The sequence below is a fragment of the Streptopelia decaocto genome (genome assembly GCF_964273445.1).
Source record: "Streptopelia decaocto genome assembly, chromosome: 12".
NCBI lineage: Eukaryota > Metazoa > Chordata > Aves > Columbiformes > Columbidae > Streptopelia > Streptopelia decaocto.
Genome location: NC_138667.1, coordinates 2,657,518 through 2,800,436, shown reverse-complemented (window position 1 = coordinate 2,800,436; position 142,919 = coordinate 2,657,518). Strand labels below are relative to the sequence as shown.

At 46.5% G+C, this 142,919-nt stretch overlaps 6 protein-coding genes across 8 annotated transcripts; 1 reads left to right on the top strand and 5 right to left on the bottom strand.

The window, feature by feature from the left end:
• Positions 1-4,013: 4,013 nt before the first annotated feature.
• Positions 4,014-5,673, top strand: NKX2-5 (NK2 homeobox 5; the record flags this gene model as incomplete). The annotated part of the gene is made up of 2 exons (XM_082063776.1): positions 4,014-4,305; positions 5,063-5,673. 2 exons carry the CDS (start codon positions 4,014-4,016, stop codon positions 5,671-5,673), a joined length of 903 nt encoding a protein of 300 aa, XP_081919902.1.
• Positions 5,674-27,199: 21,526 nt separating this feature from the next.
• BNIP1 (BCL2 interacting protein 1) lies at positions 27,200-32,539 on the bottom strand. The gene is made up of 6 exons (XM_082063777.1): positions 32,419-32,539; positions 32,238-32,330; positions 32,000-32,091; positions 31,114-31,215; positions 30,274-30,392; positions 27,200-28,213 (listed from the first exon to the last, which is right to left on the bottom strand). Exons 1-6 carry the CDS (start codon positions 32,497-32,499, stop codon positions 28,017-28,019), a joined length of 684 nt encoding a protein of 227 aa, XP_081919903.1. The 5' UTR covers positions 32,500-32,539; the 3' UTR covers positions 27,200-28,016.
• A 1,799-nt stretch (positions 32,540-34,338) lies between these two features.
• Positions 34,339-59,524, bottom strand: CREBRF (CREB3 regulatory factor). 3 transcript variants are annotated; one of them, XM_082063772.1, is made up of 10 exons: positions 59,425-59,524; positions 50,728-50,905; positions 49,668-49,793; positions 47,742-48,825; positions 47,134-47,235; positions 43,360-43,554; positions 41,351-41,540; positions 40,833-40,906; positions 40,308-40,430; positions 34,339-40,073 (listed from the first exon to the last, which is right to left on the bottom strand). In XM_082063772.1, the coding sequence occupies exons 2-10, from the start codon at positions 50,734-50,736 to the stop codon at positions 39,958-39,960; spliced, it is 2,019 nt and encodes a 672-aa protein (XP_081919898.1). In that variant the 5' UTR covers positions 50,737-50,905; positions 59,425-59,524; the 3' UTR covers positions 34,339-39,957. The 3 variants fall into 3 exon arrangements, with proteins under 3 accessions (XP_081919898.1, XP_081919899.1, XP_081919900.1); XM_082063773.1 differs by lacking the exon at positions 47,134-47,235; XM_082063774.1 differs by lacking the exons at positions 34,339-40,073; positions 40,833-40,906 and having other exon boundaries at positions 40,344-40,430.
• Positions 59,525-60,787: 1,263 nt separating this feature from the next.
• ATP6V0E1 (ATPase H+ transporting V0 subunit e1) lies at positions 60,788-71,183 on the bottom strand. Its single transcript, XM_082063780.1, has 4 exons — positions 70,997-71,183; positions 69,030-69,077; positions 63,842-63,970; positions 60,788-61,277 (listed from the first exon to the last, which is right to left on the bottom strand). Exons 1-3 carry the CDS (start codon positions 71,098-71,100, stop codon positions 63,877-63,879), a joined length of 246 nt encoding a protein of 81 aa, XP_081919906.1. The 5' UTR covers positions 71,101-71,183; the 3' UTR covers positions 60,788-61,277; positions 63,842-63,876.
• Positions 71,184-72,482: 1,299 nt separating this feature from the next.
• Positions 72,483-77,097, bottom strand: RPL26L1 (ribosomal protein L26 like 1). The gene is made up of 4 exons (XM_082063779.1): positions 76,982-77,097; positions 75,341-75,513; positions 74,505-74,645; positions 72,483-72,654 (listed from the first exon to the last, which is right to left on the bottom strand). Exons 2-4 carry the CDS (start codon positions 75,506-75,508, stop codon positions 72,526-72,528), a joined length of 438 nt encoding a protein of 145 aa, XP_081919905.1. The 5' UTR covers positions 75,509-75,513; positions 76,982-77,097; the 3' UTR covers positions 72,483-72,525.
• A 2,156-nt stretch (positions 77,098-79,253) lies between these two features.
• ERGIC1 (endoplasmic reticulum-golgi intermediate compartment 1) lies at positions 79,254-135,188 on the bottom strand. The gene is made up of 10 exons (XM_082063694.1): positions 135,061-135,188; positions 116,218-116,279; positions 109,317-109,389; positions 99,325-99,419; positions 98,591-98,715; positions 96,088-96,192; positions 92,294-92,354; positions 90,966-91,066; positions 88,255-88,377; positions 79,254-82,819 (listed from the first exon to the last, which is right to left on the bottom strand). The coding sequence occupies exons 1-10, from the start codon at positions 135,078-135,080 to the stop codon at positions 82,712-82,714; spliced, it is 873 nt and encodes a 290-aa protein (XP_081919820.1). The 5' UTR covers positions 135,081-135,188; the 3' UTR covers positions 79,254-82,711.
• Positions 135,189-142,919: the final 7,731 nt, after the last annotated feature.

Genomic DNA, 142,919 nt, shown 5'->3' with positions numbered 1-142,919 from the left:
CGGCCCCCGCCGCCGGGCAGTGCGCTCCCCCGCAGCCCCCAGGCCCCTCCGAGACCCCGCCACAGCGGATACGCACACGAGGCCAGCAATCATTGCAGACGGATTTATTAAACCGGGGATCGCCGGTTTTCAACATCCCTTTCCCATCTCTTGGAAGAAATAACTGGCCAAAAGAACTTGGGGAGTCCTGGGGACCCCACAGAAATCCCAAGGTCCCAGCGGCTCCCGCCGCCCACGATGGGAACCGGGAGATTGGCACAAGTTCTCGCAAGGAAACCCTAATAGGCTATTTCTGGACTACTGGCTCTTAACAAATCTATAGCACCTGAAGTGTTAGCACTCAATTAGTGACAAGGTTTCAAACCCCGGCGTTTACTGGTGAGGTATAAACAGAGTCCTCGGGAGATAGCCGGGAATTAGAACGGGAGGGGGCCCTGGACATCTTAACCGACTGGGATTAGGAGGAAAACTTTTTTAAAAGGCCCCATCTCTCTCTCTCTAAACAGTCCGAGGTGTCGAAAGCTCGGGGGGAGAGAGGATGTGCTCTGCGGAGCTAATTGTGGGGTTGGGCTTTTTTGTTTGTTTTCAGCAAGAAAATTTTAAAAGAAAAAAAAAAAGTACGAATTGCTTTTAGCAACCCCAGAGAGAAGGAACGATCGAATGTGGAAAACAACTCTCGCCTGCGAGGGGCTTTTCGGGGCCAGAACGGGCAGCGTGAGCGAACGGGCACCCGCCGCCTTCCCCTCCAGCCGGGAAAACAGCGGCGGCTTTGCTCACCTCGCCTCTCACGACCCCCCGGTTCCCGGGTGGATGGGGGGGCTGCAGAAGGCGTTTCGGGACCCTCCTCTGAGGTCCTGTCTCCTTTTCTTTTTTTCAGCGTCTATTTAAATTTCGATTCTGATTTCGCACCCGCTGGCCTACAATCAAAAACGGCAAGAGAGCTCGGGGTGCCGGGGATGCCTCCCCTCTCACCGCCCAAGGCCAAACCCCATTTTCCTGCTCGGAGTGAGGATTTATACTGGCGACCCCTCCAGCCCTGCCCTGCGGGCTCAGCCCGGACGGGTCACCCCGGTCTGGGCAGGACGGGGACAGGAGCGGCGGCGCCTGAGGGCTGCACCCAGGGGCCGGAGCTGGGTGAAGCGGTCGCCTTTGTCCCCTCTGCTCGGTCAAGATGCCGTTTGCAGTCGGATCCTGGCTACAGCGGGCTGCTAGAGAGCAAAGCGGGATGGGAAAAGAGGGGGGGAGAATTGGTCCTGAGCCCCGACCCGGAAGGTCCGTGAGCTGCTGTATGTCAGTAACTTATTCATCAATCAGCCAGACACAGAGCAGACCTGGCCGCTCTTTGCGGAGTGTTTGCTTTTTCACCAATTATTGCGGCCCTGCAGCTCTTTTTGTTGATACAGTAGTTCTAAAAAGTGCTAATGTTCATTTATCAGGGGGCCGAGCCCGGGACTCCCACTAGTTGTGATTCTTCCAAAAATATAAACACGAAGAGAAGGGCTAAGGCTAAAGCCCCCATTTGTTTCTAAACTGCAGTATTAAAAGTGATGCATTGTTGAAGATAAAGCGGAGATAACGCTGTCTGTCTCCAATGAATGTCTCCCCGACGCATTAATGACATTCCAAATGATAGCTCCGGCTTATCGTTCAATTAATCACTTCCACCCTTTGCAGCCGGGCCCACATCGATCGGGAGCCGCCGTGTGATTGGGGGGCTGGAGGAAACCCGTCAATCCTCGGTTCACAGCCGTGTGTCTGCCGGCAGCTCCCCTCCCGGTGGGTGCAGAGCCCGCCGGCGGGGCTGCCCCGTCGGGGATGCGCTCCGGGCCCGGGGCGGCCGAGATTGGGCACCCACCGGGTCGGGGCCGCTTTCTCCTCCGTGTTAACCGAGCAGAAGGGAACCTTTGGGGTAGGCACTGCCTTGTGAGCTCCGGGCTTGAGCTGGGAAGGCCGTTTTGGGCCCGGGATGGAGGCAGTGAGCACTGGACCCCGTTTCTTCCGTCCCAAGGAAGGTGGATGCCATCAAGGCAGGATAATCTGCGGGGGTGGGTCTGGATTTTGGGGGAGATGGGGATCAGTTCGTTATGTGAGTATTTATCTAACCTATCCCGATTAGCTTCTAATAAAAAGGAGGTGACGAGGTTAGAAAGATCACCGGGTGGTGCAGAGGGCGAGGGGTCCCGCAGACACCCGGCAAAGTCCCGGTTCAAGGTCCCTCTCCCGAGCCGAGCTCCGCGGTTGCCTCCAGCTTCCCGGGCACCTCATCCCTTTTCCTGCCGCCGAGGAAAATGCGCTCCGAGCAGCCTCGGGCACTGCTTTCCCAGGGAAGTCCGCAGGAAACGCAGCCGCCAAGAAGGAAATGGTTGCCCTCCTCCTCTCATTAAACAGGAATATTTCAGGCGTCCCCGTCCACACTAATCGCTCCAATTTTCACCTCAAGATCCGGATCTGGTTCGCGAACAAACCGCTCCCAGGACACCCGCAAACGGCTGCGAGGGGCTGTGAGCGCCCTGGCGGCTCCTGCACCAGCAGCGGTCCCCGGAGACCGCAACGAAACGCACAGCACCGTCCGCCAAGTATCCTTAGCTAAATTCCCCGGAATGGAGCCCGAGGGTATCGAGACACAAAAACTCGGGAGCGGGAGTGTGAGAGGGGACAGCAGCACGCACGTTCAGGAGGGAGCAGCCCAGAGTGCAGCTGCGGGCAGGTGCCCGCGTTTTTACGGGCCTTGGAGGATTTCCTCCGTCTGCAGGAGGAGGAAGGATTTGCAAAACTAACCCTGCGACCCCCCCAGCCAAGGACCCCCCAACTCACCGCATCCCCGCGGGGCTTCTCCGCTCGGCCCCCGGCCCCGGCTTTACCTCCCGCCACCCTCGGCCACGCCGGGGCTCAGAGTGGACGAGCCCATCTGCACCGAAGAAGTCGCTAGAGGATATTTTTTATTACTATTATTTCCTTCCCCCCCGAAGCCAGAAAGCTCTGTAACGCCCCTCCTCGACCTGCGACTTTGCCGTTAAGGTTTATTTCATCGACCCCAAACGCGTTAAATTACCGAGCTCTCACTTCTACCCGGGAATCCCGGGGCCTGCGGGGACCTGGTCAGTGGCGGGGCTGGTGCCCGCTCCCGGCCGCAAGCGAGGGGCAGGTTTCCCGTCCCCAGGACCCTGTATATTTTGCAACGCCTTTAACCCACCCTTCTCGCAGAAAATGCTGCTTGTGTGTTTGCTTGTTTGAAAGCTTTACAAACAGTGGTGGGGAATAATCCAACCAGCATTCCCCCATCCAAAGCCAGGCAGGGCTGTTTAGGCTCTCTCTCTCCTATCAGCTGGATTTTGCGGGCGTTATGCTACTTCAGAATATCTGTATAAACCTTAAACGCGGATTTCCCCTGGAATGCGCTTCACACAACAGCGAACTCACGTTTTCTAATTCCTGCGATCGAATATTGCAGAATTGTAAAAACGAAAGCTCCTTTCCCTCGTTAAAAAAAAAAAAAAAAAAAAAAAAGAAAGAAAGAAAGAAAGAAAAAAAAAATAAAATCAGCACATATTTGTTTGATGGTTTCCTCCTGGCCTGTTTGTTTAATCTGACTGTATGATAGACGGCATCAGATAGTGGCTTTGTACACATTAGGCCATTCTGGATCTTTTTTTTTAATGGATCAACAAACTCAGCGGGGAAAAGCTGGATAAATGCAGTGCCGCCCCTTTAAATGAGTGGGGATGTTTTTGAGATGTATTACTATATTAGGTGACATGGAACTTTGCATCTCTCATACCATCACTGCAATGTTGGCCAATAGAAAGCTAAAGTTACCCAAAAACTGCCTAGTCCCTCCTTCCCTTCCCTTATGGTCTGGTCCTACCTGCCTCCAGTGCACAAGTCAAGGCTACTCGCGGGAATGCTATGTGCCCCCTCCGTGAGCCCACGCTCCACCACTGCTCCAGCTTGGCTGCTCCCCACCTCCTTTTCCATGACCCTGGGCTCCGGCCGCTGCCCTGCTCCCCTCCGCAATGTTTCCTAGTCCTGTGACAACGACACCCTTCTCGGTCAAGGATATTTTGAACCTGGAACAGCATCAGGGCGGCCTGGCCTCCATGGAGCTCTCCTCCCTGGCCTCCCCCTCCTGCATGCTGGCCACCTTCAAGCAGGAGACGTTCAACGCCGACCCCCCGGCCCTGCCCGACCTGCGGGAGGAGCTGCCCGAGCCGCACTCGGCCAAACCCGCCGCCTTCCCCGGCTCCTACTACGTTAAAAGCTACGTGGAAATGGACTCGGCCAAGGACACCAAGGCGGACAAGAAAGGTAAAGTCAGCGACTAACGGCGGTGCTGGTCGGGGTTCGCCGGTAGCCTCCGAGCTAAGAAAAAGGGAGGGCAGGGGGAAGGTGACACGCAGCCCGGGGCGGCTTTGGGTGCCCGGGGGCAGCGGGGACGGCGCAGGAAGCACCGCGCCCGGCCTCAAGGTTCGCTGAGCATCTTTAGCCCATCGTGGCCCCGCGGTGCATGGGAGGGACAGACCCACCGCGGGCCGAGTCCCACCGACCCCCACCCGGGAGACCCCCGAGCATCCCCCGAGCGGGGCCGGGGCTACAGCCGCGCTGGCTGCCCAACGGGACGGGCAAAGCTGCAGGATGATACGCGAGACCTCGAGCTTGTCCAGAGAGAAATTAGGAGACATTTTATTTTCAAGTCTCTCGGTTGGAACGTACGCCCGTGGGGTCCGGGTAGGAGTCAGTAGAAAGGCTACGTGCGACAAATCCGTGCAGTGGCACAGGCTGTCGCGACTCAGATCAGTGCACAGAGCATTCTTGTTTTCAAATAAAACAAGGAAACAAAAAGACCGACGGAAAATTGCTAAAGAGGTAGAAGAGTGGGGCAGGGCCTGTCCCATGCAGGAGAGGGTCGCCGCGGCGGCCTGCGGGACCAGGGTGCAGAGAGACCGGGGAAGCGCGGGGGAAGCGCCGCTCACTCACAGGGCACACGGTTTATTGAATATTGCTTTATTTTTTGGCACTTTTTTTCCTTTCCTTCCCCTTTTTCCTTTGCCTATTTATTTTGCAGCAGAACTGTGTTCCCTGCACAAGAGCCTGGAACAGGAGAAAAGAGATCTGGAAGATCCCGAGCGCCCCAGACAGAGGAAGAGAAGGAAACCTCGCGTCCTCTTTTCTCAAGCCCAAGTCTACGAACTTGAGAGAAGGTTCAAGCAGCAGAAATACCTCTCGGCTCCTGAGAGAGACCATCTAGCGAACGTCCTAAAGCTCACCTCCACCCAGGTGAAAATTTGGTTCCAGAATCGAAGGTATAAATGCAAAAGGCAGAGACAGGATCAGACGCTCGAAATGGTGGGCATCCCTCCCCCCCGGCGGATAGCGGTGCCGGTGCTGGTTCGCGATGGAAAGCCCTGTCTGGGGGAGTCCTCTCCATACAGTTCGCCGTACAATGTCAGCATTAACCCCTATAGCTACAACGCCTACCCCGCGTACACTAACTACAACAGCCCCGCCTGCAACGCCAACTACAACTGCAACTACCCGTCCATGCAGACCATGCAGCCTTCTGCGGCCGGCAACAACTTCATGAACTTCAGCGTCGGGGACTTGAATTCAGTGCAGACGCCCATCCCGCAGGGGAACGCGGGGATCTCCACGTTGCACGGAATCCGAGCCTGGTAGAGCCCCCCCCGCACCCAGCCTGCCCCGCTCCGTGGGCCACGGCCGCCGACGGGACCGCACCGCCGGGGATGGAAGGGCTTCGGCCGCTCCTGCGAGCCGGTCTCGGGACATTGCCAGCTGCGGGGGATGCGGACAGTTCTGTGTAGCACCCCGGTGGAGTTCATTACTACGGCGGCCATTTCCAGCGGGGAGGTTTTCAGCGTTTCGTGCGGTGGCCGCGCTCCGTGCGGGGCCAGACGGGCAGGGGGGCTCGGTGCTGCCTGCACCGCCCGACTGGTGCGCCTGGCCCCGGCCCTTCTCGCTCTCCCTTCCACCGGGGTCTTCGCCCCAATAATTCCCTCCTTACTTCCTACAAAGCAGACGGTCAATTTGCTTGACTTGTTCCAAACAACAGCGAGCCAAGCCCTACAAATTCCCCCCCCTCCCCTTTTGATTTTTACTCTATACTAATTATTATTGAGATCCACGTTTAATTTTTGCACTTCCCGTACGGTCCCCGCTGTCCGGCCAGTTCAGCATCTCGCCAGCCCCCAGGTCTCTCCTTGCAGAGCTGCTAACGCCGGTCTCGGTTGCGCCCGCAGGTGCCCGGGGCCGGACCGGGAGCGGGGCCGGCGGCTCTCGCCAGCGCACGGACGAGGACAAACTCCCCCACCCCAACCCGGCCGAGGATTACAGACACTCCGACCTGCCAGATCCCCATAGGGTTATGCACTAAAACGTGAGTTAGGATTGAAATGCACTGTCCGCCCCTCGCCCCCGCCGCCCGTTCGTACGTGTTTCCCTTTGCTGTACAAGCTGATGGAGATCAGCGAGTTGTCATTAAAGAGAGTGGCTTAACTTTGCGCGTCCCTGACCTTCCTTGTGCGGCCCGGGTCCCCCAACAGCCCCGGCGGGCGGTGGGGAGCGGAGCCGCCCACCCCGGGGCTCTCCCCGGCCTCATGTGCCGCCTCCTCTGCTCCGGGAGCCTTTCCCTGCCGGTCCCCCCCTCACCTCTCCCCGCTTTGTGTAACTTCAGAAATTCCCGTTTTGACGCGTGCCAAAGCTACTTGTGTTTTAACGCCTTTCAAAAATAATTTAAAAGCCACTTTTTGAGCCCACAGCCCGGGCGAGACCGCTGTGCACCGGCCGCGTCCCATCCTCCCCGTCCTGGGGTCGAGAGCGACCTCGTTCCCCTCCGGCGGTGCCCGCGTCTGTCCTAATGCCCGGGGGCGGGGAGCAAGCGGCTGCTTTATTCCCTGCACAAAGAAGCAATGCAAGGAGGGTACAAACACCCCAACTCATAAACCAAGGGGCTCGGGCTCTGGCAGAAGAGAACTGCCCCCAGCGCGGCCGCGGGAGGTTTCCGCAGCCCCTCTGCACCCTGTCCCCATGGGGGAAGAGGAACAAAGGATCCCCCGCGTGTCCCCAAACTGCGCAGGGGCAGCGAGAGGGGGTCCCCACCGCCCGGCTCCTGCCTCTCTTCTGCCTCATTCGCAGCCTCTCGGCCGCTTTTACAGTAGTCGCTATCAAATGTCAATTATTGGGAGTGAGAAACAACAAACATTGTAATTCAGCGCAGTCAAAACATCCTCTGAGTGTCTGAGATTGTCCGGCCCGGTGACAAGGCGATTAGGGGAACCTGCAACCTCTCCTGCGTTGGCCGTATCGGCCCCATCAGTAAACAGGGATGGAGACAGGGTGGCTGTGGCCCTGGGACATGGGATGAAAGGCTGCCGGTGAATGGAAGCTGCCTGCAGTCTCTATTCCTCCTTCCCAAGGGGACCAACCACACAGCCCCCGCCCCCCCCGAGGTAGGATTGCACAGATAAGGAGCTCCAACCTCCTTCCTATCTCTGCAAATGGAAGAGGAGCCCTGGGTGCTGCTCAGAAAGCCCCTAATTCAGTGTGGAGAGCAGACAGTGGCCTGGGACTCAGGGCTGGGCAAAGAGTGGCCTTCTGCCACCCCCACCGGGAGAGTCTGCCTTGGGGACACCCCTGAGAGGCAGAGGGACCTTGGGTCTGTTACAACAAAGGGGACCAGAGCCTGCCAGCCTGAAGCAGGGACACAGGACTGCCTGCCCATAAGTGCACAGGAGCTGGGACCAGCCCCACCACTGTGCAGCCCAGAAAGAAGCAGAGGCTACTTCTCTTCTTCATTGAAACCTCTTAAATCCTAGGATCCTCTCCCCTTACAGGCTTTGGATTGGAAAGACTCGCAGACTCCAACAGGTGGTAGAGGGGCATCAAGTTAGCCAGAAAATACTTTGGTCTAAGAGGGCCAAGGATGTAAGATTTAACTAAAACATGAACAACTACTTTTGAAAGCTCCCCCTGAGTAGGGCCCTTTATTAAGTGGTCTACCAAGCTGGACTGCACTGAGATTCCAACAAAAGCCATGGGAGAAAGTACCTTGACACATCAACACAGCACTCCACTCACTTCCACATATGTTGAACATCCTTTCCATTCCTCAGATCCCTTAATTTCTTCAAATCTGTTTATTTTCCTCCCATAATACCTCAGAGCTGCAGCTATCAAGGAATCTGGCTGTCTGGTGGGATTGGGCCTGCTGTTGTTCTGTAGAGGCTGTTCCGGGCACTGGCTTTGGGTCCAATTTCCAGGACCGCACTGTGCCTAATTCTCAAAAGGGATGGATGTACTACAGCCCCTGCCCACACTGCTGCTTGCACACTCCCCTCCTCCCTGCATTTCCCCGCTCCTGTGGGAATTGCATCACGAGCAGATGCATGGCAGGATAAGACAGGGGCTTGGAACAACAGCTGGAGCCTTGGAGCCGGTTCAGAAAGCGATTTAGGCAGAGGACACAACCGCAGCTGGCTGAGGCCAAGCACAGCGTGGCCGCCCAGCTCTGGCAGCAGCACCAGCAGCCCAGCGAGGCACAGGGTAAAGACCTTTCATTAGATGGATTATGGGGAAGTGCAAGAGAGATAGACAGTAGTAATTAACCCCCAGCACACCAATTTTGGCCAAGGGGGGCTCTCTGTTTTCACATGCACAGACACCCCATTGGTAGCAGTCCTGCTGTTCCAGGTCTGCCTCACCTGCAGCTCCGCAGCTGGAACAGCCTCTGCGGCCAATGCAGCCAACAGGGTCAGGGGATGGTAAAAGGTCTCCCCGGGACTCCCGAAGGCCCCGAGGCTGCCGGCACACACCTTATTACAGTGATGGGCTTTCCCGAGTCTTGTCCTCTCACAGGCTTTGAAAAACTGAATGCATCCAACTTAACGTTTCTCTGCCTGAGCCTGAAGTGTTTTGTATCTACAGAGCAATGTGAAAAGCTTGTGCTTAGAAAACATGATTGTAGAGGAAACCGCAGGATACTGGCATTTCCCCATGGAACCCAAAATCAGAGATCCTGTCCGTGTTTGGGGCAGGCTAAGGGGCGTAGGAGAGAGGTTTTAGTAAGATTTGTGTTTTGATTTGATCTCACTGTCCTTTCTTCAGGTTGGGTTTTGTTTTGGGTCTGTTGGGACTTTTTGTGGTTTTGTTTTGTTGTTTATTTTTTTAATCACACAGCCTGACACTGGCATTCATTTCCCCATTTTTGACCATTTTTTAGAAGGATCCAGCACCCCAGCTCTACCTGAAGGTAACAACAGGGCAAGTGCAGCTCAGCACTTGTCTTCTTGAGACAAACTGCATCTGGTAGGTTTATACAAACTATTTGGAATTCACATTTGTACAGGAACAAGTTGTCAGCTGCAAGGGACTGATACCAAATCCCTCACCTTCAGTGGTTTTCTAGGAACTGAAGTAATTGTTTTTCCCAAGTAACTCCCCTGCAGTTCCTGAAGTGCATCTGTGGCCAGAATTTTATTCCTTAACTTCAAGGAGTTTTCACATATAAAACTATCAGAAACCAAGGAGATATGGTCCTGGCAGGAACTGGCCAAATGTTTCAATGTTCCTGAGAAGCCCAGCAGGAAAACAACAGATCAACAGCCCCCTCTCCCTAGTCCCTGCTCCTAATTCATCTCACTGACAACAGTTTAGATCACTATCAGCAGTAAGTGATTTCGTGTTAATGGGGATTATTAAGAAGAATCAACACCTTTAAGGTGCCACTGTGCAGTTGTCTCCAAAGCAAAAAAAAAAACGGATAGGCTTTCAGGCTGGAGTCTGATTTTTAATTCTTGGGTGCTTAGTTAATGACTACAACAAGAACTCGATGCTACATTCTGATGCAGAAATACAGGGAAGTGGAGATTTCTCTTAACAGAAGATCAAGCACCGGCGGTACATCTCTGAGGGTTAAACGTTTAGCAACATGACATGGAATAAGTGACTCGAAATTCACTACCTGTCTCCTGCGGTCATTTTAAACCCTCCAGAGCATCAGTCACTACGAAAACCCCATTTAGCGACAAGATCATCCTCGGAACAGCCCTTTCCGAACCTCTCCCAGTTCGCTTCGACACTGAAGAGGATTCCAGTGGGTTTATTTCCAGCAGATTTTCCTCAAAACAGCTTGCTTTATTATTTTAGTACAGACTCCAATCCAGCCTCAACAGACACCTCACCCTTTCTGCTTCCTGCACCTCATGGGTGATGCACTGATCCACACAGATTTTATTCCTTCTAGGTACCAACAAGGGATCGTTAAGGATCTCAAAGCCTCCTCACTTCCCACTGCAGCCCTCAAACACAGAGCGAAAGCACCACCTGAACCAGATTATTTCTGCTGCCTCCAGCCACAGTGAAGGTTGTGCTGCTGTGCCTTAGCTAATCGACCAGTTTTAAAGCATCTCTACCATTTCCATCATGGTACTGCATGGACTTGCCCCAGACTGTTGCTTGAAACAGCTACTGGTCCCTTTTCCCAGCTCTGTTAGAGAGGCGCTTCGTGTTTGCAACGGGGTCAGCACGGACAGACCCTCAGTCCCACTCAAGTGTGAGCAGGGGCTGTGCAAGTGCAGGGCTTCACCAACACCATTCGCACAAATCACTCAATATTTGCTTAGTTTGATGTGCTGGAAAATAAGCTACCTAAAGAAAAAGCTTGCAAAAGGGGAGAATATCTTGGCGGCCAAAATGATCTTATTTCTTTGGGTAAATTAATTGGTCTTGGGGAGACATCCTGGAGCTAAATTACTATTTGTGGAAATGGGTAAACTGAAGGAGGAATAAGCATGAATGACCCTGCTGAACAGTGGGCAAGGTCAAGAGTTAACAGGCTCAAATAAGAAAAGAAAGGCAAGTTTGTCAAGTATTTCAAATTCTGTGAACTGCCCTAACTACTACTTAGTAAGAAATATAATTAACATAATTTAGAAAGGCATTTTAGAGTTTTAGTCCTAGAACCAACAAATCTGGTGGTTGAACAAATTATGAACTCCCATAGTTAAAAACACGTACTCTCAGAAGCATTTTTCTAGGAGTTCTGTGTATTTGGAATAGGATTTGGTGCAGCCTGTTGCCACAAGAATACACCGGAGTTAATTTTAGCACAGCAGACATTTCTTAAATAGATTGAATTGTCCTCCAGCATAAGCTTTGAATAAGTGACAGTACCAGCTCCTAGAAATTGCCCCCAAATCCCATCTTCCCGGCCAGGATACTTTTTGTTCTCATTATCTGTGAGAAATAAAAGCTGCTTTCAGAGCGGGTGCCGCAGCCAGTGGAGATGCAGCCTGCAGACACACACAGAGCTGTCAGCGGGAGGAGCTGTCAACGAACATGGCACAAAGAAAACCCAAAACTATTTAAGTCAAAGAAGTATATATTTTTAAGTACCAAAAAATCAGAATGAAGTTCTACTGCCTAGTTTTTGCAAGTCACTTCTAATAATATCAAGGAGATGATTTATGCTATTTCAGGGAAGGACGAGATAAATCTTGGCTGAGTTGAGGTTCCGTGCGTTGCTTTATGCACCGTGCAGGGTCAGCTGAGCTTCCCTCCCCGCTGGGCACCCACAGAGACGGGTGCGGATCCACCCTGCACTTCCACACACTTCACTTTACGGACATGGTTAATCCCACTGAAGATTCTCATTCCAACATGGGCAGCGGACGAGGGCTCAGAGGGGAAGCAGATGGACATGCTGACACCCGGCCGCATTTCTGGCATCCTCCCATGCCGAGGCTTTGGTATCCTTATGCTATTTATTTCTGCTTATGAGGGTTAGAGAAGCTTTTCTATTTGTTCTGGGTTATGTGGTATATCTGAGTTTTTCTTTCTAATTACATGCCCAGAAAGCAATCCATACCTTGTACATCCACAGGTATTGCAAGAGTCCCCATCCTATAGGCACTAAACATCCAGATGCCATGCATACAGCCCTGCTCAGAATGCAGGTTTCTCACTGCCGCGTTTCCACACAGCCCTTTTCAAGCAAGGCCAAAAAAACTGCTTTACTTAACCTCAGTTCTGAAGACAGGAAAGTGGAATTGCTGCTATAAAAAGAGGCGTTCTGCCATATCTCTGATCCAACACTCGCAGGCATCCAGTGTGCCCGGCTGGGACCTCGGCCTGATTTCTCCTTTTAAATGAAAAAGGAAAACATCAGTGAGAGCTGCTGGTCATTGGCACCTCTGGGAGCCAGGCCTGAGGTGACTACATTTGGCTGGTTAGACACCAATTTAGAGCCCACAGTATTTCACCTTGAAAATTTAAACTTACGTGATTTCTTAAACAATGAGGTATTAGAATGGGAAAGCGAATTTCCCTGTTCAGTCCTTGGTGCTAACGCTACCTGTAGCATTTCATTTTTATACAAGCAAATATTATTTCCCACGTAACAAAATGAAACTAAAAACTTGATGTTTTTTTTGGGGGTGGGGGGAAAGAGTAAGGGCAGCTGAACCAGCCTTAGTGCAGCACAGTGGAACGACAGGAACAGTTGTAGGTTAATTTCCAAATGTCCTCTTTGCTTTTCTTTCTTTTCTAACCACATTTCCAGTCCTGTTGGTTTCAATATTCGGGTTGTGAAAACACCGTGCTCTGCCCCTTTGATCAGCTCGTGAAAAGCCCTTTCATGTCTCGCTGTCTTCATTAACTCAGGTTTTAATTGCTGGCCTTGCGTGGGCCAGACAGGTGGCCCGAGGTCACACCAGGAGATGACAGATGGCTTTGGGCAGGGTGTCCAGACTACACCCAGTAAAACCAACCTGTGCAGCGGCAGCACCGCATCCTGCACTGGGGATCAACGGGGCACGCTCAGCCACAGCCCCCAAATACATGGTTTATGTCCTATCGAAACTAACGACTAACTACGCTTCTTCATTGGTGAAACGGCACATCCAGAGACAGGGATTTAACTCAAGTTACTTAGATCAGGGAGCGTTAGAGGGGAAACCCCAAAGTTTCACATCAAAGCTCCTGCACCAATGGCTGAGCCCTGGTGAAGTTTTCTGAATGAAAGAATCAATTTCAGATTCCAATCTTATTTTAAATCCCATAAAAATAACCAGGGAAATGGTTTTCCTGGTACACACCCAGAGTTTCCCTTATTTTTCCCTAACAGATAACAGCTCAGTGCTTTGGACTCCTATTATACATTTTTACCCTGTCTGTCTGTATCTACTTACACTTAGCAAGTACATATACCCATAATTAACGTGACATCAGAACTTTCTTCTCCAGTACTTTTGACTTGCTGGACTTCTTGGTCACAGCAAGAGTTGCACAAGGTTTGCTGCAAGGAGAGCTGTACTGGACAGTAGGTACCATGCTGCTATTTTATATACTCAAACAGAGAAAGGCTAGGAGAATGTAAGGAGGAAGACACTTTGGACTGTATCATCGAAGATATCAGGCAAGACTATCTTACTCATCCTTTTTGGCCTTAAAGAACTTGAGCAAGGAAGCTCCCAAAGCAAAGGTTGGTAAAAATATGTTTCTTAGTGGCATATAATACAGACTCAATCTTAAATCCAAGGCTCTTTTTTTCCAGCTTTACAGCACAGATAACCCACGATCTCAGTTCTGGTGACACAGGGTGTTCTTCTGGTGAACATCAATACCACTATGCTCAACTTGTCTGACGTAGAAAGGTATTTTGGGGATAGACCCATTCAGATCTCAGCGTATGGCCAAAACGGAACAGAGAGGGTATTTTGCCAAAGTCAGACACTTATTTGCTCCCAACAGTAAAATGCACCTTTGCTACAAATTCAAAAGTAATGTGTTTAAAGATTCTTCTCCAGGAAAGCTAAGTTGACCCTCCAAGATTTACCTTGGAAGGCAGACAGACTAACTGCAGAACAGAAGGAAATGTCTCCTATTTTCTCCTCCTCCCCGTACCTCCCACACGGCCATTGCTTTTGTTTTCCAGGCAGGTTCCTTCCCTCCACACACCTGCTCCCAGCCGCAGCTGCAATCAAGACATTGGGACCCATTAGCTCTACTTGCTCCTTTCATCCAGAAGTCAATGTGACATGTTTGGAGACCGTAAGTGACAGGAGTCAAGTTCAGATCAAGGCACAGGTGTCTAAGACAGTAGAGGCCATTCGAGCGATTAGTTCCCACTTACACCACCTTGTTCATTCTTTTTTAGGAGAAATAACATCACGCAAGCTTTGCAGATTTTGGTGTGTGCCATTGAAGAGCATCATCCTCTTCAAAATGCATCAGACAGACGCTCTCAAATCAAAGATCTCCTTTGCGAGCATTCCGGTTGTATCAACCAGGAGAGCAGCATCCCACCCGCCTTCTGAGGGAAAATGGAAACATTTTTCTGCACTGATTTTGCATTTCTTCTAGATAGTGCAGGCCACAGGACTTCATTCTATATGTTTTTATTTTGCTTAAAAGCAGAACTGATGATTTGGGAATTGAGTTCCTAACATTTTGTGGAAAACTTTTTTGGGAAAAAAAATGAAAATCACCCTCTGAAAATACAGCCTTACTGTAATTAGCTATAATGAAGAGTGTTTTTATGTGTATTAGTGCTGCTGCTTGCACTGCTTACTGCTTTGCTTTATTCAGTAAACTCAGAGTTGGCAAGACCTTGGAATTGGGAAGACCCTATTTTAATCCTAACCCTGCCATTCATTTGATGCAGAATCTTGTGATGGTCGTTTAACCTCATGCATTGTGCTATGGAGACAGAGTTCAGGTGCAGAACAGGGTCCTCCATTGCCTGCTGGACACAGGTGGGCTGCAAAGACACAGACAAATCCCTGCTTTGGAGAAATGGACAGCGGGCGAGTGCAGGGAAGCCGCTGCATGGAGAGGAACTGACTTTTCAAAAGAGAAAACAGGTTCTGACGACCTGAGCTAAAGATAGGATGAGCGCAACCAGCAGCTTTTTAAAGCAGCGCATCCCGCCTTATCAGAAGCCCCCGTGGAGGTAACGGTGCTGTCACCCAACACAGCGTTTTACAGAGCTCGTCCCCCCGACACCAGTGTCACCCTCAGGGACCCAGCTGGTCCCCAAAAAACTGTGACCTTTCCCCAGCGCTCTGCCCGGGTACCTTTATCAGTTTGACTTTTGACCTTGAGAGGGATGGGGCTCTACGCAGCCACCATCACTGTTTCCATCCAGCCCAAACCCTCTTCACTCCCCATGATGGGGATGCTTTAAAAAAAGGGCATCGTGGTGATAGATTTGTCAAGACCAAGGGTCAAGTTTATGTTGATCTACAGGTGTCAGAAGCGTATTGATCCAATGATGAAGGTCCCCAAGAGGTCACCATAAATCCTCGAGGGGGATGAAAATACCACATAACTCGCTTGCAGATGTTGCAGAAGTAACCAGATAAGGTAAAGCAACCGCCCAGCAAGTGTTAACAGACACCCTTAGAGCAACAGGTGATGCCACAATGTTATTTTGCCGTAAGCCGGGGTGGCCAAACGTATAAAAAGGTGAAAACATCAAGCAATTCAGGCCCTTGACAGGGCAAAATAAGGACATTTGTTTCAAGTTAAATTGTGGTGCTTTTGGCTCGCACCAGATGAGACACAGCCTTTAGTACAAATACTTTGCCCTTTTTGATCAGCACTTTCCATGCACTTCCCCGACAGTTGTGAACTACACTACACCCAACTCAAAAAACACCTTGTGAACCTCACTATTGTAGAATAGTTCAGCTGGAAGGGACCTACAACCATCATCTAGTCCAGTTGCTTAATTTTGGAGACAGAAAACAAATTACATTAGATACAGCCACAGCAGCTACAGAAAGAGCATCTCCTTGGCCTGGTTTCCAGCTCCTCAGCTGATGCTGAATTTCTCCAAAGCATTTAACAGTGACCAGTGCACACTGGGACCCCTTAACAACAACCAGTGCACACCGGGACCCCTTAACAACAACCAGTGCACACCGGGACCCCTTAACAACAACCAGTGCACACCGGGACCCCTTAACAACAACCAGTGCACACCGGGACCCTCGTGCAGGGACAACAGGGACATTCCCGGCAGCTCCGGGTTTCTGTAACTCGAGCGTTTAAGCCGGGCGGTTATTGCAGAGCGTGATGCTCAATCCCTTTATCGCGGCTCCTCTCCCCGCGGCAGCCGGAGCGAGGTCTAATTTTAAAAAGCAGCGATATGGTGCTGGTGCGGTCACACACGTTACCGTTAGCTGCCGGGTATTTAAATATAAACATGCAGAAGCTGCTCCACAGTTCAGCTGTTTTATGGCTGACTATAGAGTTGAGTTCAACAAAATGCAGAATGTTAACTTAGTAATGCGTCGAAGCTCAAAACTTAAAATACACGCCTTGCTAGTTTTATTTTTAGAATCATTCCAGCATTAATGATGCAAGATATTTATCTGACCTGGCTGAAGTAAATTTAATAAAAACAAGTTAACAATCAAACCCCATTTTTTACCTGACTTCGTTCAGTTAGAAGAATAACCCTTAATGGAATAAACCAAGGCAACACCTTTTCCTTTGTGGTATATTCCAATGAAAATTAGAAATATAATAGATCTCATAGGAATTCATAAATCTCATTGAGATTAAACTCAAAGAAAATGTTGAGTATCAAACTGAAAAATAATACAAGAGTCAGTTCCCAATTTCTCTATAAAATCATGAAACTATATTGCAATAAGACGCTTTCTCATGAGAGCAAAACGCTTATTATGAGAATAATGTGTCATTAATCTGAGTACAGTACATCTTGGCTGTAACATGCAGCTGTCGCCAAAGCACAAAGATTCATCATTTTGGCAAAGTTTGTAGCATCTGTGTTGCAGAGTTTTGGTGCCAACGGTCATTTCTAAGCACAATAAAACATAACACATAATTCTCAACCTGGCCTTTCACCTTTGAGAGCCCCCGGTTCGCTTCATCACTTGAGGTGGGCAGCTCACACGCCTAACGTAGCGACGTGGCATCCAAAACATTTACGGGCATATAGCATAATGTTTGTATCATGGCTGGTTTGTGCCATGTGTGACTGTGACCCAGCACCGGAGAACATTTAAAACCCGCCCTTGCGGTCTTTGCAGACTCCAAGATGTTCAACACGCGTGTTGTCTCAGTTCTGCTGAGCCCAATCGTACAGGGGAGTGTGAAACAGCGCGGGGCTCGGCAGAACTTTATTTCACAGTGCTACCTAGTGGCTTCTGGAATAAATGATCAGCCAAAACGCGTTTGCCATACAGAAGAACCTCGGTGAAAAATAAATAGCAATGTGTATAGAATCTAAACGTCTGCCTGAGAAGGGCAGGAACTATGTATTTACACTGCAGGGGATGAAAGAAGAAGGAAAAAAAAAACCCCACATATAAAATCGCTTGTGAACTAATCCCAAGCATTTCTGGCTGGATGTTCATACACACAGGCACATCAACGGCCCAACTGAACCTCCCACACTCTATCGGATGCCAGGACGGGCAGCGCCTTTGTTTGCCAACCAGGCTTTTTCCTCCCTCGCCACTGCTGGGGATCAGCACAGAAACACGGAGCTCACGGCATTCATGGCCCTCCAGAGACTGTCCCTCCCCTCTTCACCCTCTCTCACAGCAGCAGAGGTTGGTGCCAGACGCTGGGTCAGATTTTCCCAGGTTTCCTGCCAGCATGGGGACACAGAAAGAGCCACAAACCTCCTCCTCTCTGGAGCCGCTTCCTCACTCCTCTCAAACTTTCCTCTGCTCTGCAACCGCTGTCACTGTCTTCTACACAGCCCAGTATCCCCTCCTCCCTGCCTCACATTGATCTATATATCAAGACGTACATTTTCCAGCATCACTGTTGCCCAGCGTTTCCCCACACAGAAGGCGACACTTCCAGGATGGCAGGGGACAAGGTTTAGGTGCGACAGCAGCACAAATAAAACTCCTGTTATAAACCCTCAGGGTAGAGTAGGAGCCAAGCCTGGCAGTGGAAGATGTTAAACCCAAGTACGAGACACGGCCACTGGTCCTGACAGTTTTCCCATATTTAGAAAGGGGAGAACGGTACTTGCTTCCCTGGGCAATGCTTATGATCACCAGATGAAAGGAGTCGTGTAAGTACTAAGTAGTATTATTAGTCACAGGCGTAATATATACATATGAGAATAATATAGTCAAGCAATACTTAACAGTTATTTCCAATAGCAACATTTGTATAATGCCATTGACACTCAACTGCTGATAAGTTGGACACACTTAAGGAATTTTAATAAGCCTTTGAAAAGGTTTAACTGATTTGAATTAAGCCCTGAGATAATTTAGACGCAGGGCTATCATTCTTCAGTTAAAAATAATCGATCTTGAATTTAAACATCACATCTTACGCCCTGGTGTACAAAGAAAATGTCATTTGTCACCAGCAGCGTCTGGGGCTGATGAACACGTTTCTGGAGAAGCTGCAGCAACTCCGAGCTGCGTCTGGACCGAGCGAGGGACCCGCGGCCCCGCTCAACGTGTTCTCCTCTGGGCCACTGACGAGGCTCCCACCGGAATAACGTTCAGATATGTTAATTAACACATGTGGTTATTACTATGATGACACCAAACCCAATGCCCCAGACATTGTGAGGCAGTGCAGAAAGAACTAACATCTTCTGGCTTGGATCCACAAAAGCAGCTCTGTTGCCGCTTCCCCCCGTCAGAGGCAGAAGGAAAGCCTTCATCTGGACTTTAGTACTGAACATAAGTGTTTTTTCTTTTGGAGAGGAGTATTCTATATTTACTGCTTGTTGTTGCAGGCGTTTCACTTTCCTGACTTGCAATTTTCCTCCCAAAGCTCTCTATCCTTTCTGGAACCCTCTGATAGACACATAATGCAACATCTTTTTGACAAGATGATAAGACCAGAGCTCTTGTTGAAATCTGCTCATCTAAACATCCACCCACATCTTCATAGAAATTAATTAACTTGCAGTAATGAGAACGTAAATTCTCACTTGCTGTCTTTCAGCATGAATATTACCCTATTGCCTACAAAGTTATTTACCATTAAGTCCCTGGAGGATCAGGAACTAATTTTGGGTCGGAGTCTGCAATTACCGAAGGTACCGATGCAAAGACAAAAGTATTTTAAACAAATCACAGAATCACAGTTGAAAGTCTGAAGATAAAGAGAATTGTATGCGTGTTTTTCTCCCTCCTCCTTTTCTTGGCTGGTTGGTTTGCATAAACAGACAGATTACTGGCACAAACCAGGCACTGAAAGCTGGGAGCTGCTGGCATTCAGCTACTCGCATTTTTGCTTTAGCTATTTTCAAATATCATCTCTGACATTTAAACAAATGGGAATAACATTATGATCCTTAGCAGCGTTTGCGGTTTTATATCCAAATTAAAAGAAGGCGAAGCATCATGCTTTTAAGAGCACAGCTCAGAAAGGAATTATTCATTTTTAAATCCAAAATATACAGCACTGATATACATATATTATATACTGTTTATGTATATACTTTATATATAACAATATACACAACAGGGGAAGGCTTGCTTCTCTTGGAAACATCAAGTATTTACTATTATCAGACACAGGACAGGAGGCCAACTGGATCAATAGACTTGCTCAATATAGTAAAGTCTTATCTTCATTTCGGACTAGCTGCCCATAATGTCAGCACCTAGATGCCACTGACAGAGTTATCTCCCATCAGCAGCAGAAATAACTGGTAGTGGAGTGACACCTACAAAAAGCCAATAACTCGAACAGAAAAAAATTGTCCCACTGTCCATTTTGAAGATAAAAGGAAACCAGCCCACCGCTCTTCGGTCTTTGTGCATTTGTTTGGGCTGCAAAAATAACACTTTGGGCTTTGGTTTCAAATCTCCATTCCTGTTGGGACGACGCAAACTGCAGAACTTGTGGGCACAACAAGACCAGACCCCTGGAAGGGTCAGGTCCGAAAGCGTCCCTGGATGTGATACTCAGCCATCGTGCTGTTGAAAAGAAGAAAGCAAAAAGCTTTCATGTTGTTCTATATATATGTGGTTCTATCTATAGGGCCTGGTGTGTGCTGATCCCCGAGGAGACGTTCTCCCTGCCTGCCCTTTGGGCGCTTATCGCGGGACCAGAGGGACACACGCAGCATTATCACCAGGCCAGGCTCAGAGCAGCCGAGTGGCATTTTCCTTTCATGCAGCCACCGACACCAACCGCAGGACAGGACGGTCCCCAGCGCCGCGGCGCAGCCCGTGACCCCGCCTGGCAGCCTCTAAAAGCAGGAGATAAGTGGGATACGCAAGTCAGCTCTGATGTTGCAGCAGGAGACAAAGGTCAGGAGCGATAACATCTGATCAGCCTCACGTTGCGAGGTTAAAAATAAAAGGAAGCCCAAGTGGAAGCAAGAGGCCATGGTGGTCCCAGGTATGGCAGGGTGTCACAGCACCCCAGGGAGACACCTGCACCAGATTTGCCTCTCACAACTCCTACCAAATTATTTTTAATGACTTTGCACAGCTGCGTCACCCTTACAATTCATCCAGCATTTTAGCACCCAAGACATCACTCAGAAGCACGGCAGTGATTACCACAACTCTTGCCCTACAGGAGCAATCACCAGTGCTCCAAGGTTATGATTTAGGCACTCAACACTTACACAATAGGCTTAAAATCACAACAGTAATAGCAAACCCCAAACCCGAAGCAAATAAAAGCTGCTTTTTATGAAGCATTCTTATGAGGAGCTGTTAAGGGAACTGGGGCTGTTCAGCCTGGAGAACAGGAGCTGAGGGGAGAACTTATCACTGACTGCAGCTGCCTGAAAGGAGGTTGGAACATGGAGGGGGTTGGTCTCTTCCCCCAAATTGCAAGTGATAGGACAAGAGGAAACGGCCTCAAGTTGCACCAGGGGAGGTTCAGATTGGATATCAGGAAAAGATTCTTCCCAGAAAGGGCTGTGGGGCATTGGAACAGGCTGCCCAGGGCAGTGCTGGAGTCACCATCCCTGGAGGGGTTTAAAAGGCATTTAGACGAGGTTCTTAGGGACATGGGTTAGTGCTGCAGTGAGGTTATGGTTGGACTCAATGATCCTGAGGGTCTCTTCCAACCAAAATGATTCTGTGATTCCATAGGGTTCATATTTAATGCATGTGTTTACTTCTGTGAAGACCATATACCTGCTTAATACTTTTCCTGATCACATGGTGGCAGAAGCTCAGTGCTGCCCTTAACCGCACGCATCTATAGACACACATGGACACAACTAGGTGGCATTTTCCAGTGAACTTGCAGAAGCATAAATAATTATAGACAGTAAAGGACTTGAAAATGGACCTTCTCTGTGGTTACCTGCTGCTTGTCAGAGTTTTGCCTCAGCCCAGGCAGAACAAGGATCTGTCTGCTGAAATCATTCAAATGCAGTATCAGAATTAACATGTTAATGGAGGAGTCTATCAAGAGATGCAGCATCACTGAAGTTATAATTGAGGTGTAAGAATATGCATCCTCTCAAAATCCTCAGTAAATTACTTAAGAAGAAACAGAAAGAAGGAAAAAAACTAGGTCCTTGTGGATGTGCCCTTATTAACCAGTCTATCTGTGGATTTAGTGATATTCAGAACACAATTTATGAATGAAGCCTGATCTTTGTTATTCAGACCTTCACTATCCACTTTAATTAAACTACTGCTCATTTTACAGATCTATTTTGACATAATCAGACATCTGACATGATCAAACTGTTCCATATTTTGATAAAACATCAGCATGGAAAGGGAGCTGCTTTAGTGTTTGCTTTCTGCTCCTGGCTCCTATTTTAGTCTTTGTATTTTAAGAGAAAGAAGCGAAAGGTTTTGCAGGAGGTTTCTGAAGCCAGATGTCCAAGGGAAGCAGCAGATTGTGGGTCGTGCTCCCCTGTGACCGCGGTTCTACAAGCCCCTGCGAGCCCTCGAGGCTCCTCCAGCGCGGCCACGGCCGGAGGCGACTCTGACGGCAACTCCAGAGCCTCCAGTCAACGCCTACAGATCCAGTCCATCTTTTGTAAAGAAGCAGAGAAGATACCGCCACACGCTCCGTTCCTGTATTCATAATTCCCTCCTTAGTCCCCACACGGAAAGAGATGAGCTGTTCCTACCAAAGTGTCACATCAAACCAAGACTTTGAAGCTCAGGTTTGGATTCCTGAAATAAGAAGCACGTGGCAAAAGGGAACAAAAATTTCAAGAATCGACGGATTGCCCAGGAGAAAACAATCACAGCTACCGCTGTAGCTGGTTATATTGCTTACACAACATGAATGTAAGTGATGCGATTTCAGATTTGTTCTGCCAAGCTTTGGGCGATGCAGCACACAGCAGAGAACGCTGAGAAGTCTGACTTCTCCACCTGTGAACAGTTTTGGTTCAATTCACCCTCTTATTTCCTTATCTATAAGTGACAAGCCCTGCAGCCATCAAATCTTGGAAAGATTACACCATCATCAATCGATACCATCATTGCTTAACAAGCAGACCTTAAGATGTGCATGACTGAGAAATATTCAATAACCTCATCAACTGTTACATTGGAAGAGAGAACCAAATGTTGTACTACAATTTAAAATATGCGTACAAGCTCTTTCCACCTCTTACATTAGTTGAGAAATAATTTCAACTTTAAAAAGTACAAATAAGGTCTGAATGGGGGGGGATCAAGAGAGCTGAGGTTGCTCAGCCCAGAGGACAGAAGCTTCTTATCAAGGCAAAAAGGATCTTACCACCTATATAGAACAAATGCCTGGCGGGAGGGTGCACAGCAGAGGGAGCCAGGCTCTTTCCAGTGGTGGCCAGTGGCAGGACCAGAGGCCACGGACACAAACCAAAAGAGAAGAGGTTCCCTCTGAACATCAGGACAAGTTTTTCCTGTGAGGGCGACCAAGCGCTGAGGCAGGTTTCCTACTGGGGCTGCGGAGTTTCCATCCTCTGAAACGTTCAAAAGCCACCTGGGCACAGTTCTGGGTGGCACAGGGATTTGGACCAGGCGATCTCCATCAGATCCGACCAACCTCCTGGCTTGCAACTCCAAGAAACAGGCAACCGAACAACACCAGAGAAAACTTCCAGCCCCATTAAGAAGCGCCAGGTTTTGCAGCAAGGTTCCTGTTCTCCCCAGCTGCCCTCAGAGAAAGAACTGCAGCAGCCTTTCAGCAATTAGGAAAAGCTCATCAGCGGATAGTTGGTGTTGGTACCGCAGAGCATCACGAGCAGCCCACGCTGGGGCTGCCGCTTCGCTCCAGCAGCACCGAGCGCATCTGGTTGTGGTCCAGAGCACCTGCCGCCTGTTTGGACAACACTGACCTCACCTGTAAGAGCCAGAAACTCAGCAAGCACACAGGCACCAGCTATGTGAAGGGCTTGTGGCTCCTTGCAGCAATGTACCATCACAAAGGCACAATATCTCACTAAAATGTTTGCTTAAGATGCCTCTTCTGGTGGAATCACAGCATTACAAATAGCAAAGCAATGGTAAGCTGATTTCCCCCCCCCCCCCCACTTCCAAAGAAGAGCCCCACATATTTGCAGACAAGTATGCACATGCCCCCTGGATATTCTCAGCCCCCATAGATTCCAGCCTGGCTTGCTCCGGACCACTCGGCATGCGATAGCAGCCGCACACATTTGGCAGAGACATTTTTAGAAACTTCCAAGCTATGAATTCACCGTTCCATTTTGGTAAAGCCAGTTATGTGGAAAGCATTTCAAAAGCAGGATTTCAGATACACATTTCATTTCCCCTTCAATTCTTAGAGCGTAAAAAAACCCCAAACATCATCACACTCTTATTTTCTCACAGATAATGATTCTATAATATTCCTGTATTTGCTGATGCTATCACCAATAATCAAGTAATTATAAATCGAATCTAATAATTTTTTTCCAGAACAGTTACGGTTAAAACTACATCCAATTATTTCCCTCGGGTCCATGTTTTATGGCAAAATCACTAAAAGGTGACTTTCCTTGACTGCATACATCTGTTTAAATGCTTAGAAGTGACCTTCATGCCACACGCTTCAGAGATGAACTGGGGAGCTGCCCACGGCTCCAGCTACGACAACACGACACCCAAGAGGCGGCTGCTCCTGCCCACGGGCTTCCCACGGTGGTCACGCAGGAACGGAGACCAGGGTCACCTCTGCACCCACAGCCCACGAGCCACGTGCTGGAACACGGCTCAACACGCGACAGCGCTGGAACACGCCTCAACACGCGACGTGCTGAGCGTTCTCACCCTTTTCCACCAGTGTTCTGAAAAAGCAGCTGGATCTCGGCAGGTTGGGCTCCGTGGGCAGGACCTGACATGGACTCTCACAAACCAGCAAACTCTAAACCCTGGAATGCACCGAGAGCTCAGAACCACCCCATCCTCATCCCTCACAGGACAGCCCCAGTCCTTTCCACGCTTCAGCCCCCTTTGCTGGGAGGACACAGGTGATTAACCACCATCCAGCTGATGAGCGGGAGTTCATTAACCTACCCTTCCTTGATTGCTACCAGCTGCCTGTCTCAGCCCCTGAACCTCAGAGCAAGAAGATTCCAGGCCCCTTTTAAGCTCATAGTAGTTGCTTGCTCATTTTAAAAGAATGTTATTCTTTGAAGGAAAAAAGATTTCACCAAAGCTTTTTTGTGGCAGTGAATCCCGCTACCAGCTTGTAGTGACCACATCTGATACCTGCTGCCTGTGGGGAGGAACAGCCCAGGGAACAACAACAGCTCTCCTGTTTGCATTCAAACCCTCCAAACAGCCCCCAGCACTTCTCCAGAGCCCTCCGTCCTCCTTTAAAGCTCCCCAAACACCTTCTGCTTCTGCAGCCCTTGGCCTCCAAGATGTGCCCAAGCCCAAATGTGCAGAAGGAGCAGAAGCCACCCCCTTCTCACCACCCCTGATGGCTCTGCTGCATTTGTCAGGGCAAACTGGAACAGCAAAACGCCTAAGAAAACACTACTCCCTTTCAAATAAATCGGTGTAATACCAGTTTTTACCCTTTAAAACACAACCTCGGCCACACAGCAAAAGCAGAACCCTGAGACACACCATCCTGCATGATCTGAACCCCGCGTTCAGAGGTGGCCACAGAGACCAACAGGCTGCCCAAAAAGCAGAAGATGCACATATAAGTCCCCCTGTAGACACAGAAGAACCACACAAGCCCAACTTTCCACACTTCCCAGATAAACACAAGTATCAGACAACAAAAACCAGGCACAACCAACTCCTCTTCCCACCATACTGCTCACTTATTCGAAAGATCAGAAACAGAGCCCTACCTTCAAGCCAGGAGCGAGGTCCATGGGTGAGGAGGCAGCAGGACATGGTGCCACAGCCCAGGCTGCTGGTGTTTGAGCCCCGCACTGAGCCAGCCCCAGCTGTGGGAAGTTATGGGCTGATTGCACCATCGACCCTGCCCAGGTGGGCTCCAAGGCACTCACCACCCAGCTGGGGTGGCCACTGAGGCACGTGGCCACGTTAGATACAACACTTCACCAAATCACCCTTCTTACCCCAGAGAGGAAATCACAACTATTTCACTGTCTCCACTGATTATTTTCTTTATTTCAGGAGGCTGAACGCGTTCTGGCTGCCTGGGGAAGGACATGGTTCACATACCAAGAGCATCCCGGGGATGGTTTCTACTCTTCCCCTTTCCCAAAACATCCAGTTGTCCTTGATCTTTTTTCGCTTGTTTCCGTGTCTCTAAGGAGTGTAACGTGACAGTCAGTTTATACAGACCAGGTAGGTATGTTTACAAAGGCCTAGATCTTTTTTTTAATTAAATCCGATGCAACAGAAAGCAAACATCAGAAGGAAGGTCCTTTTTGTCCTCAGATTGCTCCCGCAGGTCAAGGTCTGAAAGCTAAAATTTCAGTAACAAGATGAGAACACAGCAAAACCAGAAACATTCACCAACAGACCTTTTATTTTCCCCAAAACTACTACATTACCATCCCCATCCAAAAAGATCACCCCTTTAAAACAAACCTTGCTGAAATTCTCAGCAACGTGAGGAAGCTGCTGCTTTTAAGTTTGATCTTTGTTCTGACAGGAGAATTTTATTGACTGCCCTGAAGTTGCATAAACAACCATTGTACGGTTGATTTGGAAAATAGGAGCTGCTGCACAGCAATTCATTTAAAATGTATTTATAATCTAAATAGTCTTTGTACACACCTGTGCAAAGGGACGAGGGGCACGAGCCCGACACTAGAGACAATACGTGTGAATCCAACAGCCGGGACTGCTGAGCTGGGTGGAACTTGCTCCATCGTGGCCCCAACTTGCAGAGTCCACAACACTCTCCTCAGTTGGCATCTGCTCATCAGCAGAGTCCTTCCAAAGCAAGGCTCGTATTTTAAAGGCGTGCATGCATGCATGCAATGTGTCTTCTTTAAGCAATGTGTCTTCTTTAAGCCAAGTAATTTCTTACTCAAAGCAGAACGTTCACATTCTCCATTTATTACAATCTTTGTGTAATTCTCTACCTCTGGAAAGGCTGTTAGCAAAGCTGCACTGAAAGAGGGTAACAAACATCCATTCTGTCTGCTCTGAGCGTTACAGGACTTGAGGGCAAGAAGCGGCTCGGGATGCGCAGGCAGTGGTGCCCTCTGCGGACAGACCGACCCCGGTGCAGAGGTTTCCAAATCCCACCTCGAAACAGTCGCTCAGGTGCCAGCTTCTCAGGCAGAGCCCGGTTCTGAACTCGGTCACCAATTCCAGCTTCTGTCGTGTATGCCCAGAGCCTCACACACCAGGCTGGATCACCGCAACCTGCAGCCGCTGCTGTATTGAACCAAAAGGGGTGGTTGGGATTACCGACAGGATCTAGTAAATGAATATTACAACGGCAAGATAACCAGTCGCTTCTTCTCTCTAAGCTTACTATTGAGAACTAACCACGAAGGTGAAGTCGCCTTAAATGTCACGAAAAACACACACTGCAGTTTGCTTGACGTTGTATTTCTCAAGGTATACATAGCATTGCCTTTTAAAGTTTACAACTACTAACTTAAGGCAGTATTTAACCATTCTGTGAGAATTTCCTGAACAGAATATCAACTTTACCAGTCAGCCTGAAAAAGCAACGAAACAATTTCCAGAAGGGAAAGCAACATCAGTTTTATGCACATTGCAGCGCGGTTCTTGGTACTTCAGGGTATTACATGGAGCATGGCAGGCTGGTGTCTATGTTATCAAAGCAAATCAACTCTCATTACTGAAGTGCAAACATTTTAAAAGATTTTACTGAGAAAAGAAATGAGCAAGAAAAACTTTCCGATGTACAACTTGGCAGTATCTTGCAAATATAAAACATTAAGTGGAATTTTACAAAGAAAAGAAGCAAAAAGGCTTTTCATGTCAACAGACTGGCATTGTCCTTCTCAAATATATCGTGTGAATTTACAGCAACAAACAGGGCTCCCATTTTTGCTTTGGTCAGAGCCCTCCCAGGGCCAGAGCAACAGAGCCAGACCGCACGTGTGCTGCACTCCCAGGAGAAACAATCCACTGCTGTTAAGTAGAATTCTTACACTGGAAGTTATTCAGGCTCTTTCAATCCATTAGACTTTGTTTTTAAACAAAACTCAAGTTTACATGGATACAACAAACAGTTTATTAACGGAATGTACGTGAGTTTCTCTCCTCCATCCTTCCTCTAAGCACCTTACAAAGCAGCTTCCAGTTCAAGCCAAGGACAGGAGTTAATTTCAAGGCAAAATAAAGAGAGGTTCAAAGTCAAGACTAACACCTCTGAGTGCCCAGTTCCTCAAGTGCTTGTGTGGTTCACTAAACTTACAGGCAAATGGGCCTTTCTTCTTTCCCTGCCTTGATCTACCTGCTTCTTCCCAACTCATGGTCATTCAAGCTCTTCTTAGGCAGGTCGCAAGCTCCACGGGAACAGTATAAAGTCACGCTTGCTCTAACGCTCTCTCAGCTATTGCAATATCCCTTTATTATTTTACTTAAAAGCCTTCTCGTTATTATGCCATCTCTTCCTGATCTTTTGTAATAGTTCAGTTTAGCTTTGGAATTTTATAAAAACGGGAAGAGTCTTTTTTTCAAGATATAGAGCACCGTGGCCAGGAATAAGGCAAGAGCCAGGAAGATGAGCAGCTTGTCCGTCAGCTCCCTGCGGTTGTACTTTGTTATCAGCTTGCGCCCCAACTGAATCGTCCCAGACATGGACTTGAATTCTTCATTTGCTTCCAGGATGGTTCGTGAAGAATTGGCTGAAATTAAGAGGAAAGAAAAAAAAATCAGCTGGTTGTGCTTCAAAAATACATGATAAAGGACATAAGGATGTGCTATTTGGCAACAGAGATAGTGCCTGTGAGATCCTTCTGGGTCAGACTGACTTATGGGCAAGACAAATGCCGACTGTGTTCTTGCAGCAGCTTTCCCAGCTCAGCAGTCCTGATGTGCTTAGGAACAGTGCAAACCAAAATAAGAATACCGAACAGCTCTACGGCCTACATCTTGCTCCTCAACTTTTAGGTTACCTGATCAAATCTAGTTAACATTTTTAATGAACAAAGTCAGTGCCACCTGAGAGCTCCCTGGAAACAGAGGGAAATAAGAGCAGTGCTATAAACACCAATTTAAGAGAGAGGAATCACCATTGCTACTGTTCTACACATCAGTTCCATCAGCAGCATAAGTGCATATTTGCATATATCAATTGCACAGCTGAAACTTCCCCAGGCCAGAGCAGTAAGTCAGTGAGATTCAGATGGAGTTGCACAAAGTGAAAAGGTAGCATGCAGCAGTAAGACATCCTTAATTATTCAACTCAAACAATTTAAACAGGTATTTTAGTTAATTTTTTACAAACATGTATATTTTTCCTCTAACGAAAAAGAGAAAATCAACTAGAGGAAAAGCGTGTTCATTGGTCTCAAATAAAGACAGAATCTGAGAATGTGCCAAACCAGCAAGATGGAACATCAGTCCCTTTCAACTTCTCTTTCCCTATGAGAACAAACTCACGCCCCGAGCTCCTCGGCATTCCTCCCTTCAAACTCCTACATGAAAGCAAAAGCCCACGAGTCCCCTTTTTCCTGTATTACAGAATGCACACCCTGTACAACAGTGAATGCTGGTATATCCCTCTATACTGAACTGATTGATTAAACAAAGTTCAAACTCCAAGTATATTGTCTGGTTGACAAAACCAAGCACAGCAGGAGTCTGTAATATTTTGCAAACCATTATGTCCCATCTTAAAGAGACAGAGTGAAAATATAAAACTTGTTTCCCATCATTAATGACAGCGCAGAGCTTCCCTGCCTCACAGCCACATATATTCACTGCATACTAAGGAAGGACTTGCTCAGAAAAAAAGGGAAATGTTAACTACTGATGCTGAATTTGCAGTTGGGTTTTGCAAATAACCTTTGGTAGTTTTTCCCTTGATGAACTCCAAGTGCTGTTCAGTCAGAAACAGGGTGACAAAGTGTCTGCCAAACTGTCTTTTTAAAGGGAGAAGAAACATGCTACTTGTGCATGAACAAAGCGTGCCCAGCTGCCATCCTCCGATGGGGGCAGAAAACAAGGAGGGCAAAAGTTGCGTTATTTATCTTCATCTTTAGAACTGTTCTCCCTCCTGCCCAAAAGCACGGCCAGTAAGAGGCCCAGGCAACACAGATCCAACTTCTAAATGCTTCATGAATCACCAGTTCTGACAGGTCGCTTGATTTATTGTCTTAGGAGTCGAAGCCAAAGAAGCGGGTGAAATCTTGGTTTCACAGTCCCTGATGCGCTGCTGACAGAGCAAGTGACCTCGGGTTCATGTCACTTGATCTCCTCGTCTCCCAGTCATCCCAGCTGGAGACAGGGTGAAAAGAGCCCTCCGGCTGCACTAACTTTCCTCTGTGTACAGACTTGTACCTACTTTTATTTTCTCTATTTCCACACGTACGCCAGGACAGCAGCGCAGAGCGACACCAAACGTGCTTCCAGCACGGCGTGAACTCACGCTGCTTTTACGATTGCTCTCATAAAAAACTAGAACAAGAGCTCTGCAGCCTGCGCCCTTCTCCTTGTTTATTCGTAATCATGAAACAGAAACTCCAGCAAACAATTCCACAAAACATACGTTATTATTTTCTGTTTATGCCAAACTGTGAGAGGAGTGCTGCTGGACAGTCCTTTGATTATCATCGTGGTAAGAGCAAAGCAGGTTTCCACCACGCTAAACACCGCGTCGGTTTGCCTCTCCACAACCAAAAAGAACTGGCGAAAGGTGCTTCAATCATCCAATCCACACCCAAACACCCCAAACCATCTGTACCTAAGGTCTGCACCGTCTCCTCACTCTGCTGGACTTGCTGTGACATCATCCTGCTGATGCTCATCAGACTCTCCGTGATGTTACTCGCACTCTCTGCCAGACTTTCCTTTGTGCTCTTCCTGAAATAGGGAAACAATAAAGCAGGAAGGGATAAAAATCACAGCTCTGGGTTCTGCGGGGAAAATGCTGCTGGCAGGGAGCTTAGATCAGAGCTTGGCCCCAAACACCTCTGCCAATATACAGAACACACAACCACTTTCTACTGCATGAGAAATCCAGGTTATCTTCACTAAGCTATTTAAAAACAAATCACAAAATATTAAAGTCGTGAGGCAAACCAACTGCCAGTGGCTCAGATGTGGGCCCCTGCTATTCACCCACGACTGTACAATTTCATGGGCTGGCATGGAAGCACTGATACAAACTACCTTGGGTATCCCATTTGTTGCCTGACAATACTAAACAGGCCAGCTTTTCAATACAGAAATTATACAAGCTTACATCCAGTTTTGCACATAAAATGAGCTTATATAATGATCAATTACCTGATTATGATGCTGTCAGGAATTAATGTAAGAAATACACTGTAAAACTATGAAGCCTATCTTATCCCCTTTTCCACTTGGACATGTCAATGCCAAGAAAACCTGAAATTAACACAATCCTTAACACTTTAAATCTCCACAAAAGATCAATGCACTCACAAAAGAAAAGCTACAAGACACAATTAAGCTCCAGATACAATTAAGTAACATAAAAACATTATGTCACTTCCATTTAAAGCTAGTGAATACAGTATTGTGTTTAAATCTCAGCTCACGCAGTGTGATGGTCCAATACCTTTGTCTGAAGGAGTCTCTTCCCTGCAGCAGCTGATCTTTCTCAGAGTTGTCAATAGCAATTTTACAAGCCAGATTTGCCTTTCTCCAAGCGGCCTGATTGCTGAAAGCAAAAGAGCACAATGTTGTAGGACGATGGCAACACCTTGCAAGTTAAAACAATTTCCACAAAGCAAACACCACTGTAACTGAGCACCCCAGACATGTGCATGGACTTCATATAGAATTATTTTGGTTGGAAAAGACCCTCAGGATCATCGAGTCCAACCATAACCTCACTCTGGCACTAACCCATGTCTCTAAGAACCTCGTCTAAACGCCTTTTAAACCCCTCCAGGGATGGTGACTCCAGCACTGCCCTGGGCAGCCTGTTCCAATGCCCCACAGCCCTTTCTGGGAAGAATCTTTTCCTGATATCCAATCTAAACCTCCCCTGGTGCAACTTGAGGCCGTTTCCCCTTGTCCTGTCACTTGCTACTTGGGAGAAGAGACCAACCCCCTCCATGCTCCAACATCCTTTCAGGCAGTTGTAGAGAGTAATGAGGTTTCCCCTCAGCCACCTTATTATACAACAAAATAACAATATGCTGTCCTGTCATTTCTTCTTGTAGGTGTATCATTTACGGAGCGAGGGGAGCAGAACACTGTGCCAGCCGCCAAATGTCACCCTCAGGTCACCTCCTTACATGATCAGCGGCTCAAAGCGTCAGACCACAGCTACGGAGACAGGGCAGGAGAGGAAAGAAGAAAGGACTCCTGCCCTTTCCATCCTGATCCACTCTTGGTCTTGAGCAAAGCAGCATCATGTCAGCAACAGCATTTCCAACCTGCAGCCGCTGCGCAGCGGTTCGGGATCTCTGCTCACAGGGACCCGCTGCCCGGCCCACCTGAGCATTTGCTTCTTGTGATTTTCCACTTCCCGCAGTAACGCTTGTTTCTCCGACTCTTTATCTTGCTCCTTCGCCATCTGTTCGAGCTCCTGGACGGCAAGAGAAACACGGAAACCTGATAAAACCCGATCAACACCTGCTGCCCCTGCAACCCGCAGCCCGCGCCGAACTCACGGCGGACCGACCCGCTCGCCGGGCCCCGCGGCCTCCCCGCCGCCCCCGGCCCGGCCCTCACCTGGATGCGGCCGCGGAGGTGGCGGAATTTCTCCTTCACGGCGGCGTTGAGCTCGGTGAGGGCGCCGAGCGGCCCCGGGCAGTCCCGGATGTCCTGGAACACACGGCCCGGTGAGCGCGGCCGGAGCTCCGCGCCCCGCAGCCCTGCCAGGGGGAGGGGGGGAGTCCCGCCGCGGGGGTACCTGCACGGCCGCCTTGATCTCCAGGTCGAAGCGGACGATCTCCTGGTTGCAGACCCGAACGGGCACGGCGGCCGCCGCCATCTTGGCGGGGGAGAGGGCGCGTTCCGGCTCGCGGGCGCCCCCTGCGGGCTCCGGGAGCGCACGGGCCGCAGCCGCCGCCGCGGGGCCCGGGGCGCTGGGGGGCCCGGGGCGCTGAGGGGATCGGGGCGCTGAGGGGATCGGGGCGCTGAGGGGCCGGGGCGCTGAGGGGATCGGGGCGCTGAGGGGATCGGGGCGCTGAGGGGCCGGGGCGCTGAGGGGATCGGGGCGCTGAGGGGATCGGGGCGCTGAGGGCCCGGGGCGCTGAGGGGCCCGGGGCGCTGGGGGGCCGGGGCGCTGAGGGGATCGGGGCGCTGAGGGGCCGGGGCGCTGAGGGGATCGGGGCGCTGAGGGGATCGGGGCGCTGAGGGGCCGGGGCGCTGAGGGGATCGGGGCGCTGAGGGGATCGGGGCGCTGAGGGGATCGGGGCGCTGAGGGGCCGGGGCGGCAACCGGCTGCTCCTCAGCGGTGACACCCGCCGTGACACCCGCGAGAAGCGATGACAACATCGGGGCCTCAGCAGCCGCAGTTTTGTAGAAAACGGTCATCTTGCCAATAGAATAGGCCCAGGCAGGTTCTCTCAGCAAAGCAGATTTTATTAAACATTTTGCGAGACCAGGTGTTCTGCCTAAAGGTGGGCACACGGAATAGGGCAAAAATTGACAATCAATGATAAGGGGCAATAGGTACAAACTGGAACACAGGAGGTTCCATTTAAATACGAGAAGAAACTTGTTGGGGTGAGGGTGGCAGAGCCTGGCCCAGGCTGCCCAGGGGGTTGTGGAGTCTCCTTCTGTGCAGACATTCCAACCCCCTGGACACCTTCCTGTGTAACCTCAGCTGGGTGTTCCTGCTCCATGGGGGGATTGCACTGGATGAGCTTTCCAGGGCCCTTCAACCCCTGACACTCCGGGATTCTGTGACAAAGCCCTTGCTTGTATCACCCTAATCCCGGTGCAGATTCCCTCCCCTGCTCCCCATCGGCTGGTTCTGCGGGGTTTACAGACCACCCAACCCTGCCTCAGTTTACCTGTCTCATTCATCCAATTCTAACAACTCCCTCCCCTTATTGATCTATTTATGATACAGATTCCTGGCTCTTTGGCTACCCTTCCCCCTAGATTAACTTTTTAAATATAGGAATCAGTTTGCCTTCCTGGGTTAGTTCGAAGAGACTTTGTTTTACATTAAGGATTCACAGCCTGGTGTCTTTCAGTCCTTCCCCTGCACTGGGGTCAGGTGCTGGGTCCCCAGTTTGTACAAACAACGTTCCTCCTTCAATGGGTCCTCACGGTCTCACACCCAACAGACCTGCCGAGGGTTCTGGGGGGACAGGCCTGGGCCATGGGGCCATTGACCCCCAGCAGCTGCAGGATGTGTCAGCGCGAGGGGCTGGGGGACAACGGGAGGGACCTGAGGGACCTTCCCAACCTGAGAGGCAACACCACGGCCCTTGGGCTTCCCCAGGGGCTGATGCCACGTCCTCCCGCTCACACCAACCCCGGCTGGACAAAGCCAGCGGGTGCTGGAGCCCATTTCCACGGCCACTGCACAAAGGCGAAGCACCTGCTGGGTCACAGCCCAGGTTCTCCTGCTGGTCGCTCCATGCAAAGTGGGAACAAGTCGTCCCCTCCGCAAGCTCTGAGCCCTTCCAAAGGACACTTGCCAGTGATACCAGGAGACCGAGGGCACTTACTTGCAGGGAGCACACACCGTTCTCCATCACTCCACACATACAATGATTAGAGATGGTCTTTCCTCCACAATTTTTATTTTAAATTACAAAGGATGTTGCATACATTGATGAATTTGTATCTGGACAGAAGTGCTAGAGATCGAGGGTGACAGAGTAAACAAAGTCAATAGTTTAATTGTGCCTCTTTTTGAAAAAAATAAAAACTGCACAACTATTAACCAACATTAAACATCGCAACTCTTAACACATCATGCTTGTAACAAGGTACATTTTCTAACAGAGACGAGACTTTCAGTAAGTTTTTCTGAGCTCCAGTTGGAAGTTGATTACAGAGTATCCAGGACAGCATTACAATGGTGACCCCGAGCGCGGGCAGCACACGATGCCATGTTTGCTTTAAAATGCCTTTTGAAAATACGTTCTCCACCACCTACACCCGCATGTGCCATCAGCCTTAAGAGTTCACTCAACCACAAGTACCGAGCATTCAGTTTGATTTCACATAATATTCTGGGAGATGATCCAAATCAGAATGTAATTCTTATCCATAAGAAAGATTAATAAAATTAAGTGCAACTACTAGATCTGTTTCTTAATCAGAAATATTGACAGGGTGGAGTGTGCTTTTGCCACTACCAAATCTGAGCCAGAAGTTTTCCTTAGCCAGTTCTCACCCAAATTTGACTTAAGAGATGCACAACTACAAAATATTCTTAAGAAAAACTCTCAACACTGATGTCATCTAAAAAATCTGGAGTTTTTAATTTTTAAATGAGGGGGGGGAAAAAAAGCGTGGCTTAAAATAGCTCTGGCTCTGCTTTTAGCTCCACAGCTCATTAGAAAGACAATAAATGCATAGTCACTATTTGCTCTTGTGGAAGTTCATGAGTGTCTAAGAGGCTGAGGATTATAATTCAGTGCACACACATCTTGTCATGCTAGAAGCATTGAGGGGAAAACCACGGCATATCGTGAAATGGAAATCGTAGCAAGATAGAGACGTTTTTGTATGCTGCAAAGAATATATAACCTAGAAGTGCCATTTTTCGTTAATGACATTTAAGAATCCCAATTTGTATTGGGAGATACTCAAGAGTGGTGTTTTCTCAACAGACTAATGCCCTTAATACAGTTACAAGAAGAATCGGCCACGGCAGCTGTAACTGTTTGAAATGTACTTCACGCGATCCCTGGGTAAAGAGGCCGAAGGAGCCAAGAGCACATCTAGCAGCACACTCGACCAGGTGATTCCAACTGAAGCCTCCGACTTAGAGAGAAAATAAACCCATGATTAGGTGTACGCTTGAAATCCAGGTCGCAAGGCCAAACACAGATCCTGACATTCACGGTACATAATCGGGTTCTGCCTCCACAGAATTTCAGGAAGACTTGCAAGCAGGTTTGAGGAACAGAATCGCATTTGCTATTTCTGCTGAAGGCAACTTGTATACAACCCTCTGAAATTCTCCTGAAGAAGCCTTTCGGAGCTTTAAAAAAATAGCTTTGTTTAAATGATTTATGGAAAAGCACATCCAGTCTTTGTGTTTTGTGAACAACAAACTGCTTTATTAATGAAGGCAAATATCAGATGAATACCGGGGGAGGGATCTTTTTTAAAAAATAAAACTGACAGCACTGTATTTCGGAAGCGTTTGGTTGCTCTTGGGTTGGTTAAAAGACCCTTCATCCATTTTAGGGGTTGGTTGGTTTAACAAAAACCCCCAACTTTTTCCTGGCCCTCTTAGTATGGAAAGAAGTCTGTCTATAAAGCATTAGAACTGACCACAGCTGAGCCCGACTCTCACATCAGCTTTACAGCAATGCAACTTCATCAAATCACAATGATTTCAACTGGTGTAGTAAGAAAATCCAGCCTATCCACACATAAACGCAGCTTTAGGAGTAAGTCTCATCCGAAAAAAAAAGTACTCACCAAGTATCAGTAAATGTGTTCAATAAACCATAAAAGGAAGCGTTAGCAAAAGGGGTCGAGGGCTAAAAAACACCCTTCACGAGCACCCCCACATTTTGCAAGGCCATTCAAAAACTGGTCTTCCGTATAAATACAAAAGGACTATTGAGAGAAACTGAAATCAGACCTATCCAGAACTTCCTTCAGGATGCTTTTATCAGCTCCGATTCCATTTCAGGGGGGTTGGGTTTGAAGAGCGGAGAGGGAACGAGAAACATTGAGTTCTAGATGTACAAGTAAGGCACAATATAAAGCCACATCATCATCATCATCTGTCATGAGGGAAGGAGGAGAGGACGAGAATCATACATGGTACAGGAGAACGAGCAGCCCATCGATTCCAAGGTGGCACCTACGGTCAGACTGACGAGATCTCGACAAGAGCAGGTACGACAGCACGAGTTTAATGTGGAACAAACCCCGGAGAATCCAGTGTATCAGAAAAAGGAAGAGCTTGCGTTTGGATTAAATCAAAAACATGTAGAATTGGTTTTGGATATAGGATTAAAAGTGAATATTCACAATGCCTACACTCAAAAACAAACAAACAAAAAATCCAGGACTTCAGTAAGATCCACATACCATGTATGAACACTGAAAATCTTTAGAAAATGCTCTTCTCTAAAGATCCTCCAAAAACGCATGCCACAAATGCCAAAAAACAGAACATGTACATTTGTTGGTTTTATATCCTTATAAGATTTTTGTTTGTGATAAGTATACACTAAATGTATATATTTTAATGACACTAGAGGAAGCAGATTGTTACTGGCATTAAAGTACAACCATTTCTAGACGGTTTAAATGCCACAGAGTCCCCTGGTTAAAATGTAAAGCTGCACAGCTTGCCTATGTCACCTTTATGATAAAGTTAAACCAGCAAAAGGTCTTATCTTTACTCTACATTTTACTGCCAGGTTTTATTTATCTCAAGTATCGCTGCAGCATTCTGACCAGCCCAGAGTTAGCAGCAAGTGGCAGGAATCATATAAAACGCAGTTGTTTTTTTTCTTTTCTTTTTAAACAAAGTGCTTTTCTAAGATATACATACATATAAATAGGTACAAAATAAAGTGTCAACATTAAAAAGCTCAACTATTTAAAAGCTTTAACTTAATACATAGAAAACACTGAAATGCAAGGGTACGGAATTCACTAGAGAGTCAAAGGCTACTTTGAAATGCTAGACCAAAATCATATTCTGGTTTTCAGACAAAAATAAAGAGCTATAAAGTTACATTTGCCCAGCATTTCTGAGCAGTAAAAAAGGGGGATTTTTAATACCTTGTCAGTTTCATTTGTCACAAAGGTCTCTACCTGATTGCGAAACTGCTCTCCTAACGTTTAGGAAACGCTGCCCCGGATCCGGCGGAAGGACCTCTGGGACCTGAGCAGCGCGTTGACATCGGAAAGGAACAACGAGCATTGAAATCTGGGTACAGACACGGGCTCCGCGTCACAAGAGACATTCTCTGTCGGGGTCTTACGGGCCAGATGCGCCTCCCGTAGCACTGCGGCACGGTCGGGAATTCCGGCAGGAACACATCTGCGCCAGCGCGGAAAGCAGCAAACCCTCACCTCACCCTAACCACACCACCTGCAACAGAACACCCGCATTCCACTCAGATTTTTGCAGGTCTTAAGCGGATTTGCGAAGTTTCGCCTAAATTGCCCTGGGTGCTTGTTCAGTCTCCTGGAGGAAACACTCTCTGCTCAGCTCAGTAGTGGTATTTGGGCCTCCTCCTCCCCTTTGCGTCTTCCAAAATGCGGGTGAGTTGCGCACCCCGTGGGCGGCGGGGACACCCCCGCTCTCACCGACTTTATTCCTACTACAGGCTTGGATATAAAAATAAGCTACTTATAAACAAAAAGGAATCACAGTACAAACGAACTCAGACAAACTAGAAATGGAGAGATTTCCCCAAAGGGAGCGGGGAGAAAAGCCTTCATGGACTTTTGCATTTGTTTTTCAGCAGCTACATTTGAAAATATTTGGTATTTCTATTTTCAGTAAACAGTGTTTTGTCATCTTTAAATAGGGAGAGAAAGAACAGGGAGGAAAACGGGGGGGTCCATGAAACCAGAGAATGATCTTGCCTTGAGATAAAGGACTTTCTCATCAAAGGCTAAAGCTTTTCATCTGTAGGTTACACTGACTACAAAGCCAACTCTTATTAGCAGAAGAGCAAATAAGAACTGTGTGTTAATATTCCTCAATCATAGAAACTACTGAGTTAGCAAGAATAAGTCACGTATAAGTCTGAAGAAGCTAGTTTCCAAATACCTGTACAAAAATATAAAAGTCTATAAATTTTTTTTGTTGTTTTGTTTGAAGCCTGTGCTGATCCTCGGAAACATCACATGCATAATAATACATCGACTGGAAAAGTGGCAACTAAGGAATTAGATATTTGTAGCTCTTTTTTCTCTTTACATATATACACATTACAATAAAAATAACTTTATTTTGGTTGTTTGGTGGAAGTATACTACAACAAGCTAAATATCCGCTTCTTTTTAAATTCTCAAAGTTGAAAACTATTTTACCAATAGCTTACTAAAATCCAAATATATTAAAATCTCCTACAGTAAGTGCAGAGAAAAAAGATTCAGAGACGCCGAGACGGCCACCAACTTATCTACCATGGAAGCGAACTACGAGAACAGCAAAACAATATCGTTAGGTATGAATGCTCCTTCTGTAGATAATTGGACCCAAACAAAAAGATTCACAGTTCAGTAAGATCCCTAACCCTGACCTTTAGTTTTTTTTTCTTGTTTTTTTCATTTGTTTTTACATTCAGTACAGTATCATATAAGCTGTGCAAAACTTTACTTAGACTGGCAGTTCGCCATATCAGTTGCATTTGTCTTTGGTACAAAAATAAACAATCGCATTAATGTGCAAGTATTTGTTTTCTTCCGGCCAAAGTACCGAAATTGAGTTTTCTAGAGCCATCTTTTATACAATACATAGACTCTGTGGCATATATCTACATTTTCAACATATTCCTATATACATTCAAAAGTTTTAAGAGCTGGAACAAATACATTAAAACCTATAATCTTACCGTCTATACATCTTGTTTTCTCCCCTCAGGGTTTTCTTCATACAAACTTTACCAGCTTGCACTGATAGCTCTCCCCCCAAAATACAAGGCACAAAGAATAGACTTGTTTTTTTCTCTTGCTTGCACAGACATTTAAATACTATATTAAGCTCAGAAAAATTAAAGTCTTATATGGCACACTAGCTCTAGTGCCACGTGTGCTATGTACAAGTTAACGGTTGCAAAGAAAGATTACTGGTTCTTAGGAACAGAAGAAACTCAAATTATTTATATATATATATATATATAAAACAAAAAAAGAACAAAAAACTCCCTAAATTGACAGCTTTACAAAAAAATGCTTCCTCTTGTTTTACCTGGAGCATAAACCTCTCACAATGTCTGGCATACGCTAAAATGTTTTACTAGCAGAAATGTGGTTTTGCTTCTAAACCAAAAGTGATATATTCTGGTCCTACATAACTTAATTTCACAAAGAATCCTCATCTCTGTATTTAACTTAAAGCAGCTTTGAAACTACCTGCTTTATGCTCCGAAAAATGCTAGTAAGCATTTTAGATCATCATGCTTTGTTTTGTTTTACTACATTATTATTGAAAAGCAATGGAACCTAGTTGTGTTTCCATAATGCTAAACTGACATGCAGACCAGAATGCAATTTACAATGAAGTACTTGACAACACAGGTAGAATCGGAGCGACGAGAAGAGCTGGAGTCGCAACTTAAACTTTGGCGGCGGGGACCCGCAGCCCCACGAGGCCGCCGGTGGGGTCTCCCTCTGCCGTCTTCTCTAGAACTTGATTCACAAACTCTGATGTCTGTCCAGCTACAGGTGGCCCTAAGAACGGGAAGAAAACGTGCTGGAAGTTACTATTCATCGCAGGGGTTTGGACATTCCTATGAGCCGTTCAAAGCAAACGAACGCTCGTTAGTAACCAGCTAAAAGGCACAAAGAACTGACATCATGAAGCGTTTCTTCCATTTCTCTATTCCAGAAATTCTTTGCAATCTAAGGTATCATAGATTACGTGTCTCTCCACAGACATGCAAATACATCGAGATTACTGCTTACCCAGAGTGTCTTTAATAAGTACGTTTAACTTTTGCTCCATGTTGCCTCCTCTATCATCTTTAGGTACCTGCACCCGGTTAACTATTTCTTGTTTAATGGAGTTGATGACAAAGAGTAAATTATCTGCAAAGAAATAAAGCTGGATTAGATTTACAGCACAATGTCCCTGGAGCAAGAGAGATCCACAGTTGTGCACACACAGTTGTCTGTGAGTGTCAAAGGTGTCACATCACACTCACTGTAAAATTAAGATGTAATAGTTTACATCTGTAAACATTTTCAAAACTATTTACATCACACGCACACATGTATGTAATTTACATCTGTAAAATAGCTCAACACTGCAGGTAACCCAATTTACACACAATTTACGGAGCGGACTGGTTTTGGACCAACAAAACTGTTGGGTTTGTACCAACCCTGTTATCTCTATGAACTGCCAGGTGTGCCCCAGGTTACATGATGGTGCAAAACACAGACTTGTCTGAACAAAAGGAAAATTAAGATGTGAAGAGTTGTATTTACCATATTCCGTGTTGAGACCCCAGAGTTTTACTTTATTGGCTTCATACTGGGCTTTCTTTTTTAGTCTACAAGCCCTATAGTAAGAAGAGGGGAAGAATTAGAACACTAATAAAAAATTCCAGAATACTAAGAGCATCTGTCTGTTTGCCACATGAACTTATCAACTAACACTCCCAGAGCTGTGATGTACAAAATCTGTACAAAATCTGTCTGCTCGCTCGCCCTCACCGACAGCACCTGCTACCTATGTCTGCTTACATATCACACTTGTGGGCTTGATCACTGTCTCAATCATTTGCCCTGCAACTAAGGGAGCCGGTTTCCAGTGGAAATACATTATTATCTGGGGAACAGGCCGACTACCCTCCAAAGAGCCAGCTGTCCTGCTTTTTGATAAACTGCTAATTGGCCCGTTGCAAGAACTGCTGCGAAGAAGCTGGATCTCTCAAGGCAAAAATGAGTTATACCTTAATTGTAATCCAAATGTCCTCACCCATGTGGCGTTACCTCACACGTACCTGGAAGCCAACTTGTTCTTTTCTTTTCTTGACCTGGGTCTGGCAGTTAAGGGCAGTTCACTGACTGGCGTGAGGTCGCTGATCACCTTATTCAGCTTCCTCAGTTCGTTACCGATCTGTAGAAGCTTTCTGGGGTTGGGGGTCAGGTCTTCTACATCTGTCCTCCGCGATTTCTTGGCTGTGTATTTTCCTGGTTTAAATATGTAAAAAATTGGGAAGTTACACAATACGTACACAAACCTGCCAAACCCATTCTTAAATACGTATTTTTTGGGTGCAGTTTAAGTTCCTTTGTTCGTTACAAGAGAATGGACTGGAATCGTGTGATCCCTACGGCCTTTCACAATAGAAAGAACATTTCCAGACAAACTGCTTTGGACAATTCATATTATATCCAGATCAGATAAGAGCAAATACTGCTGGCCGGGCTACTGGGTGCAACAGACAGTACACACACAACGGTGCTGAAAAATGTATGTCACAAGTTCAAACCCCGTGGTTTTGCCCCAACTGCAACTTGCCAACTCATACGTTCAGCCAATATATCCTCCTGCACACTCGAGTTGATTAAATTCTTAATTATCTTATTGCTAAAGTTGTGTATTACAGAGCGTCGAGTCCTGGTATTGAAATGATCTTCAGTGATACTGAGCTTAAATGATCCACATAAAGGCTGGCTGACTTCTTTGCTATGTATTTCAAGCTATTTGAGGCCTCATTTTCCTGAGGAAATACACACATTCAAGACAAAACCTTTATTCCTTAAGATCCTCTGCCACTGCTATGTATCTTTTTCCAGATTTCTATTAAAAACTCTGGTTATTACAGACACTTGCATGAAAATGTTAATAAAACTAACAAAACCTGCTCTAAAAATATTTAAGAGAGCTGATCACTTGGCATGATTTACCTGCCGTAGGAGACGACCTTGGTACACGTATGTACATGAAAATAATAACATCTATAGCTTCTGGACGTTCTGTAGCATTTGATACCAGAAATCCCTTGTGTACACACCTGACTTAGAGGTCCCTTGCTCCTCCAAGTGTCTGGTGGGACTGAGTCCTCCAGGCACGTTTGGTTATTTGTTGTTTAACAACAAGTATAGATATAAGCCTTCGTAAGAAGGAGCAGCGATAGGGATTTTAGGTACTGCTATCTCACTACAAGATAAATAAGCACATCAAAACTAAGGAGATTTCAAAAAAAAAAGAAGTTTTCTTCCCTGATTAAAAGCACAAGTAACAACAAAATATTTTGGTTTAACAGAAGGTGAACTGCCGTGTTAAAGACCGTAATTTTCAACTGTAAGGGAACGTTAACGTTATAAGCAGGGAAGGTTGTTTCATTTTCTCCTTCAAAGCCAAACCCAAATGGATCAGTCTACCAAAGTGGTCCTGTGATAACACAAACATTGCTTGTAAGAGCGGTTTGTTCTGGGTGATGTTAGTCATGTGTGTGGCACAGCAAACTGCCCACCAAAAACACGGTTTAGACCAATTGGTTTAAGTTTCTGAGAGGGTATTTAGAAATAAATAGTTTATTTACAGAGAAGTAAATGCTTCACTGTGCTGCATTCATGTAAGCAGGAAAAACAAAGAGACAGTTAGGCCTTATTGCTTGTCCTTGTGCTGTGGTTACCTGGACCTTGGCATCTCAGCTTATTCCTACCGTGAGACTGAACCAACAGCTCTGCGGAGCAAATATCAGACACACGACCCATCCCTTACGGTCACGGTATCACACCGAGAAAATTTCAAGCTCTTGGGGTTTCCACTGAAAGCCCTTGGAACTTAAAATTCTCAATTCATCCACCTTCCTCTGGCAGAAACCACACGGTGGTCACCGTGCAGAACTCTGCTAACCGAGCAACAGACTCCCAGTGTTTCAATAATTTGTTTTCATGGCCAAAACACAACTTCTCAGCAATTGCACATACGGGAGTTTGGCTGCTGAAGGTGTCAGAAAGAAATAGAGACATTAACTTGTGACTAAGAGTCTGTTCTTACCGTGATGGAGACCGTTCTTCTGGTACATGTTACTTGGTAGCGTGTCTCGACTCCACTCGGACGGCCTCAGCATCCTTTCCTGTTGCGACGGTGTCAGCTGCTCGCTGTACTCCCAGAAGTATCTTCGCTTGCCTCTTTTCCGAGAGGATATTGCGGTCATTTCTTTCAAATCCTCCACGGAATCATTTTCATACCCTAAAAGGACGCATTGCATTGTTTATATAATATTGGCAAAACCGTTTCTAGCCCTTTAATGGTGGACCGAGTGTTCGAGTTAAGAGCAAAACTCCAGACAAGGCCTGTGTTACATTATCTAATGGAACTGGCTTTCAACCACTACTGCGTACTTGCGTTAAATCCAGGGACAGACGCTGAGCAGTGAAGGTGCTTCATTAGTTGAAAAGAGACAAATTATTTATGCATTGAAAGCCCCTTTATATTCCCTGACCCCTTCAACCCCCTTGCTCGTCTCCCCCCATCCCACCACTGCAGAGCAGACAGCAGGGGGAGCGTGTTCTTCCATCCTTTGCGGGAACAGAATGCTAACTCACTCCCGCATTTTAGTTCATCTCTAATCAAAAAGCATGGAAAGAGAAGCAGATAATAAAGATGCATCAGCAGAAGCAAAATTATTCAATCATAGACTATTTGGAAGGGACCCAACTAGGACCGCCGAGTCCAACTCCTGTTCTTCCTTAAGTCTGAATACCCTTGGGAAATAAATCAAACCGCCTGTGTCCGTTAAACTGAAGGAAGGGGGCTCTGTTGTCAGGACAATGACCTGAAGTCCATAAGAAAAGACCATCTAAACAGAAAGGACCTGGACACGAGCTGTTCAATCTCCTCCTCACCTCTTCAGTGGGATGAAGAGAAACCATCTCAAGTAAAGCTACACGATATTTTAGAGGTATATTATGGTGCACTCGATGTGATGAACTGTCTGTGAAGTGCATGGAAACTGTAATGCCACTATCCACATTGCAGAAATATTTATACCATAATTATGTAAATACAAACCGCAGGTTTCAAAATCCTACACAGGCTTTAGAAAACAAAGACAACCTATACAAAGGTTAAAAAACCCAAACCACTGCATTGCCTTTCGTACTAAAATTCTATATCCTAACTTACATTTACTTAAAAAAATTACGCATTTCAAAACATCACGTACACTAATGAAGCGTAAAGAAAAGCCAAACACTGAAGGGACTATAAGCTTAACAAGCCCTGACCCCATATGCTTGAGCTCTGCTTCGTCTTTTAACAGTAGCACAAAGAACACTTTCTTATTTTTAGAAGAGCCATTCAATTAGTCTGTTTGCACTTGAAAACACAGTTGAAAGAATGAAACCAAACCTTGTTGCTTTCGTCTGACTCTCACCTCAGAACCCAAAGCATGAACAGGAGTCAGGTGCACAGAGGGATGAAACCAGTTCTAACGTTCTGTTTCTAATCATTTAGTCAACTCATTTACTTTGATTATCTAGTTTATTAAAAAGACAGTATTTAAAAGCTAAATCAAACAATGAAACAGGCTTTATCAAATATTTTTTCTTGTATAGCCAAAATTATTATGACAATTTACATTAAATATTGTTTCAATTACCATAAATATTTTTAACCGTACTTCCATTTTACCCAAACGTTGTTTGACAGAATTATCAAAATATTCTTAAAAAGCCCACTTACTTTCCACTTGAAAAAAACACGTCAAACTACGCAACTCATCATATAGATACGTATAAATTTAGACCAACTTCATGCTAACACAGACTGAAGCCAGCCGACCAAAACAAATCTCTGTAAGAGCTGATGTGGACAGAGGTAAAACAAGGTTAAAATCAAGACTTCCTGTTTGCTTATTTAAACTGTAATTGAGTTAGCAACTTAAATTATGTTGATTTAGTGCATCCTGCCTTGCGGCTCTACCCGAGCCGCTATCGCTTTAGAGTTACACAGAATAATCCAGCGCACAATGTTCTAACCTGGTCTGTAACACACAGGAGCGCGACAAATCGGTTCAGCTTTTCTGCACTGGATTCATCCGCCTTCAATTCTCCTCTCAGCAAATACCACCCAGCGGTCTCACTTTCTTTGGGCCCCTCAGAAATCGGACAGGGTTCTTGCATTCGCCTTTCAAGTCCCTCTCAACAATCTTAGTGCACATTCCTTACTACAGTTTTAGGTCTAAATTTGCCAGGGTTAAATGATGTAAAACAGAGGAGAGGATGGACATGACTTGGGCACCTTAGCACATTAGAAACAAAAATAGCCCCAGCAAAACAGAATCAGAGAAACCCTTCTCTTCACCATTTAACGACACCGACTTCTGTCAAACTCTTTCTGGGTCTTTTTCCCTCAAATCATGGTCCAGGTGCTCAGAAGAGATAAAATGCAGCTTCTTCAAACCATCTCCATGTCTCTACAAGCACTTTCCCCTTTCAGCTATTTCTTCCCCAGTGCTACTGCAAACTGAACCAGTTGTTGCATCTCCCGTTTCTGGAACTTCTTGACTACTTGCTGGGAGAGGCGATTGGTTACAACTATTTCTATCAAATGACATATGTAAAAATACACCAGTAATAGGCAAAAAAAGGTTTACGTGCTAGAAAAGCTTGGGTTGGTAATTCCCATGATAAGTTACCTTTGCAGGGGATCGAAACTGCTAAATCCGTATGGCGGTGCTAACAAGTACATTGCTATTTCTCCAAATTCCTGAAGTTCACAAGCATTTCCTCAGACAACACTAATGCTTTAAGGAAGCATTTCACACATTCCAAAACCAGACATCAAGAGCAGTAAACAAAAGCAAATTGTGTATAAAATACATGAATGGGTCAGCAATAACTAACAATTTTTTGTCCTTTCAGCAAGTTACGTCTTCACTCTCAATTTATCAACTGATCTGGGTTTCAGTCCCATAGGATGTCACATCCTCCTGCACTGTGCCTGTTTTTAGAGCCTTTATCCACAGTATTTACCTTCACTCTAAAGGCAAAAAACCAACACAAAGCACACGAGTGACATAATTAAAATACCTGGAGACACTACCCTCTAATATAATCCAAACGTGTGGTGAAACTTTTAATATCACCATACTCGAGGTGAATGGCTTCACTCGCTTTAAGTTCCAGCAAGCGCATGAGCCAGGTTCCTCAGCTACTGCACAGTGCAGTTGCATTTAGAAGGTGAGAGCGATTGCCTGGCAGTAAAATTGGAACTAACAGCAAATAGTGAATGTAATTTCACCCCCTGAAGCCTCAGCATCTTAATATGACATCTCTTTTCCAAGGTTCCCAGGCTTTCTGTGCAGGTCTCCGTGGGCTGCACAGCTCCGTGCACTGCGGCAATCGGCAGAGCCGTCATTGCTGCTCAGAGCCCCAGAAAACAGAGGGAGATCCATTCCGGAGGAGGAAGAGGTTTTAAAATGCTAATGGAAACGTGTTGTGTACACGCAAAAGTAACATAAAGGGCACAATGTTGAACAAATTCAATGCCAACTCAGGAAATCCATAATTAAATCAGGGAGTTCATTATGACAAACACTGACAAGCTTCAGGGAAGCTGCTGTTTCTAAAAGGCAAAATTTCAGCTGCTTTCTCCCCTGAAGTTCCATATTGCAAATATCTGAATAGCTTAATTCTTATACTCTACTACAAAGCATTTATGAAATGCGAATATTAGAACACTTTCTACAATGAAACTAATATATGGTTACAGTACTGTGCCTTTCCCTTCAGATGGTATTTTTACACAACGTTACCACTTTGTTACCTTCCAGGTGAAGGTTAGTTCTTATTTCTGTTGTCAAGGCTCCATTTCTACATGCAGAAGAGAAGAATTCAGTATCCTTTGAAGACCCACTAAGTGTTACTGCTGAAAACCACCAAGAAATGGTTCTATTAGTTTCAATGGTAGGTTCCGTACCTACAGCAGGACTTAAGTAATTACGAAATTATTTCACTCAGGCTACGATTTCATAGCAGCTATCGAGAGACACAACTCTGGATAAATTCAAAGCAGCAACCTATGCAAGCACTAGAAAGCTCTGCACATCCTATCATCAAGCTACAAAAAAAGAAGGCAACAATTGCAGGCAGTTGCTCTACGACCTTAGGCTACCAGCTTGGTTTCCTGTATTCTCTATTATTATTTTTCTTGCATGATCACTGTTTACGTAGCTTTTCTCGAAACGGAGCAAGAGACCTTGCATAGTTTTCCTTAAATACATTTTGCAAAGCACTTGAAAGAATGTGGGATGAAAGTTCATAATTTAAGATCAGTGTTGTCATTATGAACCATAAAGCATTCAAAGCATTCTTTCCCGCTTGGCGGACAAATCCATTAAACTCCAAGTTAACAAACCCCTACGCTGCTGGTACCTGGTTCTGAGAACGTATCGCTGATGTCGTCATCTTTATCATCCTCATAATCTTCTTCCTCATCGTCGTTTTCAGACAGCTCGTGCTCGCTGCCGAACCCTTCATCGTGGTCCTCGTCTTCAATGTCGTCCTCATCATCCTCATCTTCCTCCGGGTCTCCTTTGGCTGACTGTTCAGCCACACTGTCTGTTACAAAGAGAGAATAGTTGTGCTCTTCTTTCTTCTGGGAAGAATCTGACGCGGAGGTGCTGGCAGACAGGCTGCTCTCGCCCACCACAAGCGCGGGGGCTTCCTGGGGCGGACTGAGGAGCAGCTCTTGAGTCTCTTTAAAAGGCAGAGCAGGAGTTGTACTGTGACTGTGCGGGGATTCCATTCCTTTTCTTTCTTGCCTCTTCGCTACCGCACCACAATAACAGGTGTTTTCCTTTGCTGCATCAGTGTGCGTCTGGCTCAGCACCGGTCTGCTCTGCGGTAAAGGATTGATCTTTACTTTCGCCTTTTTAACGTAGTCTTTACATTCAACATGAATGTTCACCTTTTCGTTATTGTACACGTTGGTCTTCACCACGATCTGTGTACTGGAAGCAGGCTGAGCTGCGAGCCTGCTCGCCTTCTGAACATAGTCCGACAAAGGCGCCTCCGCCTGAACGTTCTTGGAGGAACAGACCGGGGCTGCTGCTCTGGTTGCGATTTTTTTGCCGGGTAACAAAGAATTTAAAGGGTTTTGTTTTACACTGAAGAGCAAATCAGGGTAATAGAGTGAATCAGAAACAGGCTGGGAATCCTCACTGTTAAGCTGAGCCAGTGTTGGTGTTTTGCTTATGACCTCTTCGTCTTGGTATGGGCTTGAAAAGTCATCGAGGCCCAGATAATCCACCTCTTTTGTTCCCCAGATGTCACAGCTGGTTAGTTTAGTGTACTTAGTTAAGTCTTCACAGTAGGTGTCCCACTGCTCCCACTTGGAGGTGAGCGCAGCTTCTTTGTCCAGGATGTCCGTAAAAGACTCTAAGTTCTCAAGGTCTTTGCAGTCCTCCATTGAAAGTAAGTTGTCTCTGGAGCTTTGCTGATAGTCCATTTCTCTGTCCTGTGCATGAGAAGACAAGTTAAAAGTTAATACCAAAAAAAAAAAAAAAAAAAAAAAGCTATCAATCATCTCTGTCCTCTACTACAGTGAGCTTAATTCCAGTGAAGTCGTAACATAGAGAGATACCTCAACTTCCAACTAAAGCATCTTTTGAGGGTCAGACTGAAGTCCAGCTTCTGTGCTCTACCAGCAGATCCTTCTGCTAAAGATACAAGTCAAATGCTGCTGGATTCTTTTTCTCCTACTGCAAGTTCACCTGGTCACCAGGAACTAGACTAGTACCAACACTAATACCAACACCAAAATATGAAAGACATCCCTGGCAAGCTGTTCCAGTCTCTGTGAAGCCAGGTCAATCTCTGCCGTATGCTTAACAGAACATCCTCAAGTTTACCAGTCCCTGGAACACCTCATTTTAACACAATTAACAACTATGAGCTACCTTCCTTTTTGATACAGGAGAAAAAACAAACAAACAAAAAAAGACCACTCATATTAGTAGCTCATGAGTCAACTTTTGTTTTGCTTCCCCTGCATTCACAGCTTGGGTGAAGCAGCGTAAAGCTGCTCTTGCAGAAAACATTGTGAGGAGGAGTCTCAAGCACCATTACATAACGTCAACACAGCTCTATTTGATATCAAGCCTCTCCTGAACGCCAGCTTTAACGAGCATCTATTGAGGGAGCATCATGTTTGCTGGACAAGCATGAACGCTGAATGACATAAGAACATTCATGTTGAATGTTATGTTCTTCCCGCATGGGTAGCTCGCAGTAATGAATAATCTTCTAGCTTTCTTGAACTCCTGAAGTTCTGCACACACACACAGAAGGATGACCTACCAGTTCATACATGAAGTCTGGATCTGAACTGCTTGCCAAGAGATCCGTGCTCATCAGAGTCTGCTCGGAAAACACATGGCTCCGAAAGGCATCCCCGAAAGGAGGGTCCATTCCACTCACACTGGGCTGCAACAAAATTGATACTCACATTTGAAGCATGCAATAAAAAGGCGCATGATTTTCTTCAACAAAACATAAAGACTATTGCCATTTCATCCAAGTCTCTGAGTATGTGCTATACAAGTGTTCGGAAGGTTTTTACCTACATAGATAAGCGTGTCATTTCTCCAAGCGAGAGAATGTTGTAAGAGCAGCTAACATGCAGGTCCTTAATCAAAGGACATATTTGTATGCATCATATAGCTGCAAGAGCATCGCTCATTTGTTCTTTTTTGTTGTTTTGAAATTCTCATGTGTTTGCCAAGTTTAGGGATATGTCAGCATTTGTACAAGAGGAGAGGGAGCACTGGCAAGATCGGTATCAACAGGCACCACATGCTGGCAGGGCCTTCACCCTGACACAAACTGCTTGTACTAAAGCAGCACTGACTGCCTTTAGAACCATTAGAACTCATAAAACTTCCACCTGAGATTTTAACAAGAGCAAAATTTGTTACCACTAACTCAAAAGTGTCATATCCCTCAGGAATGAAATGAAACTTTGCAAAAAACCATGATGCAGGACGACTGGGTGTGAAGGGAATGGGCAGCACGGCTTTCTGCTACATTTCGTTCCAGAGCTCTATTTCTCTTCTGGACACACTTGCCCCGAGGGCTGGGAAGGGAGAAACACTGTGCTGTGTGAATCACTGCAGTAATAAAAGGCTGTTCTCCAGTATCCACCCTCAGCAACTCTGCTGTGTGAACAAATCCAGTACCAAGAGCAGCAGCACAGCTTCCACCACAGACACTGCTGGGGCCCTAAAAACACACATCACTTCATCTTTGCTCCATTCTTCCTGCTGATGCTAATCACATTTGCTCTTAAACTTCCTTTTTTTTTTTTTTTTTTTTTAAATAAGGAAACAAAATTATTCACAGAAGCAAATGAAAGGCTTACCTGAGGCATTTCCAAGCCCAGATTACCCAAATCCAATTCCAAACTTCTTTTTTTATTCACTTGTAGATTCCTTTCCAGCTTTACTTCAGTCTCAGTGAGTTTACACAATCCATGCAATTAAATTGTTCCTTAGGACAGCTTCAGTTCACCCTGCTGTAGCTCTTCTGTTCGTAGACTTCTGTGTAGAATAAACACAGCAAATCCCCAAGGAGGTAAGTCATCCTTCATCAGAAAGGTAGCGCTTAAAAAACAGCCAAAGAGAAGCAAAGGCAAAAATTTCCCCTGAGAAATGATTATTCCTCATGCTGGAATGTACAGTAATTTTCTTCCTCTGCCGTCTTTCGTCGGATGAAAAGCCACAGATGCTACAGAACAGAGTTCCTGCAAAAACCTCTCCAGCTGAGCTACATTTTGCTGCCTTTTTTCCTCACTACCAAGACCACGAGCTCTACAGACATATGAAAGGCCGGCCTAATTGGAAATAATTACCAGCATACTGCCGGGTACACAAGAGAGAAACAGTCTTTATGACTAATAAAACAGAGCCAATAAATTCTAAAAATGTCTCAGGCAAATGTCTCAAAATACTCCTTTTGGAACAGGCAGCGGTGCAGATTCAGCGGTATCTCCTCCTTTTCTTAAGAGTTTAATCCATCCAGCTTCAGATCAGATTATATCCATCACTCACATAGCAGCATCTAGTGGCAGTGGGATCACCACACGCGGGCTCAGCCTTCCCCATCAGAACTCCTTAAAAACTGGGCCAAACTCAGCGTTGCCTGATTGAATATCCTCTCTATTAATTGCGAATAAGGAACACATAGGAATTGGTCCAATTTAACTACTAGCAATTTTACCAGTTTAGTAGTTTTTATAGACCCACTGCTATTTCATACCTGTACCTAAAGACTTTTCCGAGCCTCATATCCCGCTTAATCCTGCTTTTTTAACAATGGAAGGAAAACTGAACTGTGGAAAAGCACCTCAGCACAAACACTGTTAACTAAAAGTATGATAGAAGACTCATAAAATAAGTAACAGGAATTAAAAAAAGAAAAATTTTATATCAAAAACAAGAATAAAAATATCACCCATGGTATCAAGCCTTAGTATCTGATGTAACTCCATGGTGTTCAAGGATGCTGCTTTCCTACTCTCTTGCTTGTCTACAAGATCCCTGCCCTTAAATAAAAAGTGGCTTTAACAAAGCAGCAGCATGAGAGAAGCATATTAAAAAAACCCCAAGTTAAAATGCATTTGTTTCTTTGAGCAGAGCTCTTCACTCAAGCATTGCTAAGTCAGACTTTGGTGCAATCTGCTCAGACTATGTTTATTCTCTTGTTTTGAACAACAAATGGTGAAGTGAAGTGTTCTCCTCCAGCACGGGACAGCAGTCCTGCCATTATTCCGACTTTCAGACACTGTCTCAGTTATTTTGTTGTACTCGGCATACAAACTATCACACTCTGGCAAAAACAGCCACTATGCCAAAAAAAAAGTCTTTAGTTATCAAAACATATTGCTTTTCAAATACTGGCCAGAACAGAAAGAACAACAATGCCGCAAGTTCTCAGTAAAAACCCCTCCCTGCCAAGGTGAGCGGTGCCTCCTGGGGCCCTGGGACCAACAACACATGGTTCCTTCTGGAGAATTTTCTTCCTGCTCTACAGCTTCCAGGGAACTCTTTTTACTCATCTCTAAGCGATGTTTAGTTTGTGTCTCACAGCCACACGGGCCGCTCTGCCCATGGCACAAACGAATAATTCACTTTTCAACCTGGTCCAATAGATTAGGAGAAAGGGCCTGTTCTTTAACAGAAATAAAGGATGTTCTCATACGTGAAGAAAGAGGTGAGAACGCTATCACCTCTAATACCAACCTACACCTGACTAGTACCTGACGTTCCTTCCATACAGAGTGGCAGAGCCTGGTGCCTTTTTTAACAGAACATCAGATTAATACCTTGATGGCAGCACCAGAACACCAGCTGTGTTCACAGGGAGACCGTCAGCATCGGGCCTCTGCATGATATCAGGGAGAGAGAAAGGAGATATTCACGTTTACTGCTTATTGACCGGGTATTCTTTGTTATGTTTTTGCTAGAACACGTATGTCAAGCCATTCCACCATGTTTCATACTCAACTAGAAAGGGAAAAGGTGAAACTCCATCTGTGCTGACCCTGATTTCAGTAACGACTGATGCTTCACCAGGTGAAGGAGCTTTTGGATCATTTACAAATCCTCGAAACAGCATTAAATGTTCAAAATACTTTCACTATCTCAAAGACCAGAGCGATCTTTAAGCTATAAACTTACAGCACCATTTAAGAACGAGAGTGTCTGTCCTCCCAAGTCATGGCAGTATATCAGCTAATCTGATTGTTCCTGTAATTCTCTTTATATTTCACTCTTGACGTTTTATAATATTAAGATTTAAATGTGATTTGAATCCCATTAGGATCTATTCAAGCTGTCTGAGGGAGCTGCACGCTCCCAACAAAGCAGACCCACTGCCAACGGCTTTCAGAATTTCCCAGAATCATCAAGATCTTCATTAAAAGACTCCCGGTGTTGACACCGAACTATTGATACCTTTCAGGAACTATTCCATTAAGATGTATAGGAGAATTCAGCAACACATATGGAAGCGGAGATATAAAATCTGCAATCATTGTAAATCAAAGTATCTCAATAGACCACAGCTGAAGTCCCATTTGTGCAGAATTGATCGTTATTGGCACTTTCAGCCCAAGACTGCATTGGAATAGAATAGTCCAGTTGTTACCTATAAAGAACGCAGATTTGAGATCTGTGGCAGAGCGCAATTGCAGCAGCGTAAGAACTACCAAAAGATAAATACAGCAGGAATTTCCACTTCAGGACCATTTTCATTAATGCCTTAACATCAGCCCTTCCCAACCGCAGAGACACAGAGTGGAAATCCCGCGTTTGCTCCAGAGCAGCTCGAGCGCAGGCGGAATCCAGAGCCCACGGCCCCGGGGAGGGTGACACCACTGCTCCTTTTGGCACAGCCCGCGCTTAAATCAGATTAAGGTGATTAAAGAGCCGGTCCCTGAGCTGGTTCCGTGTCTGCAGATTCTTGAGTCGCATCAGTGGTCCCGGGAGAAGGTTCACTCGTTCCTCTGGGTAGGAGGAGTGGAAAGACATCTCAGGAACTTTTGTGTTCATCTAACATTTAAGAAATTGGGGTATTGATGGAGGAGTGCATATGTATACAGGTTAAATTCCCCACCTGTCATCAATAAGTAACCAAAATCTGTTCTGTAGAGTTAATAATTCATTAACCTAATGTCAGATCCTAATAAAAATCCTCTGCATTTATATGTACTTCTTGAAAATGCACATTTATAGTGGTCCCAAGATACCCAGGACAACTGAAGTTCAACCAATCTCATGGCAGGCTTATTCCACGACACTTATTCCATGACATTACTGATGCAGCAGCCCTTTGAAACCGGCAGTCGGCAGGACCTCAACTCAAAACATGTAGCACTAGTGAGATACCTGGCAGTTACCAGGCACCTGCCACATCCCTGAAGCAGTCAAACACCCTTCTGCAACAACATATTACCTCCAAAGAAGCCCTCGTAACAAAATAAACCTGAACCACCAGCTTCAGCTTGACAAGTCTGCAAGTTTTCCTCAGGTACCTGGGTGAATCACTGGCACTGCAGCTCTAGCTAAAGTTGCTATTTCTGTCTTGGTTCAGATGTGTGTTTTGTACCATTTGAAAAGCAGGCAGAGTCGCTACACCGCGGTGCTGGTCGTACGGTGCTTATTAGCACAGCAGCTGAACGCCTGGTAGAAACACATTACACGAACAATTACACTTTTCACGCTGCTGACTGCATCATAGGGCGGTTTGTCAAAGTTAGCTTTGATGCAGATAAAAAAAATAGCACGTCACAAGAGCCTGTGAATACTAAACTTACAAACTCAGGCTAAAACATGCAAAATGCCGAGCTCTGAATTTCAGAGAAAGCACAAAACCGATGCCACGTATTTTAAAAGAACCATTATGTGCTGAGCAGCGTTTGCTGTATCTGGACATTTTATGAAGTACGACTGTTAGAGATGCAAGAAGTTCTTCCGCGCTTCTCTTAAAACTTTTTTCCTTCCACAGTTCGTGTCAATTTGCTTCCCATACCAGAACTTACTCTGCTCACTGTGATCTTCAAGAGCAGACCATATTTTTCTGGTTTGTTTCTGAATGTAGTGGGGGTTCGTTGTTGTTTTGGTTTGGTTTACTTCCTATGTGATTCTTCACTTACTAGCCAGACTTGAAATAATTATTTTACTTTCCTCCATCAACACAAAGACACAACATTTTCTCTTCTGTTTTTGTGTTTTTTCGTAGCGGGTGAGCAAAAACACTCTTGTAAAAGGTCTCGGTGCTCTCCCGCAGCCTCATTCACCTGCTCATCCCAAGCAGCCAAGTCCCTCTGCTGTCTCTGCGATGTATTTGTATTCAAATGCCAGCACAAGCATCTAAGACATGACGCCCTTCACTTTATCCTGGAAAGCAAAGAGCAGCTCCTAAGACACCCAGATCCTCCGTTTGATGGAGCTTTGCCATTTTAAAGAACTAAAGACACAAAGACTGTTTCCACTTCTTTTAAGCCTCTTCCCATCAGTAGACGAAAGCTGTCGTTTCGCCGTCTTGGTTCCTTTTCCCCTGCTGACCTTCCCTTCCCAATATTATTTTCCTAACCCCGCGTGCCCGCAGCGGACAGACCTCACGTTCTGGAAGCGGCAGCACTGAACAGCAGCTCTGGTCACACACGCAGCAGCCCAGGTGAAAGAGCTGATGAACCACCAAAAAGAACACGGCGCCACGTTCTCTGAGTGAATACCCCCCATGTTAACGCCAGACACCCAACTTCGGAGCGGAATTTCACTCCAGCACAACCACGGGAGCAAATAGAGAGATGCCAGTAACTGATCATAGCGCAAGATGCAGAAAATAAGTGGTTTAACTAACAACGTATTGCACCTACGTATTATATAGCAGCTATGACCAGAGTAATATATTCATATGAGATGCGCTAGCTTTTCTGTACATTTTGGAACAAAGACTTAGATATTATTATTATTTTAGCGCGAAGAGCAGGACGTGCAGCATGTTAAACTTATTAGAACTGTATTAACACACTTTGATTCATTAAAAAAAGTTTTTATAGCTAAAATATGAATTGCATAAACCTTTATTAAAATACCACTGCGGAGCCAGGAGAGTTGTTTACACAAGAGACTCAGCACTAAGACTAACATTCATTTCTTTTTCAGCCAGAGATTTCCCCCGGAGCCAAGCGTGGCCAAAGCAAAGACGCAAAACAAAAGCAAAACTAGACAACAATTTCGCTCACAATCTCCAGCAACATTCTACATCCCTACATGACAGTTCGTTTTGTAGATTCTTTTTTTCTGACAGTGCAAAATCTTCCAGGACAAGAAAAAAAATGTATAGTTCCCTGAAAAAACCTCTTCTGATGAAAGGAATGGTACAATCTAGTCTGCTCTTCATACTGAAGAATTATGTTTTGTTATACTTTGGTTACAAATGGGTTATCGGTATAGCACACTTCAAATCCAACAACAAATCAGAAAGACACATTAGTCAAAACAGTCCAAAAAATAACAAAATGCACAAACAAAACCAAAATGAATTTTAAAAATATATAATACTATAATCAGGGACATTATTATAGCAACGTCTAAACCTTAAAATCTACAATTTCCAGACAACTTTTGGCTTGACTTTCAATCCAATGCCATCTTTCAGGCACTTCTTATGAAGTGCCAAATATCCTTATCAAACTTCTATTTTAAAACATCATTTAATTAATCTCCACGAACCACAGCATGGACATGCAAGCCACGGAAATCTAAACTATCGTGTTCCCTTGTTTATACCCCACGACCAGTCTATTAGTCAGACAAAAACTTCTACTTAATCCAAATTAATTCCTGCTAACACTTAAGGGACTTCAAACAGTTCTTTTGCCTCTCTCATTAAAAAATGAAACAAACTATGGCAAGGATGTGCAATGGTTTGATGCCTCTGCTACAGATTTCTCTGTTAACACTCGCATCAAACACAGAATAATTCTTCCTTTGCTCAGGTAAACTACTGGCTGCAAAGGTCTCTGAGATATAATATCTCACCTCTAAGAAGTAACATCACTGAGCATTGATACTTCTACAAGAAACCTTTCCTGATAAAACATTCACTCAAAATATTTGTTACAGAAATTCTGACTTCGCATTTAAGTTGCCAACACGAAAAATCAATCAAGTTTCTAAAACACCTGTTTCAGTCCCTCTATAATTCTTATGAAAACATGTGTGTAATAATAATAATAATGATAATAATAATAATAAACCCTCCCCACAAGGATACTTAGAAGCACTTGGTTAAGCAACCTTAAGCCAAGGGGTAACCAGCCTTTTTATCAACATCTTTAAAACATTTTAAAGTGTTTGAAAGACTATATCAGAATCTGATTCCGTTCTGCAGGTTATATATTGCATTATTCCAACAAGCTACCCTCAAGTGGCAACGACATATATATAACGCTTACTTTAAATTAGAAGTTAACATTTCAGCTGGCACAGCTGAGTGACTGAAAACTGTTGAGCCTGTTACTTAGAGAAACCTGAAAAAGAGAGCGTGTGTTTTATACCGGAGCGTGACACAGTGAATCCTGTTCATTAGATGATCTCTGGTATCTGAGCAGCTGCGGGAGGCGATGCCCTGGGCAGCCCCGGCCTGGCCGGGCTGTGGGGTTCGGATAAACCCCGGAACACCGCGGGCACCCGTGCGGAGCAGAGCGCCCGAGGCCGCCGGGACGGGGCGGAATTACGGTTCGGGCTTCGGTCCTTAGTAACATGAGGGGCCAACGGCCGCCGCGCCAGCGCTGCCGCCCCACACCCGGGGAGGAGCCGCCGCACGCCACAAACGCGCCCGGGGCAGCTCCTGAGGCGGCCCGGGGGAGTTTGCGGAGTTTTATAAGAGAAGTCTGTGGGAACTGGCTCACGGGGAGAGGCGGGAACGCGCCCCGTCCGCTCCTCGGAGCGGGAACACCTGTGTGCGGGCAGCGCCTTCCCCCCGCTGCGCCCGGGCTGACGGGCGGGCAGCGAGAGACGCCCCGAGGCAAAGCGCTGCGGGGGGCCGGGGCCGCGGGCGCCCCCCGCAGCCAGCGGCGCTGCCCCAGCCCCCGGCCCTCCCGGCGGGGCAGCCCCGGCCCGCACCGCGCCCCCGCCCCTGACCCACTAACACACCTCCCAGCCAACATGGCCGCCCCGCCAGCCAGCGCGGAGCGCAGCCTAGCCCGGCCGCCACCGCTCCGCCCCGCCCTCCCCGCCCGCTCACTGGCTCGCTCCTCAGCCACGCACGCTGCCATTGGCCGACGCCCACGCCGCTCACCCGCCCAGCGGCCCTTTCAGCTAGGGTGAGGCGACATGTAAACAAACCCCCTTCCGCCGCTCCGGAGGGGACCGGCCGCATCCCCGGGGCCCCCCGACCGGACTCGAGCCGTGTCCGCCCGCCCGCGGGACACCGGGAGCCCGCGTCAGCCCCCCCCGGGCCCCGGTGTGGCCGAAAGGGCGCGGAGGGCTCCCCTGCCCCCCGGGAGGCAGCCCCCGCCCTGCGGCCCCCGCGAGGGCTGGGGGCGGCCGGCGCGGCCCCCCCGGAGCGCACACCCCCCGCTGCCCGGGACAAGCCCGTTCCCAAGCAGCCGGGGCCGCCTCTCGCTGTTCACCGGTGAAGCCCACGTCCCCCCGCCTCAGTTACATAAAACGCCGTGCCGGAGCGCGGAAGGTCCCTCCCGCCGCCCTGCCCGGCCACACACACACTGCCCGCCGGCCCGGGACCCCTCTCCGCCTCCCCTGGCCCCGCAGCCTTCCCTACGGAGCGGAGCCGCCCGGCCGGACACCGGCACGCCCCAGGCAGAGAAATCCCGCACCCCAAGGGGCACCCCCGACCGTCCCGAGCGTTCCAACAGGTCGAAGGCGGAGGAGGCGGCTACGAGCCTAAAAAGCAACAGACAGAACTGCCGAGCCCTTCTGCCCCCGAGCGCAGCGGCGCCGCGGAGCCGGGCAGCCCCTCCACCCCAACAACCAGCACGACCGGGGTTCCCCGGCAGGACGGCACTTTCGTTTCCCCAGCGCTCGCTGCGAGACTCACTCTCCTTGTAACAGCCCGGGCCGCTCCTGCCGGGCGGAGGTTGGAAGGGACGCTGACAACTCGCTGCCGAGCCCGCGCTCGGTCACCCGCGCAGCCCCTCTCCCCGCGCCCTCCAGCCACAGCGCTGCTGCCCCCCCAGCCATCGGGCCCGAACCCTCTGCCCCGGCCGCCGGACACCCCCGCGCACAGCGGCTCTCCCCCGCAGCACCGGCAGCCACACCCCCGAGCCGAGCGAGGGGAGCGGCGTGGCGGGAGCTGGGCACCATCCCCGTGCCCTGCTCCTCGGGAGCCGGGCAGACACACCCCTTCCCGCAGCCCCCTGCCCGCTGCGCAGCTAACACCGCCTCCTCCCCGCCGGGACGCCGGCCGTTCCCCCTCCACAGGGCGGCCCCGCGGCCCCCCGCGCTGCCCTCCCGCCTCCCCGGGGGGGCAGCCACCGGCCGGGCCGCCGCCCCGCTGCGCCGCCGCCGCCCCCGCGGGCCGCACTCACCGGGAGCCGGGGGCTCAGCAGGGGGCGCCGCCCCGCGCGGTCCGGCCCGGACCCTCCATGCGGCTTTGGGGTTTGTTTTGTTTATGTCCCTTCCTGACGGGTTCCCGGAAATCGCGTGACTCGCCCCCCTCACGTGGGAAGGGCGGGCGGGAAGGGAGGGGGGAACCTGCGCCAGCCAATCGCCAACCAGCGTCCCGTCGGCCAATGGGGCGCCGCCCCGGCGGGGGCGGCCCCCGTCACGTGACGGCGGAGAGGCGCGCGGGGGGTATTTAAGGCGGCGCCCAGGGTGAGCCGCGGCTGTGGGGTTGGGGCGCTGGTCCAGGTGACATCGTTACCGTTCATCCCACTGCGGCTCCGTGCTGCTGCTGCTGCCTACAAACCGCACACGCTGCCCCCTGCAGTGACAGGTGCATGGCCTCCCTCATGTAAGACACAACTGGAGAAATCAGTAGCAAAAGAAACCTAACCCGCAACCCAGCCCTTCTTCTTTTACTATCTGCAAACAGTATTTTTTCTATTGTTTAGACAACTTCTTTGCATTTCACCTCTCTGTAGGAACACAATTTCTTTCCATTGTACTTAAAACACGTCAAGCTTGACAATTCAAAGAAGAAACATTATTTTGTCTGTGAGACTTTTTAATGTGTCATTCTGGAAACAGGACAAACCCACCTCTGACACCCAAAAGCCCCTCACATGAGTAAAATGCCCCCGCGATTTCCCAAAGGAAAAGCTACCTTCCATAAACACCTCCCAACAATTTCCTGTGAGGAGCACAGATGCAGATATTCAAATTCCCCGAACAATGTGAAAAGAAGTTAAAAGCATTTGAAATTGAAATGACAGTGCTATCCAAAAGGAAAAAAACAACCCACTCTTATGTGCCTGCACATAACAACAAAACACAGTAAGGAATAATTGCCATTTATCTTGACATGATGCGAGGAGGTAAGGAAGTGCATGGGAAGGCTCCGGTGCGTTCGGCAGTATTTATATCCTTTGAATATTTATTTAGATCCTTTGAAGCTGTTCCTTAGCAAAGGACTCACTGGATTCATCCCCGACCCCACGGACTCAGCTGATGTTGAGGCGCCTCAGCAAGCTCCGGCTCACACTGTCATGGGCTTTACCAGCTCTGCAATCCCAGTGTCCAGTCAGTATAACACAATTGCTATGTTTGCTGTTCAATTCAAGTTGCTTGTTATTGTACGTACCCTCCAAAAAGGCCAGAGAGTAAATCAAGCTCCTGTCAAAATGACTATTTACGCTTCATTCAAACTGTACCTCTGCCACAGAGTCCCCTTGAATCAGACAATCAGAAGCATCAGAGCACATCACAACAGTTAAACACGGCACAGGAACGTTCTGTATAAAGCAGAGGATTAGTTTTATTTCCAGGCATGAGAAATTCAAGACCAAATTTCCCAATAATACAACTCATCTTAAAAAATAAATGCCATCAGCACGTGGCACCACTGTTTCTCCTCACACGGTTTAGTTGTTTTCCAAGTGCAGTCAAAGAACAGGGTGAATGGCACAGCAACCACCTCACACCTGTGGGACAACACGGTGTTCCTACAGAACTGGAAAGCTGACTCCACGACCCATAAAGGCTTTAGAAATTGTCATCGTATCCAAAGTTAACAGACAAAAATGTACAGTACCAAAGAGGAGGATCAATTCCTTTAGGCACACTTAAACGGGATAGTAGGAAAAAATACAGGGCTTTGAACAAGCCACTGGAAGCACAATAGAAAAGTTAAGGCGTTAATGCAGACTCAGTATCCAACCAACTATGTTAAGGGCATCTGTGTGTCAGTGGAGTTTTCATCTGGAGGAAATCTCTTCTTCACCTGCAAAGCAAGAGGCAACTCAATTATTCCTTTCCATGGAGACAATTCACTAGTTCAAGACCTGGTTGTAAACCACAACTATTTCCATTCACAAATGAACTGAGAAATGCTCAAACAACATAGATAATTAATCTATACAGAGCTTTAAGAATAATCTCCACTCCCTTGCTTTCTTAGCAGTTTCATTTGCGAAGTTACTGCAAGTAGTTTTAGTTACACTATAAGTTGGTAGAACTAATCTACTAGAAAGTTTTCAACGCTGTAACAGCATCCAGTCATTTGGATGACAGCTCTTCTTGCACGAGTGAAGTTCCTGATCTGAGAACACAGATTGTAAACTGACAAATTTCAGGAGAAAAAGCGGCGTTAGATCCGATTGCTTAAAAGAGGCTGCAGCCCATGTTGCGTGTCCTTACATGCTGTCATCAAACCATTCCCTTGAATGGCGGGGACACCAACTGGGAAGCCCAACCCGCTGGAGTTCGGCACAGCCCAAGCAGGTCAGCGTCTGCACAAGCCCCGTTTGCGCATTTCCAGCCTGCTCTAGTAAAATGGGTTTGCTTTTAGACTCACCCCATTCTTAAACACGATCTCTCCACTTTAGAAGTTTGTATTTAATTCCCTTTGCATTGTCCGTGCTAATCTACCCAAACCTCAACTAGAAGAAGAATGCGAGGTGGAAAGAAAGCACAGTGCGTGTACCTTGAGTGCTGGAAAAGCACGTCTTAAAAGCCAAAAATAACTGGTGAAAAAAGAAATGGTAGCTATAGTGATGGGATTCCGTGCACTGTCAGAGAGATCCATCCCAACTCTGTCACAAAAGTAATTCAAACAGGATTGTGGAGAACGGTATGTCCTGTAATAGCGCATTTCTAGCAAGAAATAACATAATATTTAACTATATTTGAGGATTATTATAGGCTTTTACCTTTTTACCTCATTCTTTTTCATGAAGACAAGCTCCTCAATTTTAATCCAAAAATGAAGTCAATGAAATCAGCTCTATCAAAGGTTAAAACAAACTGCTTCTTATAGCACCACAGCATGTGCTATACAGGTCTCAAATTGTCCATTAGTAAGTTTTTAAATTATAGCTCCTTACACACACTTTCTGGCCATCCCACAACGCATTAGTTCCCTCTCTTCCTTGGTACAAATGCACCTCCAGCTCTCTGGAAAACCCTTCACTGAAAGGGGAGCACAAAGCCCCAGTTCCTTTAGCGAGCACCCGGACTCCAGGAGTCGTTTGTCACCTCCAGCTTGTCCTTGCTGGTCACACACATCCATCAAGCAGAAAGCAGCCAAGTTTTTATATCCAAGGCATCCCCTTGTCCAGATACATTTCAATTCCAGATCCCAGGCGACTGAATCATCCTACGGGATCCACGGATCTGTACGCCCATCGTTAGAATACACTGGTCTCTGTTTTAGCGAACTAATTATGTGTTAACACACGGGCAGTGAAAACACACCTAGGAAATTCAGCTTGACTGACTTAGCTAATTACAGGGCTCTGCTTGAAGCAGGGCCAAGTCTCCCCCTTTAGCTTCTGCTCGCTGCTGAAAAGAGATGCAGACAGAGGCAGCGCAGGCTGAGAGCAGCGCGGGGCGGGCGAAGCTTCGCTCCAGGGAAACGCTCAGGACGCTTTACAGACAGCGGTTAATGGAGCTCTAACATCAAGTGTCATCTGTCTGCTGCTATTGGGCCTCGGTAAGCAGAACTTCAAGTAAGAACAGCAGGAGGGTGGGCAGTTAAACCTAAAAGGACAAAAAAACTCAACCAAAGATAAAAAAAATAAGCATGTCTTATTATTCACTTACCATCATAAAAATTAAAATAATGGGTACTTCTTTCTACAGCTACCATTCGTTTGAACTTTCGCCTCCAAATGCTTCTGTTCTAGAGCAACCATGGTACTTTTAGTGCAAGATGATGTATTTTTGGTGGTCACGTCAGAAAGACTGAACTGCAGCAACAGCATTCCAACAGCTACCCAGACAGCAGCCACCAGGCTCACCCATCATTAAAACTGCACACAGGCAATCATTAAATCGATCAAACATTCATCTGTCAGCTCAGCATTAGTGCCGGACATGGACAGGAGGTAAAGAACCATCGAACTGCCGTTCTCACTCTGGAGCTCCCGGCTGGACTGAGCAACTCTACGTTGTGTCGCCTTGGAAGTCAAGACAGGTCTTGGATGAAACAGCAATAGGCTTGAGGAGAGTTTTAACAATGGAGAAAGATTAGGAAATCCACTTATGCCAGCTATTAAAAGCCACCCCAGCATGACTTTGGTTTGTTGGTAGGAAGAAATGTACAGTTCTTACAGCCCCCCGCGTACTGAACACGGCACCACATGACGTGACAGCAGAGAAAAACTGTACAAGAATTCAGTCTGAGCTTTTCATGGTATCCAGTCAGGATTAACATCCTAAATATGTTTTGTTCCAGCCTATAGAAAGATTTCAGCTTGCAATTCTGAACACACAGCTTACACTGTGGTTCAAATTTTCCTGAAGCTTTTACATACTAAATAGATTAATAAATCTGATTATACTCACCTAGGTCAATAAATTGCAGCAGAGGACAAACATCCTTAAGGCCAGTGTGCTCTAAGATACCAGATTGTTTCATTGCTTAACTGCGGCCCAAAGAGAGGGTTGAGTTGAGCCAGAATCGCAATCAGCCAACTGCAAGACAACCCCCCCAACCCAAAACAGAGAACATCAGCCACACGAGAAAGCTTACGGTCATGGAAAGGCTTGTCCAGAGCACAAGTACCATCAAAGGATAGACAACTTTCAGGAAGGTCTAGTATCAAATCAAAATTTTACTCAAGCTCATACACAGATACCAGCAAGGAAGATCTTGTATTGAATGATTCTGCAACTGAAACAATAAATTGTACTGTTCCATTTAAAGCAACACAAACCCACCCGACAGCATCTCTCTAGTACTCTTCCTTTGATGGTAAAGTGCTTTGAGACATACAAAATGCACATATTTGTGGCCTCAGAAGATAGAAGCATAAGAGAGACAGACCTCTTCTCACTGCCTTTGAAGCATCCTTTAAACTAAAACCTCTGAGAAACATCTCCTTTTTCTCATCTGCTCTTATTTTCAGTGTACAGCAACCTACCCTTTCAGATACGGTATATTTATCATCAGAGATTGAATAAAAGGTGAATTTAAACCTGGCAGAGAGGTGAGGAAACAGGGACTTGAAGCAAAAGGGCACGATGCTACAGGAACACGAGTGAGAACAAAACCAACAGGACACCAGAGCAGCTCACAAACCAAACTGCAGGAGCTGTGGCCAGAACCGAGAGCAAGACGAATGTAGCTTGTGGAAAATATCCAGGAAAGCTAAACAGAAATAAATATTCCACTGTTAAAAGATACATTTGCTTTGTAAATATTACAAGTTCCAGGAAAAGCGATGGGTCCTTCCATGGATTTAAATCTATGTTAAATACTAACTATATAAACACATTTAGTGAACACACTGGCTCATCTGTCTGCTATTTCCAGAATGCTTTGTAAGGAGGAGAAAAAGCAGAGCAGCTTTGTAATGGGAGCTGCCACAAATGTATCAGAGAGCTCGGCAGTCATGGAAAATTCCACACAAACCTTGATGCTGTGACCAGCAAACCAAGTGCAGCTCTGCCGAGAAGCGGCGACAGCAGCCAGAGGCAAAAGATGCCGGCCGGACTCAGGGAAAACACATAAATCCTCTTCAAATTCACCAATACTTGTTTTCAATGGCACTTTCAGTTTTGCACAAAGTCGGGCTCTAGTGAAACCGATGCACCGATCAGGCCATCGGTCATGCAAGCCCTGGAATCCAGGTCAGGTTCTACAAAGCCATTAAAACATCAGCCAGACATCACCAAGATGAGCCCATAACCTTGAAGTTGACATGTTTCCACTTTGCTATCCAAAGCTACGACAGTCTCTTTGGAAACCACGTTAATAATTGTTAAATTTACTTCAGGGGAAAAGCAAATCGGTTCTTAAAAATACCACGGCATTTATTTTGCCAGGGTTAATTTTCAGATACAAAAGGCAGATAGGAGGGGTGCCAAAGCGCCGTGCCATCTGCCTTCAGCATCCTGAGTAACACCCGTGGGAGGGCAGGAACACCAAAAGCCTGTTAAAGCACGTTATTCCCCTTCTCGCTGCACAGAAGGGAGGAAACTGTGCACAAATCTCTCACCTCTCTCTGCTTCCTGAGTTCAGCCCCAGCGTGGCTGTGAATTAAATGAGCTGGAAGAACATTTGGAATATCGATGTGTCCCAGCGGTACAACTGTGCGGTTTCCAAAAGCTGTTTGTTGGGACCACGCTGGAAACCGAAGCTCCGAGCCCAGGGGTGTTACAGGTCAGCTGCACATTCCCCTCCCTGCGCTGCTGGGGCCTCATAATTTGAACTGAAACTCCACGACTCCCCTGCGTTCAAGGTGAGAAATGGAAAAGCTTCTCCCACATCTTGCTCGAGCGATGCTGCTTTACACAATAATCACAACGCAAAACAAAACGCGGCATTCACAGCAAAACAAAGCAAGTCCCTGCATCCAATGTGTAACGTTCTGCAGTTGCTAAAATCAGGTACGGCATTCAAGCCACCCACAGGTCCTTAAATTCTACCAATACTACTTACAACAGTTAATTACCCGGCTCAGACAAGGAAATTAAAGTCCCTTATGTTCTACCAGGAAGATTTTTTTAAAAGGTCTTTGTACCACAATTGCCATCTGTCTGTGCTATGTATTACAAATTAAGGTCCTGCTATCTCTGCTTAAATGTCAATTTGAACAACCAGATTTTAATCCATTTCGAATCAGCAGCAAAAAATACCATTTTTGAAGGGCCCTGTGCTCTGTTAGGGCAATATCATGGTACCGTTTCAGGAACTGCTTTGTAAACAGCAAAATAGATTTAGACTTAGACAGTTCCTTACAACAAGGTATAAACCATAATTTCTGCAGCAGTAACTCCTTATATTCTTCTCAGGTTCCTGACACTCGTGCATTCTCCCTCAAAGGGCTACTGGGTACAGTCTCTGTATGCAAATTATGCACTTACACAGGCAAAACTTTTCCACAGAACAACCAAATTAACACCATGTGATCAAGGTGGTTATTCAAAATGATTGCTCTTCAACCTAAACAGAAGAAACAGCTTGAAGTTGAAATTTAATTGACTTTAAATATAGTTAGCACAAATTCGGTTTGATGCAAATCAATCTGTCAACCAAGTGGTGTCCAATGAAGACAGGAAATAGTTTTTTCCCTATTTTCAACAGGAAAAGTAACTCAAGAGTATGAAAGAAGATTTAGCAGAGCTCTGAACAGCTCTAAAAAGAAGTAGATAACAGCAGCAAGCACCTACTAAGGACACATAAATACAGCAGAACATACCTAAGACAACACAACAAGATATTTTAACCCTAACATATCCAATGAAGAATCCACAGAAATAATTCTTCTGGGCTTCCTTCGAGGCTGATATGCAAAATAAGTCTCGTTATTTAGTCACCAAAATGAAGGTCTGAAATGTTTTGCAATGCTTCCCTCAGAAAAGGAAGAGGATATTGCAAGAACAAACGTGTTTAAATAAAGCAGGAAAGAAAGGCTGGACAAGGTGACCTTTCAAGGTCCTTTCCAACCAGGGCTGCTTTATGATTCTATACCAAACTCATAGAAAAAAAAGACGGGGTGATAAGAAAAGTTCGATCTTGGAACGTGAGGAGAAAAGTCTGGTTTTTGTTGCTTTCTGGGAAGCAGACACTAAGTGTGTAATGAATGCGGTTGGGTATAATTACTGATGGTTTAAGACACAGTAAGACTCTGCTGCTTCTCCTTTTTCAAGGTGTAACTGGAGAAAATCAAAGGTAATACAGAAAACAAGTTGGAGCCCACAAGATTATGGAAGAACCCCCTCACAGGACATGCAAGAACAGGCTATAAATCACGTTAATAACACTAGACTTAGAACAGGTCTGTTTAGGTACAAAAAAACCCCACCCCAAACAAACAAAACTCACCCCCAAACTCACTGAACTTACAAGTGAAATACCACTGGACATTTGAATACTTCACAGCATTCAGTGCAAGTTAAATTCTACAACAATTACATTACACATCATAACCCAAAGGATTCTGCAGATGCCACGTGGCCTCGACTTCAAGGAAACTGTCCTTGGAACAAGAAAGAAAAAGCCTCAGCGTCAAGGATTTTAGAGTAGAGCATTTCTGTTAAAATACAGAGTAGGAAGAACTTCAGAACTTCAAAACTAAAGCCAAAACAAACCCGAAAACACTATGACTTCCCTCACAATTGACTATAACCTCCTAAAAATGAGCACCCAGTTAGTTGCCCTTTCTTAGCCAAACATTTAGGACCTACCACTAGACTGGGCTGCCACATACTCGGTGTATGGGCAAGAAGGCCTCCACAGCACCGGAATTCCCAAATTTCAAGCCCAAATTCAAGTTGTTGGCACTACAAAGCTCTTCTCAAGCTTCTACATCTGCTCAGCAAAACGTCTTAAAACTGTCACAGATAAAAAACACAGAACCAAGTCGGCTGTACTTTTACAATTATCTAGAAGAATGAACTCTTGGGAGTTCACGAGTCGAATACTCTGAATACAAAAAAGACGCTCACCTGTATAAAACCTGAATATTAAACTACATCAAACCTGCATGTGCCACAGGCCAACCCAACATGGAACCCAAGAGGCCTCTTCAGGAACGTGCCAACACTAATAAAATGGCTTTTGGCTGCCACTTCTTCAGATGAGTCTTGAGATTAGAGATTAATTTCTCTAAATATTCACGTTAAGGTCCTTAGAGTGGCATAAATAATGCCTAAATACTTCAGGAATGTAAAAATACTACTTGGGTTCAAGCGGAACTCTGCATAATGATTTTATTACAAGTTAGCCCTAAAGACCTAACCAGATTTTTACCAGTTTACTCTCCATAAAAAATGCTTCCCAAACACATTTCAAAGTTATTTCTGCATAGCACCCCCCTCGACAAGATCAGTCTCTACGGTCTTAGAAAAAGAAAAGATAGAGAAAACAGCACCCATGGTTTCTCTTGAGGACTCCAGCTAAAGCTCGACAAGCAACAAAACACTGAACAGGGGATGAGAAGCTCCTCAACAAGTCTTTTTCCTATTTCTACTACTTCTGTTACAGAAAAAGCCTTCAAAATATAACATGCATTTAAAAAGAAACAGTCTCAATATATCAAAGTAAAACAAGTTTGTTACAAAAATTATTTGTGAGCTACCAAAAACCCCCACGTAGAAGGTTTTCCGCCCACTGCCCCACCACATTTTGGGAATATGTTCAACCAAACTAAGCAAAACTAATCAGTAGGTCTAAATCAGTTTCATTTTAGAAAGAAATGAATTCTAGAATTGACAAATTGCCATTATACTTGTGAGTGAATAAGCCAGTGAACTAGAAAGGAGTGATAGCAAGAGCACTATTCAACGGTGGCCTGTCAGAAGACAACAGGAATCCAGGTTTGTTTTAATTCCATATTCACCAACAGGCAAATGTTTTTTTCAGCAGGTTGGTCTTTCAAACTAAGAATTCTAAGAACTGTCTATATGCCTAAATCTCTGATACATTTTAAAAGCTACTTCCTACACGTCTTGAAGATTTAAAACAAAGAACTTTTGATTACATCGGAACTGTGCCTGGATTGAGACGCAAGACATTATTTATACTTACAACAGGTAGCAGCAAACAGCACATATCACCAGCATTGTGTTGATAACACTGCAAAAAGGAAGGAGAAAAACAGCTGATGAGGTGTCACGCTGTGACCGGCCACAAGATCCCTAGGAAAAACCACCCCAGCAAACAAGTTTAACTTTGATCATATGGGAGGTGACTCAACACGAACGTTCTAACTTCTTCCAGCTGAGTAAGTGGCAGCTGAGACGCTGCAGAACCGATGGACTCCGGCAGACAGAGGTTATACAGATGTGCTTAACGAACATCACTGTGAAGAGGAGCACAATCAGTGTCAGCGTCCTGGCTCCATTTCACAGGCACTTCCCATAGCAAGATAGTAAACTACCAAAGCTGGGTATTCCAATGCTAACAGCAAACAAACAACATTTTCTACATTCACAAAATCCTGCTTGCAGAAAATTTCGGTATCAAAATATATCTTTTAATTTTATGTCATGAATGAGGGGTTTGCAAATTGAATACAAAACGAAATCTCAAAGCCACTTGAAATTCTGTGTAGGGTAAGGCTTTCCTTCCTTGCCAAAAGGAAACTGTGACAGACACCATAGTTCAGCTGAAACGAAGCAAGAACAAAGCAGCTCTTGAAATGGAAAATGGTTAAAACTGTAGCTAGACACACATATGATTTTGAAAATGGTGGAAGGAAATGAGATTTTCTAACAGTGAGTGATTTGTGCAGCTCATTAAACTTGGTAGCAAAGTGGAGGATTTCTTCCTTTTCCAAACATAAAAAAAGGATTTCCCTCTATGTATTTCCCCCCACCCAACAGAATAACACAAACTCATGTTAGGTCAGTAATTTCCAACCCTTGTGTGACTTGGATAACACTAAATATTTTTCATTTATCAGTACATATTCACCTTGTCAACTTTCAAACAAATGCCACAAGCTAACGCAGCTTCGGGAACCCCTCGTTTCCAAGGAGTTCCAGAGTCATTGCTTGTGAGTTTTAAGGATGGGCATAGAAGACGTATTTCTAAGCTATTTTTAAGGACAGGCAAGTTTTGAGGCACAAAACACACTTCAGGTTTGAAATTAAAGGAGTAAAATACCAGACTTGAACAGAAGAACTTGGGGAAAATTCCTCCAAGTTCAGATAAACATCTAACAGAAAAGACAGTTAGTACCTGTGGAGCAGAGGGGATGTCAGAGAGAGGAAGAGAGATTTAGTGGTCATTATCTCCTAGGGAAAAGAGAAAGACAAAAACTCATCTACTTTTTAATCCAAGCAGCTACAATCACTGCAGGAAAAAATCCCTCTGCCCAGATGCCTCATGTATGTCCTGGGGCACCACAGCTACGGGGCCACTGGTGGCCATTTAAGCACAGAACTGAGGTTGTTACAGCCACATTTTCAGTCTTATCCAGCGTGAAACTAGAGGGTGGTGGAGCAAGTTAGAAGAGGTCAAGGAAAAAAAGAGAAGGAAAAGAAGGAAGTTGTTGCTCAAACACCATCTAAGCGACAATGGATCTCCTTGCCACAGGACGCTGTGTAGATTTACAGGACTTGAGAGGGAAAACTCAGAAGGGGGAGGGATTTTTAGGGCGCGGAGACACCGCTCCCGGCCCTGCGCTCCGGAGGCCTCGCAGGTCCGCGCTCCGGAGGCCTCGCAGGTCCGCGCTCCGGCTCCCGCCGCTCGCCGGTCCCGCCCGGCCCTCGGGCCCCCCCGCCCTCCGCGCTGCGCCAGAGCGGCCGAGGGGCCCGCAGAACCACTGCGGCAGGAGGCGGCGGCCCCGGGCCTGGCGGAGCGGCCAGCGCGGCCCACACGGCGGCGGGGGAACGGGGAAGTCGGGAGGGCCAGAGCCGCAAGGCCGCTGCTGCCCGTGAGGGCACAGCCCATCACGGCCAGGCCGCCGGGCCCCCCTCACACACCGCCCCGCTTCTCCTGAGGGGGAAGGGAAGGGGCCCCCAACCTGCCGCCGCCCCCCGGCCACTCACCCGCGGTTGGGCCCCTTGGGTATGAGCCACGGCAGGACGCCGCCGACCAGTCCCCAGAAAACGCTCATGACGATGATGGGCACCGTCAGGCCACCGTACGCCATGGCGGGGGCGGCGGAGAGAAGGGGCCCAGCCTGGCGCGGCGCCTCCCGCTGCCCTCAACAGGCCGCAGCGCCCCGCCCCGCCTCCGCGCCCGCCAATCAGCGCCCGCGACGTAGCCGGAGCTCGCAGCGCGCCTGGGCGTGAGCGCTTGGCCCCGCCTCCATTCTTAGCTCCGCCCCCTGCGCTCGGCCACGCCCCCTTAGCTCCGCCCCCCGTGCTCGGCGGCTGCTCCGCCGGGTGACCCGACCCGGGGCCAGCGAAGAAAAGGGGGAGAAGCAGCTTTGGGGTGAGGGTGCGGCTTCTGTTGGGTCAAGGGCTGGTTCTGAGCTCATCTACAAACTGGGCAGATGGAGCCCTGCCCTTGCGTTGGCTCAACAGCCGAGAAGCTCCCTGGAAAACAGCCAAAGTGACGCAAATGAACCCCAGGGACCCTGCAGCACGCTGGCTGCAAGTGAAGAAAAACCTTAATGTGTGGATGCATCAACTGCCAGGGATAAAACTTCTGAGCCTACATAAAAGCAGCGACATTCAAAGCCCACCTTCCACAGCAGCCTTTGTATTAACGCCTATAAACGATCCCAGAAATGCAAATACAATTCTCCTCGATTCTCAGCATCCTGCAGAGCTTTTCAGGCAGGAGCTGAATTTCCTCCCCTCTCCATCAGCAATTAGAGGGCCATTCACCAAGGCAGGAAATTAACTGCAGCGCTGTGCTCAACACGCTGCAGCAGCCCTCAATTATAGATGTACAAAGCTCTAAAACAACTAATTTCCACTCACAGAAAAGTTCATCCAAAATAGCGTTAGCAGCTCTGAGCCTGCTTTCCCTCCCACCCTTTTCGAACTGGTGAGGTGAACCCCCCGTCACAACCTCTAGCGCCAATGTGAGACCCCTGAGGCATCACATGGCACTGCGCACATGCCTGGTGAACCTCTAAAACATCATCCTTTACTGCCAAATTCAGAAGGTGGTTGAAAATAAACGTAATTTAAGAGGATTGCAGAAAGAGATTCATGGCCAGAAATAGCTTACTTCAAATGTCTGGGGAAACATTACAACTATACGGTTTACAGAATCAATATGTTCATTTAAAATTGTGGACATGTTTACGAGTTAATTATCAGTGGAAGAGACAGAGGAGCAATGGTCATTTGATGTGTGTTTTCAGGATTGTGCTGCTCTTCCCAGTGTTGGTTGAACCATTCCTTTATGGGGAAAAGAGTCCTTGGTTTTCTTAAAAGTGAAAAAAAAAAGTGTGAAAAGCTTTTTAATTTAGTGGAGGTATTTTTTACATAGCAAACATCAAAACATGAGAACGAGTATTTAAATGCTAACCAGATGCACCATATCAAGACATTCTAAAGGAAATGACACAACAAGAAGTTTAATTTTAGCAGTTCTTTAATGGTGTCATATAGAAAACCATCTATTCTTGCATCTTTTCGATTGTTTCTTCCTTGTATTTGCCCTTCTCCTTTCCAACCTGGCGAGATTTGGCTTTACGTTCCAAGATCTTTTTGCGATCTTTGTCCAGTTTTAGCCTAGTGATCACCACCTAGAGAAAGGACAAATAATTTAGTCTCTCTTCAATGTTAAAAGTTAAAATACAGCAAGTGGACAGAACTGTGGTAACAGCACGGCCCAGAACGATCGCTGCTGACTGCGCCAACGCACCCGAGTCTTATTGCCACAGACCATCTAACTTGGTTTGAGTAGAACAGAGGTACTGAATTGCCTTCTGTGTTTCAAAACACCGAGCTATGTTAATTTTTCTGAATAAATCCAGGGATCAGAACATACAGGCAGTTTTTTCAATGCACAACCATAACATTTGGCCAAACTGCAGAGCAGCCAAATTTCTATCCATCTGCACAATAAAATAATTACTTTGAAGGAAATCTAATTTCCATTACGCTGCCCAAACATGATGGATACAACCTCCACCTAAACACAGAGCACAGCTGAGTCTTCTTTCCAGTACCATAAAGGCAAATAATAGATAACGATTTTAATTTCTCCATGTTTTAAGGAATGCCACCTAAATTTCGGAACACTGGAAAGCCATGCTGCTGCTAGTCACGATCATACCACTTGCAACAGCCAATGCATCTGCATAAACTACAGGCAACATGCATCATAGTGACTCATGTAAGGACAATTTAAAGAACACATCTGTTATTGAACAGTTGCGAGGCAGCTGGGCAGTTGTCAGGTGTTACTAACACAGACACATAACGATAATTTGCTACCAGAGCTTCAATGGTATTTCCCAACAAAGCAGAAGGAAGCTGAAGCTCTGGTTTTCAGCCTTCAGTGCTCTCTGTGTCCCGCAAAATGGCAAAGAAATAAATGCTTTGATATTACTGAAAGGAGTACTTAAAAAATACAACTAACAATCAAATCCTAGAAAAAACAAAGGCTGCAGCGGCTCAGTTCCACTGTGCATTCAGGTCTCTCAATTGTAATTAATTCCTCCCTCTTTACCAAGGAGAGGCAGAAACTGGTCATCCACCTGACTGCAAATTTGCAACAAACAAAACATTCTTCTGTTCCTTTTGCCTTAACTAGAATCTTTATCAAATTAGAACAAAACTTTCACGGGAGGACCAGCACAAACCTCAGTTTCTTCCACTGCTATTTACCGCACAAGTAACATGTGCACGAGTTCCACTGCAATGTCACCTTGTCCCTCAAATATTATTACTGCACACAAGTCATTATGTTGTTTTGGAATAATTCTGCTCTCCCTCTGCTGAACACACCAACTACTTACATCAGAAAACCTGTTACAACTGGATTTCTTCCACCAACACTTCGGCGTGCGTGCCCACATGGCAAGGCTGAAGCAGACTCACTTCATCTGCTTCAAGCCAGATTTTGGCCAGTTATTCTGTTTAGTTTGAACTGTTCTCCTGTTATGATCTAAACAGGCTTTGCCTGTTTTTTACAAACTAGAAACACTGTAAATCACTTGAGGCTCAAAGCAGATTCAGACAAGCTTAGCTCACAACCGTCCACAAGAACAAATCACAGTTCTGAGCATCTACCTGAACATTCCTAGGGCCTCCATCAGTGCAAACACCACACAGCAAAGGATTGTTCTGAACCATCTATATTGTGCTTTAAAAACACCAAGCTCTTCACAAAAGTACATTAGCAAGACCAGTCTCTAGCAGCTTCTCCACCAAATAAGCCCCAGAAATATGGAAGAGCTCTTGGTTTGCCCTGTCCCTTCTCTTCCATCATGACACCACAACATTTCCTTATTTATTACCCCCCTATGCTGTACTATTTCAACCCATTATTCCACACGCCTTAGCAAGGTTCTGCTCAGGTCAGCAGCAGCATCTTCATTTGCCAAAAACCAGGTGTCCCACACGTCAGATCTCCCGTTACGCGTCGTACCTTGCTGGGATGGATCCCCACGTGGACAGTTGTGCCGTTGGCCTTCTCACGCTGCACGCGTTCAATGTAGATGACATATTTTTTCCTGTACACCTGGACCACCTTGCCGATCTGCTGGCCTTTGTAGTGTCCCCGGACAACCTAAACAGGACCATGAGATGCACAGCGTCCCATACTTCAAAACCACCCCTTAAACAATTAGCAGACCTTGAGAAACACTGTCTAATTATCCCAGATGAAAACCAGAACCGCACGGGTTGAAATCACAACTCTGCTCTTTGTACACACGTGCTACAAAGCCACCAATTACTTGGCAATTTCAGCAATCACTAAAATGGCAAATACAATGGATCAGAACCGTACTTTTATCTAATTTTCCCCACAATAAACCCCAATGAAGGAACTCTGTATATTTTCAAACAGAAGGACAATAGTCAACCTTAACAGCTTAACTTTGGATTCACTTCTAAACTGATCTTTTTAAAATATCGCGGGTATCCAACAGTCTATAAATAAGAAAAGAAACAATCCTTTGTTTTGTGCTTTATTGTTAAAAGCCTTTAATGCAGCATAATAATCAATGCATGTACCTAAAGTTGCCAGCGCACTTATGTTCCTTGTGTTTTCCTTCTCACTGTTGTGATCTCAAGAAACACTCGATAGGCCAAGTCTATGACTAAATTAACTTGTATTATTTCTGCCAGACTCAGTAAAGCTGTAGCATCAATGTGAATTTGTCTAGCCCTTCCTTTTTGTACAGGCTGTACATGAAAACCAAAACCCAGACAAAAGTTCACGTGGGACAGTACAACTCGAAAGACAGACAGTGCAGCTACCTGGACTTCATCGTCCTTTCGGATGGGCATAGACCGGACGTTGTATTTCTGCCGCAACTCCTTGGAGAGCGGGGAGGACATGATTTTCCTTCGAATGTGAGAAGGCGCATTGAAGTGGCGTTTGCGGTTCTTGCTGCGGTCTGAGGTCACAAACGGATTGAACTTCATTTTGGCTGCATAAAGAAAAACAACAGTTTGAGAGACGCTTGTAACTCACACACACTGTGCTTCATCACCTACCCACACAAAGTACGCTAGGACATACAAAAGCAATTTTAACTACTTTTAATCCCACCCCTGGTTCATGTAACTTTAAAATCCAAACTTCAAATAAGGTTTAAGCCTCTTCCTTGAACAACAATGACCCTGTGACTGACAGATCTGCTACATACATACATCAGGCCATTCTTTCTAATCCAAATTCTCAGTAGTCAGGACACCCAATTGACGAGTGTTCATTTTCTGCTGTACTATACACTGCCCTTGTGTATAAAGCAAATATATATTTCAGACTCTCAGAGACGGGGAGCTCATGCTGCGCAGGTATCTCAAACAAAGTATAATGCCTGACTCAGGAGCACATTTGTAAATCCATTATACCTTTGGTCTTCCCTGAATCTTAACAGCCACGCTACAGTTGTCTGTTATCACACAGAATCGCAGGATGGTTGGGGTTGGAAGGGACCTCTGGAGATCACCCAGTCCCACCCACCTGCTAGAGCAGGGTCACCAGAGCAGATCACGCAGGGTGACGGTCATGCAGGTTTGAATGTCTCCGGAGAAGGAGACTCCACAACCCCTCTGGGCAGCCTGTTCCAGGGCTGTCACCCTCAAATTAAACAAGTTTCTCCTCATGTTCACATGGAAGCTCCTGTTTCAGTCTGTGCCTGCTGCCCCTCACCCTGTCACTGGGCACCACTGAACAGTCTGGTCCATCCTCTGACACCCACCCTCGAGAAATGTATAGACATTGATGAGATGCCCTCTCAGCTCCTCTTCAGCTGAACAGCCCCAGCTCTTTCAGTGTCTCCTCATCAGAAAGATGCTTCAGACCCCTCAGCATCTTTGTGTCCCTTTGTGTCCCCTCTCCAGTAATTCCTTGTGCTTCTGGGTTATGTTATGGTTACGCCACCACTGATCCTGACTGCCAAAGCCAGGTCCATTCGATGATGTTTATTCTCAACTCCACAACACTCATGTTCTCTGCACTTGCTCCTCCTGCGCACACTACCCCGGGCACACCGCACAGCAGCAAACCACACGCTGCCTGAGCTGCGTTAACCCAAAAAACCATTACCAAACACCACACCGCGGGAGCGCGGGCTCCCTCCCGAGCGCCGGGGCAGGCCTGTCCCGCCTGTCCCACCGCCACCCCTGCGGCCCACACCGGCTCCCCCGCCACCTCTGCCTGGCCCTGGGGGCCAACCCCGCTCCCCTCCCCAGTCAGCGAAGAGGGCCCGGGCCACCCCAGCAAGGCCCGAGGCGACCGACCCCCTTCCCGCCCCGCTCCTGCTTCCCCGAACAGGCCCCGCCGGTGCCGCCGCAGGAGCCCCGTCCCGCCGCGGCCAGCGGGGCGCAGCGCGGGGCCGCCCCGCGCGGGATGGCGGCGGATGGAGCCGGGCCGGGCCGGGCCGCCCTTACCCCGCTGCTGCCGCCGCGACGGTCGCCCGGAAAGAGGAACGCGACGCGCTTCCGGTTCCGCAATCTGCCAACGGGATGTCGCGAGATCCTGCACCCGGAGCTGGGGCCACCTGCGCCCCCTGGCGGCCGGCGGCCGCAGGTGCGCCAGGGCGGGCACCTGGTACCCGCCCGGGCATCATCCCCCGGTACCAGCCCGGGCATTACCCCCCGGTACCGGCCCGGGCATCATCCCCCGGTACCAGCCCGGGCATCAACCCCCGGCACCAGCCCGGGCATCATCCCCTGGTAACCGCCTGAGCATCGTCCCCCGGTACCTGCCTGGGCATCAACCCCCTGTACCAGCCCGGGCATCATCCCCTGGTAACCGCCTGAGCATCATCCCCCGGTACCAGCCCAGGCATCATCCCCTGGTAACCGCCTGAGCATCATCCCCCTGTACCAGCCCGGGCATCATCCCCCGGTACCAGCCCGGGCATTACCCCCCGGTACCGGCCCGGGCATCATCCCCCGGTACCAGCCCGGGCATCAACCCCCGGCACCAGCCCGGGCATCATCCCCTGGTAACCGCCTGAGCATCGTCCCCCGGTACCTGCCTGGGCATCAACCCCCTGTACCAGCCCGGGCATCATCCCCTGGTAACCGCCTGAGCATCATCCCCCTGTACCAGCCCGGGCATCATCCCCCGGTACCAACCCAGGCATCATCCCCCGGTACCTGCCCGGGCATCATCCCCAGGTAACCGTCTGAGCATCATCCCCCGGTACCAGCCCGGGCATCATCCCCTGGTAACCGTCTGAGCATCATCCCCCGGTACCAGCCCAGGCATCATCCCCCGGTACCAGCCCGGGCATCATCCCCTCGTAACCGTCTGAGCATCATCCCCCGGTACCTGCCCCGGCACCAACCCCTGGTATCCAGCCGAGCGCCATCCCCTGGTACCCGCCCAGGCGTCACTGTCTCCAGTACCAGCCCGAGCCTATTCTGTCAAGCTCAAATTCCCCTGCCCAGGCCCTGTGCCCATGGGCACCATCACCTGCCTCCATAAATCAACTCACCTGCACAAACTGCTCGCACTCCAGATAGATTTGGTGCTATTCCTTTTTTCTTTTCAGGAACAGATTAATTTATTCTCAAGGAAAATCATTTATGGCAGAATGTGATGCTGGTAGAAATGAACCGATGGCTCAGGTAAAGCAGCACACACCCTCGTTTGGGTTCTGGTTTATAAAGATCAGATGGAAAAGTTTCTGGCTTGCTGAGAGTTGTACAAATGCCTTTCCCAGGGCCTTTGCTCATCTTTTATGCAAAGTAAAGGACCTTTGGTACCTTCTGGAAGCCCGAGTTCCAATCTGTACGTGATGTTAATTGGAATATCTCTTCCTTCATTAAGACGCTGTACAGCAGTGCTGCGGTTTAAGCTGAGCTGGCGATCACAACGACAGCTGCTTGCTCCCCAAATAGGGGAGAGAATTGAAAGGGAGAAACTCATGGATTGAGATAAATTCAATTTAATAAAATAACACTACTATACCTTCCCAGCCACCCCACACCCGTGGGCAGAGCCTCAGGAGGACCTTGGCTCCCAGACAACAGCTGAGGTAACAATAAACTCTTACATTCTCATTGTTCCAACTCAAAGACAATGGAAAGTTACTTGAAGAAGAACATTAACTCTGTCCTGGGGTGTTACCTGCTTGTTCTCAAACTAACGACTGTGCTAGTTGCAAAAAAGAGAAGTTTATAACTGCATAAAGAAAATTAACTCACTTTCAGTCAAACCAGCACAAGTTGGCACCGACACAAGTCAGCAATACCACAGCTTAAAGGAATTCCTTTCTTAATGCCGTGCAGATACATAGTGTCCAAATTCGCTGTGTGGCAACCCTTTACTATTCAATCATTAATAATTTCCTCAGATGCTTATTTCTAAATACTTAGTGAAGCAAGGCTGAAAGGAAATTAGAGGAGGGGGGAACAACATACGTGTTGTTTCATATACCAAGTGGCATGGTGACTAAAGCCAAACCCAGCAGGTTCCAAGCACAGGCCACACACCTCTCACAAAAAGGAGGTGAGAACACTTGGTACTGTTCAAAACCAAGCACTGAACGTCCAGACGTGACTCAGATCCCATTACAAAAGAGCCCCGGGTTAACCTTCTACGCAGTGACCTGGCTTACAGCGGTTTCATCGTGTGATAACGCTTAGTTCATGGAAAGAATAATTCTGAATGTTCCTTTAGGTTGATTTTGCAATAGGAGTGCAACAAGAAGCCAATCAAAACATGAGTTTTATTTTTAATTGTAGAACTAAAAAGGCTAATATTTTATTAACATAAGGTTGCAAATGGAGAGAAATGCCAGAACTCCACTGTAAAAATGCAAACGGTTTGTGCTTTAAACATTGCGGTGACATACGACAGGACGACGTCCTCCCCCCGGGCCCTCTCAAAGGCTGTTGAGAAAACACCCCACTAACATATTCCATCTGAAGCTTCAAACAACCTCTCTAAAGCAGATCCTCATCACAGTCATCTTCAGCCCTAACAGTTTGTGTATCACGCAAATAAAAAACCTTACATGAGAAATATTCAGGAATTAACTACAGACATTACCATCTAGACTGCAGATTTCACTTTTATAGGGCAGTTAAAAGCAAACCTTTGATAAAGATCATTCACAAATGTGTATCTTCCAATCTTTTCTTACCCCATTTCCATATTTCATTAAAAATAATCTTCAGCAGTCCACATGCAAACGTACCTAAGCACAGCTTTCCCTAGAGCTAAACGCTTTAACTCTACCACTGCAAAGCATCCTAATGCCACAAGTTCTCACTGTGTGATGGGATGTAGCTTTAAAGGGACTTACTTAGACTGCAACATATACACATTGTAAATATTTTACTTCCTACAGGGATGTCTTTCTTGGAAAATCGCAAATACTTCTGTCAAAATACTGACTTGAAAGAACAAAGTCAGGAATATGGATGAACACGTAACGATCGATGTTTTTCCTTCCGCTATGGCTTGAATTTGTTTGCATTGATGTTTAAAAGCACAACTGAGCACATTGTGTCTCTAGGCAGTGTTTGAAAATACAAGTGAAATCTAATGAGACGCGTGTGCACGGGGCAGGAACAACCTCGGTGTCACATCTGGAGAGACGAAGAGCAAATTCTTCTGCAAACACACGATGCAGCATCATTACATGACCCAGGGCTGAAGGACAAGCTTGGACAACTTGGAGCAGACCCAAGAGGCAGCCTTGGCTTGGCCGCATGCAAACGCTTAGACCCGGCTTAGCGAACTAAAGCGTGGACTGTTTCTCCAGCAGAGTTCTGCCAGAACTTGAGTACAATTTGGTTTCCACATCCAGCAAAAAGTGATTCCTTAGGTTATTGCCGTGGATGTATTGGCAGGGAAAGCAGCCACGCTGAAGTACGCACCTGTTATTTCCAAAGAAAGCCAAACGATTTCACCGGTCGGGTTTAGAGAACTGGCCTGGACTGCACAGAAGGCAGCGTTTAATTCAGATGGGGAGAGGGGCAGAAGTAACACGCCAGGCGACACAAGGAAAATGCAACCAGCTTGGCTTGTTTGCGCTCAAGAAATTGTCTCAGGGAAGAAATATCAGAAACCCAACAGTTCGAACCACTGCGCTGCAAAGATCTTCTCTTGCACAGCCCAGGAGAAGGATGCACTGCTAAGATATTAAAAATGACCCCCTTGTAATCCACCGGCTTCACAAGCTGGGAGCGAAGACTCAACAAATTCAAGAGGAAAAACTAGGAGGTTTTTGCCATAAGCTTCAGCTGGTCACGGTGGATCAGGGTGTCGCTCGCGGGCACACGGACGCGCGCACTGAAATGAAGACAAGCAGCTCGTTTTCAAGTCGATTTTTGTAAATGGGAAAAAAAAAAAAAAAGAGTATAAAATCTATCCATACATTAACAGATACAGGAAGTTACACAATCCAGTTTACACCTAAAAGTAATAGCAATCAGTCCATAATAAGAACAGGGAAAAAATTCCAATGCTGTAATTTGTCCGAAGTCGCTACAGGGCAGAGGACGGCGGGGAGGGCGGCTGGTGTGTGGATAAAACTGGCTACCTTCCCTGCTTCCAAAGCAATGAGACAACTTCAACAGACATGTATTAGCAATACTTTTGAAATGTATCTGACTCTAGCATTAACACTGAATATTCCAAGATTCTCATTATTACAGCATAATGCTTGGATGCTTTTGCCTCCAGGAAAGGGCAGTCGGCAGGAAATATTATCCAAGAGAAATCTGGCACCCATCTTCAAATTTACAGCATTGATTGAGTTAAAGATTTTTATTTTATGATTTTTATCTATCCCGGAACACCTAAAATTTGTGTATCCTCGGCTCAGACACTTACAAAGCATGCAGAGACTGGTACTACTCAAGAAACATTTAGGAGGCCGTGGAAAACGCGCTGGTGGGGTTTGGTCTAATTTCAGTGAACTCGCATCTACCATCACACACAACCACCCCTGGGGGAGGGTTCTCCCCTCACGCCTCCGTTTTTGGGAGGCCCCAGAAGACAAGGCTGGAATGAATGGCCATGGGAGCCCAGGTACCATTTTAAGGAATCAAATAAAACAACTGCTAGCAGGGGTTCACCTGTGGTGAACAGTGTCAGTCTGGGGCTCAGAAAAGACGCCTGACGGAGTTTTAAATGAAAAGGGAGGCACCTTAAGCCCTGACAAGAGAGCCCTCCTGTGTTTGACAGGTGTTTTCAATGTACACACACAAAGCAAGACAGTAAGGTGCTCATCGTCTGCACCGTTTTTCTGAACACATAGAATATACAACCCCTTTTCAAAATAACAACAATAATAAAGCAGAAGTGCAGAATCCAGACTGTTGGGTGGTCTGTGTTTTTTACAAAAAAAAGCATAAGAACGAATAAAAGATAATGCTGTAAAGACAACTATTCCCTTTCAAAGCAAAGGCCACATAAAACTGTGTTGCTCGGTTTGGTTTTTACTTCATGCCACCTGTAAACACAAGACTGGATATTCAGTTTGTGGGAAGAAATGAAACCACTTTTACATCCAGAGTAAAAGCGAGGCCCTCGCTGCCTGGATCAAACTGCCCAGGAGAAGGTACCTGGGGGAAGGTTTACAAAACAGCTTTCAATAAAAGCACAAAACATCTTTTTAATGTTATTTCTGCCCTCTGTCTCTAAAGTTTGCTACGGGGACTAACACTTTCCACTCCTCACCAACAGATACGCCACCTTTTTGGCACCACGGGTGGAATGTCTTCCTAATGTATCATTTCGCCTTGTACAAAAGTCGATTGTCTAATCATGCAAACCCAACAGAATTCCAAAAAGTGCCACAAGACAGCTCAACTCTTTGCAATCTACTACCTAATCTGTACACTGCCATAGGAACCTCCCAGAGAACAGACTGTCACCCTTACACAGACCTGACAGTGTATTTCATACATGGCATTTCAACCTCTCTTCCTGGGGGGAGAGAATCAAAATCCACACCCCGATTCCATTGATTTTTCGCTCTCAAGAGCTCTGAAATGCATGGAGATTTCTTTGATTTGTTGAAGGTGTCTTCACTGAACAGCCTGATTAGAGAAAAACCCAACTGATTCAATCAAATAGAAAATAAAGACAAAAACAGGTAGTGGTAGGTTTCTCAATCTTCGCTCCTGTCCTTGGAGACTCGGGTAGTTTCACCGCTACTGCATTTTCCCCAGCTGGATCTTCTTCCAGGCCTCTGAAGCTGTGAAAATGCAGGAGTCGAGGATCCCAGCTACAGTAAATGTTCCTCCGATGATGGCACATATCTGAAACACACACAAACAGCTTTGTCAGCGAGGGGGGGAACTTTAACGCAGCGCGAAATGGGGGGAAGGATGTTATTGCCCACTGCTGTATCTGGAAGCACAGTATGAACCAGTACTGGGGATGTAACTACATGACAATCACTCAGGAAGGCTATTCCCTACAGTGGAATAACTTAGTGTTGTCCTGAACTCATCGCAAATCCCAGCTCTGAGGAGCCCACGGCACGAATGCTGCTCCTTTCCGGGCTGAGCTCCACCTAACAAAGCTTTCTAGAAGCTCTGCCTTGCTCATATCTTCCTACTACTGTTTTCCATTATAAATACCAGGGCCCTGTAGTCTTTTCCCTGTTTCACAAGATACAGCGTTCGCAAAGAGGCGAATGACACTTCAATAGCATGTGAAGGACAGTGACTAACAGAGACCCAGTGACACCTCCAGCCAGGGCTCTCTAACACTTTCCATTACAAGGGCTGCTTGCAAAAGCACTGCCAGCTTAACCCTTCGTGGGCTGGACTTTTCCATGCAAGATGTCTCATGCTGAATGGCTTAAACACCAGTAAAAACACGCAACCATCTTCAAGAACAGTGTTAGGGAAAAAATTAATCCCCTAATTCACATAAGAGCTTATTTCAGCTCTCAGGTGCTAGAAAAACCCAAATTGAGGCATCAGTTTTGGACTTTCCAATACACTGCTTCAATTCCCTTATCTCTGAAATGGAGACGATGCCAAACTTGCCTGCCTGGGAAACTGCAATGGAAAACACATTTGAAGGGTTGAATACTACAACAATAGGTGTCTCAGAGTCCTCGTGGAAACATCTGACTTGTACTCAGGGCTGGGTTAATACAAACCACCTGCTAGTGAGAAGTCAAATACCGTGGGACGGGCAGAAATGCTGCTCAGAGGTGCCACCCCACCCCGCACATGGAAAGTATGATACACAATAGTGTCACCTCGTACCGTTTAACAGCCAAGGTACCATTACACAGGACCTGGCATTTCCTAACTCCCATATTTTTTACTTCGTAATCGAGATGCTCTTTTAATTTGACCTTTTACATTGTGCAGGATCAGGTGGCTCTGAGAATAAGAGACAGCGGGTCAGTGAGAAGGGGGCGTGATACAGAACTTATCTCCTGCCCAGGAAAAGGGGGATTTTGCTGTGAGCTGGAAGCCAAGGGAGATAGAGAGGGGAGCCCAAAACCAAGCCAAGGTAGCGGGGAAACGCAATACAGCTGGGACAGAAGGGACCTATTGAGCTGTGTCTCCCACACAGCCCCACACACCATGGGCAAAGTTACAGATACAGGAGTAACGTAAGAGCAGCAGCGTTCAGCTGGGCAGGGAGTTAGTTAGTGGGGCAACAGAACAAGCAGTTCATTAACGGTGAGCGAAGGCGGCAAGAAACAAAGCGCTCATTTACATGTGTATTTATAGCCAGGATTTATGCGTTTAGTGAGCTCGGTGAAATGAGGAGCTGCAGTAAACACGGGTTTTGCAGGACAGCTGGCATCCCAGCAGATAAAGGCTTCAAAAACCAAAGCACCAGCCCGAGGCCAAGTCAGTATTTTTAGGGGACAAGCCGAGGTGCTGCCCCCCGTGCGCCCTCCTCGCTGTCCCTCGGGACACGACGCAGGGCGACTTTTCAGGGACAACGGTCGCAATGGACTTGGGGTATTTCAGTCCACAGCAGCTCAGCCGACAGGAGATGTTACACCGTGAACAACACAAAAACCGTCCAACACCAAGATTTCGCGTCAGCCGGTAGGAAAATCTGATTTCAGTGCAGCAGTGCAGGGGGGTGGGGTATAGAAAAAACCGTCCATTCATCCGCACAGCTCCGTGCTGCCGAGGGTTTGTGAGTCACAGACACCTGGCAGCCGCGTCCCAGCACGCACACAGCCCTCGGTTTGCTGTGACAAAGAAAAGGCGGCACCAGGGTTGGTCTCCAGCTCAGCTCAGAGGCTGCGCCACCGTGTTTCTCCATCATCACCGTTCTAATACGTACGGAGTGTTGCTCCTCAGCAGCACTGAAGGAAGCCGGGCATCATGAGCTTATTTATATTTAATGGGATTTTATACTGGGAATGATGTGCGTTCGGCTCCTTGAGGTTACAGTTTGACTCGGGCCCAACCATTAAAGGAGGGTGGAAAAGAAATACAGGAGTGTAATAATGACAACAGTGAGAGATCATGCGATGCGGGGCACACACGAGGGTTTTGGACAGAACACGATTGTAGGATAGTGGCTGGGGCGCAGGCTGAAGTCTAAGGGAAAACAGGAGTGGATATGTAGGAGGTGACAAAATGCGAGTGTCAGATGTGTGACTGGACCTCCTGGATGCCTTAAAATCTGAAAATGACTTTAATGAACACAGGACCAGCAGGACTCCCGGGTAATTCCTAGTAAGGTAAGATGTGGAATCCCAACCAGAGATTTTCCAGCCGACCTGCAGCACTTCTTGTAGAACATTATCTTGGTTTTAAACATGTCACAGGACTGAGCCCACGATACCTGCTGCTAACACATCCCATGACTGAAATAATTCTCCCTGCAACCATTTTGCCCCCTGATTATTCCCAGTTTAATTTTTTCACACCCAGTGGGCACACGAGTCCTCTCATGTCAGCAAAAACATTCTCTTATTTTCTTTGGATTCTGAATGCTTCAGCAGAACTTCGGCTCGTTTTCTGCCCGCTCCCAGTGCTCAGACTGACCTCATGATAAAACTTTCAGTTTGTCCACTTACAGGAACTCATAATTTTTCGGCAGTGAAACTTCCCTCGTTGCTCCATAACGTCAAACACGAGGCCATGAATGGCTTCTTTGTACATTAGATGCCTTGATTTTAAGCAGTACAGTTTAACAGGCAAAAAGTACTGTATTTAACACTCCGCCAAGTGTCTGTGGTTAACCCCAGCATCCACGGGAAATCCACAGGACAGTGACAGTGGCAGCATTGACCCACAAGCAACGCAAAATCTTACTTAGTACTGAATTTTTTGAAGCGTGGCAAGTAAAATCCACTCTACATCAACACCTTTTGTCCTCATGGTGCAGAAAATTACGGTAATTCTTCATTCCACAAAAGCCCGAGGAGAAGGCACGAGTTGGGAACACAGATGACCTGGGAACGCTGCTGTGGGGCTATAATGCTGCTCTTAGCGGCGCTGAAGTTTTTGAGGGGCAAACTCATGACTAACAAAGAGCATCAGATAACCTTCCCCGCAGCAGCATGAGATTCCTTGGGCTCTCTGCTGAACAGCCAACACCCTCCCATCTGATCTCTCCCCCCTAAAGTGTCTTGGAGCCCACAGGATCCTCCTCCATCCTCGGGACACATTTACGTTTACTGAAAGCCACATGGGTGTCCTCGTAAACGATGTGCTTCCTAAAAGGAGTTGCAGGGGATCTTCCCTACCCCAGAGCCCCTCTTGTGGCTTTTAAATCAAGCAGCTGCTGCTCAGAAAGAGCCGATGCTTTCCATGGCAGCGACTCCAGAGGCACCAGCGCAACCTCCAGCTGGACCTCAGCCCAGTGCCCATCATCACTAACCGGTCTCCGGAGCAACTGTGATGCAAAAGGCCAGGCTGGAGACACAGGAAAGGGCTAAAGCAGTGGAAAGGACAACGGAACAGATCATGTCATTAAAACAGGGCAAGGAAACCCAGGACAAAGGTGTTTTGATCCTCGGCAGCACAGTTCCCCCGCTGCAGCCTTTTCAATGCCACCTTGAACGCTGGAAAGCTCTAAGTGTAGCGCGTACCCAGCCAAGGCTGCCCTTGTGTCAAATACTCCCAGCCTGAAGGAGACCACGAGCACCTGTACCAGGGCCAGATGGTCCACACTGGTACCCACGGTTACAGCATCTGTAACGAGGACCTGCCTCTAAATTGGCCACGTCTGAGCAGGGTCTGGCACACCTGACGCGCTGCACACCAGCTGCTGCAGGTATCGGTGTCACCCACACGTCTCCAGAGGAAGGACGTTCCATCGGAATGGCTTCAAGTGACCTGCTGGGGACTACAGCCATTTATAAGAACAAAGTGGGCAAAAACCAACTGTAAAACTCTTCTCCGTCACTCCAGCAGCCAGCACGTGCCTGGTTAACTTCACAGACAGGATGGGGCAAAATTCCAGCTGGGGCCATTGCAAATCCCAAAGGTCACTGTGGCAACCAGTGAGCAAAACTCCTCTGGTAGCCTCCTTATGTCAACTCCGAAGCACAGTATCAAATTCCACAGAGATGCTATTTATACGCACACAATGGCACATCAGCAGTAAGTCAATGCTAGCAACAGACACGACACAGAGAAATGCCAGCTATCAATCACTGCCAAACGCTGTTTCCCATTAAAAACACCTCCACACCCTCAGCCCCAACAAGATGTGTAAGAAACCTACGAGAGCATATTTTTAGGGAAAGAAGTAGAGGCAGTATGAGATGCCAAGTCGTAAAATGCTGGTGTTTGACTTTTTAGGATTATGGTTTGAAACCAAACAGACATGCTAAGAAGAAAAGGTCTTAAACCACGACATTTAGATTTTGCTTCAAGTTACCTTCTCTTGGTATTTGTGTATCCCAGAGATCACTCGCATTTCTAAAGTGAAGTAAAGGGAACCTGGTGTTTATCGGAGGCTGCAAAGTCAAAATCTTTAAGGGCAGCACAGCCACCCTGCTTACGTTACTTCAAATCACAATATTCAACCAGTTTACAAATCAAAATCTGAGGTCTTCATTCCAGTCAGTTTATCAACTACTTTACATTCTACCATGGCACAGCAAACCGCAGCTTCAATTTTAAGCCACCTCCCTCAGGTGTTCTAGAAGACATTTAAATAGCTCTTTGCCTAACCAGCAGTTTGGACAGCACAGCTTTGTTAGAGATGCTGAGATCAGTACTGCAGGATGTTATCTGCATAGGTCAAGACAGAACTTGTCAGGAAAACACCTCTGGAATTCGATAATGAAGCTCTTCTTCACTTCTACCCAGGAGGAAATGCCTGGAACTGGCATATCCGCACTAAGCCAAGCAGCAGCACCGAGTAAAACTACTGTGCTGCATCCTCTGCAAGGCAGATCTCATCGTTAGAGATGGTTTATTGCAGTGTGCTTCACTGCATACCACATTAGCTTTACCTCGAGTTTCCGACATGCTGCAATAGTGCCCATCCTGTCTAGACAGAGTTTGGCACTTCTGGAATAGGATAATTTTCCTTCATCTTGTGCCTAGCAATTAAATCAAACTGTCAGAGCACAGGGCTTGCCAGTTACCTCACACTTCAGTACAATAGTGGCGATGTGCTGCTTTATTTCAATCATGTCACAATGCTCTGAAGCAGAAACTCAATTCTCCTGGACAAGAAAGGCTCAGAAAAGAAACGAAAGGCAGGCAGGAGAAGGGAGAATTAGAGGTTTAGAGTAACTCACCGATGTGATAAACCTGTATAAAGGCTGTCGCCTCTCTGTGTATTTCACTGTGATGGGGCTCAAGTCGTAACGAAACCAGATAGCTGGGATAATGCGGCCAGTGTGACTGTAGGCTACGTACTCCTAGAAGAGAAAATGGGGAAAAACGTCAGAAAACATGAGTAATCTTGTTCCAGATAAAGTGCCTGCAATAAAACTACTTCTGTGGATCTGGCCCTTACTCCACTGTTTTGTACTAATGATCAGCCTGAAAGAAGCAAGCAGTTAATTCCTGCGTGACTGTCTAGGGCCTATCCTTATCAAACAGGAAAATAAGTTCTTTACAATCTCATAATGATACAGCTGGGAACAGAGAGCGATGGCGCTCACTCCCATCTTCATTCAAGGTTACACAAGTAAACAGAAAGGCTGGCATTGACTTCTCTAGCTCAGATCTGCTCTATTTAAACACAAGCAATGTCTAAGCGGTTGCAGGTGAATTTTTTGTACTGTCAGTACGTAAATCGTACACTGGGATATTCATCAAACAAATGCAATTTAGTTTGCAAGACCGTGAAAATCCCTTCTAGCCCTTGCACTCAGAACAGAAAGCAGCAGCCCCTTCCGCACCGGGACCAACAATGCGAATGCTTTGCCCACTCACTATGAATCACGTAGAGCCATGGTTAAAAATCATGGTGAAAGCCAAAATGAAACTGTAGACAGAAAAAATATTCGCAAAGGTTCAAAACTATTCCAAGCTGGTTCAGAAGTGACACTTTCAGATTGCCGGTGATAATCTCCTTTAATCCATTTCTTTAATAACAGGTACAGCGCAATCAATCAGCCACAGGACGACACTCCGACAAGACACACTGCACAACACCAACGGGCAATACATACTGACATCGATTTACTCGCACAAGTCACATCTTTTTTGAGCTCATATTTTGCCTGTGCTCTCAGTGGAAATATATATCAGTTTTCAAGGATCACGACATTTATCATGACAGACTGAAGAAGAAAATGAAAGAACAGCAGGCTGGGGACTCATCAGCCCCACGAGAGCCACCAGCACGGCACACGCCGCCTCTTCCCTTCCTGAGCCCTGTGACACTCCAGCCGACTCTCATAACAGCTGCTGGTTTAATTCTCCTTCACACAGGGGCAAAGACAACCTCGAATACTTAGAAGGATGAAGAAAGAAGCAACAGGTCACCCATGAGCATGCTACATAAAAAGCTGATTTTACTCTCAGTGAGCTCAGAGGGAGCTCGTGAAACAGCATCTGTCTCCTTCATTAATCTCATATAAATCCCAAATTCCCCTCCAGGTTTTTTTCCAGGGATGACAAGAGAAGCAGAATGTAGTTGAAATCTCTAGTTGTAATATATTAAAGGCTCTTATTGCAGAAGTTCTTCAGCGTCTCTTGGACAGTGGCTGCCTGGGGAAGTGAGGAGAACAAGGGTCCAGGGGGTGGAAGAGGAGCAGAGACGGACAGTCCGTACTTCAAGCCCTACTAATCTCTTCACACTACTCAACCTGTGCCGGACTATTCCAGTGGCTTCTGACTTCTGTTTCCCACTGATCAGTGTGGGAGTCAAGGACTAAAGCACCAAGAAGGGAATGTTGGTGTTTAATGAGAAGAAAAGGCCGAGGCAGCACTGCTTCTCTGCATTTCAGTTGTGATAGAACTGACCTCATTTCTCCCCCAGCCGCAATCCTGAGTCAGTGTTGGCTGAACGGCCCCATTTGCAACGATCTCATTGAAGCATCAAAAGCTCCTGCTGTTTTCCAAGTTACTTTCAGAACTTGTGTCGCAAGACTCTTATCAGAACAATGGTTGTGACATTATGCAGAACGAACACATTGTAATCTGAATAGGGGGAGACGTCCAAACCATTGGGACACACTGTACAAGCCACTCCAAAAGTCACCGGACAGGAACGTTAATCTGAGAACTAGTCAATGAGAGTGTGTGCTTGATTCTCAGTTATGGCAAAATAGCGGTAATTAGATATAATAAACATATTCCGGGCTTTCATTTAGCACCTGACAGGCAAATCGTTTTAAATTGAAAGAGGCTTTTTACCTTCAAAAATAGAGTCTTTTTTTTTTTTTTTAAATTTCAATACACTGTATTATTAAAATACAAATATCTTCACATTTAATGTAAATTAATTTAAGAATGATAAAGTTACAGTAACTATCATAATCCACTATAATAAAGTAGGCACTGTGAAACAGTCAAGCAGTCCGTATTCGCTGCTGCAGGTTCAGTGGCTTAATATCTGAAGTCAACGTTTGTAAAAAGCTAAAAACTCTGCTTATTTATCTGATACACCCATCACAATTGAGGCTGCTTCATTAACAAAACCTCATGTAAGTGCTGTTTCATGTGTTCAGCTGGACTGCAGTTTCCACCCAGATGCATCTTGACACAAATCACGAGAGCTCCTGCAGCACGTAAAAACTTCCCACACAACGTACAGCAAATCTAGATCAGTTTCCCAGCCGCAGGAGAACGTCGGGAGCGAGAACAGTGTTCTCCAGCATTAAAACAATGCCACCACCTGGAAGCCCCACTCAGAAGAGCTTCAGTTCCTCCTTCTCCCAGCAGAGGCTCCTGCTCCCCTACAAACCAGGGACACGGCGCAGGAACCGGCTGGAGATCCTCGTGCCACCCCTGGGCTGACACGAGGAGCTTTTCTCACATCTACCTGCTGCTTTACCTTATTTGCTACAGTATATTGGTATGAGTATCGCTGCTTGCCGCCCATGTCTTCATACACCGTCGGGACTATCTTCAGTATGTAATCGTGAGATGCAAGAGCTGCGGTCAGGAAAGGAAAGTAGAAGTTAGCATTCAGAAAAAGGAATCGCAGCCCACGTAACATTTCAAAGTAAACGTGCAAAATCAACTAAAACAAGCCACAGAAAAGGTGCCTCCCTCCTCCGTATGTCAGGTTCTGTGACAAAGAGACGATTTGACATCCTACATTCATGTCCTTTGTACAAAACGTTGTATGGTACTTGATGACACAGAACCTGCCCACCGTTCTAAGGCTTCTATAGCACCAGGACCCACGGAGATGAGTTTGGGCCACGTGAACCTTCCGAACCGCTTGCAGCTATGAATGATAAGACTTACAGCAGCACAAAAAGTTGTCCTGGTTAAATCAAGAAATTAATCAAGGTTAGAACTGCAGCTCACTGAGCTTCTTTTGCCAGAATAAGTTGAGGCATTACAACCTGGGTAGTCTCATTCCTTGTGCATTCAGCTTTCTTTCTTTATGTTCTTCCTTCTCCTACAGCTGCTCAACAACTATTAACTCATTTTTTCATGATTTAAATGGCTTGTGCCAGTCATTTTTTGTGTCTGCTAAAACAGTTCTAAACTAGAATTCTAAAGGATTTATGTGGAGGATCTGTTGGCCAAGTATAACACAATGACATTTGGCTCCTGGAGAAAACAAACAAACAAACCAACCCCCAAAAGCCCCAACAAACCAAAACCCCACAACTGTCTAACTTCAGGAACAGCCATCAACATTTTGTTCCAAAAAATGGACAAAACTGGTATCCTGCAGGAGCCTGGACACTTGAAGGAGAAAAATTACTCTGAATTGTAGCACGCACTGGGAATTTCTTTTTGTGGTGCTGCTCATAAATAAGGGCAATGAAAATGTCAGCTCTTCCAGACACAGGGCAGAACTTGAGGCAGGAGCTAACTTACTACACAAGGTCAGGGAAAGGTTCTGATGGTGGTGACAGCAGCAAAGGGGAGCTGTAGGAACAGGATATGGGTAAAAAACACAGTAGCTGAGTCAGTCATAACAGAACTGGAGACAATGTCCAGGCTGCAGAGGGGCTGCAAAGAACCTTTTGGGCTAAGACTTCTCTATGATACTGGAGAAAATGGAAATGTGGGTCAGCAATGTCCGGATCATTTTGGTTAAAGAGGCAAATTAAAGAGTTGTGGATACAGCAATGTTGCATGAATGGCTGTTTCCCCTGCTGCAGAGAGTGGCTAAGGCCTGTAATACCCAAGAATACATACGATTTGAGCTGAGTTTGTCTGCTCCCTCCAAGGCATTGAACGCTCCATGAACATTATGGACCTGGAAAGCAAAAAGGGGTATGAAGAAACTACGCTATGACCTGGTATTCTTGACCTTTGTTTCTCTATCCTCTCTTATAACAAGGACATCAGCCTGATTCAACCTTTCCGAAAACAAAGCCTCAACCCAGTAAAAGATGACTTGAAATATCTTTCAGTGACCATCACCACAGAGGTTGGTTCCAAGTAAAAAAGTTGATTTCACAACATCTTACAAGATGAAACTCCAAAACCACTCCAAAGCGAAAGGAATTGCAGTTGGAAGAGGCCGGTTGTGAAATTTCATTGTGAGACATTTCCTAAGAGTTTTGCATAGTTAACTGTGAAATTCATTTATCGGGCTGAAAGGGAAATAAAAGGGAGTCATATTCAGGTTAAAACTCAAGAGTTCTCCTGGAAAGGTAGTCCGTATCAGAGCAGTTGGGCTTGTACAGCTGGAACTCACTAGCCCAGCTGGCACACTGTGCCCTTGGAGGTGGGAAGGACACGTCCCAATGCTGCCACCCATCCAGCTTTTCCTGCCGCTGGTTGCAGGCACACAAGTATCTGTGTGCCCAGAATAACAGGACTTCCATCCCATGCCCTCCACATACTGTGGTACAGAGTCTGATGTCCACCAACAGAATAATCCATTTGTGAACTCTCTAGCCAGTGGAAACCCCACAGCAACAGCTGTAGATTCACGTGATGTACAGTAAGCTATACAGAAAGGAAAAATAACTCCACAACCTAGAAATTCCTGACCTCAAGCCAGACAAGAGGGAAGGAGAGTTTGGAAGAAGTACCTGGTTGTAGGTGTGACAGTCTCACCTCATCACCAGGGCAATGCAATTTCCTGCCCAGACCCTCTCAAGAGCTGATAGCACGTGGATGTGTTTGTCTCATCCTAACGGCTGCGTCCCTGTCCTGAATGCTACGGAGTGGACGATGCTCTGAAGGAAGCAGCAACTGAACCCATCTCTCTCCTGAGAATGGAAATTCTCTAGAGAGACGAAATCATCAGCAAGTTCCACTGGCAAGGTGCTGGTAACAAGACCAGAGCAAAAGCAACAGCTGAACCTTCTACAGTGCCTTTCAGTCTGTCGGCATTTCACATATTTTACACAACAGCAACCATTTCTGCATTTCACATGCAGACTGTATGTATTATTTACTGACGGTAACAAGCAAACGAAGAATGAGAAGCCCCTGGGCTGAGCTCCACTCTTGATACAGCTGAGAAGTGAGACTCTTACAGCATATTTGGGCCAGAGACTTTAAGGTCCCCTTCAAACACTCTAACAGTAAATATTTGAGTGACCGCTTAGCAAACGACTGTATCTATCCTGTGAGGTACTTGTATATTTGGACTTACATTCTTGTCCTTGACTCCACAACAGCCACACTTCTGTTTACAGATAAAAGTTACCTGCTCTGCATCTCTCTACATGGTGAGTTTGCAAAGGTGTGAGTTACAGAGCTCCCGCACAGACAGAGCCACCAGACATCCCCACAACCGCCTGTTTCGGTGCCATCAGGTCCTTTGGTTCACCTGCCTCCCTTGCCTTTGCAACAGCGATGGCATTTGCAACTCCCAGTCTGATGTTTTACCATGATTTTCCTTGTGGAATACTCTGGGGTCCCATTACAACGCTTGCTGTCCGTAGACTGCTAATTAATACCTGCTCTACAAAGCGCACAGGTGTGTTCCTCGGGGGAACGTACTTGTTTGTACCTCGTTAAGTGTCTGGAGGGACTTCAACAAGGAATGAGCTTTTGGCCACAGGAACAAAATTGCTTTGCAAGAGTGAACTTATGCAAGGCTGTCCAGCCAGACATTCTCAGGGCTGTTCTGTACTATTAATACCAAGGCCAAATCTGGTCCTTGGAGTAGCGGCCCAGGTGGCCCAGGTTTAACAGTGCCACCACTTCAGAATTCTCCTGTGACATGGATCCCAATAAGTTGCTTGCCAGGGCCTTGAACACCGTGGGCTTCAGCCCCTAGAAACGCATGTGAAGACATATAAATGGACATGTAAATCAGGCAGAGTCCAACAGCAGGCTGAAATAACTGTGAACGGAAGAGAAGACCTCTCCCAAAGATTAAAACTAGGATTACTGAACACCATCATCTAGCACTCAAGATAATTTTATGACTAAAAATGTATCAATTCTTACTTTCCACATCTCTTGCTTTACTAAGTTACCTGACACGCAATAACCTCCTTAGTTTGAATTTTGGTCTCATCTACATGAGGGAAAAACTGACCACTACTGTGCATGAACTACTGTTGAAGAACTGAAGGTGGAGACAACCCAAAATATTCAAAGGTGTATCTAGACAGATTTAAAGCTCTCCATACTTGCTGGTTCTCTACACTGCTTGCTGAGTCTCGGTAGCACCTGTTTAGTGAACACATCCTTCTTTAATTTGTGCTGTTGAATTCATGTTTGCCTACAGGGCCAGCAGCACCTACATGCTCCACTCCTGTGTGTGGGGATGATGAGTAGTTACTTTCAGCTTTGAAAATACTAATCAGAACTTGGCCAAATCAGGAGCCAACTGCATCTCTGCCAGACAGGTTTCTCACCACCAGAACTGAAGACGCTCCTTTGCCCCCAACTGTCCAGGCTGCTCATCTCGTTCATGCTGATTCGCGCTTTGACTCCATTACTCAAAGGCTCCATGATAAAACAATGGGAATGCTCCCTCAGAGCACCGATTTCCCACGCAAACTGCAGAACTCCCTATTAGCACTTACCTAATATTTTTCATAATCTCAGTGTGCTTTACAGACATTAAGCCAAGCTTATTTATATGCTAATATTGCAGCGTTCCCACACAAGATATTTCCTAAAAGAAGCCGGGAGCAGAATCAGAAGACTACAAAGCAACGCTTAGACTTGTTAGCATGAAAAAGGGTTTTGGAAGTGGGTGTACAAGCAGCAGACTAATGAGACGTCTGTGCTGAGGAAAGAAGATTACAGAGAGACTACGGGTAAGCAATGTTTAGGGTGAGTCGCAAACTGGGTGTGCACATATAAAACTCCCACCTGTGATGCTAGCTCCTTGGAAGTAGGCTAGAGAAGTGCTGTAATCCGTCCTTATTGAGAAATCAGGAATTATTACATAACTTGCAACACCTGGTGAAACTCTATCCACTGGGTAAGTGCACACATTCAGCTTCTTCCCAGCAGGGAACTGGCAGCTCCAAGTCCAACTTGTGTTTCATACAACAAATTTGACTAATAGAAGTTTGCTATACAAGTACAGTGAAGTGAATTAAAAAGGACTTGACTGGTGCCGTGGTAAAGGCAGTGGCAAGCACACATCTTCCCCTGGTTACTCACTGCTCCTCTGCAAAGGCTGTCAAGATTTGTTTGCTGCATTAATACTGAAAACAGCACTGAAGAGGATTTTGCAAATCCGTGAATCCTCATTTCTACTCCCTGCAGGAAGATAACCACAGTTGGCCAAAAGCACTTTCAGTTTCAGATGAAAAAACGCTGAGTTCCTCTCTGGCTGAACCTTTGTCCCCCCTGAACCGTTGGCATGTCAACAGTTTGTGAACTCTTCTCACTGAGTGTACATCACATGAATGTAAGGGATGGGTTTGCTTATCCAGCCAGTCCTTTCATATGTCCTCCCCACACTGTACACAGCCCTTCCACAAAACCTAAGTGCCTAATATTAAAGTCACTGCCACTGCATTCATTCCCCTAGAGCCAGGGAATTTGCAGGGAAGAGAACTCACCTGTAACTTGTCCCCAAACGAGAGCCTATGGATGACATGAGTCATGTCAGGATTCTGCGGCTGTGCGGTGGCACTGTGCGTGGACACGTGAAAGTTGCCAGGGACCTAAAATTAGTCAAGACAAGGAAGACAGGATTTCACATTTTACCCCTCAAGGCACCGCCAGGCTCCGTGATACGAAGCAGAAATGCCTGGATCCGTCCAGCCGGGCGGGCTGTATCTGCTCAGCAGGGGACACGTGGGAGAAAGGCTCTGAAACACCTTCCTGTGCTTGACCAACAGCACCACACTGCACACGGAGCTGAGATCGGTCACATCCCACAGCCCAGTCGCTCCTGCTGACCAGGTGATGAGTGGATCGCTCCCAACTTCAGGGATTCCTAACACTTAAGGCTATGTCTTTCATCCCCATTAAAATAAGGTTCATGCCTTTGACAGGCAATGGACAGTTGCTTAATGTTTTACTCCCACACCTTGCATTTGTAAATGGGCCCAATGCTGCAGAACAACCCAAGAAAACTGTGGATATATTCTTATTGTAGCACTGGTCAATGTTACATTTGAGAAGACTGTGCGTAAGTTTTATGTAGAAAGAGAAAAAACCCCACCAAAACCAATGGGGCTTCCCATACAAACTAATCTAGATCTCCAGCTTCTAACCCTGGCAATAGCTCTTCCAAATACAAGATTTTCTGGTTTTACTTTTTTAAAAAGGAAGGATAGTTTGAAAAATACAGATTTCACCTCGGTTCCAAGACAGAAACTGAGCACTGGTGCCATTCTGAAGGGATCACTCTAGCACGCACACACTTCTCAGGTCACTAACGCTACTCCACGAAGTCTGGCAGCAGGTTTGGCTCAGTCACTATTATGGAGGGTGCAAGAATTTTTTCCTATTGGGAAATGAAGCAACACAACTGAGGAGCAACCTGACATGGCCTAAGAGGAGAGTGGGAGGATGGTTATACAAGCGGTGCCCGTTGTGCTCTGTGCGGGGTCACCTCAGCAGCCGGGCCACAGGAGGCCACATGCCGGCTCCATGTGCTTTCAGGAAAGCTAATTGAAATGACTTGAGGAACAGCGGTGTGCTCCCGGGAACACTTTCAGGTGTGGACACAAGCTGTGTCATCCACAAGCTCCGTAAACAGGGTGGCAGTAAGCAGCACACACAGTCATCCCACTGTCACCTTGTCCTCCTTCTTCAGGTTGGAGAGTAACACCCCAGTGCAAGCCCTGGTCCGGTTTCTGAGCCCGGCCGCGTGTGCTCCAGCACCAGCTCAGATAGAAGCCTGTGCAGTGTCTGCCAAGGGACTGCAGACTTCCAGCTCATACTCACGAAGTTCAAGTTTTCAGTCCTGGGGCAGGTCCCCTCCCTCTGACAGCAGCCCCAGCCACCACAATTTCATGGCCTTTCACAGATTAAGTTGTGAAGAGAGCTCCTCACTGCCCCTTTTGAGTTGCTTTGGTGAGCAGAACACACCACATCCAGCAGATAAAACCCCAAGTATTTCAACTCCGAGCTTTGGGAATGAACAGAACAAGAACTATCTTCCAAGAAGCCCTTTCCCAGTTTTCTGGACTATCGGCTACCAGTAATCTTGGTGGCTTAGAGGTGAGGAGAGAAACGTCCTCTTTTTAAGTCCCTAATCCTTTCCATGCCACAGAGTCAGTAAGAGGTTCTGCCTGTTATTTTTAGATGCGATTTAACATGACCTGGGAGGAAAAGAAGGAAGTAGGATTTTGTAGCCTGTGGTACATGAGGAGGCGTGAATAAAGGGTGTGCCCTTCTTAGGACATCGGTGAGCCCCACCACTGCCTCCCCCACCCCAGCTAGTCATCTCCAGCATTACATAGCAAGATTATTCAATTCTGAACACACCCAGCCCAGAGAGGAGCCTCCTCCAGGCCTGGATTTTCATTCTTTGAGACAGAAGCAGAACATCCCAACAAAGCATGCGCGGAGGCCGCGTGCACCAATTGCAAACATCTCAGCACGGAGCCGCTTCTGTAACGCTGGCACCCTCTAGTAGGGAACATTCCTGTCATTCTGCGGCTCTCGGAACAAAAGAGCACTTGGATAGAGACACGGCCAAAGACCTCTGCACACTGAGTCACATTTTGGAGGTGCAAAAGTTGTGACGAGTAAACACAGAAGTCATTCGGCATTTGTAGGGAGTTCATACATCCCCTAAACGTGAGGCTGCTGCGCTGAGACACAGCACTGGCCGCAACATAGAGCTGCTCTCTGCTGTTAATCGATGCTACCTCAACAACGTGCTCTGGCAAATCGAGAAAAAACCTGATCTAAGACATTCTCTGTGGGTCTAAGTACGCAGCCTCCTCTCCCCACACTGATCTGCAGCACTCAGAGACTCAACCTTACCTTGAACGTACACTCTACCAGGGAGACACCTACACACAGATTTTCATGAGCATTTTACAAATGGATCTCGCCAGCGTCTTCCCAGCCAGCACGCGCTCACCCGCTGCCGTTCCTGCTCACCTTGTTGATGCTGAAATGGCCCTCGAACCTGCAGCCATCCCCATTATTGAGAGGTATCTTCATCGAGTTGTCAATATGACCCACTTCGTGCCTTCCCATCTCATCTTGGATGTCTAGTCCAACTACTGCATGGGGAGGAGGGGAGGAGACAAAAAATCAAAACAAAAGAAATAACAGGAAGGTTGCATAAGAAAGGTATGCACTGCTTTTACTGGGAAAAAAAATCCACATCTTTTTGTTCGACTAAACTGTGCCAGTAACATCTTTTCTCAAATATTAATTGTTACACCAGCTCTTCATAAAGAACTTTGTAACCAAACTTTTCAGACTGGCTATTTGGCACAACTGTACCTCTGACACCCTGCCAGCCCACTGCAACCTCAGCTACACAGAAACTTCAGACAGACAAGGCAGGTGATGTGTGAAAAGCCACCAACCAGCTGGTGCATTCAGAGTTCCAAGGGAAACCTGGGAGGTTTCTTGCTCCCAGACACAAAAAGGTTGCTGTGAATAAAGGAAATGAGATTTAGGAAGAAGTCAGGGAGGGAGGTGCCACCCACATGGGCTGAGAAAACAGGTGTCCTGGCCCGGGATACAAATCGATGGGGTGTTGGCAAAGGCTGCAGCTACTTATCTTCATCCACCCTGAAGAAGGGTCACTGTATCAGTTTGGGCCCATTTCAAGTATTACTTAAAATACAAAGAAAAACTGGTAAGTGAAAAGGGGTACTCACATTCACAATGAAGGTTTGGCAAACTGATGTTCAAATTCACTTCTATTTTACCTCCACTGTCTTTGTCTGGATCATCCACGTAGAGCTCGTTAACTCTGGAGGACAGAAAGCACAGGTGTGTTCCGGCACATCGCTGCTTTCCACAGGAAAACAAATGAACATAAAACCAACTTGCATAGGAAAGGAGAAAAGGAGCCTTTGGAGCAGAGGGCTTGGCTGCGTGACAGCTGTGACAGTGACCAGACAGAGAGCAGGAACAGCCTCCAAAACTGCGCGGGGCAAACCGTGATTTCGTTTTACTACTTGCTTGGCAATCGCAGGAGGTTTTAAACTCGTCCCTCGCACCAGCCGAAGACAGAACTCCTGCTCCGATTTATGTTCCCTGCCCCCTTCCCTGAGTCTCCAGAGTGGATACAGAATAATAAGTTAATGTTGAAGAAACAGCAGGTTGGTGCAACAGCCCCTGTCTCCATGGGCTGTTACTCCTTTTAGGAAAGAGGGAAGCACGTGCTTTGCCATTTGTTTCATAAATAGTTTCAGAGAAAGGCCGCGCTCAACCATCCCTCCGGAAAGCCTGTTTGTGTGACCGATCACCTTTCGTTACCGCTGACCGAGCAGCAGCAAGAGAAGGCAGCACAGCATCCCCGTGTCTCTCTTCTTAATATCTCATTTCAATCTATGAATGGTAACCAAAAGTAACGACTAAAACTGAGGAGAAGAGGATCTGAGCCAGGAACAGATGGGAAGAAACATCCTGGGCAGCAGGACCTAACACACTACGCAACAGTCTCCCAGAGTGATGTTGTTTCACAGCACCCACAGTGCTGGCACATATTTCATAGGAGGCAAAATACAGATTAGAGTAAAAGGAATACAAGAGTAGAAATATTTATTGTTGGCACGTACAATCCATAAACAAAAAAACCCCAACGCAAGCACAGCCGAGTTAGCTGAACAGTCCCAGAGAACCCACGCCGGGGAAACTCACCACAAAGTCCAACACTGTTCAGCCTCATCAAATAAAAAGATTTGACAATTTATCTTCAGTCAGACAGATTATAAAGCTATGGGAATGTATGTTCAAGCAAGCTACATAAAATAAACTCCCTTCACCAGTAAGTGCTCTGTATTATTTTTATTTGATGCTCAAAGTGCACGAAACCCTTTGACAAGCCCTTGCCCAAGAGTCTCTATGCTAATAGGCAAAGCAGACTAAGGGCAGCTACAAGACAAAGTGATTTTGCATTGGTGATACATCTCTGGACCATAATGAACTGTTTGCCCTGTAGATCCAGAAGAAACAAGCCTTCACTCTGAGAAACACACAGCTGCCAATTTTTTGGAGGTAATTACTCACAGGTCAGTGGGGTTTACAGACACTCATTTAAAACCAGCACAGCATTTGTCTTCAGCTTCACAGCCCTACCTTTCTCTGGTTTTAATTGGCTTGACAAGTTGCTTGCAATCATTACTCAACGTATTTTTCAAGTGATTAATAAAAATGACACAGAGGGAGGGGAAAGATTGCTCATCAGTGACCTAGTTAGAAGCTTCTTGGCTGAGCCCTCTTCTCCTGGGTGGAATGCATTAAATTTTCTATGTGTTTATTACTGTCAGATTGGGATTAAGCCATATGTCCAAATAGGGTTTTGAGGAGCAGCTCCAGCAAGGACGGGCGTGAACCCCCCAAACCAACACACCTCTCCGCAATCCCCGAGTCCTCCCATCGAGGTCCCAGTTGCCAGCCGACCTCTTTGATAACAGCACCTGGCTTGTCCCAGCTCCCTGTGTCTGAGATGCCACGGGCAACTGGAAGTCACTGGCCAAGAGGAGGATTCGGGCGGGCGGAGAAGCACATTGGGTTCGGCAGCGCGGCTGAGCATCCGGCTCTAGGAAGGTCAATATTTGCATTTGCCGATTCCCAGTTCTGTGCCCGGTTTGTTCACTTGCTTTGTTCAGCCTGAATAAGAGGAGACTGAGAGGAGCCCTCATGGCGGTTACAGGTTCCTCACAAATGGACGAGGAGAGGCAGGTGCCGAACTCTTCTCTTTAGTGACCAACAACAGAACCCAAGGGAATGGCAGGAGATGTGCCAGGGGAGGTTTAGGTCGGATGTGAGCAAAAGGTTCTTCACCCAGAGGTGCTGGACACTGAACAGGCTCCCCAGGGAGGTGTCACAGCCCCAACCTGACAGTGTTCAAGAAGAGACTGGACAACGTGCTCAGACACACGGTGTGAACGGTGGGGTGTCCTGTGCAGGGACAGGAGCTGAACTCCATGATCCTTGTGGGCCCTTCCAGCTCAGGACATTCCACGATTCTCCCTGTCAGACAAGGCGGGCTCAGGTGCGGTCTGCAAGCGAAGGCTCACAAGCTTTTCAGTGAGAAGCGGCTGCGGGTGGAGCCTGTGGAGGCTCTGACGTAGGAGGGCGAGCGGTGAGGTCACTGGGTTGCAGACCAGACCACTGTGGCAAAGAGAAGTCGGCCAGTTTGTCCACGTCACACAGCCCATTAGTTGCGGATTAACAAAACTGGTTTCCCGTCCTGTGATCCGGTCACCGGACCAACGGTTCCCAACCTGGCCCTTGGGCAAGCGCACCCTCTGCGCTGACCTGCTCCGTTCCTGAGGTTCCTCTCACGATGGAGAACCAGAAGCACAATGATAACACACCACAGGCTACGTTTGCCATGGCAAACTTCAGAAGAAACGTCATCGTTTTTAACAAACTGGAAATTTCACTCCCAAACTACACTCTGGAAACCTCACAGGTAAAGCGAACTCCCAGGGTTAATGCTGCTCCTCCCAGAACCTCCTCCAGCACCACCACCACCTACATCTGATGGAGCTGGCAGAGAACTGGCACTCACGCCTCCCTTGCTATCCCCCTCCTCAGGGTCCAGAAGCCAAATTGCACACACCTTTCCTTTCATTTCATCGGACAACCCTGGGATGTTGGGAACAAGTGCTATTTAACCACCTCTAGCAACTCTCCCTGAAGGCATTAGCGTCTCCAACAGAAGAAATGAAGTCAGCTCTAACTTACAGCTGTCCCTCCTGGAACATAGAGTGTCCCAGCAGTAACGGGGCTTAACAGCGAATCTGGGATGGTCGCAAGGGAAATAAAACCCAAGGTCAGGCAGAAGGACACTGTAACTGCAGCTGCTTTGATGGCTGTTCAGAGAGGCAGCGTATAGGGTTGTACTGTGACTCCAAACGTGGCACGTACCTCCTCTGAAGACCCTAAGCACATAGGAGTGGGTATTTTACTCGCTGCTGTTAAAGACTATTTGAATAAAAGTGGTAGAATAAAGCAGGGGTGAGGTGCAGAGCTGTGGAAGTACAATGAGGGTAACAGGACAGGTGAGCCGTGCACCCTCTCCCTCCATGGGGACTCTGGCTACGGATTCAAGGAATGGAAGGAAAGTTTCTCCCCACAGCAGGAGCCGTGATCCATATAGAAAGAATCTGCTTCACTTCTAGAAAGAGCCACTTCGAAATACTTCACATTCCTGAGCGGTGCTGCTGGGTTCCTCAGTTCCTTACCCCCCTTTGCTTACAAATTGCAGCATTACACAGAAAAAGTTGGAGGGACTCTTTGGCTAAGAATGCAGATCACGCAAAAGGCACGCGAGAGAGAACCAAAGCGGGAAACAGCGGCAAGAGGGCTCAGCATTTCTTTAAGATTTTAACCAAAGAAAGCCAGACCTGTTCTGCATGCTTTAGGACTCAGATTTACGACACAACAGTTTTGTTTCCCCAGAAACAAAACTTCCCCAGTAACTTATTTCCACCCAGCAGCCCTGGCCACTAACATTAGACACTTCAGCACTTCAACAGCTGAAGAGCCTGCGGCCCTTGGGATACAAGAGGAGACATTGCATTGACTTTTCAGAGCCACGCACGCTGCCTGTGTGCTCTCTGAACACATCTTCTCTGTCCTCCTTGTCCCAGCGTCTACAAGTTCTAGCCTTTGTTCTCCTTTCACAGCAAAGAACCAGGCACTCTCCTCCCCAGTCATCAGCCATACAGAAAATACCGCTCCTTACTCCAGCAAGTTGCATTTTACCTTGTCCTCCAACTTGCAGGAGGCAGTCTCTGGTCCTCAGGACCCTAGGCCTAAGAGGGAAAATAATGATTCTTTCCTGAGGGAGCCCAAAGCTTCTCAAAAGACTTTCTCGGGCGAGCTCTCTTGGCTCCGCTTGCCATTTCAGCTCTAATCAACCACCTTCCAAAAACACAATGATCTGAAGCTGAGATTCCTGCACTACCTTCTCAGTTGTGCCAGACCAGAGAAGACCCAACACAGGACAATCAACCCATCTTCTTTTCAATTTCTGTGAAGAAACAACAAGCAGGTCAGCAAATTCTCTACTGTGTAATAAACTGTGCCTATGTCTGTGCTCTACCATTTGTGATCTTCCTTCTACGCCTTCGATCTCAATCAGTTCTTCATTGGGAAGGTCTCTGTGCCAGGTTGGGTCTTGGCTCCGCCGGGCAGCACAGAAAACACTGTCGTACAAAGGAAGGAGACACGGTTCTCCAGGAGGCAGGAAGGAGGGTTTGAAAGACGTCAAGGTAGATTTGAGTCAGAAATTGCAAATGACATGACCTTCCGCTTCCTGCTAACCCACACACGTACATTAGGACAAACGGCATAACAACACTTCACAAATATATAACACCTTTTATTAGGTAATCTCCAAGTTACTACGCAAACATTAATTAAGCTTCTTAGTACCCCTGAGAAGTAGGCAGCTAAGTCTTGCATCCTTCTCCCGAAAAGCATCCGTCCAAGGTCAGTCCATGGCAAGAGCAAGCTCACAATTCCCATTCCCTCTGAGTGCTTGGCTGTGCTCCCTGTGCTGGTTTCACTTGCTCCAGCATTTCATCTGCCCCGACTGGATGAGCTGGTGGGGTTGGAGTTGCATCTCCAGCTCAGTCTCTGGATCAGAACACACGAGTTGCAGCAGCCGGTGCAGATGCTTCTGCTCCGAGGTTACAGTTTGCAGCAGAAGGATCTCCTGTTCCAGCAGGACCACGCTCCGCTGCTCACAGCAGCTGTGGCTTGATCCTGCAGGTCATTACCAGAGATTTTCATGGGCCAAGAGCCACAAGACACGTTCCACATACCCTGGAGAGCCAAGAGGCGAAAAAGCTCCGAAGGCGGGTACAGTAACAATTCTGCTTCACTGAAGGATCAGTCTTGGCCCCAGAAGCTCCCACCGTTTTGCTTCCTCCCACTTTGGGGGTCCCCGCCAGCCTGGATGAACAGTCACATTGTGCTGCACATAATGCGACCCCAGCACCGGAGCTGGGTCATAGACCGCCCAAGGTATTTGTCACAAAGATTAAAGCAGGTGTCCCCAGTGAGCAATCTGGTCACCTTAAACGAACAAGTGATTTGGATGTTGCTGATGATTTATGGTTTTACACAAAGGCAGTATTTTTATTACAGATATTCTGCTTAAGTAATTAATTGTCCTGCAGGGGGGTACAGCCTTCCAAGCGGCAAACTTGTCACTTCAGCCTGTTTAGTGCCAGTTACTTCATTAAATAAAAAACACTGCCAGGAATGGTCTGTTGCTTTCTACAGATGAATTCTTGTTGAGCAGCTACATTCACACCCCAAGTATCACATTCATACCCTCCTACCCCTTCTCCTGGCCACCAGTGCAATGCAGACGAGATTAGTTAATTACATCTTTCCTCCTTGATGATGGAATACTTGGAAAAACTCTTATTGATCCGATGGAACATAATTCATGACCTAATTAGGGCGATAAAACTGCAGAATTATCATCTTGACAGCTATTAACTTCTAGCATTGATCTGAGTCAATTAGAAAAGAGAGAGGCGATTTCTACATTCTTCATTTGCAATGTAGCAGCAGGATGAACGAGGAAGGCTGCTCAAGGTACGCCAAGCAATTTCTAGCTCTCAACCGACTACTGATCCTGCCCAGGAAATGCCAGACACATTGAACACTTTAGCTTCCTTTCTTCAGCCATTTGAGTCATCTGGTCAGTGGGACAACTGGGTTTGACACAGTCTGTTTTGCAGAGGTTCAAATGTGGAGCACAGAACTCCTTCATCTGTCTTTTACAGAATTGAGGAGGTTAATCTAAGCTCGTGTTTTGTACTGAGCCTTCAGTCACTCTCAGTCTGGACAAAAAAAATATATATTAAAAAATACACAAGATTCTTGATTTCCAGAGTTAAACTCACCCTGTCCTTAATTGCAATGATGGGTTGTGGCTGAGCAAAGAAAGAAAAACCTCTTCCCTCAGCAGCCTTCAATATGCTGTCCCTGAAAAGGATGTAGCCCCAGCTCAGACCCAAGGTTTGATTTCCTTTGTGGCTGCTCAGAGGTGTCTCTGTTGGGCTCACACAACAAATCTAGATGAGAAACCAGGAGTTTTCCACCCCGATCAGCAGTAAAATAGGATGTACATTTACAGTGTGTGCTGGTTCCGCATGAACTTCCCGCACATTTGCTGTAACACGCCGTGTCTTAGGTCTGTTTCCTAAGTGAAGCAAGCTCCCGTGCTGAGACGTAATCTCAGCGCTCATTAGAAATGCCCACACGAGTTACGACACCACTGCTGTGATGTGTGCTGTCTTCCCCACACAGGTAATGTTTGGTTCTAGTGTTGTGACTGTTATCCTCAAGATGAGGGTGTCGTTTCTTGGCCTGCTGCCACCCAGACAAGTCTTTAGCATGTGAGACTATAAACGTGAAGGCAATGGGTTGGTCAAGGAAAAAACAGCTTTGAAGTTGGGCAAGAGCGACCAAACTGAGATTTCTAGTAATACGAGGAATTGTTGCTACAGCCATATGAATGTAGAAGAAAGTCCGACAGTGGGTAGATGCCAGTGAGTGTTGGGGGTTAGCGTGGTGTGGAGCAGACCTTATTTTATCATTGAGTTCAACAAACCACACCAGCCTCCAACTTTAGATGCAGATACCAAAGAAACCTCCTGTCGGTGAGGGTTAGACAGTTAATCCTGTGGGTACCGCTGCTGCTGACTTGCCCTGGAGCAGCCTGTCCATGCACACACACCACGCACAATTACTCGGCATGAAAGGCTATGAGGTCAGCGTGAGTCCGCACCAGCGAACGGGTACGTCTCTGATGTGAGGCACCAGGCCAAGCGCTCTCCATTTCACCTTGCCAGCAAAAATGTGCAGCTATTCCCACGTAATCCAGCTTTTGTCGAGTGCATAACTGCTTTAAGGGGAACATTACGCAAGAGGAGGGAGGCTGACGCAGTCTCACGGTACGGCTGGCACTGGCAAAGCAGGAAAGCTCACCGCACCAAGTGCACGCTCCAGTTAATCATTCAGATGCGGCTGACACCAGGAAACTTCAAACTGGGACAGGGATCTGTTGTAGGAGACTCTTAAGACTAAAGAAACTTGAAGCTTGCAATAGAAGCTGATGAGAATTGAACAGTTTGGCAGCTTCCATATCTTCCAAAGTATTTGGTTAATAGGCAAACTAGGCTGAAAATATCTTTGTGAGTTAATATCTCCCCTCTTTTTGCTACCAACCAGTTTAAGTGGTGTCACAGAGTTCTCACACTGTTCCAGACCCCATAGAGCTCCACACTCCTGTGCCCTTATTCTGAACGATGAGACTCTACAGCCTCGCAATGCGCTGCCAGTGATACACACTTGAAAGGGAAGCACAAGAGCTTAGAAACACCTTTGAACACCTTTTTATGGTACTGGTTTTCCCAGAAGAGAAAGCAATGAGTAAGAAATGGAAAAAGCAGTTTACTGCTGCTTTAGAAGCTGTTGAACCGGGAAGCACTTTGTGACGTGACTCCAAAGTATTTCCGCTGTTACTGGGGAGCCTGTTCACAAGTGCTGTGGGTGATCTGTTCCCAGCAACAGAGATTTTGATGACCTACAACTCATCAGGAGGTTTTCACATTCTGTGAGCTACTGTGTTGGACGGTCCATGACGAATCAGTTTCCTGCATTCATTTGTCTCGGTGTCTTCCATGACATCCTCTCTAAAATTTTACTGCTTTATTGCTTACAAACACCTCCTGCCCACGCGGTTCCTGCTGGGAAAGGCACTTTACCACCTCTTGGAGGTTTTAATGAGAATCCGGCCAGCTGGGCACGCGGGAACTCACAGCACTTCGATCTGCAGAAAATGCACCATCTTGTTAAGAAAAAAGCATGAAGAGCCCTCTGAGAACCATCTGGTTTTGCTGTTCAAAAAGAAATCTCTAATCAGGAAACTACCACTATATAAAGGCATGTGCACTCAAATAACTGGATCAAAATTAGGTAAATGTAACTAATTCCTCTGGTAAAGCATTAACTGAAAGTAAAAAGAAAACCAGATGCGAGAATGAGATCAAAGAGGAGAGCAAGAACTATTTTACTCGAAACAATTTGTCTAGCTTTACATTTTAAAACATGAAAACCAAGAAAATTCAGCTCCTGAGAGAAGGTGGTTGATGAGATGACCGTGGAACTTTACAAGCAAATGCACAGAACTGAATTCAAAGAAACAGCAAGTAAGAAACCTAAGATACCATCTCTGAACTAAGTGTGCAATGGGCATAAAAAATGAGCCAGAGCTAGATTACACTTCTGTCTTAAGGTGAAACATTACTCAAGGTTAAAATTATTCTTGAAATTATATTCTTGACCCAAGTCAGAGCTGCGCAAAAACAATGGAAATGCCGCATGGTGATCAGAAGCCACGTCAAGCATGGTTCAACTAAATACAGCACATGAGCCCCACTCGTCTCAGAGCGTTTTTGCTCAGCGGTGACATCTGTTGTTATCTGGACCATCCCGTGAGTCTGACAGATGTTCCACCCTTCCTGACTATCCAGGAACTGCGCATCCAGCCCGGTGAGCTCACCGCCACATCACAGCACCATGGAGAACGTTTCCTAGAATCCAAAACAAAGGCACCTGTGCTAAGAGTTACTAAGAAAAGTTTACTCCATGCAAGAGGAGCACGAGAAAAAACGCTCATTAACTAAAATACTTGTTCTCGGAGCAATTTTTCAAGTGGAAATTAGTTGCACTTTGCCCAAAGCCAGGTCCCAAAGAGGGTGCCTGGGACAACTTGCCTTCAGGCACAAAACCTGTCAGCTAAGTTTCCAAATAAGACTCAACAGCCAAAAAGAAAGAAGATAAACCTCCCATGTGAGTAAAGCTATCTGCACAGATCAGAGATTCAGCTCTGACATGAACAAAAAAAGGTATTTTAACATTAAACTAATAATCTTTCCTATTTTACGCAATTCATTTTTCCAAAAAGCATCTGCAAAACCACGCAGTGAAGACCGGAAGAATGCAATACCCATTTTATTCACAGGGATGAGAGGGGAAAAGAAAAGGTCTCGTCAGAGATCCCACCGTATCTGCAACGGGACCCCACAGTCTCACAGCACACGGATTCAGCAGCACGTTTAAACATTCCATATCACTAATGAAAAATACTTGAGTTTTGGAGAATCACTTTGAATCAAGCAAGTACAGAGGGATGTGCCTATTCAGGAGGAGAGGGAAAGCAATCTCAGATGAGGACAAGAAACCAAGGAGGAAGAGGGAACCTGCAACTGACTGATATTGATCTTCTCAGTATTCACAGCACCTTACACCTGCTCACCAGAGAACTGAAAAGGGTCAGAAGCTTTTGATGTGATCCGTGGCCACATGAAAAACACCCACTGTGCTCAACAGAAAAATCCAGGGTGCAGCTAATCCAGGAGCAGGAAGGTCTGCAACAGTTTTCTCTAACAAAGTATTTTAGAACCAAGTTTGCCCGGTATACTTCAGTGAATTAAAAAGCGGAATGACTGAGAATTCAGACTCAATCAAACAGAATCCAAAACCATTAGACAACTAACTGGCCTAGTGAAATCACAAACACATTTTCCCATGATATCAGAGTAAAGCTGTAAAGAATCACATACGCACATACATCCAAACAAAGGAAAACATGACTTTTACTTACATTTCAGTGGCTATGAATCCGGTGAGCTCAGACAGGAAGAGAAACAGGATGAAGAGACAGCAGCAGACAGAGACTGAAAAACAGGCAAGGAGAGGAAAAGGTTAGTTTCATATCTCTAACAAAGACATAAACTGTTTTCACACAGACATATTATTCGCCCCACAGATTTGCCACCCAGCCACATTGCGAACTAACACTCCTTAGGAGACAGAGACCCAGACGAGGCCATCAGAGCAATGACTTCAATGGCGTGACAATACCCAACATCCTGTGGGGTATCTTAATTCTTGGGCCACCCTTCCCATCACCATTTCCATTGCCCACGGCTTCTGCGTTCTCCACCTCCAGCACACAATGCTGCTCCCCCAGCTCTCCCTCCTTCGTGACAAAGCTGCTTGACAACATGATTTCTTTGGAGCCCTTTCTCCGGATGTAATTGTGTTACTACTAAAAACCTCCAGCAAGGAAGAAGAATCAACACCTCCTTGCATACAGTCAGCTATGCAGTGTTGTGTGGATTAGGAGACATTCTGGTTCTTTCTCAAGCTCTAAGGCTCTGTGTCAGTCATCTCGCAGCCTGCACCACTCACTAGATAGAGCTGGTACAGCAGGGACATGGCGACAAGGGACTCATCCAGTCAATGCCTGATACTGCTCTAATTTCTCCATTTGCTGACATGACGCTTCAGAGGGGGAAAATTCCCAGTGAAGGAAACGCAAGGTACCTGGACAAAAACTCCCACGTCTTTCCTAAGAATGCCAACCTAAAGTTAAAAGGAAGGAACCCAAAGTAACTGGCGTATTACAGTTTATTCTTCATCAGGAAACTATTCAAAACATCGTAGAGTGATATTCACATAGCAGTAACCGAGTCATTGACCCACGCCAGAGGGGTGGAAGGAAGGACAGCTGGACATCCCATTGAGCAGGGATGACTGGAGCAGACAAGGATGTGCCCACTCAAGGAGACAGGTCCGCATGTGTATTTGTATGAAATAAAATAGCCACGTTCGCCGTGAATCACTACACAAAGGAGCACACCAGGAAACGGCGCGCTACGCCAGGAGCACGATCGGCTCACCCCCAAATCCCAGCGGAGTTACACTGACCGAGCGCTCTTTGGAAATCAGCACTTTGCCACAGCCGCTAATTAGGACTGAGAAACACGCAGGAAAAACCCTGTTCCTCAGCTTTATTCCCCATGACCTATACGGCCTGAATTCCCACTCCTTGCTACAACTGGCTGGGGAGCAATTTTATCCCACAATTGCGCCTGTCCCACTCCCTTGGTAGAGAATGAGAGAGACGAGGGAAGGAAAGAGGGGGTAGCTGGGCAAACACCGAGACAGCCCCCCGGTGACCTGCCGCCTTGTGCCTCACCCTCCAGATTAGTCAGTTTATAGCTCTGAGGAAAGAGAAACGCGTTGCTTCCCCTTCCTCAGAGTCATTTCAAGGGTGGATTCATTTACTGATCCTCGGAAAAGTGCAAGGGATTAAAAGAGATGCCAAAAACTCCATTAGCTAGGATGAAGAAAGAGAGAAGAGGGGAAAAACGAAGCCAAAGACCACAGGGAAAATGGGAAGCAAGAGGGGATATTTGTTTCTAAAGAGAAAGCTCAGACGGTCACAGTTGCTTTCAGGCCTGGGCTGAGCCATCGCTTCTAAAACATAATGTTAAATTTCTGCAGAATCCAAGAGATCAAAACTTGTCTTGATAACTGTTATATTTAGAGCTATTGCATCAAATAACACAGGGAAAAGCCCAGAAAAAAATATTTATAAAAAATTATGTATTTCCACTGTCTTCTCTACTGCCCAGGGAGGAGAAAGGTCTTACCTAAAGCACACCAACAAATTCTGAACATACACACCTATGGAAGAACATACACACCTACAGAAGAGCTCAAAAAAGCAGCCTAGGCACAAGACTAGTTGATCCGGTGTTTCTTATCGTTAATCACGGAACAGCAGGCACACAAGATCTCCAGCCTTCGGCAGCACGCAGGGGGGAGTGTTTGACACAGAGACAACCCTTTCTCCTTTAATCGCTCCCCATATTCCCCTCTGCTCGTTATCATCTTTCCACAGCATCAGCTGGACCGCTCTGCTCTCCAGCACTGCTATGCGAGCCTGGTACTACTAACTCTACATTCTCCCACAGGGCTTTCGCTCTCCCAGTTTTTTTACACTTTTTCCTCTGCCATCGAATTACCTTCTGCTTTTCCAGTACACAAAGTATTTGCTCCCTCAAGTCCGTCTTCCAATCCAGTTCTTGCAGTGAAGGCTTGTGACAGCACTTACCCAATACAGTACAGTAAAATTCCACTAACCTGTATCTTAACAAATCCTATAAGAAAGCCCTGAAATGCCTGCCAAGGACTGACTTTCAAACCTCCTCAACACTTTTGCCAGTCTTCAAACTACATACTCAGTTTTTAACCTGTCAAGGAGATTACTGAGGGTGGACATGAGAGAGGTTTATAAAATAACGAGCAGCCTGAAGGAGATGAATGGGGAACGAGCACTCACTGTCTCTCCAGTATGGGCATGGGCGGGAAGAGGAGGTTGAAAACAACAGGTTTTCCTCTACATAGCACCTAACTAAATTCTGAAGATTTCTGACTATGGATGTTGGGGATACTTGGGGAAAAAAAAAAGCCTATAAGATTTCAAAAAGAAATCAGATGTGCCCTGAAGAAGAAACCCATTGAGGGCTACTAAACACAAAGCAAGCACTGCTGGCTCAAGAAGTTCAGAGCTGCCAACTGATGGAACCCAGTGACGTGTTCAACTCGTCCTCCCGCTCCTCTAAGGCACCTGCTGCTGCCCCCTCAGAGCAGGACGATGCCGATCACACAGACGCTTGCACTGATCTACCTGCACGGCCACTCCTGTGTTAAACTCATTTATCCACATGCATTTTCAGGGCTGGCAGCTCTTTGGCGTGAGACTTATGTGTTAAACTGTGTCTCGAGCCAGCATTTTTTCAGACGCAGAATGTGAGCTCCTCTCCTTAGCATGGACCTGCAGGCATATACCATGTTCCCAGCATAAGAATTTATGTACACGGTGTTTCAGCTACTTATTTCATAGCGAAGGCCTTTAGTTGCTTCCATGCAAATGTGCAGTTCCTGCCACCCACATCTGACAACTGTATTATATTTGGGAAAGTAGATTAAAGGCTAGGATCAGACAGAATAAAACAATTGATGCATAGAACTCAGCTTAAGTGCGAGAGCGCTGCGATGTTCCCACAGAGCTCGAAGGACCATCTAAGTCAGGCTTCTTAAAACTCGAATATAACGTGATCAATATATCAAAGGTTGCTGGAACACATTGCTGTTGGCTAATCGGTGATCTCAAAAGGATGGGAAATGCTCTCAAGTGTTTTTTTCTACACCAGCTTTGACAAGCTAACCTTTTGTACAAATCCCTTCTAATACATACCCCATCTATCTACATTCCTGACTCTTCCTCCCCACCCCACAAGAAATGAGAGAAATGCAAAGTGTTTAACACATCATACAGACTGAGAACATGGACCCATGTCTATATTAAGGCATAAAATTAATAGCATTTATTGTTCAATGGAGCAAACTGCTACAAAGCACAATGTTGCAGATGCCATGTGAATCATAACTCTGATATTTCCTGATGCGTTTTTAGAACTCCAGCCCCCAAGCAGCATAGAGTATATCTGGATAACATTACCATGTGTGCATACAACATGTGCATGCAAACTATGCATCCAGACTGCTAAATAGCAGGATTACTACAGCAGCTGTCCCAGTCACAGGTCCCGGTCCCTCTCTGGAGCAGCCAGACTGCTCCTCTCCGGCCAGATGCCAACTGTGCGCCAGCCAGGGCACCCCAAACATGGCCAAGTTGTCCCCATGTCCGTCCGGGCTGTCACAGCAGCCGTGGTGGGTGAGGGACAACAACGGCACGACTGGCTGAGTGACACAGGGATCACAACGCTGCCCAAAAGAAGAGATTTTGATTGAGAAAAAAGGAACTGGTAACTTCACGCTTTTCGGAGAAGTCCCCAGCAGTGAGTGTGTTGTTCCAATACAAACCTCACTCCACTAAAGAACAGCAGACTGTGCTTTATTCCTTCATTCCTACTGGTTTTTGATAGCCAGAGGGGTTGCTTCACAGATTTCAAATATCTTGTATGCTGCATTCACTTCAACTTTTGAAATTACAGACACATACGTACCAGAAAGACTAAATAACTCACCAGTTGGCTTCTGAAGTTGTTTGTGTTCAAGATCATCTGCTCTTTTCCACCAAAATAGAATCATAGAACAGTCTGGGTTGGAAGGGACCTTTAAAGGTCATCCAGCCCGACCCGCCTGCAATGAGCAGGGACATCTTCAGCCACACCAAATACCCCAACCCTTGCTGTCCCGGAGCTGCCTCTTTCCTAGAAGAGTTGCCACTTCAGTCCTGGTGGGCAGAAGCACAGTTGGTACCTTCCATCTGTTTTCTTCTGTAATCTGATCTATTCCCTCTTCTCTAATGAATCTCAAACTTTTCAGAAAAAAAAGGCCTTTTTAGAATCCAAAACCAACTGTAGGAATCTTGCAGGAAACCCATTCCAGAAAGCCTTCAGCACCAGAAGTGATACTGAACTAAAGTTCCAGCAGAAATCATAAGGGAAGGGTCTAAATTAATAATCAGCTACTATGGGCTATTTTATATCTGCCCTGAAAAACTTGGAAGACTTAAAGAAAGCCAAAATACAGTAGCGGCCATAGTTGTTTCACATATTTACTAGACCCTAAAGACTTTTTTTAATGAGGCAGAACTTCCCCTACCCCCAAACCCCGAATGTTACTACAGGCTGACTTCCCTAAAGCATTTATCATGAAATCATGCAGCCTTCCCAGGCTTCAAACCAGCACGGCAATGGGCTGGTCTCCTTCACGGCCTCCTACAACACGCAGGGTTACTGGCTTTTAAATTACAAGTCCCAGGCTTGGTCAGGCAGAGAGTCCATTAGGAAAGCTGCACACAAGATCCTCACATGCAAAGCCACCACGGTTTGTTGGCTGACTGCGTGGTTCAAAAGCTTCTATCAGCCTGTCTGAAAACACTCTGACAAAAAGGAGGAGAACCAGTTAGAGAAGAAAAATCAAAGCCTGAGAAGGTGCAAATAACAATAGAGAGAAATAAGCCAGCTAATAATTTCAAGTAAGAGTCACAGCCTTCAAGCCTTCCCACAACAGACTTATCACTTGAGCTGTTTACTGCAGATCAGAAAGCCTAAAACTTTGATGTTTTTTTTGTTTCTAAAACATACACTTTTGCAGGTGATTCATAACAAGACAAATTCTCAAAGGGAGCCCAGTTATAGTGTGGGAACTCTTCGTTTCCAAAACAGAAGAAAAGGCAGGATCACTGACAAGTTCAAAGTGTTCCTTCAAAACACCGAGTCTCACACACGTCTAAACGAGCAGTTTTACTCGAGCCCTTTGTTCACAGTTCCAGCAAACCCTAAAAGGGAGTCAACGTACAAGTTATCCAGTGGTCAGGAGAACAGGGAGGACAAGGACTCTCTGAAAGTCAATATTTAGAGTAATGTGCTATCTGCACAAGAGCACAGAATAGTTGAGGCTGGCAGGGAGCTCCGCAGACCCTCCCGTCCGGCTCCCCTGCGCAGGGCAGGGGCAGCTAAACCAGGTTGCCCAGGGCCAGTTGTTCTGAGTGTCTCCAAGGATGGAGACTCCACACCACCCTGGGCAACCTGTTGTGGTCTCTGACCATCCCCACAGCGAGGAGTTTCTTTAGCTCATCAAGCGCTTTGCTTCATGACCATTGATTCACTGCTACTGACTCATTTCTATTTGACGCCTGCTGTCACCGAGGGATGTGACATCACTCACGTCAGCGATGACATACAAGGCTGCTGACCCGTCTACAAGAATGGATGAATCGAGCACAGCTCTGCGATCAAAGGAGGGCAGCGGTCAATGGAGCAGAAAAGCTGCATTAGGCGCCTCATCGCGGGCCTGGCGGGATCAGCCTGATCGATGTTCAGCGCACTCACTGCGTGTAATTGTGTGAAATCGCGTTACTCAGCCTACAGCCTCCCTCGGGAGGAGGAAGGAAGGAAAAGGGGCCCAAGGCAAGAGATTCATATCAGCCAGAGTCTGTGTATTGATACATGGGAGTGAGAGTGGATCGCTATCATCAGCGGTTTCTGACCAAGCGATTTTTATTCTTTAAAAGCATGACAACTAACAACAAAATAAGATCTCTGCTCATTAGTCCCACCTACAACATCAGATGAATCCCCTGAGTACGTTGTGGGAGAAATATGTGCTACCCAAACCATCTCCACCGCTGGCCGCCGTGTATTGGCACCCGCGCTGCTCCTGATTCACAACCTGCACTCCCTGTTCACGGGAGTTGGGCTCCTCGTGTCTGTTCAGCAAGCAAACGCCTGTGTACACTAATTGTGAACGCGACTGCTACCAGCTGGGGTTCACACTGACTGAGGGGGTGCCCAGAGAGAGGTAAACAAAAAAAATCTGCATTTAGCCCCCCTACGAGTGTGTGGAGCAGCCTCACAGCTTCTGTCCGCAGGGAGACACAAGCAAAAAGGTCTCTAGCTACGGCAGTAGTGAGTGGGTATTTCAGTGATGGCTTTTAGGAGCTCCCTTTCTTGACAGTGTATTTTTATTGCTTTTTGTTGTTGAGATTCTGAATCCATGCAAACTACTCCACTGTTCAGTACAACCTCACGATTGGGCAAAATGAGCCGTTTTAGCCACAAATCACACCCCTACCAGTGTTTAATATCCCTTTACAAAAACTCCCTGGAGACAGAGAAGCCAAAAGGTCTTTAATTTTGGACCAGGGGTATGCAACGTCGTCAAAAAGAAGAGCTACTTACTAATAGCCCCTGTGTAGGTTGGCTGTGTAAGGTCTTTTGGCACCTTCCTGTAGATGTCAAACCTGAAAGAGAAAAAGCAACAGCCATAAAACAGGTGGATCATTTCAATAGACTTCACGTCCCCACAGGGATGAACGACGCTGAAGTTTTTCCACTGAGCTTTCCAACAACATTCTTTCAGTTCACAGAAAGGTACGAGAAGGAAAACCAAACCAAAACAAAATATCCCTTTTCCTTTGGACAATTACGTAACTGCGCTCCGTCTTGGCTCCGATTTCCAAAGCGCTTCTCTCCTCCGCCTTCTCGTGGATCTGTGTGACCTGAACCGTGAGAGGCACCAAGGAAGAAGCCACGCCGGACAAGTTTATAGACCCCCATAAAAGGAAACGGATATAGACTCCTAAATAAAGAGGCCTGGCAAAAAAAACAACCCATGAGACACAACCTATATTGCCCCTTCTAGTTTGTACCCTGCAATAGCCACAAGTTGACAACACCCAAGTCAGAAATGAAGGTGTTGAGAAGAAACCTACTCCCCCAGCAAAATCGAGTTTAATAATAGACCGTTGTTTTGATTCAGTCATATCTTTTAATATCCATATGGCTCAGCTCTGCTATTTTAAACTCTCCATGGTTAAACTTTCACTGCCCTTATGATGCTAGAGGTATTATTTCCTACAACTCCGTGTTCCTGCGTGTCCAGCCGCAATGCAGCTCTGACATCAGTTTTTCCACCACTCAATAAAAATTAATTAGTGTATTAAAAACACACACACACCCTAAAGAAGGAAGTGACTGGTTCTCCCCCAAAACAGACTTTTTTTGGATATACAAGTGGGTGAGATTTGATGCTTTTTCCAGCCCCGAAGAGGCATGAGAGACACCAGCTTCCAAACTCCTGTTCTATACTGCACCACAACAAAACACCCTTTATTCAGTAGTTCCTACTACACCAAATATTATACTAAGAGTTTAAAAAACTAGATTGTCTTTCTTTTCTTCACTCCTCGTCTGTTGAGATCACTTACAGCTGGGATGCACTTGGGGTGAACAAAACAGCACTTGCCTTGCAGGAGATGAGAAGGACATTGTTGTGTTTCATTCGGGGGCTGAAGCTGGAGGAAGGACAGAGAGGGAAGGAGAATGGGTATAAAGACAGTTCACCTTACAAGTCCTGACCACGCTGTGTAACTGCTTAACCACTCCAACGACCCACCGCAATACACTCGACAGAGCATTCTGCACAGGATATGCATCGGAGCTAAACATTTTTATGACTCTATTCACTGTCATCTCCTAAACAGATCAGTAATATTCCTGAAGCAAAGAGCCCATTTATGGCTCTCCAGCTGCTCTGGGAACATCTGGAAAGCGCTGTTTACATTCTTTCCACATACACCAAAGCACCAGCAGTGGATGGTAACGCAGCCCAGAGGAGCTGGTGACATCAGGGTGTCCCAGGCAGAGGAAGCAGCTGATGGTTCCTGCTCCCAGCCCATTGAACGCTGAAAGCTGGCGGCGTCTCGCCAAAGTCACAATAATAGATCAACGAGGCTAAAAAAGCTGAGAGAGAAAGAAAAAAGAGAGAGAGCACATGAACAGGCACGAACTGCTGAGCGTGAGCGAACAATTGGAAATAGGAAATATGCTGGATTCAGTAAAAACAGCAGCGTGTGCATACTATAAAAGGAAGATTGTTCTTACAATGAGAAATATTTACTAGGATGAAAATGATGACCCGTCACAGGGTGAAAAAAAAATAATTTAGCTTTTTAAAGAACTCAGTGGAAAGTTGATGTCATGGCAGAGTTCCCGCCTCCAACTGCCATTTTAATCACGTAACTAACACCCAAATCCCACAAATTAAGTTTTACACAGCTAAGATTAGGCAAAGACACTAAAGAAAGCGATCGACGGCTCCCAGACACATTTATCGCTTGGCTTTAAGCGCTTAAAATGCAGCCCACCCGCTCCGGGCTGCTGTGCTTCCCATCTCTTCTACCACAACGTCACATTCCGTCTCTCTTTACTCCCGTGACACACATCTAAAAAGGGCTTTAAGCAAGTCTCAGGCTCTGATTTGCCTGGAGTTATGAGAACTCTTGGGTCTATATGCAGAGGCTCAAACCTCCCTGCGAGCGCAGTGCAGCACGTTTGCAGCAGAGAGGCCCTTCACGCACTGTACGGATCCCTTAATGCACGAGCACAGTGAGCGTATGCGGCTCGCCGGGCAAGGAACACCAAGCAAACAGGATCCCAGCCCGGAACCTGCTGTCCCGACGCACGTCCAAGAGTACTGAACAGCTCAGGAGGGCTGCATAAAGTTTGAACGGCTTCGTTTTGTAGAATTAACACATTTTTAGGTAAGGACAGACACTAAGGAATAACAGAATCAAGAGTGGACAACGTATGCAGAAGAGGCAAGAAGAGCAGACTGGACGGGTGGGAGAAAGGAGGAGATCTCAGCTGAGATCTTACGGATGAACGCAGAAGCTTGAAGGACGACATCCACAATCTGCTTCAAGCAGCAGAAGGGAAGGCAAGCGGGGGACGTGTATTTAAGCTTGCAGAAGGACGCTGAAATGATCAAAACAATGTGGACAGCAAGGGAATGGAACGAGACAGGTTTGGAACGAGAAACAAACACTGCTGGCTGGCTTCTGCTCACCAGCACGTGATACCAGTGAGTCCAAGAGACTCCCAAAGCAAAAGCAAAAGGACTGGGTATGCGCACATATCCTGGGAGAACATGTATCTGCTTGGAAAATACATGCTCTGGATTAGGAGGATAAAAGAAAAATACTCTTCAGGCATCTTCCCATAAAGCATTTGATACTGGCCACAGCTTGAGAAAGTACAATTTATTAAGTCAGAACCAGGATGGTGAAAACAGGAGTTGGCTTTACGCATTCAGAGAAGGGCAAGTTTGAAGCCCAAAAGGACAGCAAGACACTAAACCTGGAAGAGAATGACAAGATGCTGACATGGCCAGAGACCAGGGCTATCTTGTTAACTCTGATTTAAACTCTGAGTTAAAAGAAAATAACAATTGCAGAGGATTCAATGACAGCTTGAAAAGTATGTTTGTGAGGCACAAGAGATGTGAGATCCCAGCAGTAAGTAGAGGATGGAACCCCAAAGGTGGCCCTGTTAATTACATATAATTCTAACAAATCAGTAAATCGATCAAACTTCTGAAACAAATCTGTAAAGTTGACAAGGGCTATTGTAACAGTAGACCCTAAACCCCAAGAAATCATGAATCTGTGAAAGCCACAGCTCCTACGGGGGTTAAAAATCTGATTCACTTCTAGACTTCACTAGACAAATCCCTTTTGCCACCGGCTTCTTGCCTACATCACAGCGCTCAAAGCAGTTCCAGGGATCATTTACACTGTCCTGGGAAGAGAGAAGAATGAGGATTAGACACCACAGATGATTTGTAATGTATGAGGGAGGAGGCCGTGGAGTCTACGCATGGTGAAGGGGAACAGGTTTTACTTGCCCTTGGGTCAGATGTTCCTGCAAAGCACCTGCAGGAAAAATTCCAAGAAGCCTCCAGGTTCCTGAGGCGTTGGTCACCTGCGAGAATATTCGTACCCTGGAAACAGAGAGGAACCTCGTGCTCTATATATTGCAAAACCGCCCTACAGATTTCTGATACCGGCACATTGGAAGCAGTGGAAGGTATTAGTAACGGCTGGAGGAAGACGGGACGTTCAGGGAGGTGACACCAGCCAGCTCAGAACGCAGCACAACACACTGTACCGCGCTGTAATATCCACGCGGGTCGTCTTGCAGTCATATGCAAAACGACCATGAGAAACGAGGGTGTAGATTTACAGCATGTTCGCTGCGTTGCAGCAGCTCCTGAGTGAACTCTCTCCCCCTGCGGTACCGTGCAGCAGGTTATCCTGCTTTCACAGGGATACGTTACTTTATGCTCACACAGCCTGTACGTGTAGTTTCCACAGGACAACCAGCACGGTACTTATATCTTGCTTTTGGCAACTTTCTTTGCTCAGAAAGGCAAGGCTTGTAAGGCTAAGGAGTAGCATTGAGTCCATCACCTGAACATGTCTGCAAAGTAGAAAAAACTCTTCCTCCAGGTCACAGAATCATAGAATCATTTCAGTTGGAAGCGTCCCTCAGGATCATTGAGTCCAACCATAACCTCACTCTGGCACTAACCCATGTCCCTAAGAACCTCGTCTAAACGCCTTTTAAACCCCTCCAGGGATGGTGACTCCAGCACTGCCCTGGGCAGCCTGTTCCAATGCCCCACAGCCCTCTCCAGGAAGTATTTTTTCCTAATATCCAATCTAAACCTCTCCTACATACCCTCATAAAGGAAGGGCTGGACCTTGCAATACCAAAATACAAAGCTAAAGAGAGAAATAGGCTGTCATCAGTATAACAAAGAAATTTCCTGACACATCTAGCATATCTATTGTCTTTTCTTTCAATGGAGAGAATGGTTGCAAACAAAGAAATAAAAAAAGGCTGTCTGGCCATGTCAGAGTTTCACAGGACCCAGTTTCCATAACTAACATCAGGGAATGCTGCAGTGCTTTTTTTCCCAATCCAACGCTGAGAGGACGTCATCAAAAACTTTCTCGGCTGCCTGTGGGGAATGTCAGCAAACTGGTCAAGCAGCCTTGTAAAGAGCAGCACAAGGATCATTCCATAGGTTCACACAGAGAGTTCGCAAATCTCAGCGTGATGACGTGAGGTCTGAGGCAGAACTCACTGATGCCAGGGGTGCAAGAGGCCTCTGAGAAACACGGAAAGCACGTCTGGTCCCATCTTAGTGCAGCTGCATGAGTGGACAGCGAGGGAACACTGCGGATGGGGCACAGCGGAGCCGAACCGACGCATGGCAGACTTCAACTGCCTGTAAGTGATGGGCTTCAAAAGCTGTATCTGGACTAATGTGGGCTGTTGCTACTCAAACATAGTTTTTTCTTCAGAGTGAATTACATGTTCTTCATGTTCACTTGTCAGGATGTCCCAGTGCCGCAGAAGGGATCGGAGTGTTTAGGAAGGCAGAGGCAGTGGTGCTCACCAAGCAGAGGCAACTTTAGGTCACATCCTTCTGAATTACACCTGACTCTTTAATTACTCCATGTAGACATCGGTGAATCCAGCCAACTAACTATTTCTATACAGCTGCTATTGAAGAGACGAATCATCCTGAACTTTGAGAAGGATGAATATTCCCTGGAGACACAGACATAACCTTGGGATTTGTCACCCTACACACTTCTATTCTTCCTCTTACTGGTTCCTATCTACCTTTTTTAACATTTCTGTTTTTTTGCGGTATTACAGATATAGAATTCAGAGATGGTTGGTTCAGCCACCTTTATTTGGTTCCCCACGGGAGCTATAGATCTGATGCAGCCAGACAACCAGCTCTTCCCACAAGATCCGTATAGCCGTATCTATTTTTAAGTTTGTCATTTCACGACAGAAGAGGTGCATTAGCAGTTCAGGAAACCAAGGCGGGTGTGAAGTGGGGAGAGAAGAATGAGCAACCTCAGCCCCACTTCAGGAAACACGTTGAAGTGCACGTGAAACGAGCTGAACGAGGCTCTGAAGAGTTTGCAACCAGTCCGCAGCTGGAGCCACCGCACGACTTGCTTTCCTCGTGTTCCTGCTGCTATTACCCACAGAAGAAGCATCCCTAGAGTGAGCAGAAGAGTTTATGGACTACGATTCGTTCAATACCTGCTGCTACTAAGGCTCTTAACACAGATACCACTTATAGTCGAGAATCCGGTGATTCACTTTGCATAAAATGCTTTATCACTTGTAAGAAGGACGTGGGAAGCGGGAAGGGACTCAGTCATGGTAAATATAAATTGGATTAAGTCCATCTGACATTCAAAGACAACCATGCACAAACAGACTCCGTTTTCTCTCTCCAGGAAAACTTTAGCAGGTTGGTGTTACAAAGGGGTGATAGAATTCTGTAACAACATCTGTCTCAGAAACTTTCTTCTGCCCCCCAAAATCAGTGTAGCTTGGAGGCAGAAGGGGAAAAAAAGAGACCATATTTGATATCTTCTATGGGACTTCACGGAACCAAAAGGAAGCTACAAAGAGACTGGTGTGGGCAAGATCATTGAGGCTGAAGACTAATGGCAAAAGGGAAACACCCTTCTCTGAGTTCCCGGTGGTATTTCCAGAGGAACCTTCCCCCCAAAGGCACGCTGCTTTGTGACAAGGAGCATTTGTAGCTTTGTCACCTGCTGACTGCTCAGGCAAAGAGATGTCCAGCGTCTAATCAAAGCATATAAGAGAAAACCTGCTTCCCCAACAGCTCGAGGCACCATGGGGTCTGTGCTCGCCAAAACGTTCTTGAGGTTTCATGAAGCAACTCGGCGCCAAGCTGAATTAAAACAGATTCTCAGGCTGTAGCTACTAGACTAAGATGGGAAGAAATGGCTGCCCCGGGACTTTATATCTCCTGGTGCTTCTTCAGTTGAGACAGACATTAAAAAAACAAGGTGCAAGTCGCTAAAGAAACCAGGAAAGCAGATAAAATACTCCAGTACTACTAGAAGAACAAAAGATTTTCAACCAAAAAAACCCCAACAACAACAAAAAAATCACTTAGCTAAGAGCTTAAAAAGAAAAAAAAAAAGTTGTTTAAAAGGCAGTGACTGCTCCTCTGTTTTCCTGGGTCACTGCTCTCAAATAATGACTTTGGGACAATTCATCCCCACTTTGCCAACAAAGCTGCCTGAACAGCCTTGGAGTGCTGGGCAGTAGCAGGTTAATTATGAAGCACAGCACCTGAGCAGCACTCAGCCCTGGGTGGCTGTTAACCCCTTCAGAGGTAAAATAAAATAAATAAAATAAAATAAAATAAAATAAAATAAAATAAAATAAAATAAAATAAAATAAAATAAAATAAAATAAAATAAAATAAAATAAAATAAAATACAAAACTGGCTTATACATCCGCCCAAGGCACACAGGTACCTGCGACACAGAGCTCACCCCTCTGGCTGTGCTCCTTCCTACCCAGCACGGTGCTCGCAGTAAGATCTTTAAAAGCAAAGTTGTTACTTTTGTATAATGGATAAAACTAAACCCACCAATTTAGTTTTCAAAGTGACTGCTCAAGCTGAGAGAACTATAAAAGCCGAACAAACAGCACAGCTGAGTTAGGTTTGCACACACAGTGCTTTCTGATTAACAAAAGACCACGGACTTACAAAATGCAAAATAAAATCCCAGGCACCTGTTTGAAGTTGTTGGGGGGACTTTTAATGTTCCCAGTTGTTAAAACCATCTCTAGAACTACTGTGAGCAGGTCCAGAGAGAAAAATATTAACCTCTTTGCTTGCTGAATTGATTTTATTCAAGAGTGGAACAGCACGCTGACTCCTGGGGTATGTGGAGATGGCCTGAAAGACAAGATACCCCACTCCATGTGCCTAACGACAGGATAATGGAAATAAGCAAAAGGGGGAAGAAGGTGGAGAACAGGTAGTATCTGGGACAAGGATGATAAAGGCACAAGTGGGGCAAGAGTGCCCTGGCAGACGGCTGGACAGGGGACACAGGAGAGCTCAGCAGCTCTGTGGGCTGGATTATGAGCAGAAGATGCCTGAAAGATGCTACAAAAAAAGGTCAGACCTGTTCTGACTAGAGGTTTGGAACAAGTCTCTGGAGTAGGAAAGCACGGGCCTGAGAGAAGATGCAACCCCTATGAGACCTTCAAACGACAGCACGAGGGACGCTGCCCGCACCACGGCCCCCGCGAAGCCGCGTCAGAACGCAGGAGAGTCTCCTTCAGGGACACTGCAAACATAATGCAAAGCAATTATAAGATTTACAGAGTCCAAATTCTGTCAGAACGAACTCTTTTGGGTTATTTTGTTTTAATTGGGGAAACATCAAGAACAGCATGTCTTTTTAAGTAAAATCTCTCTTTAAAAAAGCAGTGACTTGGAACTCCCTATGCATTTTCAACTTCTTATGGCCCTTGCTGTACTTATGCTGGACAAAAACCAGAATTTTGTTCCACAGATCTAGCAAAGAAAGAATTTCTACACACCAGTAAATTCACTCTTCAACAGTCCAAAGGAAGGAGAGGTGCCTTATTCTAACACCTTTCCCTAGACATGTATACAAAGCACTAATTTTTCTGGTTTTATGGAGAGTTTTAGTTCAAGATTTCATTCCTAAATCCTTTCTTTAGATCATGCTGCTCTTCTTCTCATGCAAAGACAAGCACAGCTCTGTGAGAACAATGAGCTCCTACACAACCCAGCACAGGTGAAAAGTAATGAGTCTCCTTCCAACAAAGTCACTGAAATCCATCACTGTGTTTTACAGCCAGGAAAACAATGGCAGGAAGTCAGCGGCCGAGGAGGAAAATCGGAATTACCGACTCAGGGTGATGCATTCTGCAATTCTTTGTTTAAATGAAATTTCTATGTTTCCTGTCTGCCAGGAGATGAGAACATAATGTGCAGAGAGCAGCTCGGGACAGCGTCTGTCTGGGGATGGGATGGGATGGGATGGGATGGGATGGGATGGGATGGGATGGGATGGGATGGGATGGGATGGGATGGGATACAGCAGCGGGAGCCAACAGACCCGAATTCTGTCCTGCTCCCAGCACTGACTCACTGTAGAATTCCTCTTCCAGTCAATTAAATGTTTCTTCTTCAGCGTCTTCATTTTGCAGACTGGCACCTGCTGACATTGCCCACCCTTCATCATATACACATGAAAACCCTGCAAATATATGAAGTATTACTGATCAAAGTTGCGACTTCTTTGAAGGCCTGTGTGAGGAAAGCTGGAGGAAGAAGAGTTTGTGAAAACAAACTGGACGTGCCCTGCAAGAGCTGAGCCTTGTTCAGTAATTGGGTTGTGCCCAGAGTGCAGCTTTATGAACGATCTTGATCAGGAATGTTTTCCCGAATTGGCAAACTTCAAAGCATGTGGAAAGTGAAATAAGTGATCCTGTTAATCTCAGTTTCACAGAAAATAAACAATGAATATACAAATACCAAAGCTTGGCCTTGAATGCAAGCTCAAGATGCAAATATAGATTTAAAGCAGGACTAATAAGCCAATGCTTGTAAATACCAAGCAGTTATTAAGACCTTTTATAAGATTAACACCTACGTAACAGCAGATAATATGCAAACATCATTAAGTAATCAGCTAGTCCTCATTTACACACAATAGCATATTAACACACATACTGCAGAAGCTGAGCTTTAATGGACAGACTCTCAAGGCTTCAAAATGGCATTGGAAACTGTTTAATCCCGAACTACTTTGACCAAGCTCCGATACACAAAGGACCGGACCAGGAGGGGATGGGGTTAATGGCATTTTAAACTAGTTTATCTCTACTGCAAGCAGGTGAAGGCTGCAATTTTCAGATTCTATACGAGTGACTTTCCACTCACACCACTTTGCGAAGCACGAGCCTCCACATACATTTTTTGACCTGCTGACTCTCCACGCTTTGAAGCCCGGGACTGAAATGCAGGAATGGGTTTCCTTGCCAGCCAGCTCCTCCCTTTTAATTCTAGTTCCAAGAACATAATGAAACTAAGAGAGGAAGTTTCTGAAACAAGGAGGAGTACTGAGAACAAGAAAACAAGGTTAGACAGGAGGGCTGTCATTCATTATATAATCCAGCCTTTGGCTGACTGGACATTTGGGAAAGGGGCGGCGATAACGTCAGAGGCACCGGCCTCTCCACCATGGTGCCCTTGGGTCTGCTCGTTCCTTAGCAGGTACAGGATTTCTATAGGAAAAAAAAAACCCACAGCCCATTTATTTCTAGGACAAGAGACTATGAATCCCCACAACACTTCAGAAAGAGGGCACAAAAATGAATACATTCTGCTTCGGCTTCAATGGATTTCTTTCCAAGGACCTAGTTCCAACCTCCCCAACTCCATTGTGCTGTCCTGCATAACACCTTTTTGTCAACCATGTTCTAAATCTTGTGCTCGTTTTCTCTCGGTACGTAAGAAGCTTGTTCTCTATTGCCCAGGAATACACAGCAATTGCTATTGCTGAAATAGGCCAAAAGTGTCAACTATTTTAGGCAGCACTCAAGTATGGAAGAGAGGGAGCAGTACATCACGGGGTTTTTTTCAAAATAAAAGTGTTAGGCTCAAACATATTTCAAAGGTAATTAGGAGGAGGAAAGTATTTACAATCTCGAATACTCAACGGTGGAGTCTTGCCAGCAAGCATATTATTTCCTTTTAGGCAGTGAAGCAGGTGTCAAAATGAAGGATGGAAGAGAAATGTATTTTTAATAAAGTGAGCAAACTATACTCTGCTTCATCAAAACAGGAGAAAAGTGTCATGAAGAAAAAATGTTCAAGTAAGGGGACTGGTATTTAAAGGGCTCCAGCCCTTCACTGGCCTGTGGGTAAGAGCGATGGTGCTTCTGAGCGCAGTGCTGTGTTCTGGATGAAACACACACGGCTGCTCCCCAAACTAAGCAAACTGTTCAGAGCCTTGAATGTCCCACATAAACTGTAATCCCTCCTGTTCTGGAGCCTTCATCGTCCTTAAGCTCTTCCTCTTGCAGCACCCCAGCACATCCCAGCACCTCCCGGCTGCTTCCTGCATCACTGTTCCTCGCCCATTCTCTCCTCTGTGAGCCCCTAGTCCTGCACATCTCCCCCTTGCCCAATTCCAGACCCGTCAGCTCAGGTTCCTCTGGCTCCATCGGCCGCCCACAGCTGCTGGTCCCTCCGCACACATCGAGTCCTGATCTCCACCAGACACTTCACAAAATTCCAACTCCGGCTGCAATTTCCAACAAATTACCTGCACGCAACTCAGAGCAAAACCAGGACACAGCTATGGAACAAAAGGGTTGTACCACAGTCTTTCTCATAGCTTCTAGGAATCACAAAGAGAATATTGCTGAACACGTGGAAACAAGATCTGCTAAGACTCAGCGTCAGAACCTTGTACGTTTTATTTGTGGATGCTGCTCTCTGAAAGGTTTGAGTCCCAGCTGCACTAGCACAGCACCCAAATCAGAAATGTGTACAAAGCAGCACGAACAAATACAACAGCTGGAGAAGAGAAGAAAAAAGGACGGCTGAAGAAAACAGCTCCGTTTTCATACCAGGCCAAGAAAAGCGCCCCAAGGAAAAACTGTTCAGCCACTGCTCTGCAAAATCAGTGAATAATCTGCCCTTGAAGCAAATCAGTAGCTGAGGCTCAGGAAGGGATCGCTACTTGCCTGAAGCTGAAAGGAGTTAAGAACAGCACAAGGGCATTCACTGCTGTATGCACACACAACACAGTCCTCCTTCAAAGCAATTTCTATAGGACAAAAGCCATTCTTAATACACAAGATTAAGGGGCAGAAAAACCATACCTTTTCAGACAGCATCCAGCAGCGATTCAATTATATTGTACTTTTTCAGCATTTAACCTGATAATATCAATAAACCTGCAGTGACCAGCTCAGATTCTCCTATTTATATTCCAGTCTAAGGAGATGAGAATTTCTGTCAATGCTTCTACAGCTCAGTCCTGTTTTCAGTTGTACATAACTGTATTAACTACAAGCAAGTGCAACTCGTGTCATTTGGCTTTCAAGTGAAGGTCCTGGTTTTGACTCAGTTTCCATGAAACATCCATATCGATGCCACCCCACTCCAAAAACGTGTCTGACACAGACCCAAGACAGAGCTGCAACTTGGACTTGGCGACCAGGTTTACCAGCGTTTGGTAGTTCAGATATAACGATACAACGCAGCAGCCAGACTGAGATTTCAGTTCAATAGGGTCACAGCTCATTTAGAGAGATGTGGAATCAAGTGAGGCTCCGAGACTTCACCTTTATCAGAAAACACAGTTATATTCACATTACTTGCCGTACTGGTGTTTTAGCAGACTCTCCAACCTCATTTCATTCACAACACACCACAGTCTACAGGAATGGACAGCAATTAGGGAAGCCAGTGATCTGCCTTAGGATATGACTGTTAAATACATACTCAGCAACCATGACTGCCTGAAATCCTGTTAGTAGAAATACATGCCTGTCTATATTAACATGGCATTTTGAAGGCTCTTCTACTAGATGCCAAATTTTCTGGCTTCTCTGGATTAAACTAGATACGCGTCATTGGGAAACATCCTTGAAAAATAACCAAACAAAGCAAACATCCAAACACACACAATTCAAATGCAGCCTCGCTGTTCATCCACTGAACTGCCCTCCCTACCTGTGTGTGTCTCCTGTGATCACTACTAAAACAATGCAACATTTCAGTGTAGGGAAGAGTTTGTAGATTGTGGCAAACTTGCAGTTAATAATTTTTTGGCAGAACAAGTTTTCCATTTTGGGGAGAGCTGGCTCAGCACAGGAATACCCAGACAACACTTCAGGGCTTGTGCTTGGATAGAAGACAAAAAACCCCAGATGATTCCACTATTGCTTCTCTCATTGCAAGACTATTCTTTCCTCACCACCTCCACCATTTGAATTACATGACTAAAAAAATGCACATGCACACTTCAAAACACAAGCTCAACAACTGCCACAGCTTCTCCCTCCACTGCTGGTATTGCTGCAACTCTGTTTACAGCGTGATTCAGTCGTTTTCACAGCCACGAACTATGATGGCATGGAGAAAGCATCTCTGTCATCAACGAGTGAACAAAGGAGGACAGTTAGCTCAGAGAGAACAATACAACATTTTCCTGCAAACCCAGACCTTAATTTTCCATACTTACTCAGGGAAAGTTTTCTATTCCAACTATATTTTAAAAGAAATAATGTCTTACGGAGACTTAGGAAGAAATATTTACACATATGCATGCTATGCACAATGAGTTATCTGGGGCATAAGCATCAATAGGCTCTGTCTGTACAGCTCTGCTGGCCCGTCCGCTGTGGCTGCAGAATAATTGCTCAGGTGCCCTCAAAGGGCCATTGTTGAAACCACGTTAGTCATGGTACTGCCTGGCACCAAAATCAACTCGGGAATTACGTAAGGTGGCGGCAATACCATTCACAGGGCTTGTTTACCAGCGACATTGCACAATGTGAAGTGGAACATGCTCGCCCGACGTGGCTGCAGCTCCAGATGAAAACGCGCTTGCGGAGTTACCAGGTGCTCTGAAGCCACCGGCAATCGCATCAGTAGCGAGAGAGAAGTCCAGGTCGCTGCAAAGGCAACTATCTTACCAACACAGAACAACGTCACAGCCACTAGGTATAAATGTTGGCTTTAATTTAAGAAGCGATGGCTACCAGCGCAATCACAGGCAGGATTTAAGATTTTGAACAAAACCATTGTACAAGTGGCAACGTCTACGGCTGTGGGAGCGAGTGTGACCACACACAGCTCAGTGCAGGGCACGTACAAACCTTTAGATGCCAATGCTGCACACACAGCCCTACACACCAGGGTGCACAAGAACCCGTACGAGCCGGCGTTGGCTCTTTATTCTCTCGTCTTCCCTTTATTCTCTCCCTTCCCTTCCCTGTGTTTCAGCCAAGAACACACCTACCCACTGCTATCAGCACCGTGTACCTTCTAGAGGAGCGGCACCATGAGCTCATTTGTTAAAATACATTCAACCAGCAGTTTTGCCAAATGAACCGGCATGTGTTAACGCATCTGTGATGGTTAAACAACGTGCGGGGAGAGTAAGCAGACACATGGAGTACAAAGCACTGCAATCTGACAAGGCTTCAAATTAAAACTCCTAAGCGAACATGTACATTTCCACTAAATTTTGATATTTATTAGGCAGTGCCAAAATATTATGTAGTCACCATTTCTGCTTAACTACTGGCAAATATTCCAAAACAGGAAGAACAAGTGCCATACAAGTTTAAGTGAGATCAGTGGGGTCACAGGAAGATTTTAAGTTGTGACCCTCACAAACCAGTAGAAAGAAAAACAGTATGATTACAAAAGGCAGCGTTGTTCCTTAGTTTTTAAGCTTGAAGACTAGAATAAAGCTATTTTCCTTAGGCTCACAAGTGAATGAGAAATTGTTGTCCAAGGAGTTGCTTAGTTCGGAAGAGATTTTTCTCCTTAGACTCCAAATCGCCTACAATCCACCGGTTTGCCCTCACTAATCCGGTCAGGAATCAAAGGAGGACAAGCAGAGCTCCCGGTGTTGCCGGAGCCGCCTGTGTCACTGGTTTCGCAACTGGGCCAGGTCAGGTGTCTTGAGCATCAGTTTGCCTATTTGCCATCCCAACTCAAACCAAACATACTGGCTCTCCTAACAGCAATAATGTTGGAATTGTGTCAGCTCCAGTTAAGACTGGACAATCTGATTTTAAAAGACATAAGGGAACCAAAGAAAAGACCTGCCCATGTCCCAAAACAAATATGTTGTTTGTATGTGAATCAGAATATCCACATAAAAAGTATTATTTATCACACACGTGCCAAGGACCAGCTGACTGTGGGGGCCCGTTGTACTGTGCAGATGGAATAAGAGTCTTTACTGAAAAGAACTGCCATTCTCAATCAGCATTTAAATCTAAATCCCTCCTAAGCCTTGCTCCTTTCCCACGACCTCCAAAATCCAGGTATAACGTACTGTTATTTCACTAGGTTATCAGGCTCTAAAGAAGAAAAACATAAAGAAAACCCACCCCAATGAAAACATCATGATGATCAGTGGGAAATAAATTCTGAATTTCTCAGTTAAATAGAAAAAAAAAGGATTAACAGATATTTGCCACTCTACGCCAAAAATGTGTCCAGGGCACAACTGAAAAATGCCCACAATTAGAACAAAAACTTGATTTCAGAGTGGTCTATTTTAGTTTTTCTCAGTCTCATCAGTAAAAGCTCTCAAAATAGTTCTGAAGTTTCAGCATCTGCTACAAAGCCACCGGTAACTCCTTCGTGCAAACAGGCAGATGCCAAGAAAAGCCACCAGACTGAGGAGCAATGTCTCCCTACACCACATCCAGTGTGCAGGAGTCATTTTGGCTTTATTTCTGTAATTCTCGACACCTGCGCAGCCTGAATTTCAGCGCTCACAGCTGAAGCTCAACCTCCCCGCCGACCCATCGCACAACACGTGAGCAACCTTCTGGCCCACAAGCACCGCTCAACATGACCCAGGCTTACAGTTTAATCTAATTACGATTTTAACCATCTCCAGATGCCGCAAGTACGCAGGTGGCATGGGGTCTTAAAGGCTCAAGGGGGAAATACCCTTTCAGCTCCAGCAACAAAATCCCCAGTTGAATAGGTAGGAAGCTGCTTTGCTGACACAAGTTCTAACAAACCAGGAGGGGAGGCAACAAGGGAAAACCTGTCTCTCTCTGGCAACCAAATAGGTTTTAAAAAATAAGAAAGAACCAGGCCTTGTGGAAATACAAACTGATTTAGCGGTTCTGCAGGAGGGCTGGTGTCTCGTGACGTGTTTAACAGACCTGTGCTGAAGGCTCCAATCTGGGAACTTGGTTCCTCACCAACATCACAGCAGGACTGTAGAGATTAGCGCAAAGGAAATGCTTTGAAAAATGAAAAGCATTAGGTAAGTACGAAGTATTATTAAAACCCTAAAGATACTTGGGACAGAATAATTATTATTCACTTGCAATTACTTTACTGTGACAATATTGTTTTATTTATAAATTAAATGCGTTTCATATTAGCAAAGAGGACCATCAATAAACCAAGAAAATCAAGGTAAAAAAGAAAGTACCACACAAAAAAAGCACAAGTAACAAAACAAGCTATTTCCATATCTGATACCAACCAACGTGCCTCAGACTCTGGCCCAAAGACAACTTCCATAAAACATATTCAAACACTTTGTGTTCATCTGTCTGGCCACATATGAACCCGTAAGTCCAGGAGATAGGAAACAGACTTAGTCAGGTGGATGGAAATGCTTTCTTTGACTTTTAGTTGGGGAAGAATAGGGACATTTTTGGTCACAGGCTGTTTTCATTACTTGTCACTCGTGTCTCTATGTTCTCCAGAGAAGCTTGTGGCCGTCTGGTCCTCCTACAGCTATTTTGTGTCCCAAACCTCCAGCTGCTCTACTCTGCCACTCTGTACAACTGACGTTGGCTGCCAATGTCCAGCCACTCTAAAATACCAAAAACAAAAGCTCTATTTGAGGGGAGAATGCAACAGAAAAACAACTTGCCTTCCCGAGCAGGGCAGCTAAGGACGGTGATTTCTTCAGACGCATTAGCGCACAGACCTGTGAAACTTGTGACAGAACACAATGTCTTTCCGTTTGGAACCTCTGAATTTTGGACTTCAGAAGACACGTGGGGCAATTTTTTAAGTTTCTTAACAATCTAACGATCCATAGGCATAACAGCCACTTTAAAGTGTGTGCTAAAGACAGAGCACCAAACTGTCCCTGTCACAGAGAACACCTGGTTGAAATCTCTGAATGAAAATCCTTGCGTGTTACATGATGGAAAACATCACTTCATTCAGAAACTTACTATAGGTGGTAACCTTATTTCTTTAAGAGTACTGTATTGTATGTTCTATAGTTGTCAGGAAGTAACAGTACTTTTTTTTTTTCATGTATGCATCATATTTTACCTATGACAGTAACATTTTCCAACCTCAACAGATTTGTTCCACTGACTGCACAATGAACAAAAACCACAACAGCTAAATGCAGCCTCTAACCTTTGTAAAAATTTTGGTCCTAAACTCTGTTCATGCTTCTAAAACAGGAAAGTGGTTTGTTACATGTGACTATAGTTTCCCTCTACCGTCAAATACAAAGTTCTTGTTATCAATGGTGGTCTCTTAAAAATTCAGCTTTGCAGAAAAGCTGAACTTCAGTAAGCTCATGTTATTTGAGAAGGTGCTTTGAAGTGTCTATTTCTAATCCTCCAACCTGAATGACAAAGAAGTTATTTGCAATTGTGAATCCTTATAATGCAGATCTGAACTGATGCCTCTGTGTTTTTGTGCCTCATTAACACAAACTTTGTTCCATTCCAAAGTGAAGCACTAGTGCTGTCTCTTAAGATGATCACCCTTGGTGAGCCGGTGTTTCCACATGCACATTCTGAGACCCAACAAAAATTACATCTTCAAAGACATCTGAAATAACATTTCGTTTATCTGCTATTACAAAGTGATAGCCACAACCCAGAATCCCTTATTTTTCATGTATTGTACAAGTCTGAAAAGGGACGGCAATGGGATGTGCAGCTGGCAGAATGTCTCCAAAGCTGAGAAGAATTTTTCTATCAAATTTTACACAAAAGCAGAAATGGGGCTCTTGGCCCTGGATCCCACATGATCCAGCAGATGCTGTTTCCAGCTTCAGCAAGTTTTCATTCAGAAGCAACTGCCTCCATGTTCACTAGTGCCCCATGGGTCACACACAAGAACCTGGTTACCCTGTATAAACGAGAGGCCTGGTTTAGAATTACAGCAAAAATACAACACACAACTTTTGTTCGAGAGAACCAAAGAATGGCAATTATCACCATTTCCCGCTGTCATCTCAAAGGGGTGCAGACATATGGTTTATGATGGTCCTACATGAGAAGCATGAACCATATCTCTCAACTCCCCCAAACGTATGCATTTTTTATTATAACGCTAATGCTCTAGTAAAAACTACATGAGAAGACCCATCTGTGTGTCTTCCCCATAGCACCTATGAATTCAGAAAGTTACAAATCATAGAATATCCTGAGCTGGAAGGGACCCACAAGGATCATGGAGTCTAACTCCTGTCCCTGCACAGGACAAGCCCGCAGTTCACGCCACGTGTCTGAGGATGTTGTCCAGTTTCTTCTTGAATACTTCTTGAATCCACAGTTGCTATTTCCGCTCCTTTTGAGCCAAGGGGATGTTTTTCCGTTGTTTCGATACCTGAAACTGACCGCGGCAGCACCCAGGGTACAGGGGCCAGACCCACAACTCACACCTGCCCTGAGTGCCCAAACCAAGGCTGGAGGCACCAGCACTGGTCACGGTCACCACCGAGCTCTGGAAGCTGCTGCGGGGGGTGAACAGATCCACGGCCTTCACCCCAACGCCCCTCTGAAGATGCTAAATTAACCTGTTCTGTGATTAAGTTACAAAAGACCTACCCATCATTCACCAATTGACGTGACCAATGCTTTCTGACCACCTGCAAAACGAGGGGATCTTTTTCAAGTTTTAGCTCCTTCTGCACGACAAGAGAAGATTACGTGATACGTTGTTTAGAAGCAGAGTGCTTAGTTAATATTTAACTAATAATTCATAGATGTTTCTAAGTGAGAAACTAAACGATTATAACATCATCAATTATTTCTTAGTATAGATGTACTGTATGTCAAAATTTCCAAAAATTGTAATGTATGTGTAATAATTATGTGAATATAAGCAAACACAAGAGCATCCATCTTTGGAGCACTGATGGAGGGTGATCCCCAGAGCTCTCCAGCGCTGATAAAATAAAGAATACCTGCTTAACAGTATAATTGACTCAGTTATTTCTCCGTTTCACCTCCCGCCCGGGGAAGCTCGAAACTCCACACACCCCTGGTGCTTTGCACAACGCCGTTATATAACAACAGGGCCGCCCGGTCTCCCACGGCCCTTCCCTGCCCAGACCTACTTGTGCACCCATCCATGCACCCCTCCCTCCCTCCCTCGGGCTCCACCTCGGTTCACGGCCCGGCCCGCTCCTCGCTGTCGCGGGGCGGCCTCACCCGAGCGGCTGCTCCCGGGCGGGGGGCGCCCAGCGCCGCCTGCGCCGCCTGCCCGGGCCGGGGGCGGCGGGCCCGCGGGAGGCCGGGCGGGGAGCGGCGGGCGAGGCCGGGCCCGCGGGGCGGGGGGGTCACCCGGCCGCACTCACCTCCTGAAGTCAAAGGGCATGTTGGTGGCGGGCGCCGGGCAGGCTGCGGGCCCCGCCGCCCCCGGCCCCGGCTCTCGCCTCGCTGCCGCCGGCTGCAGGGCCAGGAAGTGACGGGCCCCGGCGCCGCGCAGCACCAGCCCATTGGGCGGCTGGAGCTCGGCCGCTGCTTCCGCCGCCGGGTTACGGGCAGCGGCGGGAGCCGGGGTCCCCGGGTACCCGCGGCGCCGGGAGCGCCCCAGGGACCGCTGGTTGCTCAGAGCCCCGGGGGATCCCCTCAGCACCCCAAGGCACTGCCAGCCTGTGGTGGTCCCTCAGCCCCCGTGGCCCCGCCTGCCCGCTCAGCCCACCCGCCGCGTTCCCCGTGGGTGCCCCGCGGGTGTTCTCAGCACCTGTCCGGCCCTGGCAGCGCCTGCTGCCCCGCAGGGCTCCGGGGATACAGTCACAGAATCATTTCCGTTGGAAGCGTCCCTCAGGATCATCGAGTCCAACCATGACCTCGCTCCAGCACTAACCCATGTCTCTAAGAACCCCGTCTAAACGCCTTTTAAACCCCGCAGGGATGGTGACTCCAGCACTGCCCTGGGCAGCCTGTTCCAATGCCCCACAGCCCTCTCAGGGAATAATTTTTTCCTAATATCCAATCTGAACCTCCTTTGGCGCAACTTGAGGCCGTTTCCTCTTGTCCTGTCACTTGCTACTTGGATGCTGCTGCCCGTGTTAGTCAGGAGCTGCCTGCGGACACGACTGCAGTGGTTCAGGTGTTGTCGGGCATCTCTTGCACGCTCAGCATCGCAATAATAACAGCTTATGTTTGCGTCTGTGGCGGAGCCTTTTCTCTGTCTCGAGACAGAGTCAGGCTATGGTGACAGACTGGGGAAAGTCTCACACTTTAAAGTGCCAATAAAGGAAGGAGGAGCAGCCCTGCAGCCCTGGGACATGCAGCCCTGCAGCCTTGCGACATGCAGCCCTGCACCCCTGGGACATGCACCCCTGCGACATGCAGCCCTGCACCCCTGCGACATGCAGCCCTGCACCCCTGGGACATGCACCCCTGCGACATGCAGCCCTGCACCCCTGCGACATGCAGCCCTGCACCCCTGCGATATGCACCCCTGCGACATGCAGCCCTGCACACCTGCGACATGCAGCCCCCCACACCCTCCCCCGCAGAGGATGAACTCCTTCGGTGCCAGTGTGGTTCTTTTGTAAATCTTTCTGCATTTTTATTGAAGGCCAGGGAGTTAAAACAAGAAAAAGCTCCCCATTATTTAGGGGAGATGTTTCCACGGTCTTGCCGTTTTGCCTGAAGTACTAATGCTTTTGTCTGGCTGCATCTCTGCTGGGTTAAATGAAATGCACATGGCAAACTCCGCAACGCTCCACACACCAACCCAGGTCCCTCCCTTAAAATTATTGCCAACTAAGTGCATCAGTCAGGGACTTCTTGCTGCAGGTAAAGTGTGACCACTGCTGTATTAAGAAGAGCTGTCACTCACGGTGCACATTAGACTACAATGCAGGAATAAAATACAACTTGCCTTTCAAGTCTAAAAGCAGGGCAAGCAAATGAGGGAAATGACAGCAATCTGAATATGCTGCGTGCAACATACTGCTTTTCTAATTGATTCTGCAGCTTTCTTCCTCCTGCTGTCATCAGCACTGTACTTAAAAATTCACATATTTCAATTTTTTCCTTTGACCCAGAAACCAGGCCCATATCTGGATTAAAAAAAAAATCAAATTGAAACAAGCAAAGAAGAATTACCAAAGAGTCAGAGCTGTTAATCAATGCCATAGTCTTTCAAAGCAATAGAGAATAATTTAGGCTGGAATTACTCTAGACTGGAGGAATCCCCAGGGATGAGATAACAGGGCACAATCCCTCAGAAGCCCCCAGGGAATAGATAAAAATACCTAATTGGGTTTTTTGATCTCAGACATCTAGATTATCCAACCGCATTGTGCAAGCATGTTCAGCAGATTGCTAACTGATCAGCCGCGAAATCCTGGTGCACTTTGCATCGTGCTCCAAAACTGAGCAACCCGCTGAAATTAATGAGACAATTCTCATCTCTCATGAGGTCAAACCAATTACAGTGGCATAGCCAGAGGGTACTGTCTGTAGTGGAACAAAAACCCAAACAAACCAGTGCCTATCGGGTTAGAGTTACACAACCAAGTACTCATCTGGGCTTCTGGCAAGGCCCCGGTATCATTAGCGGTTATTAACTGTCTTGTGCAAAAGCACAAACTCAGGAGCCAACAGATTCCTGAGGTGGTCACAAAATCCCTTCACTTGTACAACAGAGAAACCTTGAGGTGGCCGGGAAGGGTCATTCCTTTTGCAGGCTCGAGGTTCAGGAATACAACGGTCAGAGCTCGCATTGGGAAGATTATCTTTTTCTTTCTTGCAACTAAAAGGTCAAACTGAAGAAAGTAATGGGCTAAGAGCAGCGCCAGGACGGCTTTCCAAGGGAGTCCAGCTCACATCCTTGCCAAGGGAAGAAGAAGTTAATGGCCTGAGATAAGACCCTCGTCACAATATTGTTTAATTACATAAGGCTTCTAGCGAGGCTGAGATAAGGACAGGAATTTGTCCTCTGTCCAGCTGGGTGCGGCTGCTTAGATCACGTTGTGTATGAGGCTGGGAACTAAAAGCAGGGCTTTATTTGAGGTGCTCGTCACATCAGCAGAACTGGAATGAGTAAACTGATACTGATTTAAAAGTTAACCCTCTTTTTCGTGTAAGCAGTAAACCAACGTTTTCCTTTCTGATATCAGTAAGTAAATATTTTCAGAACTCTTTTATCAATGAAAAAGCTGAAGCAGAGGGCTGAACTGCCTGACCAAAAACTACAGAACAGATCGGGTTCAGGTCTGAAATTAGCAAACAAGCCCTTCCTTCCTAATTATGTGTTCGTAATTCTTGCAAAAAAGAAAAAAGACTATTTTCCTCATTCCAGTTCACTTTCTTATAGATAAATCAGATCACAGATGACTCTATCTGGATTCCTAACTGATGCCTCACAGCAACAAAACTGATGTCTCCTCCCCATATTAAAAAAAAAAAAAAAAGGCCAGAAAGTACTTTATTTGAATCATCTTCCTGGATATTTATTCCATGAATTTGGTCATGCAGGTAAACTGTTTTGGCTCCATGTTTCCTAGATGTTCCTGATTTCTAGATTATATGCTATTCTTTAGTTTTAACTTCACATTAATAGAGCTTATATTAATCCTTGATAAGGTTTATTATGTCTATTTTCTAATCTCAACATTTCCTCTTTCCCAGAAAACTGTCACCTTGCTCCTTACCCGCTCAGCGTGATTTTGAGTAACACAACGTCCTGTAACACTCTGGTGTGATCCCCCTTTTGTTGTGTTTGTGATTCCTTACACACGGCTGAGCTTTATGTTCGCCTCTGGCTGTTGCACTGCGAATGTATTGTAGGTGCTGTGACTGGGTCATGAGCAGCTTTGTTTGCTAAAGGTAGAACTGGGTACGTCCCGTCATCGTTTAGGTCAACTGGGTTTCGTTCATCCATCGGGAATGTGCGGTGAGTGTTGAGGAAGGCAAAGTGCTTATTCACTTATGCCCCTTCTGCTGCTGAGGGGTGTTTGTTCCCAGCCAAACTGTGGCTTTTTGTTTGCCATGTTCTGTGACAGATTTTACCCTCGTGCGTTTATTCACAGGATATTCTTGTAGCGCTTGTGTCAGGGTGGGCTGGGGAGCATTGAAGTGAGCGCATTGCTTCGCAGGGCGTGTTTACTTGATTATGTGTTGTGTTGTGCAGGGTGTGTCGCTGGCTGCATGAAGCATTAAACACAACTGCCCTTCAGGAAAAGGAAAAAACATCGCAGAGAATGAAGAGAAAATGTTATAAGGCATTTAAAAATATAAATAACATCATGTGAGGAAATCTTTCTGAAGGAACAGGATGTGCATGTAGGTAAAGAATTCAAATACAAGTGCTGTGCTAAGTATAATCAGTAATGAAAGCTCAGCCCTTCCTCTTAGGATTTTAGTAAGCTACATGTTGACAGGACTTTCTAAATACTAGGCAACGAAAAAGTAAGTTATAAGTCTTGCTGCAGTGTAGTATGTGTTTATTATTATCACATATATTATGCCATCCATCCATTACTGTGAGACTGGACTTTAAATAGACAGTAGAATAAATTAATGTCTACTCAACTTACTACTTAAGGCAGCTGAACTTTTCCTTTAAGAAGACATAACAACCACCTCTCTGCTTCCTGCTCAATAAAAAGAAGAAATACTCCGATTATTTCATAGATCATGGGCTGCTATGTGTTTGAAAATGGAGAAGGGGGTCTGTGCAGCCACGTGGCCTCTTCCTTGTCCTGTGACAATGCGTGAGCACATTGTTGGGCAATGCTGAGGGGAATCTACCACTCTTAAAGTCCCTAGAGAATTTACCCTGTTTTTAATATGGTTTCTCCTTGCTTGCTTGTTTGCTTTAATTTGTGTGCTGGCAGTTTGCTGTGGTAAAGTCAAAGTGAGCTGAACGTTTTTGTATTTGGTTTCTTTTCCCACTGTGGAAATGGGCTCCACGAAGAAGTTTCAGCCCCTGACACAGGCTTAACTCGTCCTTTCACAGCATCACTGTATTGATTAGTGTTTAGTGTCGACCAGGAGACTGCAAACACATGAAAGGTCATGGCCAAAGGGAGATGCCAGTTAAAAGTTAACTAGAGCGAAGGACTTTGAACACTAAAACAGAGGGACAGAGCTTTAAGAGCTTTGGGATTAGCAGCAAAGAAGATTCTCGAAGGGGGAATGCTCGGTGGGCAGTTAAATGCCTAAATTCCGTGTACACTGGAGAGGAATAGTTAGCAACCGAAGGACTTGAAGTGCCCTTAGCAAGTACGTCGAGTGGCAAGATGCCTGCATCAGCCAGTAGGAAATACTGAAGAGAATGTCTGAATATCTCACTGTGAAACTCTGCTACAGGACCAAAAATTGTTTTCTTATGGGTTTAAGTAGCACATTTGGCACGGACACCTGAATCAGTCTTCTCAGTGAAAATATCCCTGGGAGATGTATCACCCCCTCTACTTTAAATACTCACCAAGCACTGAAGAGCACTGTCCTGGACCTTTGAACAGGGAGAGCTGTGAGAAACATCAGGGCATTCAGGGGAAGGGAGTAAATTGTGCTCTGCCCAGCTTTGGAAAGACAAGCCATGGTGTAACCAGGAGCTCGAAATTTCTTGTCTCGAAATAGGGTCCCTGGTTAGGGCTGTTAGCTGGGAAACAGGGGTGGTGTTGGGACTGGGATACAGGTGAAGGAGTCCATGGTTTACTAATTTTAAATACCTATAATCACTCCTGAGAGTTCCGTTCCGCTGTGTATTTGAGTCCTGCTCAGTCACAACATGCCCAGGAAATCGAGTCCTTAAGACCTTACTGGCAACACCCCCTCCCTGGTTTCTGATGGACTTGGGCAAGAAGCAGCTGACAGCGTTCAGCCCACCCAGAGCAGGGGGGCTGCTGGGCACAAAAAAGGCACCAGACCTTTCGGCGCCTAAAGAAGCTTTCGCCAGAAACTGTAGGCACTTAGAGCATCTGACGTGGCTGAGGAGGGCAGGCAGAGCCTTCCTGGGCTGCTCTCACGAGCACAGGCGCCAGCAGTCTGCAGAAGCTGCGCTCGGGTGCCTGAGTGCCGTTCTGGATCTCTCCCAGAGGCCTCGCACCGGCACGTTCTCCGCTGGAAGCTCCGCGGGGCTGGGATGCCGAGCGCCTGCCTTGCTGTGTCGAGAGGCACCTTCTCAGAACGGCCGGCTGCTTCCGCGGTGTGAGCTGTGGAAGCCAGCTCAGGCATCCAAACGCAAGGCCAGGCTGTGCTCAGGTCTCTGTCTAGCAGGAGGGAATAATATCCTGTGGCCAGCAATACACAGAAATTTTCAACAGAATGAGGATTCAATAGCACCGGGACATCACAAAGGCCCTCGGGCAGTAAACAAGTTGACCAAACCAAAACCTCCACAAGGAGGATTCTTTCAAAGAAGGCACTGGAAGCTTTGTTGGAAGACTTGCCAAGTCCTGCGGCAGCAATCTGTGGGCAGCCAGTCATGCTGCTGCAGCTTAGCAGGTTCTCACCCATCGTTTGACCCATTGGGACTGGCCGTGTGCGTGAGATGTTGAATAGCACTTCACCAGCTTTCTTTTGGCATGCTCATCTGTGCTCCCTTATCAGCTTTCTCAGTGGTTTCCTCTAGATATTGTGTAGCATTCATGGAGCTGAGTAAGCCCAGTGGGATATTTCAGACAAGAGATACATACTCTTTTTTTCATCTTTTTCATTGCAAGGATATGGATTTTTAATTGCTTCTTCTGTGATTTTATAGCAGGCTGCCTCTTCTGCAAACAGCACTTGTGTTTTCATCATTCTTGCTTGGTCGCTTGGCAGTCCTACGATTGCCAGTGTATTGAGGAGCCTTTCTCAGTGCTAAAGAGCCTGTTATAGAGGTCAAGGAGTGGTTAGAGAAAATCCTTTAAAAAGAGGTTTTATTAACCCTTAACAAATAAAACCAAAGATCTCTGTGTCTGGCCTTGTGTTGGTTTCACCTGGAGCCTGTGGACTCAGCATCCCTGAAATGTCATTGTTAGGGAATGACTTTTCCATGATTTGGAGTGGGTTTAGTTTTGGGTGGCCAACTTCAGGTCACTTGCAATCCAATTGAGCATCTGTCCTTGATGCTGATGTCAGTGAGCTGCCATTCAGCCAGAGACTCCAAACTGGTGATTATCTCAAAGGGTTTGCTCTAGCATATGTGAGATGGAGAGAGAGAGTGCTGTAAATATACAAGAGCATGCAAGCATGTGTGGAAATATATGGAAGAATTAAAAGAGAAACTGCCTGAGAAGTTAATGCCCAGCAGAAGGGAATTGGGAAGAACTGAGGGTGGATGTATCGGCGGACTTGTGCAGGAGCTTAGAGTTGAGGATAAGAAGTTTCAGCCTATGGCAGAAGCCAAGAGGAGATGTGTCTGGGGACCTGGTTCATAAGAAACAAAGCTCAAGTGAAAGGTGCCTTTCAGACAACAGAGTGCATAATCAGAAATCAATAACCCAGAGTAACTTGGATGAAGCCACAGATAAACACTTATAGAAAACTACTGCTGCCTTTAGAAGAAGCCAGGACTGACAGTCTCCAAACTTCACCCTCACCAAAGATGACCCCTGTCACCCTGGCTCCTCTGAGGCCACTTCATGGCTTCCTGCACAAGCTTCTCACAGAACAGAGAGCAAAATTCTGCCCTTCTCATGCCATGATGATAAGGCTGCAGTGGAGTTAGCCAGGGTTTATTTTAATTGGACTTCTTTACTTTTTTCCTGGCACTTTAAAGTTTATGAACGGAAAGGATCAGTCTGACTCAGAGACTGGGCTACTTCCAAACATTAATCTTAGCTGCCATATGTTAATGTAGTTTGGCTCTGCTGCATCCTATGGTGTAAAGCAAGATGTCAGTACCTTTTCATCTCTGGTGTCAGAGACTACTAAAGGGAATATGTCAGAGAAATGAGCAGATATGCAACCTACAGGCATTTGACGAGGTTCTATGAGTAAGACATGCCCTAGAAAATATCCATATTCTTTTCTGTTGAAATTCATATTTTATCATTCTGCAATATTGGTTGCCAAAATGGTAATGTCCAGAGCAATTCTGTGGCCTGTGCTGACTGAAATCCATATACAGGTTTTGCTTATCACACTATTGAACCTAAGCTAATAAACCTTGATCTATTAGGTTGGGTTCAGTCGTGCAATATTTAGCCCCTTCCCTCTTGGTTGGCTTCATAAAACAAGCACAGAAACACAGATGACTGTCCTG

Bases quoted from the DNA above. Each gene is read 5' to 3' on its own strand.
- BNIP1 (XM_082063777.1), bottom strand. From the start codon at position 32,499: ATGGCGGCGGCCGCCGTGCCCGTTCGGGTCTGCAACCAGGAGATCGTC. The intron at 30,393-31,113 runs GTATTGGACCAT...TCCCTATTTCAG, and splicing joins AGAGACTCCTTCAGACAAAG to GAAGAGCACAAAGGAAAGTC. The intron at 28,214-30,273 runs GTACAGATGGTT...TCTTAATTTCAG, and splicing joins GGAGACGGTGCAGACCTTAG to CCAATTCTTCACGAACCATC.
- CREBRF (XM_082063772.1), bottom strand. The intron at 48,826-49,667 runs GTAGGTCATCCT...TCTCATGCACAG, and splicing joins CAGACTTCATGTATGAACTG to GACAGAGAAATGGACTATCA. The intron at 40,431-40,832 runs GTAAATACAACT...ATTTCTTTGCAG, and splicing joins GGGTCTCAACACGGAATATG to ATAATTTACTCTTTGTCATC.
- ATP6V0E1 (XM_082063780.1), bottom strand. From the start codon at position 71,100: ATGGCGTACGGTGGCCTGACGGTGCCCATCATCGTCATGAGCGTTTTC. The intron at 69,078-70,996 runs GTGAGTGGCCGG...TCCTTTTTGCAG, and splicing joins CCCAAGGGGCCCAACCGCGG to TGTTATCAACACAATGCTGG. The intron at 63,971-69,029 runs GTAAGTATAAAT...GTTGTCTTGCAG, and splicing joins GCTGTTTGCTGCTACCTGTT to TTGGCTGATTGCGATTCTGG.
- RPL26L1 (XM_082063779.1), bottom strand. From the start codon at position 75,508: ATGAAGTTCAATCCGTTTGTGACCTCAGACCGCAGCAAGAACCGCAAA. The intron at 74,646-75,340 runs GTAGCTGCACTG...GGTCCTGTTTAG, and splicing joins GAAAGGACGATGAAGTCCAG to GTTGTCCGGGGACACTACAA. The intron at 72,655-74,504 runs GTACGACGCGTA...TCCTTTCTCTAG, and splicing joins TGGGGATCCATCCCAGCAAG to GTGGTGATCACTAGGCTAAA.
- ERGIC1 (XM_082063694.1), bottom strand. From the start codon at position 135,080: ATGCCCTTTGACTTCAGGAG. The intron at 98,716-99,324 runs GTGAGTACCCCT...CTCCCCATGCAG, and splicing joins GCCAAACCTTCATTGTGAAT to TAGTTGGACTAGACATCCAA. The intron at 82,820-88,254 runs GTGAGTTACTCT...TGTGTGTTTCAG, and splicing joins TATACAGGTTTATCACATCG to ATATGTGCCATCATCGGAGG.